This window comes from Cololabis saira, chromosome 9 (assembly GCF_033807715.1).
Source record: "Cololabis saira isolate AMF1-May2022 chromosome 9, fColSai1.1, whole genome shotgun sequence".
In the NCBI taxonomy this organism is placed as follows: domain Eukaryota; kingdom Metazoa; phylum Chordata; class Actinopteri; order Beloniformes; family Belonidae; genus Cololabis; species Cololabis saira.
The window spans coordinates 46,697,477-46,832,264 of NC_084595.1; the positions used below are offsets into that span (position 1 = coordinate 46,697,477).

The 134,788-nt window shown below is 42.6% G+C and overlaps 2 protein-coding genes across 2 annotated transcripts; one reads left to right on the forward strand and one right to left on the reverse strand.

Moving 5' to 3' along the window:
• Positions 1-5,430: 5,430 nt before the first annotated feature.
• On the forward strand, positions 5,431-29,639 carry LOC133451227 (steroidogenic factor 1-like). Its single transcript, XM_061730198.1, has 7 exons — positions 5,431-5,452; positions 7,036-7,154; positions 7,875-8,016; positions 8,745-9,400; positions 16,922-17,041; positions 21,921-22,068; positions 29,386-29,639. The coding sequence occupies exons 1-7, from the start codon at positions 5,431-5,433 to the stop codon at positions 29,637-29,639; spliced, it is 1,461 nt and encodes a 486-aa protein (XP_061586182.1).
• A 13,548-nt stretch (positions 29,640-43,187) lies between these two features.
• adgrd2 (adhesion G protein-coupled receptor D2) lies at positions 43,188-115,656 on the reverse strand. Its single transcript, XM_061730199.1, has 24 exons — positions 115,542-115,656; positions 115,304-115,361; positions 114,932-115,171; positions 113,414-114,043; positions 111,142-111,264; positions 107,389-107,483; positions 106,099-106,392; positions 87,597-87,708; positions 85,081-85,209; positions 84,694-84,802; positions 70,323-70,428; positions 70,170-70,225; positions 67,453-67,579; positions 67,242-67,345; positions 66,862-66,964; positions 65,572-65,725; positions 60,737-60,870; positions 59,761-59,876; positions 55,581-55,701; positions 48,034-48,075; positions 47,865-47,918; positions 47,617-47,764; positions 43,660-43,718; positions 43,188-43,573 (listed from the first exon to the last, which is right to left on the reverse strand). Exons 1-24 carry the CDS (start codon positions 115,641-115,643, stop codon positions 43,457-43,459), a joined length of 3,333 nt encoding a protein of 1,110 aa, XP_061586183.1. The 5' UTR covers positions 115,644-115,656; the 3' UTR covers positions 43,188-43,456.
• Between the last annotated feature and the right edge of the window lie 19,132 nt (positions 115,657-134,788).

Genomic DNA, 134,788 nt, shown 5'->3' on the forward strand with positions numbered 1-134,788 from the left:
CCCTCCTAAAGGGGAGTTTTTCTTGCCACTGTTTGGCTTAAGGTTTTTCTCCCACTAGGGGAGTTTTTACCTGCCATTGTTTATGTAATAACTGCTCGGGGATCATGTTCTGGGTATGGGTCTCTGGAAAGCGTCTAGAGACAACTCTGTTGTATTAGACGCTATATAAATAAAATTGAATTGAATTGAATTATGTTAGTATTCAAATGGCCTCATATTCATGATGCAGATTTACGAACCTCAAAATGAATCCAGTATAACTGAATGCAAGAGGTTTATGATCTGATGCAGGGAAACTTAGCCAGAAGAAAACATCACCGTAGCGGTCGTATGTTCTCCTGGCAGAGAGCCTTTACCTTATTCCTTATCAGCTAGTTTTTAGTTTTGTATGAGGCTTTTACTCAATGTGCTTTCCTTTTTCCCTCTAACTCCTCCGTTCACTGCTCATAGAAAGCTAATGTTTAAGTAAAAGCTGAAGATCAGTCTGGACAAGAGAACCTGGAGACCAAACCCCAAAATGGACAGGTAGCTTCAGCAGAACACTGATGGAAGTGATGAGACGGAGCAGGAATGTGCTCCTGAAACCTGCAACTATGTGCAAAAAGAGGACAAAACTAGATCTGCAGAGTTCCTACTCAGGAATGTCTGAAAGAGTCTGTTGCTATTGCAGGGGAACTAACTAACCCTAATCCCAACACCCCCAGTCTGGCCAGTAATAACAGGAGAAGTAACCTTTACTATAACTATAACCTAGATATATATATACAGTAGATATAGAGCAGATGGAGTTAATATAGAGATAGTGTGGTGTAAATAAGTATATTTATATAAATATTTATATAGGCATGTGTGTACAAATATATAGAAATACTCAATCAGCAGGCGGGGGAGAGATTTGTACGTCAAGACTCCTCTCCCTGGCCCTGCCCCTTCTCAACCTTTCCCCGACCCTGCACCTACCCTGGGGCTTGCTGATTGGGCCGGAGCTTCGGGAGCTGCGTGCTGGCCTGCGGTCCCCACCCCCGGTCATCCCGTTGCTGCTTCCACCTGCCTGCGGTCCCCACCCCCGGTCATCCCGTTGCTGCTTCCACCTGCCTGCGGTCCCCACCCCCGGTCATCCCGTTGCTGCTTCCACCTGCCTGCGGTCCCCACCCCCGGTCATCCCGTTGCTGCTTCCACCTGCCTGCTGTGTGCTGCTGACGTCCCTGACCCCCCCAGTCTGGCCCTCGGCAGGAGGGTCCCCCCTTATGAGCCTGGTCCTGCTCAAGGTTTCTTCCCTCCTAAAGGGGAGTTTTTCCTTGCCACTGTTTGGCTTAATGCTTTTCTCCCACTAGGGGAGTTTTTACCTGCCATTGTTTATGTAATAATTGATCGGGGGATTATGTTCTGGGTCTCTGGAAAGCGCCTAGAGACATCTGTTGTATTAGACGCTATACAAATAAAATTGAATTGAATTGAACTATGTGTATGTATGTATAGGTAAGTGTGTGAGTATAATTATAGTATAGTTAGTTATTATAAATACGTGTTAATAAATGATTAGTGAATGGGGGTAGGATTAAATAAGTTTACACTTCTTCCTCCTCCTTTTCGCACATGTAATTAAGATATTAAGTGTTAAAGTATGAAATTCTTTGTTTTGTTGTTTTTTTTGTTTGCTTTGTTTTGTTTTCTTATCTTCTCTTTAATTATTGTCTTGTACAAAATCAAATCAAATCAAATGAACACAAACGTTACCACCTGAGTTAGGGCAGAGCAGCTCTCTAAAGGTCTTCCTTCTCTCAGCAGTGAGCTGGTTCACGTGAGAGGAGAGTATGACGTGAAACGCTTTCAATTTTATTAACAATACGGAACATGTTGTCCTTTTGATTTCCTACAACATTAATACGGTGGTGTTTTGGCCTTTAGCAACAAGCTTGTGGTGTCGTAGTTCCTCACGCAGGAGCAGGCGTTGACCGGGATTCAAAAAGCTCAAAATTGGAAATCTTGAAAATGATTTTTTCAAATTTTGCGTACCGTACAAACACAACAGTTGTAACTTTCACCCGGAGTGATTGTGGCACTATCTTCATTTATCCTCGAAGATCCTACCATTCCAGCAGATAGTGTGTGTGTGTGTGTGTGTGTGTGTGTGTGTGTGTGTGTGTGTGTGTGTGTGTGTGTGTGTGTGTGTGTGTGTGTGTGTGTGTGTGTGTGTGTGTGTGTGTGTGTGTGTGTGTGTGTGTGTGTGTGTGCGTGTGTGTGTGTGTGTGTAGGTTTGTGTGAGTGTGAGGGAGGAATGAGGAGGAGGGCATAAAAATTAACAAAATATAGATGATGAAGTCAAAACAGCAGTCTGGCTTTAGCCCTTCCCCTTTATTTATTGTACAAATATATCTGGGAGACAGAGACAGACTTGTCTGCTGCTGGGACGGGGCTGAGCAGTAGCCACAGCACGCTCGCAAAACAACATTGTGCCAGAGACAAACAGCAGATAAGCCATATTTCTTGGCCCCGGTGACAGAGGGCCCGTCTCGTCGCGGCCCCTCCTCGGGCCAGCGGGCTTGTTATGTGGCATGTGCTCCTTAACAGTTGCCGGGGCAGATATAAGCTGAGCAAGGACCTTGCCGCGGCTCGGAGAGGTCGGGGGTGAAGCGTACTGATAGATAGACTCTGTCTTCCATCCGTGCACCCTCTGCTGAGCAAACACTCACATGGCAGAGGATGTGATGTGCTTCCCTTAATGATCTTTGTGCAGTGATCCCGCTCCCCATCACCAGAATCTGTCAATGGTGAATTGTGGAGCGTTGAGAAACAGCCGACAGGACTGTGCTATTTACCGAGGTTTTATACCGTACATATAAATGTATCCCATACTACTTTTTTTTAATAACATCAATTAATCTTCATTTTGTCAAAATAAAACATACAGAACCAGGACAGTGGTCACAGTGGTGGCTGCGGTTGCCACTAGGAGGTTCACACACCATCTAGCTGAATATTGTCTTTTCTTCTTTGTTCTTACTTAGAATAATACATTTATTAATGGATAGCCCCTTGAGATGAATCCTCTCATTTTTGAGGGGGTCCAACAAGAAACATACAACACAATACAAAACAGTTATATACAACATACATAATATATAACATATAAGGCTCTGACACACAAACCCCCACACACCAGTCAAGACCTGAAGAACACAGGTAAACACTGCATATAACACAGTAATAGCAACAGGAACAACAATATTAATATTAATAATAGTCATTATCATCATTATGATACAACATATGAAGAAATAGATACATTATATATAAAATAAATAAATACAAATAAAATGAGAAGGCAATACCACTAGAGGCAACTACATGGTTTATTGAGGTTGGAATATAGTGAGTTTTTAAATAGGTGTAATGAATTAAGTTTTCTTATATTAATGGGTAAATTATTCCAATCTGATGGGGCTTTAAACTTAAAAGCATGTCTGCCAATTTCTTTAAAGGTTAAAGGAACATAAGAGAAGGGTTGCTGAGTGTTTCTGAGAGAATATGAGGATGTATATGGAATCAGATATTGTTTTAAGTAAGATGGATAACTAAAGTGGATACATTTGAATATGAGTTGGAGCCAGTGGTGTTGTCTTCTTCAAAATGAACAAATGTGTCTCATCACCATTTTTTGCCAAAGAGCACATCAATCCTCATCCCTTATTTGTAAACTGCAGATGTATTAGTGTACGGGGGAGTGGTAGCTTGGCTGGAGTCTGCAGGACCCAGGTTTGCAGCCGAGGTCAACCACTTTGGGCCCCTGAGCAAGGCCCTTAACCCCTATATACATATATATATATATATATATATATATATATATATATATATATATATATATATATATATATATATATATATATATATATATATATATATATATATATATATATTACTGCTCCCCGGGTACCGGGCCATCGCACAGCAGACCACTGCTCCTAGTTTGACTAGAAATGGGTTAAATGCAGAGAATAAAATGTCCCCATTGTGGGATTACTAAAAGGAAAACTGTATTTTTTATTTAATGGCCCTGATTGAGATGATTATTTCAGGAGCTTTATCAAGTTTTGCCAAATGAGATTAGACCATTCATTCAAAAATGTAATGAAGTTTTGTTTCTCCTCAAGACTCTCCTCAAAGATATGACAGCAGAAAAGCCCCTCTTGTCATTGTAGTTAGTTGGAGTTAAATCACATGAATATGAGGAGAATATGGGATGACTGCAGGACCAATCCATCCAGGATGATGAGGAAGTGTTTAAAAAGGTATTGCTATCTTTAACGATGGCCTTACCGTTGAGTAGCTGGAGTTTTGTTCTTGTTTCCATGCGGTGACCCTCACCGGCCTGATGGATCTTCACACGCCACCCACTTCCTGCTCAGCTAACAATAGTCTGACGTCTCATCACGCCGAGCAAGCAAAAACGGCCCATCGGAGGGAATTATTATTAAAGCCAATGTGTTTCATTTTGCTGAAACACACCATGAATGTTGGGAAGTGCTGTGGTCAGCTGTAACCCCGGTAACTCTAGAAACACAAGAGTTATGGTGTATCTGAGGGTCTCTTTCTCTTTCAGCCTAAAGTCCAAAAATCATCTCCTCTGGTTTTAATCCACTACTATTTTACGGGGGTATTTTTTGTTTATAATGTTTTTTTCCTAAAAAAAAAAAGGTGCTTTGTATAAAATAATGTTGTACAGCTCAAGTAAAATGTATAGTTCAGTCACTTTTACGATAGATTTGGGATGACTCATTTAAACCTCATTGAAAAAGAACAGCATGATGGGAAACCAGGGAATAAATGGTATATACTTATATACTCTATTATTTGTATTATTATTATTATTATTATTATTATTATTATTAATATTATTGGTAATACACACATTTTTGTAAACATCTTATAAGAAAAGAAATAAGGCTTTGGTGAATGTATTCTTAACCGTGCAGCAGACATTGTTTTTTTTATTGATTTCACATTGTTGAATTTTCCTGCAGTTGTATTTATTTTAGGAAAGCTTATCCTATGAACTTATTTTTGGTAAATCCCCTCCTTGTGTCCGTGCGTTAAACGCACCGCTTTTATTGAGCAGCAGTTTTCCTCAGGAGGCAGAGAGCGTCGGTCACGTGACCGCGCGCCCACCAATAGGAGCGCGGCTCCCTAACTTTGGCGATAAGCGCCAGACAGTAAAGAGCGCTCGGAGTGAGAGCAGTTTCACTGCGCTGCTGCTCAATGCTCATCAGCTCACACAGGTGAAGCCGTTCCGGCTCCTAAAGCAGTAGCCTGGAGCTGTTTGCATTTTTTTTATTTTATTCATTTGGTTCTCCCCAGCAGCCCATGTCAGGGTGCAGCAGCAACATATAGGCCTCCATCCAGGTTTTAACTGCACCACAAGCTGCTGCTCAGATGCTCGGGGACAAGGCTCATGGTAAGACCGTCCGCTTCTCCCAGCTCCTCTGCATTCATGCATTAACCCGCCTGCATGACCTTGGTGCATGTGGTGCATGTGATGCATGGACCCCCCCTCCCCTCCCCTTCTCTCGTCAAGAAATCAATAATATGCCATCTGGCAAATATTAAGGCAAGAAAAGATTCTAGGCCTGAAACTGCATGCGTAAACTCCAGCGCGCGTCCGACTCTGTTGTTTATTTGTCAGGGAGGGAGAGGATTTCTAAAAGCGACACTGCAGTTAAAAAACTACAATCTAACTTCGGCCAGAATGTTACATAAAAAAGCTGTGAAAAAATATGTTTTCAATACTGATATTTTTTTACAGAGAGCGAATGTGATGATAAAGAATAGAAAGAATATGATAATAATAATAATAATAATAATAATAATAATAATAATAATAATAATAATAATAATAATGAGAAGAAGAAAAAAAAGAGACAAACTGAAAAAAATGTTATGTTCTAAGCGTAATAATATATATTTAAAAAGGCAGAATAATTGTGCTTGTTTGTTATCTGTGTGACAGTGAAGCTGCAGGTCCGAGGCATTATTATTACGCCAGTGTGCGTGCGCCTCTGGATCGGCTTGTAGATGCGCCGTGATTTATTTAAATTTTATTTTTATTTTCTGCCTACAACTGCAGCAGTTGGTCACTCATATTCTCTACAATCTAGTCCAGTCAGAATAAGTCGATGTCCCAAACCTTTTTTCTTCTAATTATTATATCTTATAAAATAAGATAATATAATAGTGTCGGCCGCGGAAAAGTAAATCCGCGTTTTGAACGCAGCGGGTAAAATCCCAACCGTGGGACTGGACCGTTAACTGAGCTTATCCAGAAAGGCGACGTTTGCTTTCGTCGTCACACTTTTATTCTAAGCCTATAAGGCGGTTTGGGGGGTTATTATTTTAATATTCCTCTATAATTATTCATTTTTTGGAAAGCTTATTGATTCAGACTCATGCAACTTAACACTGTACTGCGGCTGGAAAAGCCAAATTCTTTCAGGTCACATTTTCACAAATGAAATCATTTATTTTGAAAAATGATAATTGTAGGCGGTAAGAAATAAAGCTTATTTCGATTTATAATTTAATAATTTTACAATGTATTATGTTAATTACCCATAAATAATTTGTTCGCACGGGGAATACAATGGGCTAAATACTTTTCACAAAAGCCCACAGAAGTTATATATTCATAATTTGAGTATGTCGACAAAATAAATGACACTGGTCGTATTAATTCAATGATAAATATATTTTCCGTTAAATTAATTTTGATTACGTTGATGTCATGCTGATTTCCATTAATACACCCCCACACAAAACGAAATATTTTTGTAGCTGAGTTAAAGGCAGTTTAAGAAATGTGATTTGTTAAAAAGAATGAAAGCTACACCACGACTAATCCGTTCTTATGATTGATCAAATATAGGCAATATTCATCCTCTTTTTGAATGTATTTATCTTTTCCACATGTATTAAGTGTGGTGGAGAATATTAGTCCAGTTCTGTTGACGCGGTGCGCGCTGCGCTGCGCTGTGTGTGCAGCAGGTGTGACTCTGAAGGTGATGGAATACACGTACGACGATGACCTGGAAGAGCTGTGTCCGGTCTGTGGAGACAAGGTGTCTGGATACCACTACGGTCTGCTGACCTGCGAGAGCTGCAAGGTAAATAAACCCCCGGTAAAACACGCGCTGCAGCCCGGGAGCGCGGCCTTCGGTGTCGTGCCAAAATCTGCCAGAATCGGATTTCTCCCCTGAAAATTGGTCTTTTTACCTGCCAAAAATTGATTGAAGGCCAAAAACAGTTAATGAAAGGTTGTTTCTACCTAAATATGATTTGATCTCACTCTTGAGCTTCATAATATAAACACTAGAGCTCACAGGATTGCTTTTAACTCTTTTAAAGGACCATTACAACACAAAATAGGCATTTTCACCTGCCAAAAATTGATTGAAGGCCAAATATAGTTAATGAAAAGTTGTTTCTGCCTAAATATGACCTAGATCTGATTGTTGAGCTTCATAATCTGAAAATCTGACGTTTCAGCGCTATCGCTCAACGGGCTGCTGTGCGCGCTCCCGCGGCCACAAATCAGAAGAAATCAGATTCTGGCAGGAATCTTTTTGGCGAGTCAAAGTATATGTTAGTATATGTTATATAGTTACTGAGGCTGACTCTGGCAGGCCATTTCATTTTTTTCTACAGGAAATGCTTAGTTTACTCGTTTTTAAAGTGTTTTTCCCACATGGATGGGACTAGTACCGTCAGACTGCTCCTCCTGTCGGGCGGCCGCTCCGTCTGGACGGCGCTCAGATTTAAGTTGCGGTTATTGCCCCGCCGCTGTATTTTTCGGTGTTTTGTAATGTAATGACATGTTTCTAAAGGGATTCTTCAAGAGGACAGTGCAAAACAACAAGAGGTACACTTGTGCGGAAAACCAGGAATGTAAAATAGACAAGACGCAGAGAAAAAGATGTCCTTTCTGTCGCTTCCAAAAATGCCTCAATGTCGGGATGCGCCTTGAAGGTAAAGTGCACCTCACTACACAGCCGTTACTACTACTATTACTACTACTACTACTACTACTACTACTGCTACTACTACTACTATTAATATTATTATTATTATTATTATTATTATTATTATTATTATTATTATTATTATTATTATTATTGTTATTATTATTATTATTATTATTATTATTATTATTATCCCTTAGTCCTACTGTGTCTGTTATATTTATTTACAGCTATTTTTGAAATAATTTTATCAACTGATTACAATGATTTTGAAAGATACAGCAACAACAAGCGTACAGCTCTATAAATCTCATTTTTGTTGGCCGGTAGCTTTCATGTTGTTTCGTACATACATGGGATAGGAGTAATTCCCAGACAGCAATCCAAAGGAAAGCACCTGCTTCCGTAGCAGAAAAAAAAGAGGACACATTCTTGACTTACTGATAAAACCCTGGAGACTCCTTAGGGAAGAAGGAGTTGAGCTGTACAGACTCTGGGGATTTTTTTCAGCCCTAAAAAGGGAAGCAAGAATGACCAACATGCCTGTTATTTACTCTCTGGGAACGAGCGAGGATACGGCTGGAAGGAGACTTCTCCGTTTACTCTACTCCTGTTACAATTCAAGTGCTCTTACGGGAAATTTGACTAATCTTTCTAGCTTATTGGAGTTTAGCAAAAGTGAGGTTTCATCTGTAAAAATGTTTTTTTTTTCACCTGTTGTCTTTTGTGTGTTAGCGGTGCGTGCGGATCGGATGCGTGGGGGGAGGAATAAATTTGGCCCCATGTACAAGAGAGACAGGGCCTTGAAGCAACAGAAGAAGGCTTTGATACGATCCAGCGGCTTCAAGCTGGAGAGCGCCGCCCCTCCGCCATCCTCCCCTCTGCAGACTGACTACAGCTTTGCTGGCACCCTGCACACGCTGCCCGCCATCTCCAAGAGCCTCCTCCCCTCCACCCCGAGCTCCATCACCCCCACAGACTATGAGACGAGCCTGTACGGCCCCGCGTCCCTGGGCATGGCCATGCAGGCCCACGTGCCCCTGGCCCCGCAGTACCAGTACACGGCCTTCCCCGGCCGGGCCATCAAGGCTGAGTGTCCCGACTACACCAGCTCCCCCGAGTCCCTGACAGGATACCCCTACCCAGACATGTACCCGTCCGCCTCGCCGCAGCCGCCCAGCCTGCCGCCGCTGGTGCTGGAGCTGCTGCGCTGCGACCCCGACGAGCTGGCGGTGCAGAACAAGATCGTGGCTCATCTACAGCAGGAGCAGAGCGGCCGCGGCCGCCCGGACAAGCCCAACACCTTCAGCCTCATGTGCCGCATGGCCGACCAGACGCTCTTCTCCATCGTGGAGTGGGCTCGCAGTTGCATCTTTTTCAAGGAGTTGAGGGTGAGTAGCAACGCTTTCATCCTCAGAGCATCCTCAAACCTATAAATAGTTTTTACTTTTAATGCATTTCTCATTTGAATTTAAAAAACCCCACATAGCACACCTCATTCCCAGACCAGACCCGTCCTCAATGCAACGTTGTCAGTAAAGTGAAGGACGTGACGTCAGTAATTCGTCGGATTTCCATCACCACTAGACTTGTGTAAAACCTAAGAGAATGACCCAGAGAATCACCCAGAGAATGACCTCTAATTCAAATAAACAAACTTTTCACGCTTTCACAATTTGTTTTTTCATGGCATTTCAATAATCCAGTTGTTTGCAATAGTGTAATGGAAATGCTTTTTGTGCATTTGCACGTCTCCTGCAGCGCTGGGTAAGACGTACTGTAGCCAGTCAGTCCAAAGTCATCATAACTAGTTTCCAGCTGGTTTTGGGCTCAGTAATGCAGTGTAGTTGTGCTGTAACACTAAGTAATCAATGGCCACGGTTACATGATGTTTTTTAATTCGGAATTAATTATTCCAAATTAAATAATTCCGAATTCAACTATTTTCCTTCGAGTTTACATGGAAATAGTAATTCCAGAGGTGGATAATCCAGGTGCCATAAAGTCAAAATCCTGTCCAGCAGTTATTCCAACCCTCTGAAGAAGCATGTGAAGACAATACAGCAATTTCTGCTGTTTGCAACATGGGAATTGGTTGTTTTTTGCAGAGGTGTTTAATCCAGATGCCATAAAGTAAAAACCCTGCTGTGTTTCTGGATCAGCCTGTACATCTAGAGCAGGAGTTTTCACTAACAACCATCTACTGTACCTGCTAGAGCAGCTGCTTTAGTGATGGTTGGAACAACTGCTGGACAGGATTTTTACTTTATGGCACCTGGATTATTATACACCTCTGAGTAATGAATTGAGGTTTACATGGAAAACACGTTTGTTCGGCTTTATCCAGTTCCTCTTAAGGTCTGGGGGTTGGGAAGGTTCTGATTGGATAGGGGGGGGACCGGAAGTTAAACTACCGGAAGTTACGTCTACCTGTTTCCATGTGTTCTTTTAATTATTTCCAGGTCCTCCAAGCTATTTATGAAATAAATGTTCTCTGCTCTTGACCAGCGTTTACTGCGTGCTGCCATCTTGAAACTTTGTTTGGAATATAAGCGTCATGGAGACAAAGAGGAATCAAACTTCCCGCGTAAACGCACTCACTGAAACAGCACGTGCTCTCGACTCGTCCGTCATCATTCTGTTGCCGTTTGGTTGAAAGTAAACTGACTTTTAATTTACTTTATTTTTTCAACTTTTCATTTTTGTTTTAGCTTTAATTCCACATTCTGTTCTCCAGTCCATCTTTGTAGGAATTTGAAAATTAAAACAGAAATGTTAAAGGATAATAAAAAGAAATCTCAGCTACATGCCAGATAAACCATGTAATAATTATCGCGTTTAAACATTCTAAACGCTGCATCAATAGTTTTCACAAGGTCAACTGATTGTATTCTTCTTATTTCAGTTTTTTAAATTTTGCTTAAAATAAAAAAAACAGAACAAAAAAACCCCAAACCAGCGTGGTTGTACTAATTCTGCTCTGCTGAAGAGGAATAGGAGAGCATGTCATTTGTAGAGGGTTGTGACTTCAGTAAGAATACATATTTGAATTCTTTTAACATTATTGATGCTGTTTGACGTCCACATCAATGAACGTGCAGAACTAACTGGAATTGTCTTCATTTGCGTTGGTGATTTTATTCTGGGGTAAAGAAGCAAGAAATTTGTTCCATACTCAAGTCATTTGCATTTTACTGAATAATTGCAGTTTCATATACACATGTTCAAAATTCAGTAGAAATGCACAAAAATAGTTCTTGACACCAAACAAAATCTTTAATTGCTCTTATCACTGAAACTGTTAACACATTCACAGAAACACATCTCAAAAGATAAGGAATGGCTATAAATCCCTCAGCTCCAGCGCTGTGACAGCTTTGGAGAGCCGTGCAATCATGCAACCCTGTTGATTTAGTTGCACATTCAAAGTGAAATCGATGCACTTGTTGTGGTTAACTGCGCTGCTGCTCCGTGTAAATACAGCTACTGCTGGAGTTTTATTATCCTGCCCTAATAAATCACCGTGACATCACATCAATGGACAAAATAGAATACTCTCTATCTTGTGAGTCATGATATGATGTCTTCACTGAAAAACAAACATCTGTCAAACTTGTCATGGTCAAACGGCTTAAACCGGCTGAGGTTAAGTAGCAACAAAAGGTTGGGTTTGGCCTTGATGAAATTTGGTAAAAATGTTTCATCAGATACTGTGTTTATTCAGGTGCAGTAAGAGCAGACTCCTCTGCTGCTGCAGACCGGACTACAACAAGCTAAACATTCATCATCTCTTATATTATTATCATTATTAGAACACTCTCAACCTCACAGTCAGGGAGAGTTCTATTGCTTATTTATTTGCTTCCTTATATGATTAAAGATCCAAGCAGTGAAGCTGCCAATATACAATTGTATCAATTCTATTTGTTTGGACTATTTTTCTTTCAATGAGTGCATTTACATGGGAAGTTTAATTCCTCTTTCCTTCATCTCGGATTTAAAATGAGTAAAAATGACCATGTAAACACCTAATTCCGAATGAAAATGGCCATTCCGAATTAAACTTAATTCCGAAGTAAGTGGCTGGTTTATTCTGATTTTAAATCCCAATAGAATAATTCCAGATCATGTATCCACTCATTCCTCTTTAAATTAATCCCGGTCTTTCTTTCTGCTCGTTCCCTCGCCCGTCTGTCTCCATGACGCTTATATTCCACGCTGGGCTGGTTTTCCAAACAAAGTTTCAAGATGCAGCAGCAGTAAACGCTGGTCAAGAGCAGAGAACATTTATTTAATAAATAGAAATCATTAAAAGAACAGATGGAAACAGGAAACATCAAAATTGTGAGCTTTTCAAAGTTGTAGCGGCTAAGTTAGTTTTTCTTCCGGTAGTTTAACTTCCGGTCCCCCCCCTATCCAATCAGAACCTTCCCAACCCCCAGACCTGGAGAGGAATTGGATAAAGCCGATCAAACGTGTTTTCCATGTAAACCTCAATTCAGAATTACTATTTCCATGTAAACTGGAAGGAAAATAGTTTAATTCTGAATTATTTAATCCGGAATAATTCATTCCGAATTAAAAAACATCATGTAACCGTGGCCAATGTTTCTTCCTTTCCTCCCGCTAACTGTCTGCAAAAGTTAAACATCGTACAGGCAAAGTTTCAGGGCTGACAAAAGTAAACATAGACGACCACTTTAATCAGTATTTTTTGTCACATGGGCCATTTCCCCAGATCCTGAGGTGAAGGATCTGGGTTTATCTTGAGTGCTACTGACTTAAGAGGCGCTAATGACTCCGTAAGAGGCTACATAACCGTCATCAGTCCCTCAGTCCTGGGCTGTGGTTACTCCAGCGGGTTGGCTGCATTTAGGCATTAATAAAGAAAAGGTATTTGATACGTGTGCACCTCCCCACGTCAATCAAATCAGTAAACTAGCCCAGTCAAAAATAAAGAAGAAAAGCTGGAGATTTTAGCAAAAGGCGCCATTGTACAACATTTACACACTGTATCAAAAAAGGGGCCTCCACATGCCTTTTGTGGCGTTTTCCAGTTCGTGTCATTGTCAAGTTTGATGATACCTGATTTTGCTCCTGTGGTTCACATTTATATGAGATTCCTAGTGATGTTTGCTTGGTTTGCTGTCGCTGTCTGTTATCAGCTGGATCACCGCTCTGATCCCAGAGGATTGATTTCCGTCAGTGTCACTCTTTCATGGTCACACCTAATCCCCATGACAACTGCAGTCCATCACACCGCTCCGTCACGTCATCACTTCCTATAGCTGGACTGTTGCATGTTCATTTAAAGCTCATTTAACAACCATCACTGTTGGAGTATCCAATTCCAAAGTGTGAAAGAGACCAGGAACGATGAAAAGATTTTTGGTTTTTCTGAGAATTTTCCAGAAGAATTTGTGTTTTTATTTGTTACTTTTGTAAAGTCTTTGTTTCAGAAACAAGGTCCACATTGTGGTAGTGATGAAAATTGTTGCACCCTCTGACATTAACAAGGTATCATTACAACGACTATCAGTCCGGTAGTTGTTGGATGAATTATGATCAACTTGTGATGCAGAGTTGGACTAAATGCATTATATTTATATCATGTTTGTATGTATATATATATATATATATATATATATATATATATATATATATATATATATATATATATATATATATATATGAAAGGTTTCAACTCTGTGCTCGTGATTATCTCGAGTCAAGAAACGGAAGTGCTTAAAGATTTCATGCAGGTCTTTGATAGTTTTAGCGCCATATTATGTTTCCTCAGAGCATACAAGTACGAGAACAAAAATGAGTCAAACTACTGACTCGGCAAACAGAATAAATTATTTTAATTTAAATCTTGAACATTACTTAAGATTTCTATCTTCAGACATCAATGAATGACTGTTTTATTGAGTAATTCCCTTCTCTTGATGGCACTAATACACAGTTCCCTTCGCAGCTACTGTACCAAAATCTCAGACATCTTCATCCTAAACCTCCATTTGCATTTCATGCCTCGTAGCTTCCATTACACCCTCGTTTTTTCATTTCTTCTTTCCTATTTGTCCCTTCTTTACTTTGAATTGTCAGTTTCTCCAACAATAACAGTTGTTGTCCCGACATCTGGATGATTTCTGTTGAGGCTCAGCCGTTTTATTGTGCAGTGAGAAGAAAGAATATTCTGCCAAGAAAACCTCCCGTTGACAGAGCTGTTTCCCTGGGCTGGATAATTACATTCCACGCAGACGATAACGGGGGAATGTCAGCTCTCACTGCATCCCTGCTCGCCGCTTGTCTGCACTGTTATTAAATTGTGTGTAGAATAGAAGCTATTTATTGCAGAAATTCCCCAGAGGTGGCATGTATCTGGTCATGTGTTCAGCCTTTCTTTCAACCATTCAACATAAAAGTTTCTGCAAAGGTGCATAGAATGAATATGAAAAACACTGAGCTGCCAGAGGTTATACCTTGTACGCAGAAGCAACACTATGGGTAGATGAAGCACTTGTTAGAAATGATGCATTAAAGATATATTATTTGAAAACAGAAAAAACTGCATTGCATCATCTCAGCCAGAAATCTTCTAAACATTAAATATAATCAGTGGAGAAAAGCAGTGGTTTGCATATTTATGCATCAGGTTGCATGCTCTATCTTCAAGCTAAACAGGTTTACTTGGCTCTTGCTTATTCCAGTATGTATCTGGGATAGGACTTCATTTTTTGGCTTCCGAAAATTGCTGTGTTGTGACTGAAGAAACTTCAAAATATGCTTCTGAGTGATTCCTGAAATTTCTAACTTCTCTGAAAAAAAAAAGAACAATCACTGAGAGGAAAAAGAATGTAATGGATTAAACGGTCGCGTTTTACAAGTCTTACAAGATTTTTCTAATCCTAACTGGCTTGAAACACGGAAACACTGGTTATTGTCCAGTTTCTTTTTACAGGATATTGTTACTGCAAAGATAATTAAGGGAGAAAACCTCTAAAATTGCAGCAGCTCTGTAGTGATGGAGCAACAATTGTAAAGTGACAACACGTTTTAGGCTCCAAAAATATTTTACTTCACAATAATGTATAATGTCTACATTTTACAATATGTAAAACGTTGTAGAAGAAACGAAAAGGGAGGGTGTGACAGAAACCCCGGCAGAGCTCTGTTAAACCATTACAAAGGAATAGTAATATATACGGGACTGTCTCAGAAAATTAGAATATTGTGATAAAGTTCTTTATTTTCTGTAATGCAATTAAAAAAACAAAAATGTCATACATTCTGGATTCATTACAAATCGACTGAAATATTGCAAGCCTTTGATTATTTTTATATTGCTGATCATGGCTTACAGCTTAAGAAAACTCAAATATCTTATCTAAAAAAATTGAATATTCTGGGAATATTTCAATTGATTTGTAATGAATCCAGAATGTATGACATTTATGTTTTTTTAATTGCATTACAGAAAATAAAGAACTTTATCACAATATTCTAATTTTCTGAGACAGTCTTGTATGAGTGAATTTATTACAGGCATATAATAAACTGTCACAGATGAAAAGTTTAGACATGTGACCAAATGTGCCTGTTGAGATTTTCTTGAATATAGTGGAGGGAGTTTTACTGGAGGGAGTTTTACTGGAGGGGTTTTCCAACCCTTCTCTGGCTGGTGTCCAGCTCCTCTTGGTCAGGAAGTACAGGAGGTCGTCAAGACCTGCAGCTTCCTTAATCCCATCATCATTTATGACTGTGCAGGACATGGAGACCCTCGGCCCTGCACCGGTCCACACGACTGAGCCGTCTGCCGGACCAATGAACGTCCTGCCTGATCAGGCCAGATCTGCTAATGCTGTTGAGGAAATAACCAGCTGAATGATCATTCAAATGATAATTCAAAGCCCGTTATAATGCATATTGAGTGCGTTTACATGGGAAGTTTGATTCCTCTTTAATTCAGAATTAACATTAAACCCGAATTAAAATTAGCAAAAATTACCATGTTAATTACCACCTAATTACCCATTACCACCTAATTCAGAAAGAAAATGGCCATTCTGAATTAAACTTAATTCCGAAGTAAGTGGCTGGTTTATTCCAATTTTAAATCTGAATAGAATAATTCCAGATCATGTAAACACTCATTCCTCTTTAAATTAATCCCGGTCTTTCTTTCTGCTCGTTCCCTCGCCCGTCTGTCTCCATGACCTTATATTCCACGCTGGGCTGGTTTTCCAAACAAAGTTTCAAGATGGCAGCACGCAGTAAACGCTGGTCAAGAGCAGAGACCATTTATTTAATAAATAGAAATAATTAAAAGAACAGATGGAAACAGGAAACATAAAAAAAACATCATGTAACCGTGGCCATTGATTACTTAGTGTTACAGCACAACTACACTGCATTAATGAGCCCAAAACCAGCTGGAAACTAGTTATGATGACTTTCCACTGACTGGCTACAGTACTTACCCAGCGCTGCAGGAGACGTGCAAATGCACAAAAAGCATTTCCATTACACTTTTGCAAACAACTGGATTATTGAAATGCCATGAAAAAACAAATTGTGAAAGCGTGAAAAGTTTGTTTATTTGAATTCTTTCAGTAATTTATTACTGTATTTGAGGTCATTCTCTGCGATATTTAGGTTTTGCACAAGTCTAGTGGTGATGGAAATGCGACGAATTACTGACATCACGTCCTTCACTTTACAGACAACATTGCATTGAGGACGGGTCTGGTCTGGGAATGAGGTGTTTGCTTATGTGGGTTTTTTTAAATTCAAATGAGAAATGCATTAAAAGTAAAAACTATCTATTGGTTTGAAATGTGTGGTGAAAAAAAGAAAAGCTCAGACACTTCACCTTTTCCTCTCCTTTGATCCGTGTGTGTTTCCTGCAGGTCGGGGATCAAATGAAGCTGCTTCACAACTGCTGGTCTGAACTTCTCGTCTTGGATCACATTTTCAGACAAGTGCAGCACGGAAAGGAAGACAGTATCCTGCTGGTTACTGGCCAGGAGGTAACAACTCCCTTCCACCAACAACAACTCCCCATCAGCACAATACACAGCCCGCTTCATCTGGACTTCATGTCCAAACTGAAGCACTTTCCAAAGTTGTGGCCCGGACGTGAAGTCGAGCAACAGAAGATTGTTTTATCAAATTACTGATTTTTGATAGTACTGTAGACCAAAACATTTATAATTTGTTCTTCTTTTTTTCTTTGGTTCTTTTTTAACTCATATGTTGAAGATTCAGAATTTGGAACTACAGGACTGTCTCATAAAATTTGAATATTGTGTAACCCAGTGTTAAAATGTGGTTGTGCCACTGCACTACTAAAAAAAGTGTGTGTTACCCACTCTACTACACTCACCAGCTCACCAGCTAAGTTCGACTCCTGGCTGGCTCGCCACAATTATGTAACATATACCGTATGGGAATACGTAGTTTGACTGCTTTCAGAAGTAGGTGGTTATGAGAAGGAATTACATTGAACATAAAGAACTTCAGACACTGTAAATATGCTTGAAACGATGTTATTATTAAATAAACCAAAATAAAATAAACAGCAACAGTTGAGAGAAATCAAAAGCCCAAAGTGACTCAGTCAGTCATTGGTCATAGTTCACAGTTCATAGTTCAGAGTTCATAGTTCATATGCTCCCTGGGCTTAGCTCGCCATTGTGTTGGTTGGAGTGGTGATGGAGGGGCTGTGTGGGTTATGGAGCTGAGGGCCTACCGTCCTGGTAGGTAAGCAACTGGCACCTGCTCTCCGGGCTAGCTTAGCTCCCTGGGCTTGGCTCGCCATTGTGTTTTAAGTCATCCAAGATCATTCAGGTCTGAAAAGAAACCTGGACAATTCTCTATAGCTCATCAGCTCATCAGTAATATCAGCGGGTCATTAGGAGTAAATGGAGTCTGCCAGAGCCAGTGATGTGCACCTCACTGTCTGTGGCAAAGTGATGGCTTTAAACTGTGGGTGTGGTGTAGTGGCAATCACTCAGTGGAACCTAGTGTGAGTGATTAAGTGAGTGAGTGAGCTGTGAGCTGGTGAGTGGAGTAGAGTGGGTAACACACACTTTTTTAGTAGTGCAGTGGCACAACCACATTTTAACACTGGGTTACAATTGTGATTTTCTGTAATGCAATTACAAAAACAAAAATGTTATATATTCTGGATTCATTACTAATCAACTGAAATATTGCAAGCCTTTTATTATTTTAATATTGCTTATCATGGCTTACAGTTTTAGAAAACTGAAATATCCTATCTCAAAAAATTTGAATATTCTGGGAATCTTAATCTTAAACAGAATGTATGACATTTTTGTTTTTTTAAGTGCATTACAGAAAATAAAGAACTTTATCACAATATTCTAATTTTCTGAGACAGTCCTGTAGTTTCATATTTCTCTTTTTTTTATGCCCAAAGCCACATGTAGAGTACACGTTCCTCAGCAAGGAGTATTTTATCAGTGATTTAAACAGATGAAAGCAACAATCTTTTTAATGGTTGGTAGTTGTGAAGGCAGAGTGACCCACCACACCTGTCCATCGGATGGAAATCTCTGGAATGCCCTTGGAAGTTCAATTGTAATAACATTCACACAACATCAAATGCTAGGTTTTCTGTTCTGTTAAAGGCCCAAAGAAAGCTAGAAAGCCAAACAGCAGTTTAAATTATATTCAACATTTCTTAATCGTCTAAGGTCAAATCAAGTGTGCTTATAGTTGAGAGCAGGGCCGCCCCTGACCAAATTGGGGCCCTAAGCGAAATGTTATTTGGAGGCCCCCCCCCCCCCCCCCCCGCCCCCAAACCTCTCCACATTAGGGATGGGGGTTGGGGTTGTGCAGTATCATTGGTACAAAATGACTGTACCACAACATGCCATTTAACTTGACAGCCCGTCAATAATAACAAATGTACGGTAGATAAAGCAATTTGACTGTATGAGTGAAATTAAATAAAAAAAAAAATCAACCTGAAATAATAAATAAATACCGTATTTTCTGAACTATAAGGCGCACCGCATTATAAGGTGCACTAAATATATGGTAAAATACCGTACTATAGTGGCTGGGGTTGACTTACGTATCTACCTGATGGAGCTGCTACAGGAAATGCTACAAAATCCTACATCAAATGCAAAAAAAAACAAGAAGAAAAGTACCATATGTCAAACTTTATTGACAAAATAAAAACCAGCTTTGCTCCGTCTCGTCAAAGTCGCCATTGTGCGAGTCAGCGTCGCTGCTGTTGTCTTGAACGTCTGTGATGATTCCTGACGTTTTTAGCGCCGTTACTTCGGCGACACCAACTACATTACCCACAATCCCCCTGACTACAGTGACAGACATTACCGTAATGATCATATATAAGGCGCACTGCTGGTTTTTGAAAAAATTAAAGGCTTTTAGGTGCGCCTTATAGTGCGGAAAATATGGTATTAAATAAACAAGTCACAAATAGTTACTTCCACCGCCTCAATCCCCACAAAAAACTGAAAGCAGGTCTTGCAGGTCTGAAATCAGAGCTAAACTCGCACATGCGCCTTTTACAGACGCACGTTCATCTCATTAAAAATAGTCAAACTTCTTAACAATATAAATTGATATAAAACTATTGCCAATTTATTATATATTGGCTAAAGTTTATAGCTTATATACGGCCAACTGGTCATTTTACCACTCTTTTTCAACAGAGGTGAATGCAGAGGTTCAATAAATATTCATCAGGGCTGCTGGAAAAACAAAAATCTCCAGTCTATACGCAGATTCAGGTTCAGGTGTTTGTGCTACAAAGTTTTATTTCAACAACATCCCCACCTTCAAGTGAAGCACGGGTTTCCTCGTGTTTTGCCTTTTTTCCTCTCTTGCTCCTGATTTGTGATGTCTTTTGGATGAAAAGTTGAAATCTCTGCAAGAGCCTGCCTGCACCTTCAGATTGGTCAGATTTCGGTTGCTGCCAATCATTGCACGGCCAGATTACTCACACCATTCAGATCTCTTTTCTCCCCTCCTCCTCACGGTAGTGCATATGTGCATCCTTGCACATATGCGTCGCCGAGCAAATGCATCCCCTCGTGCAAAACGTGGCCCCCGTTGGAAGATGAGGCCCTACACACAGCTCTGTTCTGCGTTTAGGGAGGGGCGCCACTGGTTGAGAGATTGCTAATGTTGTGATTACAGATCGCTGCGGAGGAGCTCGTGAGTTTAGGGTGTTACAGGTCGGATGGAGTGCGGTGCGTTATCAGGTTGAGGATGCGAGTGAATGTGAACAGGCATCCATCTAAGTTGAAAATCTTTTAGTTTCAGGGAACAATTCAATTCAGTTGCTGCTTTGCTGCAATAAAAAGTGATTTTCCAAACACCCCTGGGAGTAAGAATAAGTAACGGTGATAATTGTCATACAAACTTTGCTACTAGATCCCTCAGACAATGACTACGTTTACATGCAGTCAAAATTCGGGTTATTGCTAATATTCCGGTTACTGAAACATTGGGAATATTCCGTTTACATGGTAATTAATCATTCAGGATATCTGGATCAAACCAGCGACACACGGAGAACGTCATGACACAATTCCTGTCATTTCTGCTTCTTCTTCCTGTATCCAAATTCAAAACAAATGCTGCTTCGTGCAACTTTTCTCTCACCTTCTTGTAAATCTTCTATCCCGGTACTTTCTACCGTCTACAAATGCAGAAATGTTCATATCCTTCATTACATTTATGAAGTGATTAGTCTCCTCCTGGTCTTGGTTTCTCCGTGTTTATAAGAACTTCCTGGACTCAAAAGACCAGGATTCCTTGTGAACAGAGCATGTGCAGAAAACAAATTCCTGTTCCGTTTGATGGGGATATTCCGTTTGGCGTTTACATGACCCAATATTCAGGTTTTAAAAGGAGTAACCCGGGGCTCATATTGGGGTTTTTAAAAACCTGAATATGAGCAAATTCAGGTTATTCAAAGGGGTTATTGGTGTTTACATGGCCGTGCAAATTCGGGTTTTTGCCAATATTCAGGTTTTAAAAGGGTTATTGATGCATGGAAACGCAGTCAATGTCAAAGAGACATATGCACGACTTTACTCTGGTCTGTATTACAAACGTGGTAAAGTACCCTTGAAATGATGACAACTGTATCTATGTTCATTTCTTAAAAAGCCATTCTTTCTGTCATAAAACAATAGGAGCATTTCAAGTGCAGTAATATTTGCACACCAGGTGTAAAGTAGCGGAACAGAAGTTATGTGACTCGTGTTTGGTGGAAATATGTGTTGCTGAGGTCAATTTATCTCTAAAGGTGAATCTTTAGAGAGAAATTGCTCTCTTGTTTCTCAAGGGCAACATTCACTTGCTTGGATGCTGGGACATTATTTTCTCTTGACTTACACATTCATGTCAATTCTAGCTAAATAGAATTTTTTATATGACTACTCTGCAAAAAACTGAATTTAATACATACGGGGTCTAATTTTAAAGAAAGGTAAATACTGCTAGGGTAGTTATAAAGCAAATTATTCTATTTACTTTATATTTACATGCCAAACGCCATGGTGTGTGCTATGTCAGAAGTACCGGCTGATTCAAGTGCACGTGAACACGTGGCTGGTAGTGCAAACGTAATCTCTGTGAGTGAAGGAAGCATCACCTTTTTCCAATGACCTCCTAAAAATGACCGGATAAACGGCCAAGTAAGGTAAAGTTATCACAAAGTTAGGGTTACAGCCGGTTTCTTCCGTCCTGAAGTGGCAGCCGAGGATATAAATATGTTAAATATATATATATATATATATGTTAAATATATAAATATATAAATAAGTCCACTTGAGATGGCTTTAATTCAAATGTCATGAACATGAAGGACGTATAAGTGTTTGTGTGCTGTTGCAGGTGCAGGTGTCGTCCATCCTGTCCCAAGGCGAGGCGGCGCTGTGTTCCCTGGTCCAGCGAGGCCAGGAGCTGGCGGCCAGGCTGCGGGCGCTGCAGGTCGACCGCAGGGAGATCGCCTGTCTCAAGTTCCTCCTGCTCTTCAATCCCAGTAAGTCAACACCATGGCCACGGTTACATGATGTTTTTTAATTCGGAATTCATTATTCCGAATTAAATCATTCAGAATTAAACTATTTTCCTTCCAGTTTACTTGGAAATAGTAATTCTGAATTGAGGTTTACATGGAAAACACGTTTGATGGTCTTTCTCCAATTCCTCTCCAGGTCTGGGGGTTGGGAAGGTTCTGATTGGATAGGGGGGGTGGACATCTTTATGTATTTAGTCTACGGAAAGAAAACAAACTTACTTGATTAGCAGCTACATGGAGGACCACATTATTAGCATCCTTTTTGGATTTTATTTTGATTTTATTTTTGAAGCAGCAGCAGATGGAAGCAGAAGATCGTGCTTTTGGAAAATAGCCAAAGCACGGTTTGCAAGTGTGGTTTAGCACGGTTTTATTTTTTTACCTGGGTGGTGTCTCTATCTGCAAAACCTCCTTCATTTAAGCTAGCTGCTACAACTTTGAAAAACGCACAATTTTTATGGTTCTTTCCATCAGTTCTTTTAATTATTTCCAGGTCCTCCAAGCTATTTATTAAATAAATGGTCTCTGCTCTTGACCAGCGTTTACTGCGTGCTGCATCTTGAAACTTTGTTTCAAAAATAAGCCCAGCGCGGAATTTAATTTTAATTCTGAATTAAAGCAGCAAGCAGCGATGAACGGGCCCTCGTGCGTGCAATTTCCACCATTTCCAGGACTCAAAACGAAGTCTGATGACAAAACCCACGAGTCTTTATGTCAAACCATTCAAAAGTTATAGCAGAAAGTAGGAACTATCAAATATTGACCAATCAGAAGAAGGGGGGGCACTTTTTTTGGCGTCTAGCGTCGCCATGGTAACGCTTTTGACTGAGAAAAGTAATGCGCTTCGTCGCAGGATGGAGATGCACATTTTGATGTATAACACACCTGGGTGCACGTTACGGTTCGGGCGAAGAAACGGCCGAAAGAAATGGCATAAATTGCGCTAAAATTACACGATTAATTTAAACTGGCCGACTTCCTGTTGGGTTTCGGCCATGGCGCCAACAGACTTTTCTTTAAGTTGTGACATGATACAGGTGTGTACCGATTTTCGTGCATGTAAGTCAAACCGTATTGTGGGGCTTGAGGCACAAAGTTTTCTAGGGGGCGCTGTTGAGCCATTAGACCACACCCATTAATGCAAACCATTGAATATCAAATTTTGCACCAAGCCTGGCTTGCGTGCAAAATTTGGTGACTTTTGGGGCACGTTTAGGGGGGCAAAAAGGCCCTCATTTCATCGGAAAAATAAAAATAAAAACGAGAAAAACGAGAGAAAATAAAAAATTCCTACAGATACAATAGGGCCTTCGCACTGTCAGTGCTCGGGCCCTAATTAAAGACGAATTAAACTTCCCACGTAAACGCACTCACATGTGAGCAGACCACAGACACTGGACCAAAACATGGTGGACAGAAGAGCACCTTCATCCTTGGTTATATTAGATTCTTAGGACAGAATATTTTCAGTGTCCAGTTTATTTTAGTTTTTGCTGAAACGGTTGAAAAGGAAAGGTAGAACACATATTTTATATACCACATCTACATTTACAACATTTCTGCAATGGAGGCGTTCTGAAAGGCACACACCTTTGTGTAGGCTGGAGATGATGTTTTTTCAAAAGATTAGCTGATGGAAAAAAAAAAAAATCAATCAACTTGTGGAGACCAAACGGGCCTCAGAACGCTGGACAGCAACACTGATGTCTTAATGAAAAAAATGTCACAATTGTAGATAATCTGCAGTTCCTATTAATATATGGTTACAGAAGTGGTTTTCATTCTGGCCTTTCACCCTCCAATAAATTCACTTAATTAAATTTCTAGGTTTGACAAAAGGCAATATTAACAAAGACAACCTCATCCATTGTGCACTAATGGCATTCAAAAGAAGAGTAATCAATGGGTTTATCATTGGATAGTAGGACTGACATTCATGCAGCGCCTTGTTCAGATGAAGAGAGCGTAGATGGAGCTTGCCCAGATTCCCAGGAGTGTTTGCTGTTTAGCGCTGGCAATTGCAAGGAACAAAGAGCTTTTGAACAGGGAGAGCACTTGTCATACACAGAAAATATGTGCCGTCTTTGCCAGCGGCTTCTTTCCTCTCGCTCTTGCTTCCCCTCATTTTCAGAGTCAGGTTTGTTGGGGGTAATTTAATTGCCCTTAAGCAGTTTGAAAAGATGATTCAGAACATTGATTCAAACCATTTAATTACTATGTGAATGAATCCTCCATGTTGGGCTCAGCTGATGGTAAATGCCTTTCAACTGCAGGGCCAAGCTATTGTCTCAGAGGAGCATGTAGGCAGAGCCACCCACACACCTTCACCTCTCCATAAACACAGCCCAAATATTCACGCCATACCTGAATGGCATGTTTACTCACTCGTATCAATTTATCTGACGTCCAAGTTAAGATGGTCCAAGTTTGAAATGATTAATTGGATTTGATCACCTTGAGATCAGCTGTCCTTTCTTTGCAAGCGATGATGAAAAGAACTCTCATCAAATCAAGTTGAGTCAAAATCCAGTAATCTTGCTCAGTAGTCGTGGAATTGTTTCCTTTTGTAACTGTAACTTGGGAAGTAATGCTGAGGAAAATAATCCGTTGTCTATTCACAGAAAACAATGCTGAACTTTCAACTCTTCACACGCTAGTTTATGGTTCTTGGTAGAACATGTTTATATCCAGTACTCGAGTGGTAAAAAAAATCAGGGGGGGATGGTGGATTTGATCATATGGGGACGGATAATTTGTGCTGATTACAAATAATATAATATATTACAAATAATAGCAGTGACCAAAACAGCTGCAGAAATACTGCAGGAATGACATAGCAGCAGTTAAATGCAGCCTTCTGTAAGCTTTAAATATCCACTGGGCTTACATCAAATACATCAAAACACAACAATAAAAAACACTTTTCTGAACTTATCAATATGACTCTGTCCTTCACAGGATAAGTAACATGGATCACTGCAAAAACTCACAATCTTAACAAGAATATTTGTCTTATTTCTAGTTAAAATGTCTCATTTTAGTAAAAAAATCTCATTACACTTAAAACAAGACTCATCACTGGAAAAAACAACAATTTTCACCTGTTTCAAGTAGATTTTCACTTGAAATAAGTAGAAAAATCTGCCAGTGGAACAAGATTTTTTTGCTTGTAATGAGAAGATAAATCTTGTTCCACTGGCAGATTTTTCTACTTATTTAAAGGTGAAAATGTACTTGAAACAGGTGAAAATGGTCGAATAAGTTATTTTTCTGGTGTTATTTTTCTGGTGATGACTCTAAATGTTGAAATAGCAGTAAAACCACATTCATTGATGAAATGACATATGGGATGGAAAGGAGGGATGGCAGTTTTACAGGGGGGATGATTTGGACCGTTTTTATTTCAGGGGGGGATGATTTGGACCGTTTTTATTTCAGGGGGGATGCCATCCCCCCTCATCCCCCCTCATCCCCCCTCAACTCCAGTACTGTCTCTAGGCCGTTCCACCTGTACAAGAACACGTCAGTGTCCGTCTGCAGCTGCACTCAGCGGCTACTTCAGGCAAGGGAACTGAATACAAAAGGAAGTGAATATAACTCTGGGTTAATAAGCAAGGCTGTATTTGTGGAGACAACTAATTCGAAGACAGTGAGAGTATTGTATTTATGTTTTTACATTTTTTAAATATAAAATGGGCTGATAATAGGAAAAAAAACAATCCTGCCTAAGTCCCTGCCTCCATCAGGCCGACCCCGCCTGACTGAACCCTATTGTGTTCTCTGTGGGGCGTCGTCTGACTGAAACCATGATGGCACATTTTCATGCAAATATACATATAGCCTATAATTTTAAATGTGTCCCATTGAAGGAGCCGTAGTTCACTTGGCAGTAACAGGTCACTTCCCTCCTGCTGCTGGTCAAACTAACAAAGCAGTGACAGACCTGGACGACTCAGGGGAGACTCAGCAAATCTTTGCTAGGACCTTTGAACGGCAAGTTTATTTATAAAAAGAAAGAAGACGGGACTATCAACAAGAACGCAGTGATTTGTACATTTTGTAAAAAAGAATGTTCCTCTCAGCGGAGATGCTCCAGCCTGAATTATCATTTAAACACTAAACATGTCCAGACAAGTTCCACTGTAAACGTTACAGAACTATTGCTAATGTGAGATCACTTCACCAACCCACGCTTGCAGAATCTGGGAAACGAATGAGCAAAACCACAACAGAAAAACGGACAAACTCAATGACAAAGTGTGTTGCTGCTGATTGCAGGCCGATTTCAATCATGGAAGACGAGCCTCATGGAGGAATGGTGGAGACCAAACCGTATTAAAACCGCTCCCCCAGGCCAACGTGCACAGATGCACGATCAACTGAACAGGAAGATGTTTTTTCTTTTGAATTTCATTTATAAAACACACACATCGCAATTTTGCAATGTCCTAGAATTCTAATTCTTTATTTGGGGACCTTTAGCAGATATGAAATTAAAATGTGATTAATTAGATTAATTAATTATAAATCCTGTAATGAATTGGATTAATTTTTTTAATCACCTGAAAGCACTAATATATATATTAGGGCTGTCAAAGTTAACGCGTTAATAACGCGTTAACTTAACGTCCTCTTAACGCAGACTATTTTTTTAACACGCGATTAACGCGCAGGATTTATAAGTTCTGGCCGTCGACGGCACCCGTAGCCTGAGGAAAAAATATGGTGAACTGAAAGATGGAGAATGAAAAGGGACTTTTGAACGACTAATTCACTTTCAAAACGATGCCCAGATGGTTCGCTGGACAAGACTAAGGCCCCGTTTCCACATAGCCGGGTATTTACAAAAACGGATATTTCCCCCTCTACGTTTTGAAAAATTCCATCGTTTAAACAAGATCGTTTTCAAAATCTCTTCATTTACACGAACACGCATAAATATCTGTTAAGGTGCTATGAGCAGCCAAACCTGCAGGGGGAAGCGTAACGAGAAGCATAAAGTCATGCTAGCCAATCAGAATCCTGGAAAAAACATCAACAAATGACACGTGTGAAACCTGAATTATGGTTCCGCGTTAAACCGACGGCGTAGCCTACGGCGTAGGGTACGCGTCGCCGCGTAGCCTACGCCGTAGGCTCTGCGTTGGTGTAACGCGGAACCATAAATCAGCCTTGACTGCCAGTTATTTCGGAACGAGAGTCTTTCGTTTGGAGTGAAGTGTGACTTTAGAATATAAAACAGGTAAAATACAAGAAAATATTGACGGTGGCCAAACAAATTGTAAACACAGGTGTCACTCATGACGCTGGGGACGTTTTTGTCTCATAATGTGACGTTCTGAAGCCTAAATCTCCGTTACCCTCCGTTTACAAGAAATCCGTGAAAACGGATTTTTGAAAATCTCCACTTTGGCCCGAGTTTTCAGAAATTATGGTTTTTGGTGACTTTGAGCTTCGTTTTCGTAAACGAACGGCCAAAACTCATGAAAACGCCACCTTTTTTGCTACGTGTAACACGTCCAAACACGACCGATGCAGAGAGCGCAGCGCAGCGGAGCGCAGCGCAGCGCAGCGCAGCACGCTTTTTTTGTGGAAAGTTGAATAAACATTCGCATAAAGACAGCATATTTGCCCTTTCTCATGTTGTTAACAGTATTAAAAACATTTAAAAAAAATACCTTAAGTTAATTTAGAACAGCAAAAAAATGTGTGAATAAATGTGCGATTATTATGCGATTTATCGCAACTTAACTATGGACAACATAATTAACAATCGCGATTAAAAAAATGAATCGTTTGACAGCCCTAATATATATATATATATATATATATATATATATATATATATATATATATATATATCCATATATATATATGGATGTGAAATCATATGGAGAACCAAGACTGACATAATTAAAAATAAAAGCATTTTCTGCTTTTATTTTTAATTGTGTCAGTTTTGGTCCTCCATAAAATGAAATGATTGCGACCAAAATGTTTTTCCGAACCAGGCTGTAAAGGCAGTATGTTTATATGTGCTCTGAAGTTGTTGTCATGGAGATTGACTTACTTTTGGAGCCAGCCTCTAGTGTCCAGTGGAGGAACTGCACAGGACTGAACCCGGGAGTTAGATGGTTGGCGCTTGGTTGTAACCGACCGCCGTCAGCCTCCACGCTACGCTGGCAGACAAGAATGCCTTTCAAAAGCAAGTAAAGGTTTTTGTCCTGCTCCAGCTGCATTTGGTGCTCAAGATGCAAAAGGAGGGTGACATACATCGTCTTGAATATGAATGGTGATTGGTTTGCTTGGTAGCAACGCATTTCCGGTTCCGGTTCTCTCTCGGTCTCTCGCTCAGTCCGGAGGGTTCACGACGGCGTCACGGCAACGGCGTAGGCTCTGAGTTGGTTAAACGCAGAACCTTAAATCAGGCTTTAGTGTTAAATTGGGAGGATGAAATCCACTGTCAGTCAGGTGTAATTTCAGTGGAAGCTGCGGAATGGGGGCGGTGGAGAGTAGGAACTTGCCACAGGTAGATGGTGATGTGGAACGCTGTGCTGTGGTGCATATCCAAACACATTTGCTTGGCCATTTGCGTGCAAAATCTGGTGACTATTGGGGAATCAGATGAAGGGGGGGCGCGCTTTTTGGCGTCCATCGTCGCCACGGTGACGCTTTTGACAGAAAAGTAATGCGCGTCGTCGCAGGATGGAGACGCACATTTTGATGTATAACACACCTGGGTGCACGTTACGGTTCGGGCCGTATTAACTGCTGAAGGAATGGCATAAATTGTGCCAAAATTACACGATTAATTGAAAATGGCCGACATCCTGTTGGGTTTCGGCCATGGCGCCAAGAGACTTTTCTTTAAGTTGCGACAGGATACAGGTGGGTATCGATTTTCGTGCATGTACGTCAAACCGTATCGTGGGGCTTGAGGCAGTTTTTCTAGGGGGCGCTGTTGAGCCATTTTGCCACGCCCACTAATGCAAACCATTAAATATCACATTTTTCGCCAGGCCTGGCTTGCGTGCAAAATTTTGTGACTTTTGGGGCAAAAAGGCTCTCCTTTCATCAGAAGAAAGAAGAATAGAGAATAAAAAAAATCCTACAGATACAATTTGTCAGCCTCCTGTGCCTGCTGTTATTGTTTTTAGCAGATTCTCATTAAAAAAATGACAAAACTACCAAACTCCCCCTGATGGGTTGCATTCATGTTAGTTATCAACAAATCCCGCCCAGGACTCATGGACTCATGGACTTCTTTTGTATTTGCAGATGTAAAGCTGCTGGAGAACCAAGCGTTTGTGGAAGGGGTGCAGGAGCAGGTGAACGGGGCTCTGCTGGAGTACACGCTGTCCACCTACCCCCAGTTCCAGGATAAGTTCAGCCAGCTGGTGGTCCGGCTGCCGGAGCTGCGCTCCCTCAGCACGCAGGCCGAGGACTACTTGTGCTACATGCACCTGAGCGGGGAGGTGCCCTGCAACAACCTGCTCATTGAGATGCTGCATGCTAAGAGAGCATGTGTGTGAGGGACACACACACACACACACACACACACACACACACACACACACACACACACACACACACACACACACACACACACACACACACACACACACACACACACACACACACACACACACACACCATGTCCTGGTGAGACTTTTGAGTGTGGAAGAGAAAGTATGTGGAAATGAAAAAAGTATCTAAGATTGACCCGTCTGCATTGTGCTGTCTTTGTTCTGCTTGAGTCCGGAGGGAGACCTTCATTACAGTTCCGTATTACATGCATAATCATTTTAATTAAATTAGGCATGGACTGGTGAGCTGTGTCCAGGTATATCACCATTTGAAAAGGTCACAGTTTCAAAATCACTCAAATCATTTGCCAATGGGTTTCCGTGGAGTGTGTTATTTATGACGGTGCAGGCAGCGCTTTGAGTTGAGGAGCACGGCTCCTCTGGACCTGGTGGCTGAAGGAGACGCCACCAAGCGCTGGTCTTGTCCCAGTCATGATGTGATCTACTGGTTTCCTTCCACAGCTGTGTGGAGCTTTACAAGACCACTACATACCTGTCAGTGGTCTCCTCTGGTGTTGTGAGTGGATGTGTGGATGGCGCTTTTACACTAGTACCTACTCAGCGCGACTCCACTCGCCTTGCCCTCGTTTGTTTTTAGACATCCAGATCAGAAGTAGGAGGTTGGAGTGAAGCTGCTGTGACGTATTTGATTGTGTATCTAAACGGAGAAGACAACAACACTAAAGATGTAGAACCTGGAGGAGATGATAGATGTGCTGCTGGATCTGTGGCTTGTGTTTGATATCAAGTTAAAAATGAGAGTGAGAGAAACTTCAAGTGGCTACGCTTTTTAATTTTTGTTAGTTTGTCTCTGTGCTGCTGAAAAGTCATCTGGAGCCGTGAGCAGCTATGAAGAGACAGAGCTCCTGGTAGATCTGGTCGTTCCTTATCTCCGTCTAGATCCCTTTTTAATTCTCTCCTCAGCACCAGGTTTATGAACATCTGACCCTCAGAGTTGGATCATGAAACAGACTTCTGCTGCCGTTGCTGGTTGAATAAAATGAACCAGAATCCGTTGTCAGAGTCTCTTTCTCTGATTTCCTCCTCCTGACTCAGACGTCTGACTCCAACCCCCCGACCAATCGGTGGTCTGTAGTGTGATGATGTCAGATACAGCCCACTCAGCAGCTTAGAACCTCGGCAGAATAGATACAGAAAAGTATCTACTCTGCACATTAGACCCCTGGTGGAGAAGAACCAAACCGAGGCGAGTGGAGTCGGGCTGAGTAGGTACTAGTGGAAAAGCGCCATAAGTGAACACTGCAGTTGAACACAGAATCTCTGTTCATTTCTACTCTCAACTACTAAATAATACATTAGAACTGCAATTGCAATACCGTGGTTGGCATGACGGTGGTCCTGCTGGCCCATGCCTATTTTGAATGTTTCCATATCCTGCACAGCTACTTCAATGTGACCTTTATAACTGTATTTTCTACCCTGTTTTCAAATGTATAAATCCCTGGATGCAGCTAAAAATCTATCATTTTTGACCAAACATAATGTTTTTCAGACAAGATTTTATACATTCCACAGAGCTGTCAGGCGAACCTTAGAACTCAGAAGAGAATCCACCTCACACCAAGCAGCCGTTTTAACACCTTGCCCAGACCAATGTGGTCCCAATAACCTGGCTTATTCTATCATTTTATCAGCTAAGTATTTGCAGAATGTCACCACAAGAACGTTCATCACAACACTGACAGACCTGATGGGAGGAGGGTGGGATTATTACTGTCCACTTTTTACAAGAGTCTATCAACCCCTTTTCAGAAAACCAATAGTAATATTCTCATGGAGTGATGATGGCGCCAGTTTCAGTTGTAACACCGATGCTACAGTAGATCATTATCAGACAGATGAAACTGAATTCACAGAAAACAAGAGCTCTATCAGAGTTTTGGGATCTTCTTTAATTTCATTAATTTTAATAAATGAAAAGCAGACATTCCTATTTAGAAGAACATCAAACACTTACAAAATAAATAAACTGAAAGGAAAAAAGAGAAAAGGAGGAACGATGGACAAAAAATGGCTCACGTGAGAAGGAGAGGGATATAAAACCAATACAGAAGGGAAAAGGTGTGTCTAATGCTTGGAGTGACTAAAAAGGGAAAACAAAAATGTATGGATAAAACGTTGTGCTGAGGGAAGCACGAAAGAAAAATACAGTTCTATGTACAGACGTCAAGGGACGGAGGGAGAGGGAGACTTGAACATCCAAGATAGCATTTTCCCTTTTTTTAATTAACGACATGGAAAGTGAAGGGGAACCTTTAATAAATGGGTGGGGGTGGGGGGAAATACGGATTCTTGTTTATTTGCACAACTTTTTAGGTTGACTGAGTCCAACAGCCACTGCAGTGAGATGAAGGTTTGACATATGGAGGGTGACAGAGATGGAGTCAGTAACGTGCTGCTGAATGATAAGGGAAGCCCGTTGGAAAACCACCTGACTCAACACATTCCATAAAAGACCAAAACTAGAGTTATAGAAGTTAGAGATTTTGATGCCTTTCTGGAGCCTTGCTTCTCTTACACCTGTGAGTGCAGACCATGTTTTCAGTCATGTCATAAGAAAATGGTCCCCCATTGTGTGTTTAGAGTGTTTTAAGAAAATCTGAATGATATAATTAGGACTTTGCTGAAAAGCTCAGAGAAAGACTGTGATAACTGTCCAGCACTGCCACGCTCAAATGTCAAATATTTAGGGACAATCAAACAAAACTATATTGGATTTATATGTATTTCCAGTGTTTTTGTCAGAATGTTGTAGACATTTTGTAGTTTTGTTTTTCAACCTGAAGTCTGGAACAGCCCAAGTATGAAGTGATTGCCACTGTAGATCAGGATCTGGATCCAGGATTTATTATTATATTATTATTATTATTATTAATTATTGTTATTATTATTATTAGTTGTGGGCAAAGACGATAACTTTAGGAGTGGCAGAGAAATGATAAATAAACGCAACACAGAGCTGTCCAGAATGAAGTGGTGAATGGGAGATGAGAACATTGATTCAGAGCTGTAAACATCAAACGATGCATAGTGATTACTACTGACTGAAGTTCAGTGAATTTTAGTGATTAATCCATCATTTTGTTCATGTCAGGTGTACCGTCACAGGTCAGTGTAACTGCATTGGCAGGCACGATAGTTGCAAACTGATATTAGACTATAAGTAGATTTCATCACAGGCCTTATATGGCTTGTTTGGGGAAGAACACTTCATTGCATTGCATGCTCAACAAATTCATATTTGTTGAGTCCAGTGTTGTACTGTGTTGTGTCCCACATCACTCTTGGTTAAAACCATTTTTAAAAGCACTTGAGTCAGAGTTGCAGTGATATAGCAACCTGATCCTCACTGAAACCTAAGATAGTAGGCTGAAAGACGTAAGACAAGCTGATTTTATCCCATATCAAATAATTCAGTGTTTGCCATTTCAAGGTGCCGCAGATAATCATCATGTCTGCCTTAATTGGATTTCTGCCTGAACACGCGCACTCCTTGGTTTCCCAGTAGAGACAGCTTTGTGTAGTCACTCTGTACAGTATATTTATGTTGTGAAGTGAATATCTACTACAACTTGAAAAAACATTTCAACACAGAGAAATTTTATCTGCTTCATGTTGAGGTCTACTGTTGTGGAACTGATTTGATGATGTTGGCTACTATGTCGTCTTTGTTTTTGCTTTTAGTTCCCTGTTTGTTGGGTTTTGTTTTTCTTGGTTTTTTTTCTTATTATTATTACTTATTTTTGTCCTTCCCGTGAGTTGTCTTAAACTTAAACTGAACTGCATTTTTTCTCCCCGAAACAACAAAAAAATACCAAAATATTTTCTTTTCTTTCTATGTATTTTATTGTAATAGCGTCAAACCAATAAAATTCAACAAAGTAGGCTCAATTTCTTTGTTTACTGGTTGTTTTTATATGTCTATTAACTGGGCACAAATGGCACAGAGCTCAGACTGTATGTACAAACTTCAAGACAGGAATCACAGAGCTGAGCTCTGTCTCCCTACAGAAACCCTCCCTACAGAAACCCTTCCTTCCAGAAACCCTTCCTTCCAGAAACCCTCCCTGCAGAAACCCTCCCTACAGAAACCCTTCCTGCAGAAACCCTCCCTACAGAAACCCTCCCTGCAGAAACCCTCCCTGCAGAAACCCTCCCTGCAGATCCTTCCCTACAGAAACTCTCCCTGCAAAAACCCTTGCAGAAACCCTCCCTACAGAAACCCTTCCTGCAGAAACCCTTCCTGCAGAAACCCTCCCTACAGAAACCCTTGCCTGCAGAAACCCTCCCTGCAGAAACCCTTCCCTGCAGAAACCCTCCCTGCAGATCCTTCCCTACAGAAACTCTCCCTGCAAAAACCCTTGCAGAAACCCTCCCTACAGAAACCCTTCCTGCAGAAACCCTCCCTACAGAAACCCTCCCTACAAAACCCCTCCCTATAGAAACCCTCCCTACGGAAACCCTTGCTGCAGAAACCATTCCTTCCAGAAACCCTCCTTGCATTAAAGCCTTCCTACAAAAACCCTTGCTGTGGAAACCCTCCTTGTAGAAACCCTGACCCTCCCCCCCTTGTAACGCCCGCCAATGTAATAATGCCCACAAACGTAATAAACCACAAACGTAATAAAAATATGAAGCTTTTAATGTAATAATCCTGCAAATGTAATACATTTCCCACAAACGTAATAGTCGCTGCCTACTACAAACGTAACACGTGATTTCCCACAAATGTAATAACTATTACGTTTGTAGAGATTTATTACGTTTGTGGGGAAGTGAAAATCTTCAACTTTCAATGTTGTAATAACTTCCCACAAATGTAATAATGCAATGAATAATGGTTGTTGTTGTTTGATTGTTGTTGTTTCTAGCCGGTGAATGTGTAAATTATAATAAAACCCATCCGCACTCTCGCAGCCTGCCCTGCATAATTAATGCTGTGGATGTGTCAGACCCGACACTTTTTCGGGGAGTGTAACGTTAGGCCATTCAACTGAACTGTAGGCTATTCTGTAGTAACTGGACTCTATCTACCAAATGAATTACGTTTGCTTAGTTTGTTTTGGTTTCATTTGGTATTACATTTGCAGGATTATTACATTAAAAGCTGCATATTTTTATTACGTTTGTGGTTTATTACGTTTGTGGGCATTATTACATTGGCGGGCGTTACAACCCTCCTTGCAGAAACCCTTGCTGCGGAAACACTCCCTGCAGATCCTTCCCTACAGAAACTCTCCCTGCAGAAACCCTCGCTGCAGAAACCTTCCTCGCAGAAAAACTCCCTACAGATCCTCCCCTGCAGAAACCCTCCTTGCAGAAACCCTTGCTGCAGAAACCCTCCCTACAGAAAACCCTCCTTACAGAAACCCTCCTTGCGTAAAAGCCTCCCTACAGAAACCCTTGCGGAAACACTCCCTGCAGATCCTTCCCTGCAGAAATCCTCCCTAAAGAAACCCTTGCCGCAGACACTCTCCCTGCAGAAACCCTCCTTGCATAAACCCTCGCCACAGAAACTATCCCTGCAGATCCTTCCCTACCAAAACCATCCTTGCAGAAACTCTCCCTACAGAAACCCTTGCTGCAGAAACCCTCCCTGCAGAAACCGTCCCTACAACCCTTGCTGAGGAAACCCTCCCTGCATAAAGCCCTCGCCACAGAAACTCTCCCTGCAGAAACCCTCCCTGCAGATCCTTCCCTACAGAAACCCTAACTACAGATTCTTCCCTACAGAAACCCTCCCTACAGAAACCCTCCCTACAGAAACCCTCCCTACAGAAACACTCCCTAAAGAAACCCTCCCTAAAGAAACCCTCCCTACAGATCTTTCCCTGCAGAAACACTCCTTGCATAAACCCTCCCTAAAGAAACCCTCCCTACAGATCCTTCCCTGCAGAAACCCTTGCTGCGGAAACCCTCCTGTCACATCTGGGGGTAAGGTGTGCACCCAAACGCAGGAGAGCAAGAGGCGGGAGGCAGGAGTCGGCAAAAAATAGGATTTATTTTACAAAAAGGGAAAAACAAAGCGCTGCTTGGCAGGATCAAAACAAACTAAAGGGATCAAAAAACTTGGATGAGGAAGAACGTGGCAGGAAACATGGGGAACAAAACAGTATGGTCCGACCGGGAACAAGGGAATGACAAGACCAGATATACTGAGGGGATAACGAGACATGACGAGACACAGGTGCAGACAATCAGGGCAGATGGGACACAGGCGGGGCAAAACAGAAACTGAAAGCTGGGGGGAATGTCAAACCTTGACAGAACCCCCCCCTCAAGGGACAGATCCCAGATGTCCCCCATGACCTGTCACCCAGGGCGGGTGGAGGGGGCCTGGAGGAGGGCCCAGGCCAACACACGGCCAACGTTCCGGGGGCCGTCCTGGAGACTGGGCAGACTGGCGAGACAGCTCCGGGGGTCGCCCACGAGGCCGGGCAGGCCGGCGAGACAGCTCGGGGGGACGTCCCTGAGGCCTAGGCCTGGGTCTTGGCGTGGGGCTTGGCAGGCTTGGCTTGGCAGGCTTGGCTTGGCAGGCTTGGCGTGGGGCTTGGCAGGCTTGGCGTGGGGCTTGGCAGGCTTGGCGTGGGGCTTGGCAGGCGTGACGGGGACTCTTGGCGTGGCTTGGGGACTTGGCTTGGCGACTTGACTTGGCTTGGCTTGGGGACTTGGCTTGGCTGCGGGGGTACCCGGGTCCGGGGCGCTGGCTGCGGGGGAGCCTGTGTCCGTGGAGCTGGCTGCGGGGGGTCCGGGACCATCACCAGAGCAGGGTCTGACGCGCCCGAGACCACCGCCGGAACAGCAGCTAGCTGGGGCTGACGTCGACGCCGTCGACGCTCCACAGCCTGGATGCTCCGGGGGCCACCCCGAGCCAGGCGTGTTCCCTGGAAGGGTGATTCCTCCTCCTCGAACCACCTCCGATTTTCCTAATATTTTTCTGATAGAAACATCCAGAGGGACACCCACTCTCTCGCTGGTTCCATATTTGGTCGGACCGTTCTGTCACGTCTGGGGGTAAGGTGTGGACCCAAACGCAGGAGAGCAGGAGGCGGGAGGCAGGAGTCGGCAAAAAATAGGATTTTTTTACAAAAAGGGAAAAACAAAGCGCTGCTTGGCAGGATCAAAACAAACTAAAGGGATCAAAAAACTTGGAGGAGGAAGAACGTGGCAGGAAACATGGGGAACAAAACAGTACGGTCGGACCGGGAACAAGGTAATGACAAGACCAGATATACTGAGGGGATAACGAGACATGACGAGACACAGGTGCAGACAATCAGGGCAGATGGGACACAGGCGGGGCAAAACAGAAACTGAAAGCTGGGGGGAATGTCAAACCTTGACATCTCCCTACAGAAACTTTCCTCGCAGAAAAATTCCCTACAGAAACCATCCCTACAGAAACCCTCCCTACAGAAACCTTGCTGCAGAAACCCTCCTTGCGTAAAAGCCTCCCTACAGAAACCCTTGCGGAAACACTCCCTGCAGATCCTTCCCTGCAGAAATCCTCCCTACAGAAACCCTCCCTACACTCTCCCTGCAGAAACCCTCGCTGCAGAAACCTTCCTTGCAGAAACACTCCCTGCAGAAGCCATCCCAACAGAAACCCTCCTTCCAGAAACCCTCCTTGCAAAAATCCTCACCACAGAAACTCTCCCTGCAGATCCTTCCCTACCGAAACCCTCCTTGCAGAAACTCTCCCTACAGACACCCTTGCTGCAGAAACTTTCCTCGCAGAAACACTCCCTGCAGAAGCCATCCCAACAGAAATCCTCCTTCCAGAAACCCTCCTTGCAAAAATCCTCCCTACAGAACCCCTTCATGCAGACACCATCGCTGCAGAAACCCTTGCTGAAGAAACCCTCCCTAAAGAAACTTTAACTACAGATCCTTCCCTACAGAAACCCTCCTTGCAGAAACCCTCCCTACAGAAACCCTTCCTAAAGAAATCCTCCCTACAGAAACCCTCCCTACAGAAACCCTCCTTGCAGAAACCCTCCCTAAAGAATCCCTCCCTGTAGAAACCCTCCTTGCAGAAATCTCCCCTACAGAAACCCTCCCTACAGATCCTTCCCTGCAGAAATCCTCGCTGTGGAAACCCTCCCTACAGAAACCCTTGCTGCAGAAACCCTTGCTGCGGAAACCCTCCCTACAGAAATTCTCCCTACCAAAACCCTCCCTGCAGAAACCTTCCCTGTAGAAACCTTCCCTACAAATCCTTCCCTGTGGAAACACTCCTGGCAGAAATCCTCGCTGCAGAAACCCTTGCTGCGGAAAACCTCCCTACAGAAATTCTCCCTACCAAAACCCTCCCTACAGAAACCCTCCCTACAGAAACCTTCCGTACAAATCCTTCCCTGTGGAAACACTCCTGGCAGAAATCCTCGCTGCAGAAACCCTCGTTAAAATCTATTCTAATATTTAAATATGAGGATAATATAATCTGCACAGAGATGTCAACAAATTTTCATTTCTTTCACATTTATGAAGTAGACACATTTCATGGCAGCACACGTCTGAATGTCTGAACAGAAAGCACACAGGTCATGTTGGCTGAACCACATCAGTGGTAACGTGGGTTTTATTATTGTTCTGAACGCAGATGAACAGACGGGAGCGTGGAGCATCAAAATGGCTGCGGCTGCAGGTAAAAAGGCTGCGTCTGCGTCTGCAAAGCAACGCACATCAACAGGTGTGGGAACTAAATATCAGGCAACTTAGTTCATGTTTGACTGCAGCGTAAATATTTAAAAAAGTGCACGCTCATCAACGAGTGCTACATCTGGAGCCTGATAGGTACTTACTTACGTCTTATGTTGAACCAAAATAATAGTTTCAATATTCTGGTTTGAACGACAATGTTTGTGGACAGCTGAAATGTCATCATATTTACATATGATAGTTGTCATGGGTGATACATTTGCTCTTGTTCATGTTGCAGTCCATCCACAACAACAAAATTATAAATAAAATTAAAACAAATGCCTTATACGCTACAAGAACAACAACCCATCTGCAAGTGGTCAATTCACACAGAAAAAAGGCAAAGAAACAAATATAACAGAATTACTATAATGTGATAATTTTAGTGAAACAATCTCATCTATAATCATATAGATGAGATAGATATAGATGAGATAATCAAAGGTGTTTGTTTGAAGACTGTGAGCAATCATCAGTTGCCAAGCAGTTCACCATGGTAGTGGCCAAGCAGCTCACCATGGTAGTGGCCAAGCGGCTCACCGTGGTAGTGGCCAAGCAGCTCACCGTGGTAGTGGCCAAGCGGCTCGCCGTGGTAGTGGCCAAGCAGCTCACCATGGTAGTGGCCAAGCGGCTCACCGTGGTAGTGGCCAAGCAGCTCACCGTGGTAGTGGCCAAGCGGCTCGCCGTGGTAGTGGCCAAGCGGCTCACCGTGGTAGTGGCCAAGCAGCTCACCGTGGTAGTGGCCAAGCGGCTCGCCGTGGTGGTGGCCAAGCAGCTCACCATGGTAGTGGCCAAGCGGCTCACCGTGGTAGTGGCCAAGCAGCTCACCGTGGTAGTGGCCAAGCGGCTCGCCGTGGTAGTGGCCAAGCGGCTCGCCGTGGTAGTGGCCAAGCGGCTCACCATGGTAGTGGCCAAGCAGCTCGCCATGGTAGTGGCCAAGCAGCTCGCCGTGGTAGTGGCCAAGCGGCTCGCCGTGGTAGTGGCCAAGCGGCTCACCGTGGTAGTGGCCAAGCGGCTCGCCATGGTAGTGGCCAAGCAGCTCGCCATGGTAGTGGCCAAGCGGCTCGCCATGGTAGTGGCCAAGCGGCTCGCCATGGTAGTGGCCAAGCGGCTCGCCTTGGTAGTGGCCAAGCGGCTCGCCGTGGTAGTGGCCAAGCGGCTCGCCATGGTAGTGGCCAAGCGGCTCGCCATGGTAGTGGCCAAGCGGCTCGCCATGGTAGTGGCCAACCACAGAAGAGATACCTGGAAGTGGAGGCTTTTCTTTTTTTCTTAATAATGCACACAAAAGCTCACAATGACTCATTAAAATACTCTGAAGATTAATTTGTTTATAGGTTGCATTTTCATTTCCAGCCGTTGAATAAATCCAATCTTCTTTACAGACATTTTAATACATACACATACACGCAAATGGAATTAAAAAAGAGAAAAGAAATGAAGAAAGCCTTTTCCATCCTATATCGTGTCCCTTTAGCTCCACTGGCTAATGCAAGAAATGACTTGAGGAAATACATTTTGTGGGGCTGGAGAAGAACGCAGGACAAAGTTGAGGGACTGTACAAGAGTTACTAGGAAAGTAGCAGAAGACTGGTGGAGGTCCGAGACCACTGATGACCCATCAGCTTCAACATCCCCTCGCTGCAACCCCCCCAAGGTCTAGATGTCATTTATATTCACAATAAGAGTCACATTATCTGCAAGCGTTCGTGCAAACAAACACGTTCAGTGTAACTTGTTCAAACTAAGGTTTTTGGGAGACACCTGAATCGTCACCGTGGCCACGGTTACATGATGTTTTTTAATTTGGAATTAATTATTCCCAATTAAATAATTCTGAATTAAACTATTTTCCTTCGAGTTTACATGGAAATAGTAATTCTGAATTGAGGTTTACGTGGAAAACACGTTTGCTGGTCTTTCTCCAATTCCTCTCCAGGTCTGGGGGTTGGGAAGGTTCTGATTGGATAGGGGGGGACCGGAAGTTAAACTACCGGAAGAAAAACTAACTTAGACGCTACAACTTTGAAAAGCTCACCATTTTGATGTTTCCTGTTTCCATCTGTTCTTTTAATGATTTCTATTTATTAAATAAATGGTCTCTGCTCTTGACCAGCGTTTACTGCTGCTGCATCTTGAAACTTTGTTTGGAAAACCAGCCCAGTGGAATATAAGATCATGGAGACAGACGGGCGAGGGAACGAGCAGAAAGAAAGACCGGGATTCATTTAAAGAGGAATGAGTGAATACATGATCTGGAATTATTCTATTCGGATTTAAAATCAGAATAAACCAGCCACTTACTTCGGAATTAAAGGGGACCTATTATGGCATCTAATACCTATTTTAAACAGGCCTTGAATGTCTTGAAAACCAGCTTTTGATTGTTTTTGCTAAATGAATTAGAAATTCAGCCTCTGAGCCATGTCTTTATCTTCCCATTCTCTAACCTCATTATCTATGCAGGATTCTGAGTGGGCGGGGCTATGATAATGAGGCTCTGTGCTGATTGGCTGCCTGAATGACGCGATACACCGCTACGAAAAAATGGAGGAAGCTCCGGCCGGCAGAGTTAGTTGTGGGCGTGGTTTCACACATCACCAACCGATGCAAATTGCATTTTGGTTACGTAACGACGGGAGCAGAATCTTATTGGCTCGTAGATCCACATCACACTGGACGGCTCATCCGGGCGGCTGCAGAATCTGGTTGCTTTCCTCCTTCTCTGAGTCGGCAGGCTGAGGGGAGACCACTTTATACATGTTAAAGCAAGAGAAAACCTGTTTTTCAGAATAGGTCCCCTTTAAGTTTAATTCGGAATGGCCATTTTCATTCAGAATTAGGTGTTTACATGGTAGTTTTTACTCATTTTAAATGGGATTTAATTTTAATTCTGAATTAAAGAGGAATTAAAATTCCCATGTAAACGCACTCACTTTGATGGTTTTGGGAAATGTTCCCATGATCCGGGATCAGGACAGTGACAGTAAAAGCTTTATTTTTCCTTTACGCTCATTTTTTCTTCCAGATTGTCCATTCATTGTGTGTGTCCAGCTATTTTAGGGTGTGGATGTATGGAGTGATGGAGTGAATAGAGCTCGCTCCATTTGCAGCTCAACAACCTGTGTGAAACAAAGTGAAAGCATTAGCTGCTACTCCCGGCCCGGCCCTGATGTTTCAGTCGTTGTGTTACAAAAGTATGTTTATGTACCAAATAGAAAAAGAAGTGAAGGGAGTGAAAGGCTTGGTGAGAGGGAGAGCAGGTGTTGGAGTGGTTAATGGCTGACTGCGTGAATGGCCACCGCTGTCCTTCCTGATTGAGGGGAAGAACTTCTGCTTTGTCTCTGCAGTCAACAATGAACACCCCGCAGCACTCCAGTTATCCATCAGGCACTCCTCGCAGACGCCACCACATTTAATGAATCTGCTATAAACTTCACGGCGGGCTAATTTCGGACTATTGACAGCGACTTAACCCCTGGTAATATAGGGACCATCTGCTGTGTGTGTCTATAAATGTATGTCAACAAAGGACATGGGAGCAGTTTTCACACAGACTCAATGCGACGCACCGTGCAGGTAAATGGAGACAATCAGAGGAAAACAAAAACTCTTATGCTCTTTGAATTACATCTTTATCATCACTATCAGAGGCTGCCGCGTTCCTGCCCAAAGGACAGAAGTCATGAAAATGTAGGCTAACTACACTGTGGAATAGTGGCATTCAACCAGCTTTCAAGCAAGTGATTCCAATCAGTACATATAGTAATGATTATTTTTATGCTTTTCTCAAGGCTGCTTCAAATACTCCATATGTGCTGGGAACTGACAGCAGGACAAAAGAAACCCGGTTGAGCACTACTTCCACAGAAAAGACTTGAGATTTAAAAGGACTGATGGATAAATGAATGTTGTGGTTTTGACAGACAGGTGACTGCGTCAGTCCAAATCCAAATCGCCCCAGATTCCCCACGGGGGCTCGGTTTGGCATCAGGAACAGAGGAATCAGTGCAGCCTTTTCATGTTACACACCTGCTAAGAAACTGAGGAAACATACAACATTGGACTCTCGTACAATCCTGAGGTCGCAAAATATTGTGGTTGATCTATTTAGTTTGGACGTTAAAAACCAAGCTGGTCTTGGAGAACAACAGTAGTAGAGCACAAGCTGTGTTTACATCAATGAATTACGGTGGCCGACGAGGGCCAAATGCACTGCAACGGCCTAATGCGTCTCAGTTAAGGAAAACGGCTTCAAGTACAGAAACGATTCAAATTCACAAACTCAAAACCAGGTACAAAAAGGAAAAAAAACGCTGCACATTACGAGACGTTTCTTTATTATATTTTACACCAGACGATACAATGTACAGCGTTGTACAGTGATATAAACATTGTATATAAATATAGTCAGATAAAAATCACATTACCGTTCCCGCTGTATGTTTAAACCATGGATGTAAACACTGTGGTTCAGTCAGCAGCGCCCCCTGCAGGTTTGGAGCACTTCCAGTTGTAGTGACCGGTTATGAAGTGTTTTTCTTTTGAAGATCGTTTCTTGTTTTATATCGTTTTGTGCTTTGCATCATTTCTCTATTTGCAGCGTTTGATGATGCTGCATTTGTCTTTGTTTTTTGCAGCACGTTTTTTCATTTGCACCACGTTCCTCTTTTTGTTCCTCGTTTTGAGTTTGTGAATTTGAATCGTTTCTGTACTTGAAGCCGTTTTCCTTAACTGAGACGCATTAGGCCGTTGCAGTGCGTTTGGCCCTCGTCAGCCCCCGTAATGAATAAAACAAGTATGAAGTGAAAGTAATGGAAAAGGCACACAGCCATTATCTGGTTTAGAAAGATTTAAAAAAAATGAAACAAAAAAAGAACAAAAAAAACGGGTGGTTGTACACAGCTGCGATAAACATTCTGCAGTCGCTTTAAACATCTGTATGTTTGCCCAGAATAGGTTCTTCTCCTGTGTTACGTTTTCTTAGACATGGTATTTTTGTGCTTCTCTTTCTTTTCCATTGTCTTGAACTTGTGCTGCCGTTAAACTGATGGTATGACCTCTACTTTGACTGGATTGTAACCCAGCGATGATCTGAGACCGGCGTCAGACGATGTCGGATTTGTACCTGAAGGCTTGAACCCCGTCAGCTGCACAAACTATTCAAATACAAGAGCACACATGCATATTTATGATAATGATGGATTTTGACGGTGTGCGGCCACCTAGCCTCCAGGTTACTCACTTGGTTTCCTGATGCTGGTTTCACGGAGAAACTCACAAGGCTTCCCTTTCTGAAACTCTCTGAAAGAAGACATGAAACACAGTTTTTTCTTATTTAAAGTTTGCATCTCTTTTTTCAGGATCCACATTTGTTTAATTCAGGTAAATAGCTGGGTACAACACAAAGAAAGCAGTATGAAACACAAAGACAGGAACAATAAAGCAAACATTCCGAATGAGAAGAGAACACATGATCATTCTGCAGAGTTGTATTCTTTTGCTCCTTTTTGTTGGAAGCTCTGCGCGGCTTGTCATACCTCTCTCAAACAATGAGCCCTTTTGTGTCAGCAGAACAAATTCTGTAGTGATGTGCGGACTATGATCTGCTGTGACCAGCCCTCCACGAGGGAGCATCATGACTAATGGTGGGGGAAAAAAATCGATATTGCAATATATTGTTGCGCTCTCTGTCGCAATAAATAATCGGTAAACTGACGGCAAATATCGATATTTTTTTACAACACGCATAATGGATTTACGTGGTTGTCACCGCACTATTGTTCATGCACTTTAAATTCGTACAACTGTACAGTGTTTAGATTTACAAGCCTAGGAGGCAGTGAGGAAATATACAAATGCACTTTCTTTGTACATTGTATGAAGTTTTGGCATTTAATAAATGCATAACTACAGACCTTTTCCTTTTTATGCGTATTTTTTCTTTTTCAGTCACATATATCATTAAATACCATTTCTATGCCGATGATACACAATTATACCTTTCCTTTGATAATAGAAACTCCAATCAACTAAATAACCTCCACATGTGCATTGCAGATATCAATAACTGGATGGCATCAAACTTTTTACAACTTAACTCAGAGAAGACAGAAATCCTCATCATAGGCCCAGACTCATCGCAAAAACATATTTCTTCCCATCTTGTTCCCCTCTCATCCAACATCACCACTTCTTGTAGAAACCTCTGTATTATTTTTGACAAACACCTCAATTTCCACCAGCATATAAATTCTGTTGTCCAATCATGCTTCTTCCAAATTAGAAAAATATCAAAAATCAGGTAATTTCTTTCATCTAAAAACCTAGAGACAGTTATACATGCATTTATTTCATCCCGGTTAGATTACTATAGATTATACTATTTTAGACTTATGTTTAACTGACTGTATTATTTGTCTGTTTTTATTATCTCTCAATTGTGTTTTATCTTAATATTGTAAGTGTTTGTTTCCTGTTTTTAATTGCATGTAAAGCACTTTGTGACTTGTTTTTGAAAAGCGCTTTATAAATAAAGGTATTATTATTATTATTATTATTATTATATCGTGATATATCGTTGATGAAATATCTTACAATTTATCAATTATTGTAGATATCGTGTATCGTGATATTTTCGTTATCGTGGGCCACATATCGCCCCAGTATTGAATCGTGAGTTACCCGTATCGTCCCACCCCTAATCATGATGATGATGATGATGATGATGATGAGAACAGTAATGCAATCATGTGCAGTTTTATGTCCACCATGGTGACTTGACATGTAAAAAGGGGCAGCAAATACACCGAAGTGAAGTTTTACGGCAGAAGTGGACATGAGGAAGAAAAAACTAATCCCTGTTCATATTCTGAAACATGAAACACTACAGCTTCAGATTCCCAGGGTAAAGGTTTTTCATTCTTTATTTTATTTTTGACAATATTTTAGCAATTTGCACTCAAAGATTCACAGCACTGGTGTTATATCCAAGAAAAATTCTGACTTTTGTTATTTTTTTATGGCTCTAGTTCCTGAATAGGAGACATCCATTGTGCATTCATGGCTTTCAGGTTCCTTCATACAAAGCAGAATGATGACTGCACTAACCAGAATATGTGTGACAATATTCTTTGATATTTGCAACCAAAAATATGATAAATGTGACAGTTTTTGTTTCACTTTCCACCCTGATAACAGTTGGGGCGTTGTATGCCGTAGATGCACGCCTCGTAGCGTACAGTACAATCAAAGTCCCGGCTAGATTGTTTTACAAAATAACTACCAGATTGTTTTGTGGTCATGGGTTTTGGGTGACTGTTGTGTTTCATAAAACAATAGATGAGTCAAAGATTTGAATGGTAATTTTTTCTTTTGTGTACTTAAGAACAAACCATTTTAGAAATACTTTCTCTTGTACAACATGTTTATTGTCTTTGACAGATTCACTTCTGAATTAAAGTAAAGGAACAATAATGCTCTTGCACAAAGATAGCCTCCTGCTCTTCACTGCTTGTTGCCCCAAGGATACAGCCGTGTTGAGTATTAGTGAAGCAAGGAAAATGCACATTTGTAATGTCTCCACCGTGTGTGTGTCCAAGTTCAATGAAAACATGGATGATTCCTTTGGAGTCATTTATTAAATTGATATGATCTGAGATGCATTTACTACTTCTGCTACGTAGCTCCACCCCTGCATCTCCATTCCTGACATCATCAGTGCTTTAACGACCACAACAGTTTGTTATCTAACTAAAAAGGTACAGTGTCGTTATTCAGATACCTGTTGGTAAGGACGACTTTCCCCATTTTCTAACGTTTGGTATCCTTCTTTCACACCATTTCTGTCTATCCTCACTCGGCCTGTTTAAAGCGGTGGTCACACACCCAAATCCAATTTTCTTCCCATCGCGTTTGTTTTTCTCCCCACTATCAAAGTCACTTCTTCTGGGGAAATTGTGGGTTTTCACTTGATGTAGTTTTCTAAGATTTGTTTTGTTGTTAACTGGTGTGTAAGTGCCGTTGCAAAATATTCTATTTTCATGGTACATAATTCAATTAGTTGATTTCATATTTTCATGTGTTAAAAAGATAAACAATTTATTTGATGTGAAGTTAAAATTGAAGTTTAATAGAACAGTAAATTGATGTTAATTGTTACACTTAAGAACAATTAGGCATGCCTGTCTGTCCACAGCGACGCTGCAACGTGCTGCTCTCTTTTTTTTGCCTGAGCACTTACTCGCTGCGCTAGCTTACGGCTAGTTAGTTAGCTTTGGTTTACACGTTACGAAAAACACGAATGGCACAACAGTATGGAGCTAGAACAGTCTCATAATTCGCAAATGCACACACCGATTCGCAAATGCACAGGACAAAATTCACAAATGCACACACCGTTTCACAAATGCACAGGACAATTTTCACAACGTTTAGATAGTACAGGTTAACAGCCTGCCATCTCTGCCTGACTTTTAGGTCGGCTGCAGGGTCTTAGGTGAATTGTCCTGTGCATTTGCGAATCGGTGTGTGCATTTGTGAATTTTGTCCTGTGCATTTGCGAATCGGTGTGTGCATTTGCGAATTGGTGTGTGCATTTGCGAATCGGTGTGTGCATTTGTGAATTTTGTCCTGTGCATTTGTGAAACGGTGTGTGCCTTTGCGAATTATGAGACTGTTCTAGATCCATACAACAGAGCAGATATCTCTCACTGGACTTCGCTACAAGTAATATCTATGGACTTCTGAAGCCAAAGCAGATGTCAATGGACTTTCCAAAGACTCTAGGAACCTCTATTCACGACAAGCGGCCAACAAGGTATTTTGTTATACGTAGATACAGTGTGTGTCTTTTGTACATGTATGCTAAGGGTTGTTTTGTTTCATGCTGTACAATTGTTATTTATGTAATTCTCACGGCGTGATGAGGGAGGATGAGGAGGTGGATGCACAGGAGCTCCAGCAATAAACGCCTGTTGTAAAGAACGACCTGTGTCTGTATTGCCTGAAGAGAGCTACATGGTGATACATAAATACAATTTTAGAATCACATTCTTGAGCTCAATATTGTAGCATTGACAATGGAATATACATCAAAAGAAGCCAAACACACGGCAATATACTGTAGGCAACTTTGAAAATACAGTTTATCAAGCAATAAAGCTGAGTACGGCTGAGTTGAGAACATGTCACGCCAGCCTACCATTCTTGATGACCAATGACATGGATGTGGAAGTGATGGGTCCTGAAGTCTCACTGGTCTCTGGGCTGGAGGGGGTTGGTGGACTGTGGCTCCAGGAGGGGACTGGAGCCCTCTGCGAAGGTAGGAAGCTCATTGGCTGGGAGCAGTTCTAAAATACATTACAATCCAATTATTACTCAGATTTTGAGTTCTGTTAACAAAAATAAATTAAGGAGGAAATTTGGCACACATGCTTTTTGCTCACTCACTGTGAAAGATAAGGCCTTCCTTTTTTCTTTGATCCTCTTTATGGCATTCCTCACCTAAAGACAGAAAGTCTTTATACTCACGAAGCCTCGCATACACTACAAAGATGCTTTCTGATATTCTGCGGCAGAATCGACAGCAGTATTAACAATAGAATGCATGCTTTCCTACCTCACTGTTGTAAACAGCATATACCAAGAAGATATAGAGGCCCTGTGGAGATGGGAAGTATAGGTATGAAAGAGAAAAACATTTTATTGGCAACATGAATCTTCATTATGAAAACTTTGACTGAGGTCCCAAAGTATTGTACAAACTATTCTTTTCTCTCTCCCAACAAAAAAGAAAACTATGCATTGCAAATTCCGTTCTATTCACTTCTGTGCGACATTCCTCTCCCCAGAAAGAGCTGCAGTTGGATTCAGCAGAGCGGCTTTCATACAACACTTTCATTTGGTCTAAAATTGATCTCCCTTGTTTGAATAACACGTTTATTATTTCTTATTTCAAAGGCTTCAATTATATACAGTATTGTATATTACTGGGTGCAAAAATACACACACACACACAAACATACATATATATATATATATACATATATATGTGATCCCGAGCCATAACAAAAGTAGGAGTGTCGAATTAGCGTGTTAATTGCGATTAATTAATTACAAGCATATGCTTTTCAATGACTTAATCTATGTTTTTAATCTCTAACTTTACTTTTTCTGTTTGCGAGTTAGGGGGGGGGGGCAGTGGAGAAGAGAAGTGAAAATGGAGGAGCATGTGATTGTTGTCGGTTCAGTGAACGGGCTATTTACATTTCTTAAACGCCCCGACTGCACCATTGATAAAGGTAGAGTGATATGTGTCTTTACAGAAAGGACGTTGCTCAAGTTTAGCCACATAAAGCAAAGCACCCAGTCGCGAGCGCAGCCACAGCTTTACAGTATGTAAGCTAACAGCTTCTCTAGCTGGTGTTTTTTTAGTTACCTATAATTTATCTAGGTTCATAGGCACCAAGCAAATGTGAAAATTGACATGACCCTTATTACATCAAGGCCCAAGGCACTTTGCAACTGTATGTGGTGAGCACACAGGAGGCATTGAGCATTGGGACTGGATTAGGATTAGCCAAGTACACTGACAATTCCTCATCTAAATTGGATTATTTCAAGATGGAACTTGAACAGAACAAAATGGTCGATCATTGTCACAAAATTCAAAATGTCACAATATCAACTTGGGAGACACAGCTGCTGTGGACTCCCCATTTGAGAGGGGAGCACTTGCCAAACAGGAATAATTGGGTGGCAGACTACCTGTTATGCCAGACGCTCCACCCTGGGGAATGGTGACTGTATCTCCTGGTGGTGCAAATGGTATCAAGGAGGCTGAGATGGACCTGTTTGCCTCGGAGAGTTTGACTCTTTGAGTCTTCCTTTGGTTTTCCCACTAGGCCTGGAACCCCTAAAGCCACCTGGCCAGATGATTCCCTCTATGAATTTTCTCCAGTGCCTCTGATACTACCAACAATGAACAGGGTGCAGGCTTCGGGCTACATGGTTCTCCTCGTGGGTCAGGTGGCCGACAAGGTTTTGGTTCCCTATACTGTGCAGCCTCCTAGTGATGAAGTCCTGGCTGCTCCATGTGAGGGTAGACCTCTCATCCCATTTGGGGCTGAAGGTATGGCACTCACCTCTGGGCAGCCTCAAACATGGGTGTGGTCAATCAAGGGGGTTGGCAGCTCATAGTTGGCCTGAGGCCCTCAGAATGAAACCTTGCATCATGTGACGGCAGCCCCTCCAAGCAGAGGACATATGGGCACTGCTGGGCAGGGGCCTCTTTATGGTGCAGGGAGAGGGAACTAGACTGTGTCTCCTGTACTTTGCCAGGTGTCCGGGGTTATCTACAGGTTCTCCTGGATGTGGATTAGACAGCTTCTATGCTCACTCTGCATGTGCCTCCTTGTCGGTCCACCAGTACTTAAAGGAGCCGTCTGTAAGAAATGGCCAAAACTGGTACTGCAGTCACTTTCAAAATATTGTTGAGATGCGTGTACCCTCCCCCTCCTCCCCCCGACCAGAGGTTGCCAGGTAGGCTGCAGAATGCAGCAGGAACGTAGGCTGCCATGGCTGCGATAATTAGAGCCGAGCTGGCAACCCAGATGCCGAAACAATACTGACTTCGTGATTGGGGGATAGGTGGAGGGTGGAGCTTCAGGCCAAAACAAAAAATGACAACATAAACATCAGTCGAGGGCTGCAACTCCTCTTTTTAAACTGGAATATCCTGGCTTGAGTGCTGTTGTCAGTGACATAAGTATTTGAAATGAACATGATTTTTAAATGTCTGTTGACATATCGGGGTCATTTTATGATTCGTTTTATTATTGCTCTTACATACAGCTCCTTTAATAAATGGCAGGCCTGTGACGAGTGTCACTAGGTGACGCAGTTCTTGCACAGTGCCAGGAGGTTGCATCCCCTGAGGCAAAGGCCCACGATGACATGGGATCTGCGTCTGGTCCTGCAGTCACACTCTCTGATCATCACAGTGTCTATACATACATGTATAGATGTATACATGTATATACATGTCTCCGTTGGATATCGACTGACATACTGTTTTTTTATGAACACCACAACAAACAGGATGTATACCCACCAGTGCAATACTAAAGCATTCAGCAATGTTTATTAATATGTTTTTTAATATGTTTATTAATACAAACACTGTATTTTTTAAATACAGTTTGAAACTCCCGCAGTGGGAGACACTTCCTGCAGTAGCTAAGACAGTGTTCAATTACACTGAGCTTTCAATTATTGACCAATATTTATGAAACCTGTTACAAAAAAAACAAATGATTTATCCTTGACGTCTGAGTGCAAACAATGATGCAAACAGGTATTGTGAATTCTACTGTCAGCAGTGCACTGAAGAGCATTCACCAACACAGAGCTAATTTTAAATCATTAAAAGCTGCTGTCACATAGTTCACCTTTTGTTTTAAAGACCATTTTGAAAGTGTGTGTTCTCGTGTACAGCAGAGAATTTACTTTTTACGGATTATGTTTTTATTATATCAGGCTGTGTTGGAAGGTGTGGTCAGGTACGGCATGTCAGCATGGTAACTGTTCAACTTAAAACAAAACTAGCCTGTCTGATACACACAGCCATAAAGTTGAAGGGGAGGAGTATTAGCCCCTCAAGTTATGAACAGTCAGTTCTCTGCAGGCTCAGATGGTAGCGACCAAACCCTCACATATCCCTACAAAGGTGCTTCTTATTATCAAACAGCCTTATATGTGTCTATATCTATACTACCCATCAAGAGTTTGGACACACTTTCCCATACAAATGAGAGGGAAGGTGCATCCAGACTGGTGCTGTATATACAGTCTGTTTTTAGAAAGTAAGTACATTCACAGTCAGGTCTGTGGGGTGTTCTTAAGACTACATTAGATACTAGTCTTGTAAAGGTATACATAAGTTTTAGTTTGGAGAAGACACAGGAACATGCCCACACACCTTGACTTGAGGTATCCTCTCATGGTGTTTAAACCCCACCGTCCAATAACTTCTAGTAAATTTAGCCTCTTCATAAACAACACCCGTTTGTCCTCATAGTCCTAACCCTTTGCTCCCTCTCTGTCTTTACTTCTTATTTTATTTCTTGTTAAAAAAGAAGATGGGCAGGCTCATTGTCATCCTCCTACCTACATTTGGAAGAACTCCTACTGTAGTGTTATCTCGCCTCAACTGGACACTGGCAGTAAATCTAAATTAACTAGCAGCTCTTTGGGGGTCATCCAGGGGCTAGCTCATTTTGATTAATTGGAGACCTGGGAATGGCAAAGAGGTATTGGAGGGGTAAGAAAGGATATATGTAAAGGGAGAAAAAGAATTACAGAAAGGTACTAGAAAAATGGGTACAGAGTCTGAAAAAAAGACAAGTTAAGAAAAGCGCAGCAGAGAGGAAATGAATGCTGTTATCTTGGGAGGAGAGCTGGAGGTAGATGTGGTACGACCCGTTGTTCAAAGCAACAGCAGCTTCCTCCCCCATCAAAGACACACACACACACACACACACACACACACACACACACACACACACACACACACACACACACACACACACACACACACACACACACACACACACACACACACACACACACACACACACACACACACGTGCATGAGAACACAGTCTGCATTATAAATGTAACGAGAAGATATGGTGCTTGAAAAAGTTATATTGCCAAACCAAAAGGAAAAGCTGAATGAGGCTGACTCATAAACACAAAAATCTTCTCTATTATATTTTAGTATTATAGTAAAGTAATGATAATGTAATACTATGCATTATAATTACTTCTATTAGTATATACATACATAGTAGCACAACTAAATGCTGGGCGTTTGTTTTGTTTTCTTTAGTTTGCTTTGATTTGTTTTGATTTTGACTATATTTATATTTACATATAATTAAGTATTATATCACTGGATTGAACAGTTATTAAAGTTAGTAGGCCTATGGGTGTTTTATAAGTAAGCTTATTGAAACTCGTCTTGTTATATGTAAGAATGTATGTAAGATTCAGGGCACATATATGTATGTGTATATATATATATACTGTATATATATATATATATATATATATATATATATATATATATATATATATATATATATATATATATATTTAGGGCCCGAGCACTGACAGTGCGAAAGCCCTATTGTATGAATACTGTAGGAATAATTTTTCTCGTTTTTCTCGTTTTTTTTTTTCCTTCTTACGACAAAATGAGGGCCTTTTTTCCCCCTAAACGTGTCCTAAAAGTCACCAAATTTTGCACGCAAGCCAGGCCTGGCGAAAAATGTGATATTTAATGGTTTGCATTAATGGGCGTGGCCTAATGGCTCAACAGCGCCCCCTAGAAAACTTTGTGCCTCAACCCCCATAATACGGTTTGACGTACATGCACGAAAATCGGTACACACCTGTATCATGGCGCAACTTAAAGAAAAGTCTCTTGGCGCCATGGCCGAAAACGAACAGTAAGTCGGCCATTTTGAATTAATCGTGTAATTTTGGCGCAATTTATGACATTTTTTCGGCTGTTAATGCGGCCCGAACCGTAACGTGCACCCAGGTGTGTTATCCATCAAAATGTGCGTCTCCATCCTTCGACGATGGGCATTACTTTTCTCAGTCAAAAGCGTTACCGTGGCGACTATAGACGCCAAAAAGCGCGCCCCGCCCCTTCATCTGATTGGTTTATATTTGATAGTTCCTACTTTCTTTTCTAATATTTTTTTTTATCCCCGATTTTTTCCAATTTCATCACCTAGTGCTCCTACCTAAGTAACATTCCTGGGCGTTGCTCCCTCTACCAACCCCGGGAGTTCCTGCACTGAGCTCAGGTCTCCTCCTTAACTTGAGGAGTGAGCAGCTTCTTTTCACCAGACAGGGTGGGGTTTCTTCAGCCGGACGTAGCGCGTGGAAGGATCACGTTATTCCGGCCGGATCCTCCCCACCCCATCTGGGGCCCCGGCTGGCCAGAGGGGGCAGAAGAGCCCAGGACTTTGTGCATGTAGACATAAAGACTGGTGGGTGGTGTCATCAAACATGGTTTTGAGTCCTTGACCATAATTGGTGCAAATTAGCCCCGCCCCTTCATCTGATTGGTCGATATTTGATAGTTCCTATTTTCTGCCATAACTTTTGAATGGTTTGACATAAAGAGTCGTGGGTGGTGTCATCGGACTCGGTATTGAGTCCTTGAATGGAATTGGTGTAAATTAGCCCCGCCCCTTCTTCTGATTGGTCAATATTTAATTTATGTTATAATTACATTCATTGACACGCCCGCCGATAGGGGGGGACAGACGGGTCATTTTTCAAAATGTTTCAAAATATGCCTATTTGTGGAAACAATATGTAGTATTTGAGTTACATAAAAGCTTGTTATTTGTTTTCTTCCTAATTGTCCTTGTGGTCAAGAACCCCCAACACAAAAATGGTTTGGCCGCTGATCAAAATTTGATGTTATCATTTAATTTGAAGTTCAGTGCGCTCAAAATGTCCGGTCAGCACAAGTCCGGTGCTCAGAAAAGAAGAGAAAAGAGAAGAAGAGAAGAAGAAAATAGAGGCCTCAAAGATTCTCTACACAAATATTTAAAAAAAGGTGCTGACGGTGAAGCTGGAATTAATAAAGTCAGCGTAGAGCAAGGTAAGAAACAGCGCAGCCAACCAGAGGCGGGTCTAGGGAGTGGCTACTTGGGCTCAAGCCCCGAATGTTTTTCCAAAAGCCCTGGATTTGAAAAAACAAAACAAAACAAAAACAAAATAGTCTGGTCTAAATGTTCAATTCGGGCGCAGGTGCGGCACAAACACCGTGGCAGGTCCGTCTCACGCGCCGCCGAGCTCGGTGGGGAAGCGGCCGCTCTGGGAGCATGCACAGACCGAGCCGCTGTTCTGTCGATTTCTGCTGCTTCGTCGAAAAATGCTACCGCCGCACAAAACCGATAGCGTCTATCTGTCTGTATTTTTGCTACCCTGTCAGAAAAATCTCCCTAATGGTTTTCTACCTTTGTAGAGCTACAATTTTACTGTGTTTTACTCCCTAAACCACTTCCTTTCCCCACAAGTGGTGCTTGTCGCTTGCCAGGCCGTTATTGTAAATAAGAATGTGTTCTTAATGACCTGCCTGGTTAAATAAAGGTGAATGACTGAATGAATATCAAATAAAGCGGTAGAATTGTTTTTTTTTCTTCTCTTTATTGTATAATGTTCACAAAGTGTAATGCAATTCATGTCATGGGTAGTGTATTTTGAAGGATCAAATACTCAAAATCCCATATTATCCATTTTAAATAAATATTTCAGGGGTAGCATAATTTGATAGTCCAGTAACATCCTATCAAATAATGTTCCCGTCACTTAATGCATCCAGGGCACGGGAAGCATCTAAAATGATCTCTGCTGGCCTGATACTGCGCCGCAAAATATCTAAAATGATCTAAATATCTTAAAATATCTTAAAATATCTTAGAGACTTCCGACTTTCTCACTGTTAACCTCAGCATGGACTGAAGGGATGCCAAAAATGATAGATAGAAACTGGACTTTAAAGATATCATAGATGATTTTGCCACAAGGAAAGTTCGGCGCATGGCCTTTGGAAATCTAAACATGTCACAACAGCAGTAGTCTAAAATACAATGGTAAATATTCATTTATTTCCTGCTAGTGTCAGAATTCCAATACATACTGTATGAAGAGTGTATTTGGCACTAACCAGTTTGTGTAGTTTGTTCATGTTAACCATTATTGTCAATGCCTGTGACTTGTCATATGCAGAGAGAGAGGAGAGGAGAGGAACAGGATAGGAAGAGAAGAAGAACAGGAGAGGGAGAAGAGGTGCAGAGGAGAGGAGAGGAAGAGCAGAGAGGAAGAGGGAGAAGGAGAGATCCGGGCGCAGGGGGGCCCATCTTAGATTATTTTGTCCCGGGCCCAGGCAAGACTGTCAGCTGGCCTGTTCATTGATATACTATATTACATGACCATCCACAAAGACAAAACTCCCACCAACTGCACTCTCCTGTTCACCTCGTTCATATAGCGTGAGCTATGAGTTGTCTGCATTTATAAATAGTTCTTTCACTACAAACGTAAGAATATTAATAAACTGACATAAAATCCGTTCACCTGAAAGGAATTGAGAGCGATGAAGACATAGGCAACTACCACGGACAGATGAACCAGCAATCCACACAGCCAAGTCAGGCCCAAGACGGGCAGCAGGATGAGAACGGGACGGGTCACGGCCCTATCGACACACACAGAGAAAAAGAGGACATCCATCAGTCGTAAATGCACATCATGTGTGGGCATGGATTTAATTAGATTGCAGATGTTTTACACCACAGATTAATAAAAAAACAGTTTGTAGTCGGGAAGCAGTCACCATGTCTACATTTAGGATTAGGTTTAAAATGTGTCTGATAAAGCTTATAGTTTGTGATAATGCCTAGGTTAATGTGTGCATACTCTTCTTGTATGCATACGTCTTTATCATTGTCTCTCTGTCCTGTCATCTCAGATCCCCGAGCAGTGAAAGGAGATGGCTGCTCTTCCTGAGGAGGATGGGACCAAAAACAAATATTTGAATTGAACTGAAGAGAACTGAACTGAACTGAACTGAACTGAATTTGCTGCCAGGAAGAAGTTGGTTGGTGCCACTTTTCTTCCCCTACTGGATTATGGCGACCTTCTTTATATGCATGCCCCTGCCAAATGTCTGCAATCTCTGGACTGTGTGTATCACGGTGCCCTGAGGTTTGTCACAGGTTGTAAAGCCCTCACTCACCATTGTACCTTATATCGCAGAGTTGAGTGGCCCTCATTGGCTGCACGTCGTCTCTCCCACTGGCACATTCTTGTATATAAAGCCATTTTAGGTGTACTTCCCCAATATTTGTGTGGTTATATTTCAAGAACCCAGAGCACTTACTCCCTACGTTCCAACGATTGTTATGTGTTGAGTGTCCCCAGGGTTCGCACTGAACTCGGCAAGCACTCTTTTATGTACTTTGCACCTTTTTCCTGGAATTCATTGCAGAGCACCCTGAAGTTGAGGGATCTTGTTTCTTTGGGATCATTCAAGAATGTTATGAGTGACATAGAGTCGGCCTCATACGGTTCTTGTTCTTGTTCATGAAAGCCCCATTATCTAGCTCTACTGATTTGATCAGATTATATTCGGTTTATTTTATTCGTGTTGACTTGGTGTTTTAGGTAATTCTGTACTGTCTGTTTTAACTGTTGAAACTCAATGTTTTAAAGCTGCTGTCTTGGCCAGGCTTCCCTTGTAAAAGAGACCATTGTGTCTCAATGGGACCGACCTGGTAAAATAAAGGCTAAATAAATAAATAAATAAATGAATTGAATTGAATTGAATTGAATTGAATTGAATTGAACTGAACTGAATTGAATTGAATTGAATTGAACTGAATTGAATTGAATTGAATTGAACTGAATAGAACTGAATTGTTTGCAGGCCAGAACTTCCTGCCGCCCCCCCCCCGATCATCCCACTGCTGCTTCCAAATGTCTGTATGGATCTGACATCCTGACTTAACCTTCTGGGCAAGTGTACACGAAATTTTGTCAGAAGTTCAAAAATACCAGTTGTGACTAATCCCTCGCTGTAACGCAGTTCACCTTTCACGTCTCGCTGCTTCACGGATTTGCATTGTGCATCGTGTTCTGCATTCTAAACAGTCTCCCCGCTTCTTCACTTCCTGTGTCAATAACGTTGGTTGCTTAGCAACAATGCTGAGAACGACCAATGAGCTTCAGCCGCAGCTCAAGAACGGGAGCCTTTCATGAATCGTTCATTACAGTCTCAGATATAATCCATGTTGCATGTCGGTTTATAAGAATCTTTTTGCCCAGAAGAAAAAAGCGACAACAACGACCCATAACTATTTTCTTCTCTGGTAAAAACCCACCTGCACCGCGGCTTTAGAAGAAAAAGACGCTACAGAGCGAGTCAGGATGCAGCGGCTCATACAGAAGAGCAGTGAAATACGCCCAAGTCACAATTTGTCCTACTGTACTTATTGTATTTTTTTACATAATCATTTTTCATTTTCTCCTGTTCAGATCCAGTTACTCTGGTGGCGGTGGGGCGGGGCTGATCTCTGCAATTTGAAGCCTTGTATAACAATTGTAAAAAAACGCGGGAAAACGAGGGACTACTGTATACAAGATTAGACATATTGTTGACACAGTTAAAGCAGCACAATGGAACTTTCAGCTTTTGTTGACTTTGGCGGCATCTTTTGGACAAAAGCGGTAGTGCTTTACCAGAAAGAACACTACGTTTCCCATGAGCACCAGCGCGTACTGCCGGAAAGATCCTGTTCCGTCGCGTGCATTTGTTTTGATAGCGAATGAAGACGGGACAAACTTTTCTGTTTCACCAACAGAACAGATGGAACGCAAAAAAAAGATGTTAAACTGCTGGAAAGGAACTGGAATTTACCGGGATACGTTAAACAAGGAAGCCAGGGAGCGGTATATGGAGAAAATAATAATAATAATTATTATTATTATTATTATTAACGGTTTGGATCCATATGAAATCCCTACTAAAGAGTGGAGCTCCTCGTCGGAGCGCCACTCTTTAGTAAGGATTTACTGCCGCAGTTCTGCACAACCCACGTCTTAGGCTACCTTGTTTAGGAGTGTTTGGCAGCTGCTTTGGTAAATGTTTGACTAGCCATGTGTTTCAATAAATTAGTATAATAGTACAACATACAGTACATGTTTTGTATTACTCTTACTTTTTTCTTTTTCTTTTTTGACTGCTATATTATGCTGAAGAGGCTCCGAGGCGTGAGCAATATTTTTGTTTTCCCTCGTGAGATTATTTTTTTCCTCTGCAGCTACAAATAGAGTTAATATTTTTTCCTCAACAAACTAGTTTTATCTGAAGATTGGGGTTAATCGCACCGCAGAGAGCTGGCCAGCAACTGCGTTTAGCTGGAGAAGTGGGGAATAAAACCCGTGTTTTGATCCGACCCCGGTCTGTGTGAGTGTTTGTGGTTTACTGTGTGGAAGGTGTTTGGTCGTTACAGCCGCGATCCAAGCCGGCCGACGACTCTTTCACTCTTTTACTCTGTTATCTCAGATACTTGGCCTCCGTGGTTCTTCCTCCGAGCAGGAAAGCGGTGAAAAGTTAAACCATTAGCGATCTTTTCCCCAAGTCGGCAACGGGTTACCAGCTTCTGCTGAGCTCTGCGCTCCACGCCCCGCCCATTTTCGTCTCGACTGCGAATCGGGAAGGAGGGGGAAGTGACGTATGCCGTAAAGCAGTCAAAGCCGTAAAAATGTGTAGTTTTTTAGTGTGGCAGGGTTCCTACCATGCTCCTCAAAGTTACATAGTGCCAGTGAAGGCGATACAGACCCCTCAGACCATGACAGAGGTGTCATTAAACCTGTTGGAAGTTGATATACCATCAGAATGACTCTGGAAATATGATATTAAGGTGGAAAAGTTACATAGTGCCGCTTTAAGAGATAGACGATTTCTGTAGGAATGAACGGTCAATGGAGAAAATCCTGAGAGATGAGTTAACGTGCGATGGGCTGGCGTATTTTCACAGGATTAGGTAACACTTGGTAAAACACACACAGCTTTATCCTAATGTGACATTAATAAAATAATCCAGACAGCAAAACTATAGGCTCTTCAGTGAATGGGAACAGTATATTACAAAGCTACTGCTGCCCAGAGAGCTTCAGCAATCGGTCTGACTCCCAGAAAGTTAGAGCCTGAATTTCAGTGTTGCTTGTTTGTCATGGTCTAGACATGGATCATGTAAACTATCAAGCAGATACGGGGATATATGATGCATCATGGAAACATTTATAGCAGAGATTCAAAGAAAAAGACAAACAAAGACATGTATTTCTCGCACGCACGCTCGCACGCACGCACGCACGCACGCACGCACGCACGCACGCACGCACGCACGCACGCACGCACGCACGCACGCACGCACGCACGCACGCACGCACGCACGCACACACACACACACACACACACACACACACACACACACACACACACACACACACACACACACAGCTACTGGCACCAGGTGTTAAGTTGATAAGCCTTTGTAACTCCCACAGTGAACTCCCAATCTCTCACAATGTCTCTATTGACTGTGGCTTGTTCAACCAAATAGAAAATATTCATTCTGTGTGGATGTGTGTGAGAGAAAGAAAGTGAGTGAGAAGAAAAAGGAATTCATGAAACAGATTCATTGAAAAGAAGAGCGGGGCAGAGGAAGGGAGAGATTCTACTGTATCTTACCAGGTGAGGTCAAAGGCCTGCATCTTTGATGCCGAGCTTGGACTGAGCATCTTAGCACGACGCTGAGCACTGGACACAGTCACCATGACAACCCGACACATCACAACTGCATTTACCTGCAGGCAGGAGAGAACAGCATCAACATGGCCTCCGCCAAACACAGAGTGTGCCACAGCAGATCCAGCGTGCTCACGTGAAGAAGCAGGAATTCTTGTAGGGCTCAAGAGAAAACTCCAGCGTATAAGAGTATTCAGAAATGAACACTATTTCAGTCCTCTCAGAGAACATACAAGTGGTGAGAAAAGTTCAATATTGTCATTTTTAATGTTGTTTTGGAATAATTTTAGGAATGTGTTGCTTCTTTCATTTTCTGGCCTTCAGGGGGCAACTAGTGCAAACTAGTGCAATCTAGTGCAAACTAGTGCAACATTCGGTGCAAAGTACTGTGTATAAAGATTGTAGTACTGTGTATAGACATCCACACTTACAACTTTCATACAACTTTCTTAAACTTTCACAGCAGTTTGAATTTGAATTTATAGTCTGATGTCTTTTTAGGTCACTCTGCTGTAAACTCTGCAGTTTACATGTAAATAAAATACTGGTGGATTCTGGTAATTCCGCTGATGGAAAGGTGAAATGGGTTAACATTTAACACAAAAACATTACATTTAGAAATTATGATCTGCAGTTATTGCATCCAGCAGCAGATAATTTATAGAGGTCATAAAAGCCAAATATGTGTTATAATAAACTTACTGCGAGAGTTGTCTGAAATTATTTTGGCTCAGTAGTAACAGAAATTCATTAATAGAAATAGATAGAAATTTACAAAATAATTATAAAATAATTTGACATCTTTAAGTTAAGTTTTTATTTCACACGTTTTGTTTATATTTGTTGAATTACAGTAGAATGGTGGTTTATGATAAAACAAATGTACAGGAGGTGCAAACACACTGCGAGAATGACTTACCACTAAAACAAATATGACAGGTCCCACAAAGGCCCAGATGGTGTCAGTCTTCACGCTGAGCCAACAGTGAACGTCTGACTTATACTTGTCCATCGATACCAATAATGTCACACCAACTACCAGAACAGGCAGGCCTGGAAAACAGTTCATTCAAAGAAATCAACTTTGATCAGGTCAAACTTTATTCATATATCACTTTGTGCTGGATTTTATAGCACTGAATGTTAATATTTAAGACCCACCTCTTTGGTCCACCCTTGCCTGGGTTGTATTGGGGTCCATGCATCTACTCTCCAGTGGCCGGGGCCCCGGCTGCCTAGCAAGGGGATAAAAACCCTCTCAGGCGGGTGGACTGGCAGATAGCACCACTGTAGGACGGATGGATGGACCCCACTACAACCAGAGCTGGTAGAGGAGCCAAAAACTTTACTCAAGTAAAAGTACTGTTACTTCAGAATAATATGACTCAAGTAGAAGTAAAAAGTAGTCATCCAAATAATTACTTGAGTAAAAGTAAAAAAGTACTTGGTGAAAAAACTACTCAAGTACTGAGTAACTGTTGAGTAAAGTTTGATTTATTTTTTTAACCCAACTATTCAAACAGACAAAAGTACAAAATAATCATCTTCAGGCAAATTAAATCAATAAAATAATAAAATAAATTAAAATTAATAAAAAATAGCTTAAATTAAAATAATCTTAAAGTAAATTCAAGTACTTTAATAAATATTAAAATAAATAAAATAACAGAATAAAAAAAATAAATTAAGCACAAGTAGCACAAAATGTCCAGCCTTTGTACTTTTCTTTTTTAACCAGGCAGAACTAGAACAAACATGAACTCATAGAAACTCTGTGTGTGTTTGAGTCTGTGTAAATGTGACAAAACATGCAAAAACTAACATTTTTCCCAAAGAATCACCCAGTGATGTCATGAGATTGACGCGTACGTGGATAAAAGGAATAAAAGAAAAGTAACAGCTCAACGTAGCCTAATGTAGCGGAGTAAGAGGAACAGTTTCTTCTTCACAAATCTACTCAAGTAAAAGTACAAAGTATAGTGATTCAAAACTACTCCTAAAAGTACAACATTTCCCAAAACTTACTCAAGTAAATGTAACGGAGTAAATGTAACTCGTTACTACCCGACTCTGACTAAAATCCAAGGGAGTAGTGGACCTTAGGTCTGAAGCAGGGCATGACAGGAATCAATGCAACTTTTGATAAAAGCATCAGCATCTCTGTGTTGGCCCGAAAGAGAAACAGGCAGACTCTGGCTATATTCTAATGATGATAAATATCTGTTTTGACCACATGCGTAACATAGAACAAAGCTCAGAGTCAAGAATAATGACTTTGTTCTTTACTTGATCAGGATTTTGTAAAGTCAATGCATGTGATTTAAAAAAAATGTTTCTTTTAGCCTCAGGACCGATACCTAAAACTTCAGTCATGTCCTAGTTGAGTCCCAGGAAGCTTTCTGCCATCCATGATTTAGAAATACCATTAAAAGGTAATCAATTTGACGTGACTTCAGGAGAAGTTACAATATACAGCTGGGTGTCATCAGCTTAGCTGCAGAAAATAATACCATGTCTCCTAAGGACATCCCCAAGTGAAAGTATATATACAATAAAAAGATTTGGGCCTAGAATTGAGCCTTGGGGCACACCACATTTCATTTCATGGATCCCTAAGAAGCACACATCCCTACTTATGAGAACCCTTCTACCGATTTGAACCATAAAATAGTGCCAAAGAGGCTAGCCAAGTGATTAGGTGTATTTACAGGGATTGGCTCGTCTACTGCAGCGGTTCCCAACCTTTTCTCTTTGTTTCCCCCCTACTTGTGTCTAAAACCAGCCGGCCCCCCGACCCGTACGTACTAGCACCAAAAGAGTAAAGTTATCCGTTACAAACCTTTAATTGAAAAAATGAACATTAATTATGTTTTTTTGATACATTTCTCTTTGGTTTACCCTGTACTTTGTTTTTCTCACCTTCCTTTTGTGTCACCAATGTATAAAATACACACAAAAAATAATTGCAAGGACATAAAAATATTTCTGACAAATGTCTCTTTTAATATGAGAGCAACATTTTTTTAACATTTTTCCTTTAACAACCTGTCGGAGTAGTAGTATGATTAAATGTTGAATATAATATAATATAATATAATATAATATAATATAATATAATATAATATAATATAATATAATATAATACCTTTTTAAGTCTTTATCCTGATAGATAGTAGTATTTTAAAATGACCAAAATATATTATTAGTATTCCATTATAGTATTCCATTAGGTGTGTTATTATGATTTTTTATTTATTTAACATGTGTAAATATAATTTTTACAACTGCATATCCTCAAAGCAGACAAAGTTTCGCGCCCCCCCAGAGATCTCTGGCGCCCCCCCCAGGGGGGGCCAGAGATCTCTGGCCCCCCCTCAGGGGGGGCCCGGACCCCAGGGGGGGAGACACTGGTCTACTGTATCAAAGGCTGCTTTTAGATGCAACGGTATCAGGACTAAAATGTACTAAAAGATCATGGATGATTCCTAATAAGGCTGTCTCTATTGTTGTTCATCCTAAAATCAGACTGAAATCTCTGACATTTTTGACTAAGAAATCAACACAAGTCTCTAGACTTTTGATGAAAAATGGCAAGTTGGATACAGATGTATAGTTATTAATAATCTGAATAGAGCAATGAACAATGTTAAAAGCTTACCCTTAAGAGATTTATAAAACATTTTCATGAAGCGGAGTGGGAGTGGGTTCTAAAGGGCAAGTAGTGGCATTTATTGAAAACTGTTTATTGGTCCAGGAAAATGCTGGTTCTAAAAAAAAAAAAAAATCAATCAATTTGAAATAGTCTACAAATTCTTCACCTAAGAGGTCAGAAGTTCAAAATCTGTATTTATTCAAATCAGGGTTGATTAGATTGTCAATAGCAAACAAGAGGTGTCTGGGGTTATTTTTATTTTCAATAATTAGTTTAGCAAAGTAGCTGTCCTTTGCCTATTTAACTTTTCTGTTGAAGATTTTGAGTTGTCCTTGTAGAATTTGATAATTTATTGACAATTTGTTTTCCTCCGTTTTCTCTTAGCTTACCTGCATTTTATTTTAAACTGTCTAATTTCATCGTCTTTCTGCGGGAGTGTGGGCCTAGTTTTTACCTTTTTTTGTCTTTAGTGGAGCAACTGTGTCTAGGCTTGACTTAAGCTTTCAATTAAAACAGTAAATAATAAAATCACAGGAAGCTGATCAAAACTGAAGGAGTCTTGTTATAGATTTCATCAAAAGATTTGGGTTACATAGCGTTTCCTCGCCATTCGCACTGTGGTGTTCTTCACAAAACAGGCATGTTTAAAGACATATCTATATGACAGAGACTTGTGTTATCTGCTCCACCAAATATTTTGTCTGTTCTGTTCTTAGCGCTTGTTTAGTCTAAAAACTAGCATTGAGAACATCTGCATGGAGAGACAAAAGCGACGGCTGAAGATCGACTGTTTGTCCTTGTCAGCTCATCATACGACAAAACACACACTCACATGGATTATGGACCTTAAAAGTAGCAGCTGCATGATGTTTAAGAAAAATAAAACTGGGTTCAGGCTGCAGTGGAACATAAAATAACATCACGTCATGTTTTCTTTGATTGAAGTTACAAAGAGAACAATCACAAGATTGAACTATCAGGCCCATGAAAGTGCTTTGCAGGTCAAGAACTATTTGATGTTACAAATTGAAAATGTTGCTATTCTATTCACCATCTTTCAGTTCAGCGCCACGCTGCAGTTTGGATGTAAAGAAAAAAATAAGTCTTGCATGGTCTGTCATATTTTGCTCGCACCCACAGAGCCCTAGATAAAGAGACACAAAGCTCTTTGTTAATTATTCACATGCTTTTATCCAATCATGAACTTCATGCTATGCTTTGTAATGTGGGTGCATGCTTGTCACAGCAAGGCTTGGGTTCCAGTCATTAAAGAAAAGGCTCATGTTGATATACTACTGTATTATGCAACGGTTTTACTGCACAGCTTGGAGTACATGGAGAATCACGAGCTGGACGTACACAAACTCAAAAGGAGGTACAAAAAGAAGAACGTGGTGCAAATGAAAAAATGTGTCACTACAAGCAGAAGTGCTCCAAACCTGCAGGGGGCGCTGCTGACTGAACCACATCCATGGTTTAAACATACAGCGGGAACGGTAATGTGATTTTTATCTGACTATGTTTATATACGATGTTTATATCACTGTACAACGCTGCACATTACGAGACGTTTCTTTATTATATTTTAACGTTACAGTCAGCTGTTCGGTCTCTCTCTACATCCCGTGTGTTTGTCCATTGAGCTGTTATGCCGAGAGCGCCCCCTGCAGGTTTGGAGCACTTCCGGTTGTAGTGACCGGTTATGAAGCGTTTTTCTTTTGAAGATGGTTTCTTGTTTTATATCGTTTTGTGCTTTGCATCGTTTCTCTATTTGCAGCGTTTGATGATGCTGCATTTGTCTTTGTTTTTTGCAGCACGTTTTTTCATTTGCACCACGTTCCTCTTTTTGTACCTGGTTTTGAGTTTGTGAATTTGAATCGTTTCTGTACTTGAAGCCGTTTTCCTTAACTGAGACGCGTTAGGCCGTTGCAGTGCGTTTGGCCCTTGTCGGCCACCGTAGTTCTGACATTTAAGCAGTGATACAGAGGCCCAACGGTTTCAGGTATCGTCCAGAAAGTGCATAGTCTAGTTTTCTATTAAAGATTACAAGTCGGTAAATAAAAATGAGAATTTGACATGCATTTATAATATGTGGAGTTTACCCCAGCCTATAAGGTAATAAAGCTTCATCCTGCGGTCCTCGCTGATGTTGACAGACACCACTTTGCTCCAGAGCAGAAGGCCCTCCACCAGCATCCAGGAGAAGGAGGCCAGGAAGAAGAGATGGAGTAGAGCAGTCACCAGGAAACACGCTGCCTGTGGGACGGATAACAGGATACCTAATAACGGAGTGGTTAGGGTGGACACATCATTGGCACATATTTACTGTGAGTAGTACGTTGCTATCAGTTTGCTAATATTCAATACAGTGTTTTAACAGGTTGTGATGATGACCAGATACTGAGTTTAATAAGATGCCACTTTGGTTCTATTTTCAGGCAAACCACAGTCTGTTAATGAAAAGAATAACACAACAACACAAATTATTCTCAAATATCCATTATTCTCTGCTACTATTCACTGCTCACAAGTCAAGACAGTTCTAAGTGCCAAGTAATTAAAGTGATGAGAGTTATGGGTGATGGGATATCTAAATATCATGAAACTATCGGGGTGTCACGTTTTCAGGGGGCTTTTAGGAGTGTATTTGGCATTTACACTATATATACTGTACACACACACACACACACACACACACACACACACACACACACACACACACACACACACACACACACACACACACACACACACACACACACACACACATATAAAACCATGAGAATTCTGTTTGACATTATTTTGATATATTTTTCTTTATCCTAATGTTCAATTCAAAGTTAATTACTACTAATTTCTTTAAATGTAAATGTAAATGCATAGTATTTTCAAAATACAGTTGTTTGATCATTGCTAACAAAAAAACTAATTTAAGTAGCTTAGAATTTTTAAACCAGTTTAGAGTGTCTTGAAATCCATAATACATCTTTTAAGTAAATGCAAAATATGAGATTTTATTACAACCAAATGAACCGAACCAATTTGATTAATACTTATAACTCCAATTTTGAATTTGAGATGCTGTTTAAAATGTAAACAAACAGAAAGCAATCTATGTATATATGTGTATATATATATATATATATATATATATATATATATATATATATATATATATATATATATATATATATATATATATATATATATATATATGCCCCTCACCCTCACCCTTCTTCTCTTCTCCTCCACAAGTATGAAGCAACTAAGAACCCAATTCAATATTAACTAGAATAAATACTTCAGTTGAGCTGTATACTCTGTATATGAAACTGATTTTTGTGCCTATTAACTAACAAATACTTCAAATTTAAAAAACCATGGAGACTCGCCTCATTCTCCGATGCCCAGTCACTGCACATGAGCAGCAGCTCAGCGACGCCCAGAGCAATGATCAGGTTCTTATGGACGGTGGTGCGGTCCGACTTTGGCACACTACAGGGACAAACACATAGATAAAGACAAAAAACACAACATGTGTGTGAAGCTTTCACAGCACCCCTCAGGTTTATGGTGATGAGGATGATTTTAATTACGTTTTTATGTAATCATATCTTGTAGTAATAATAATATGTTTTCCTGCGGGTGAAATACTTGGAGATCTGGACGGATTTTTTTCTTTCTTTTATTGATGTGAATTCTGAAAGGGATTTATGAAATGCTTTTCACCCTGGGTGCTTTCAAAGTGCACTTTGTGATGACTGTGACTCACCCCACAGCAATGAAGAGGATGAAGGTGAAGAGGAGGCCACAGAGGGACACTCCACAACCAATGAACGTCAGCACCTGCAGAGCTTTTTCATTCTTTGGGCTCCTCTAACCCAGAAGCACACAACATACACAGTATTAATAACTGCAAAAGCTGCTGTTGAAAGTTGATATACAATATAATCAACAAAAGTTATTGGTTTAGCAGATGTTACCTGAGCCTCATAAATCTGCAACAACAAAGCAAAATTGGTGGTGTGGTTGCAGTAACACACAGTATATCCATAATGTTTGGACACCACCTCGCAGCCTTTGGTATTCCACCACCCGCCAACCTCTGGACTGGTGAGACATAAACAACACACATTTACAAAGCTACATATACAAAAGGAATTCTGGGAAATACATTTTTTTTAGTGCATTTGTTGCATTTGTTATTCAACAACTAAAACTGCAACCCCACATCGGAAAAAAGTTGGGACAATTTGGGAAAAGCAGTGCGAAACACACACACGACAGAAGGAAGGTGATTCTTAAATTTACTTTGATTTTCATTTCATTGCCCATGCTCTTTCATGTTTTCTTTTCCTTATTATCGTTTTCGTCAGCTGCATTTAGTTTTTTAATTTTATATATATATATATATATATATATATATATATATATATATATATATATATATATATATGAATAAGTTCTGAAAATAGCTCCTACAGAGGCACGGGAGAACTAGTCAGTATTTATTTAAGTCATTTAGAAAATCTGATGTGGACAGATTAATTTAAAAGGTTATTAAGACTTGTAGGCCCTAATAAGCCACAATTGTTCTCTTATACTAAAATATGTTGTTAGAAACACATAAAATAATGTAATTGCTTTAAAAATCTACAATGTTTATTACATATTTTGACCTGCGGGAGGCGCCATGTTTTACCTGCGCAATGCATTCTGGGGGTGATGACGTAGTCCGGTGGCTCTGGGAAGATAAACCGCGTTAGTTTAACTGGGACAGGTATCTAAAACATAGATGAGCAGCATCTCCCGGCCGTGGAGGCTGACGAGGGAGCCCATAAGACGCCTCGGTTCAGGCAAACTGGATCAAAGTTCTCGTGTGCTGTGATGCACGGGAGATCTACAAAAATGATCAAAGTCGTGCGCATCTTGCAAGTGCATTAAACTGTATACCCTAATGCAGCGGCGCCGCCAGCCGGAATCCTGTACGCACTGTGCGTACCCTTTTTTTGAAGGATTTATTTTTGGTACGTGCTGGGTCCACCGTGATGTTACCATGACAGACCAGAGGCTGAGGGGACTGGCCCGGGAGTTTGACGAAACGGGAGGCGCAGACTTCGCTTCAAATAGCCAAGAACATCTTTATTTAATTTGACATGTTTATCCTCTGGATTATCGGGTTGAAAAGTCACAACAGTGTACGGGGGCCAGCAGGTGCAACCGACTGACGTCACTACCCAGAGTGCATTGCGGTGTAAACAACAATGGCGATCTACGAGTTAAATTATATTTTAAAATCTTATAAAAACGAAGACATCAAAAAGGTTTTTTATATCACATTGTTATAATTGATACCAACATTTATCTTTTAAGACCTACATGTCTTAATAGCCAGGGTTCCCTTTAAGGATGTTTTAATACAACACTAGTATCCACTAAACCCTCAATGATTTCCTCAAACATTTGCTGTTAATGTTCCTCAAACAAAACCCTGAAGACATTTACAAATTGGTCCATAGTCTCAATGTGAATTGACTAAACAATTTGGGTAGTATTGAAGAATATCAGTGTGTAAAGGGTAAGGGTGCAAGTGTATGCTGGACACTTGCCATCTCCTATCTCTCAGGCTGCGCTGCACCAAGGATGATCATCAATGACTGATATGACCCTAGTGACAATGGCATCAAATTAAAGGGATGTACAGTGCTCCGCATAGTCTGTATGTAAGCATGTAAAATTTGGACAGCTGGTGGTGCATCCGCCTCACAGCTAGAGGGTCCTGGGTTCAATTCTCGCTGGGGACGCTGTGGGTGCTGAGAATGTGTTAACTTCCCCAATTACTTCATCATCCACACCCTGGGTGGGATTGGCGAAAGGGCCTTTCTGTGTGGAGTTTGTAAGTTCTCCTCTTGTTAAACTTCAGGCATGTCTGAGGGACATCAAGGACTGGACGTCCGGAAATCTTTTGCTTCTAAATTCAGATAAAACAGAGGTTATCATTCTTGGTCCAGAGCATCTTAGGAAGGGATTAGATGGTGTTGCGATGGCTTCCAGTGCAACTGTGAGAAACCTTGGTGTTGTTTTTGACCAGGATTTGTCGTTTAAACCATATATTAATCAGGTTTGTGAAATAGCATTTTTCCATCTCCGTAATATTGCAAAGATTAGGAAAATCCTCTCACAGAGTGATGCTTTATGTAATAATAGCTCGGGGGTCATGTTCCGGGTCTCTGGAAAGCACCTAGAGACAACTTCTGTTGTAATAGACGCTATATAAATAAAATTGAATTGAATTGTAATCATGTTCCCTGGGTAGCTAATGTGAGCTACCCTCACATTACCCACCTGGGCTACACAGTGTCCCCCTCTGGCCAGCCGGGGCGCACAATGGGGTGGGAAGGATCTAGCCGGAACAACGTGATCCCACGTCCGGCCGGAGAAGCCCCACCCTGTCGGGTGAAAAGAAGCGGCCTGCTCACTCCTCAAGTAAGGAGGAGACCTGAGCTCAGTGCAGGAACTCCCGGGGTTGCTAGAGGGAGCAATGCTCAGGACTGACTATATTTTTTAAAAAGTAAAATGTTTTTATTTTTATTACTTTACTCTGATGCAATAAAAAGAGACTAAAATCATCCCAATTTCTTCTGATTTGGGGTTATAAATAAAATGTATCTTGATTTTTTCAATTATGATAAATACTTACCTGAGATGAAAATCCCAGAAGGCACACACTGGATCATACACAGTACCAGCAGATATCTGTTGTAGGTACACATTATATGATGACTTGTTACAGGGGAAAATTCTAAATACGATGGCACTAATTTTAAAGAAGGATGATGGAGAAATTCCCAACCTGTATTCTGTGCTGGAGCTGGAAGTGAACTGCCATGCTAACTGGCTGGTCGTCTCCCAGTGCCGTCATGGATACAACAGAAGACCCAAGAACGGTGCCCAGGTATCTGATGGTGTACAAGATGCAATATTATAATCTATCAGTAAATGGTCAAAGCTATAAATTAAACTGTAATAGATGATTTGCCAAAAGAAAATTAATAGATTAGCAACAATGATTTCTAAAAAAAAACTCATCATTCATATATTTATTATGCAGTAGGCAACATTTGAAATAGATCAAAACGTTTCAAAGTAGTCCAAAAACAATGGATATTGTTCACAGTTCTTGCGTAACATATATATGTATTTTTGATGCACTTTATTGTTAACTACTATATGATTTCTGTATAGATTTACATGATATACTGCCATGATTTATTATTTTGAATGATCATTAGATCATAAGGTCAAAAGTATTGAACTTTTACTTTTACCAGTTTTTCCAGTGGTGGTTGGCAACTAGAAAAATTTTAGCATGGAGGACTGAAACTACAGAAATCTTCAATAAACAAAATGACAAAAAATGGCTTGATGATTACTGTTTTATTCATATATTTTGTATATCTCTGTATAGTGTCCTTGAGTGCTGTTGTGCCACAAGGGGGTGCTGGTTCAGTTATTAGAGAGTTGTCTTAGAGTTGTCTTGTCTTACGATGGTTATTCATAATTAATAAAGAATATGACTTATCAAAATGAATCAATCAAAACGAGGCACCATCCTGACTTATCAGGAAAATAATAACTGAACAGCAAAATTCAAAGTAGCTGTTATTCCATACGTGTCAGCCTGTTGCCAGGGGTGGCGTTCCAGAACAACAGTGAAGGAAGGAGTCTAGCACAGACCTTTGCACCCAGCAGCCATGACAAATATGTATAAAATAAACACGAACAACTTCTCTCATTCAAATTAATAAGAATGTATTTACACAAGTGTTAAAAGATAATGAAACAACACTTGGGATAAATTCCAATGACTAAACTGCACATAAACAACTAACTAAACATTAAACACAACCTTCAGTTCATCTGCGTGTGTGTGTGTGGGGGTTTTCAGTACCTATGTATGTGTGTGTGTCAGTAAGTGTGTGTGTGTCAGGACAATGTCACGTAACGTGGACCCAAAAGGAAAATGATGGACAATGTCACGTCACGTAAGACCTCAAAGTGTCAGGGTTTGACACTTCCCCCCAGTTTTTGACTTTCAGTTTCTGTTTTGCCCCGCCTGTGTCCCATCTGCCCTGATTGTGTCTGCACCTGTGTCTCGTCATGTCTCGTTATCCCTTCAGTATATCTTGTCTTGTCATTCCTTGGTTCCCTGTCGGTCCGTACTGTTTCCACCTCCATGTCTCCTCGTAGTTTTTTGATCCCTGTTAGTTGTGTGTTTTTTCATCCTGCTCTGCAGCGCCTTGTTTTCCCCTTTTTGTGGAATAAATCCTTTTGTTTTGAGAACTCCTGCCTCCAGCCTCCCTCTGTCTCCTGCACTTGGGTCCTAGAAAAACCGTACCATTACACAAAGAGACTTAGCGGACGCGCACTTTTCAGTCACCCAGTGGTAACTGAAAGTATTGGAGGCCTGATGGCTGAGATATTAACTTCTCTGTGTGGTGTTCGTAGGGAGGGGAGGAAAACTGGCATGATCTCTCATCACCGGTACCTTTAACGTTCTGCTGTTTTCCACTCCAGGAGCAAAATCCATCACACTCGCTTTTAGCTTTTGATGGGGAAACAGGAGCACGAACCGCTTTGGTAGTGAGGGAACACGTTATATGGGTCCACTTACACAAGCCCGTAACAATATAACAATACAAACGTAATGATATAATAATACAAATGTAACGACCGTCCGCTTGAGAGACTGTCAGCGTATGTAATACTGTAACAAGCAAACAAAACAACAGCAACCAGACTCAACGCTAATTGCTTTAAACTAACTCTGACAGACACAAGCCTCTTACTTCTGGAGGTAGACGGCAGCGTCCTGGTGGTTGTGGAACTCTTGGTTCTGGTTCCTGGTCCACAGGTTGCTGATTTTCACGCTCCCATTGGTGATTTAGCTGTGAAGGGCTCCCTTTTCCTCTCGCTCTCTCTCTGCCTCTCGGAGACAGAGAATGCAGTGTCGCCGGCAGCCGGACTGTTCCCCTTTTCCTGGTCATCGTACCCTGGCCACGTTGTCTCGTCGCGCACGGGTCCCCGTTCTGCCGTTGAACCTTTGCAGGTCACTCCGTTGTAACGCAGGTGGACGAAGGATGCATTCACTGGTTCTTAGTAACCAGTAGGCTTTCATGAGCGCAGCTGGCAGGATGGCTCCTCGGTTGATGCTAGTCACGCTAATCAGGGTTGAGGGTTTCTCTTGCAGTGAAGAAAGTCGGAAAAGGGAGATTTGGGAAGTCGCTGTTATTTAACTACCAGCGGGACGAGCATCTCATCAGCAGAGGGGTGTACTGTAAAACGGGGGCCCTGACCACCGTCCGCACTGTCCGCCTGTCACCTCCATCCTGCCCCCTTTTATTGCCTCTGAGGGCAATAAACTGCAAAGCCTGCTGGGCTTTGGAGTCATTCTTTTGTTTTAAGACCAAGCTGTAAGAAATCGAGGCTGGTCTCAGAGTAAGTGTTCAGAGCTGGGCCTTAAAAGTTGAAATTAAGGCTTCCCGTGTTCACTGTGGCTCAACAGTGCTTTGAAAGGTGCTCATAGACACAATACATCATTTTTATTAAACATAACAGGCTGAAAAGATGTCACAGAAATAATTTTGGAATGATTTACGTAGTAAATGGGAGCATTAATACATACATGCATTAGCATGGCCTCTTCCTCTCCTACCGTTTCTCCCTCTTCCAGCCTAGTGTGTGATATGTGCAGTTATTCCTCTGCCTCCTTTAGTGAGAATTTTAAGTGTGTAAAGTGTAGTTTATTTATAGCCTTGGAGCCGAGGCTCAGTGAGTTAAAGGCCTGGTTCCACCGGCAAGACCATAGCCCAATAGATGCAGTAGCTAGCCAGGCTACAGTACAGACGAATTGGCCCAGCTTAGCTGGTTTTAACCATTCCCCTGGGTGACGGTTTGAAGGAAGCATAGTCGTAAACAAACACACAATGATCACCACCACTTGTTTTACGTCTCCAACCATTTTTCCCACTCAGCGACATTCACAGTGAGGAGCCGACTTGGCTTGACGACTTCCTTTTGAGACATGTGAGGTCGACTCCAGCATCCACAGTTGGGTGCATTACACGGTCCATAGTGGGTGACACTAAGGCAAATCTGAAGCTGCTGGCAAAGAGTAATTGTAAATTCAGTAACGTTATCATAAATGTTGGCGCTAATGACACCCATCTACAAATAATAATAATACATTTTATTTGGTGGCGCCTTTCAAGTCACCCAAGGTCACCTTACAAAGAATAAAAGCATAAAATAAAAGCATAAAATAACAACATGAAGCATTATTAAAACCAAACAACATCAACCAATATTATAGCCACAGAGACAGTGTACAGTCAGAGTCACAGTCAGAGTATGCCAGTTTGAAAAGGTGAGTTTTGATTTGAAGGTTACAATGGAGTCTGAAAGTCTGTGTGGAGGGAGGGAGTTCCATAGTCTGGGTGCCGAGTAGCTGAAGGCTCAGGCACCCATGGTACTGAGGCGTGATGTGGGGATGGTAAGTAGTCCAGCAGAGGTTGAGCGGAGGGTACGGGGTGGCTGTATTCTTGGAGGAGGTCGGAGAGGTAAGTGGGGGCAAGATGGTGGAGAGCTTTGTAAGTGAGGAGGAGGTTTTTGTAGTGGATGTGGTGTTGTATCGGGAGCCAGTGAAGCTGGATTAGAACAGGGGTGATGTGGTCAGATGACTTGGTGCGGGTGATAATCCGGGCGGCCGAGTTCTGCATAATTTGCAGTCTGTTAATGAGTTTAGTGGGGAGTCCGGTGAGGAGGGCATTGCAGTAGTCGATGCGGGAAGTGACAAAGGAATGAACCAGGATTTCTGTGTTGGATTGAGACAATGATGGGCATAGTCTGGAGATGTTGTGGAGGTGGAAGAAGGCAGACCGAGTGATGTTTTGAATGTGATATGCAAACGAGAGGGTGCTGTCCAGAATGACGCTGAGGCCTTTGACTAGGGGGGTGAAGGGTACAGGGAATCCGTCAATGAAAACGGGTGGGACTGGGTTGTGTTGAGGTTTGGTGAGTGTGGATTTGGAGGTAATGAGCAGGGCCTCAGTTTTATTGCCATTCAGCTTCAGGAAGTTCCTGCTCATCCAGCTCCGGATGTCTTCGAGGCAGGTGATGAGGGAGGTGGGAGGGATGGCGGCGGTGGGTTTGGCGGCGGTGGGTTTGGATGTAGACCTGTGTGTCATCGGCATAACAATGCAAATGGATCCCATGATGACGGAGGATTGTGCCAAGGGGGATAAGGTAGAGGAAGAGGAGGAGAGGACCGAAGACTGACCCCTGGGGGACACCCAGTGAAACACCCGAACACGCAGACTTGTGGTCCCTTATTTGTACAAACTGTTGGCGGTCAGTGAGGTATGATGTGAACTAGCAGAGTGCAACACCAGTGATCCCAATGCCAGCCAGGCGGTCCAGGAGTAGTGTGTGGGAGATGGTGTCAAATGCTGCGCTGAGTTCCAGGAGGATGAGAATGGTGAGTAGTCCGGAGTCAGCTGCACGGAGGAGGTCATTAGTGATTTTGACCAGGGCTGTTTCAGTGCTGTGTTTAGGACAGAAACCGGATTGGAAATGTTCATGGAGGTTGTTTATGTCAAGGTGGGACTGTAGTTGTACGGCAACCACCCTTTCAAGTGTTTTGGAGATGAAGGGGAGGTTGGAGATGGGCCGGTAGAGATTGAGGTCAGTTGGGTCAGCACCAGGTTTTTTCAGGATGGGTTTGATACCAGCCAGTTTGAGAGTGGGGGGTACAGTGCCAGTGGTGAGGGAGGAGTTAATGATGTTAGTGATCATGGGTGGTGGTGGGTTTGGCTTTGCAGATGACTTCAGAGATAGTGTGTTCTGATACTGGAGTGAAGTCGGATAGGTAGCTGATGAGAGGTTGGCCGGTGGTGATCATCCAGGTTGGATCATTTGATGCGGTGCAGGAGGAGGTCAGTTGTTGGTGAATGGTGTTGATTTTAGAGCTGAAGAAGTCCCGGAAAGCAGTGCACTGATCTGTGAAACTGTCTGGTGGGAGGGTTTTGGGTGTCTTAATTAGGTGGCTGACTGTTGAGAAGAGGACTCTGTTGTTGCCTTTACCAGTGTTGATGAGGTTTGAGTAATATGAAGATTTGGCAGTATTAAGGGCATTCTTGTAGTGATGAAGGTGGTCCCAGGTGGTCAGGTGTGAACCAGGGAGCAGTGGTGCATGAGACTGAGCGGGTTTTCAGGGGAGCCAGGGTCTTGAGAGACGAGAAGAAACAGTTATTGTAATGAGTCAGCAGGTCAGCAGGAGAGGATGCTGGGGGAGGGCTGGGGTAGGAGCTGATCAGGGTGGAGAGATCTGTGTTATTGATGTGTTTGATGTTTCTGAAGGAGATGGTCCGTTGTTCTTTGACTCTTTGTAGTTGGGTGTGAATGTCAAAAAGTACTGCTTTGTGGTCAGAAATGGGGAAATCCGTGATATCAAGGTTGGTGGGAGTGATGTCAGTACAGCAAATTAAGTCCAGTATGTGGCCGTTGTTGTGGGTTTGGAGGTTGACATGTTGAGTGATTACGAGACAGTCCAGGAGCGATGTGAAGTCCTTGGCAAGGATATTGGATGGATTGCCAATGTGGATGTTGAAATCACCAAGGAGGATGACAGTGGGGGACATTGCACACACAGATGTGAGTAGTGATGAGAATTCATTGAGGAAAACAGCAGAGGGTTTTGGAGGCTTGTAGATGATAACAATGATGGTGAGTTTGGGGCCAATGAGTTTTACAGCTAAGCATTCAAAAGAAGAGTGATGTGGGACAGTGATAGCAGTGACTTTAATGTTATTACAGTGAAGGAGACTGAGGCTGCCCACCCCTCCCTCTAGCGCGGGGTTTACTAATAAAGGAGAAACCTGGTGGAGCAGCCTCATTTAGCTGAAAAGTTGTTGGGCTGTTGCCAGGTCTCAGTGAGGCAAATAATGTCCCGCTTACGGTCAGTAATAAGTAATCAGAAGAGCCTTGTTAGAGAGAGATCTGATGTTCAGCAGACAGAGTTTCAGACAGGTGAGTGGTGTGTATGTGATTGCTTTGAGCAGGGGAGACAGTACATTGTGATTGACAGGGCGGGCAGAACGGGCAGTGTGGGGAAGGGGCAGAGCTTAGTTTACCAGAAGGAGCAGATCTCTGTGTTACCGTTGTGTTGACTGTACTGAAAGTTCCGTCCAGAGCCTCTGTGGATGTATCTGGTGGAGTGCAAGCTGTGGGGGAGGGGTCCTGGAGAAGGTCCGGAAGTGAAACATCTCTGTTGCCGTATAATGGAGTGGGAGCACTGCACTCGTCAAAGTCCAACACAGCACAACCCAGAGGAGCATGCTAAAAATCCACATGCTGCTTCCACCTGCCTGCTGTGCTGTTGCCGTCCCTGACCCACCAGTCTGGCCCTCGGCAGGAGGGTCCCCCCTGATGAGCCTGGTCCTGCTCAAGGTTTCTTCCCTCCTAAAGGGGAGTTTTTCCTTGCCACTGTTTGGCTTAAGGTTTTTCTCCCACTAGGGGAGTTTTTACCTGCCATTGTTTATGTAATAACTGCTCGGGGGTCATGTTCTGGGTATGGGTCTCTGTAAAGCGTCTAGAGACAACTCTGTTGTATTAGACGCTATATAAATAAAATTGAATTGAATTGAATTGAATGTGTAGGGTGGTCAGTGACGTAGGCCAGTGGCAGATGGTCCACATGAAGCCAAAGAACAAGCGCGGTGGAGGTGGAGGAACGAAGTGCGTGGGCCGAAGATTCACTGGAGACGACAGCCGAGCGAAGCCGGGGATCAGCTGTGGTCTAGTCGGCTAGGATGCAGCAGGTCAGTTACGTCAGCAGCAGGCTAGCCGGCCAGGTGGCAGCCTTGCTGAGGACAAGGAAGCAAATGAGCGACGCTGGGGATTAGCAGCAGGCTAGCCGGCTATGTGTAACCTCGCTGAGGACAGGGAAGCAGCCGAGCGGCGCCGGGGATTAGCAGTGAACTAGCCGACCGGCAGGCAAACACCCTCGGGGCAACGGTGTGTCGGGGATACAGCGTCCTCCGTGTAGCTCCAAGTCTCTATTAGTAATCAAACTAATTACCCAGACCCAAAGTGATATACTCTTCGTCCTGTAGCCACATTTCTTTCATTTATTTATTTAATTTAACCTTTATTTAACCAGGTAAGTCAATTGAGAAGAGTTTCTCATTTATAATGACGACCAGCATAAAGAGTCAAACACATACAATTGAAAAATTGAACAGTGAAACAAACCATCAAACACGATATATAAAAAACACACAACACATAAAAATGGCCGGGTTTCCCAGATCCAACCTCTCTTAAGGATTTAAGAGAGGTTCAAAGAAGGTTTCAACTAAGAAGGTTTCCTAAGATACGGGTGTTTCCCAGATGACTTCTTAACACCGTCCTTTAGTTCCCTCTTTCAGAAGCTCTTTGGATGAGCTGTCCGGTTCTGAAACCAAATCAATCGATGTCAGGCAAATCGATCACCGATCACTATCAGCGCATTTTCATACGCAGCACTGCTACCTAACGCACTAATTCCCTGCTGCCTGTGCGTTATAATGAAAAATTAAGATGATAAATAAAATTCAATTACCCTTTTTCATGATGAAAACAAGACTGCATCTAAATAAGAAGTAGTCATAAGAGAATAATGAAGAAATGTATTGTTTTTATTAAATGTGAAAGATGGATGAAAGGAGAAATTAACTTAACAATCATTCAGCATATAGGACCACATTGTATTCTCGTGACTAGTAAAACAGAATCCTTCACCTCAAAAAAATATTCTGAAGTTTATTTAGCTGCTTGACCGTTTTCACTATTGCATTTATCAACGTTGTATTTGCGGATGTTTGGAGACACAGCGGGTGTGGAGACCAGTGTTGGGACTAACGTTATTTAGTAACGGGTTACAGTAAAGCCGTTAGTTCTGCGGTAACTAATACTCTAAGATACTCTACAGAAGCATATTTCGGCCTTAACGCATTACTTTTTATGGGTTATGGGTCGTTGTCTTCCCTCTTTTTTCTTCTGGGCAAAAAGATTCTTATAAACCGACATGTCACCATGGATTATATTTGAGAACTGTAATGAACGATTCATCAAAGGCTCCCGTTCTTGAGCTGCTGCTGAAGCTCATTGGCCGTTCTCAGCTTGTTGCTAAGCAACCAACGTTATTGATACAGGAAGTGAAGAAGCGGGGAGACTGTGTAGAATGCAGAACACGATGGATGCACAATGCAAATCCATACAGTACCTGCTGAAATGAAGGCTAAAGGGGATTAATGGGAGCATTTAAAATAAAGTTTTTATCTAAAGTAACTAAAAAGTTACTTTTCATAGTAACGCATTACTTTTTGGTCTAAGTAGCTGATTTACTGAGTTACTTTTTAATGAAGTAACTAGTAACGGTAACTAGTTACTATTTTTCAGTAACAACACTGGTGGAGACATGCAGTGCTGCTCCTCAATGCACTAATTCCCTGTCATCACACATATGTGCTCAGGCTCGGGCAGGAGGATCGGTGTCACGGCTGCCTGGACAGCCCGGTCCGCAGCACGTCCAGGGGACTGAAGTGCTGACGCACGAATGCGTTCATATAAACAGTTCTGCTTCGCGCACGGCGAAGCGGTTGATTTGCAGCGATAAACATGCTGTTTAGCAGCCAAATTATCAAATAAATGATATTCATGATGATGTTTTATTTGTGTGTAATGCATAAAGCATATATAGGAACATACTTGTTATTCCTTATTTTTCTTTTTTTTTTCCCTTTGCTGTCACCAATGAATGCTAAACAATATAAATCTAAAGTATGAAATAGATCACAATTTGTGCGGGGTGCATTGTTTTAATATCTCATTGCTTGGTGTAATATTGATTTGCCTGACGCGGCTGGATCTGTGAGTCTTTGTTCACTAAGATGGTTGTAAAGACTGGGTCAGCAGCATCTTTCATTTCCTTCTTAATGAAAGAGATACTTAAGCTAAGAGCAACTCTGGGAAACGCGATTTTCTTTCACAGGCTCCTTAAGAAGGTTTGAAAGAAGTCTTTCGCTGTTAAGAACTACTTAACTGATCTGGGAAACCGGGCCAATATGAGTAAAAAGTGGTAGCGCTGGTCCGGAAGAGTTACAAACATGTGCAATGATCACAGATGAATATTGGGAGTGTATATTTGAAGGAGAAGAATGGGATGAATGTGTGAAGTTTAAGTGTTTGTTGCAGATGATTCCAATCACTAGCAGCAGCGAACTGAAATTAATTATGGCCAAAGGAGGTGCAGGCTTTTAGAATGACCAGGTTAATGTAACTGCTTGAACGTACAGTAGGTCCCGATTACTGACGTTGATATTAAGTAGTGAGCCAAGATATGAAGGCGTGCTTCCAGTGATGGTTTTGTAGATGAAGTGATACCAGTGGATCAGTCTACTGGAGTGAAGTGAAGGCCAGTTGACAGGTGAGTCGAGGTTATAGTGATGGGTATTAAAAGGAGCACCTGTAACAAAGCGAATGGCGGTATGGTAGATGATATTATTAGGGCCCGAGCACTTACAGTGCAAAGGCCCTATTGTATCTGTAGGATTTTTTTTTTTTTTTCCTTCTTCCGACGAAAGGAGGGCCTTTTTTCCCCCTAAACATGCCCCAAAAGTCACCAAATTTTGCATGCAAGCCAGGCCTGGCAAAAAATGTGATATTTAATGGTTTGCATTAATGGGCGTGGCCTAATGGCTCAACAGCCCATTAGGCCCATCATGTCAGGTAAATCTATTTTTATTTATTTATTAATTGTTTTGTAAATGAGTGAAGTTGTAAAAGAGTGTCTGTGCGTAATTTTGTTGGCCAGCTGCACACGCTGGCTGACGAGCAGCCTTGAGACACAGGCAGACAGACAGGCAGACAGACAGACAGACATGCCAGGAATGCGTTCACACAAGGTGCGATTTATTTGTAATGTGTGCAGAGAATGCATATCGCATTTTGTTAATTAATAAAAGTTCAAGATGCTTGGTAGCCTTTTCAGTTGGTTAATGATTCATTGGACAGTGTTTGTACATGTTAATCTCTGTTGGAGATGTTTTTTACTACTTGGGATTTTTTGCCAGTGTTGCACAGTGATAATGTTTGTCACATTATTTGTTATTAACCTCCGTTTATAGAGGACTTGTTTACATCATTAGGCTTCTAGGATTGGCCTGACATTTTTTCCATTTGAATCTCTAAATGAGGACTTTGCATTTCAGATGAACTTCTAAGCCTCCTATAATTTCATGCGATTGTTTTGTTTTGCTGATATAATGCACAGATGTGTCATAAATAAAGGAGCTTATGGTTAATATTTTGGTTGCTTATTTATAACATCAAACTGGCTACTATGGACTGAAATGCTTGTGCTCAATCCTTAATATAATATTCAAATAAGGAAATCTTGGTGGAAAGTGGTGCTTTGTCATTATGGCGTGTTTTATTAAAAGTAGGTCAATATCAACTTCATTACGTTTGCACAATGCATGGTTTCAAAATGAACTTGCATTTAAAATAATATTTCTTTATCTGAATATTATATTTAACATTCACAATGACTAAATCTGGAACTAGCCGACCGGCAGGCAAACACCCTCGGGACAACGGTGTGTCGGGGATACAGCGTCCTCCGTGTCGACAGCAGTCCGTAGGCACAGACATATAATACATAATTATTATGTAAACTAGACAGATATATTCTCCTGCTCATTCCTGTGCACAAATGTATTATATATACATAAATCTTCGTCTTTGAGTGCAAAATATATTTTGAAACCCCCCAAATTTTTTGCCTGCGCGCTTTGTGCACGCACGCAGTGTGGCCCTCTCCATACAGTCCTTTTGCAGATGTGGCCCCCTGAATAATCTAGTTGAAAACTACCCTGCTCCAGTTAGTGTAAACTTTAGTGTGTTAGAGTCAGTAGTCATAGCTGCAGCTGCAGGACAAAATAGTTTCAAACCTAGCTTCGTTGTAGATATGCTGCTATAGAGCTAGGCTGCTATAGAGCTAGGCTGCTATAGAGCTAGGCTGCTATAGAGCTAGGCTGCTATAGAGCTAGGCTGCTATAGAGCTAGGCTGCTATAGAGCTACGCTGCTATAGAGCTAGGCTGCTATAGAGCTAGGCTGCTATAGAGCTAGGCTGCTATAGAGCTACACTGCTATAGAGCTAGGCTGCTATAGAGCTACGCTGCTATAGAGCTACGCTGCTACAGAGCTACGCTGCTACAGAGCTACGCTGCTTTAGAGCTACGCTGCTACAGAGCTACGCTGCTATAGAGCTACGCTGCTATAGAGGATCCACTGGACCCTCCTTTTCTTTCCTTTCTCAGTTATTAAATATAAGCATCTCATCACCATCAGTGTTCCCCATTGTTCTTGTAGTTTGCTGTGCTGGTCTGCCTCCTCCTTTTGTCTTCTTCACATCTTTGCAGGCCAGAGCTTCCAGAGCTTCAGGAGCTGCATGCTGACCTGCACCCCCCCCCCCCCCCCCCCCCGACCATCCCTGTGTCTGCTGTCTGCACCTGTTTATATAGTGGTCTCTGTAGTACACCAACTATCAATCATATGTAGCCTACTTAGAACTCTTAGTTCTCCAGCTAACGGATGACTTGATATATCTTATATGCAGTATATATCTTGTCTAAAGTACCAATGAAAATATATTTGTGCCTCTCCTCTCTGTTCTTCATCCCCTCTTTCCTATCTCCCTTCTCCTGCTCCACCCAGCTGGTCTTCGGCAGGAGGACCCCCCCCCCCCCCCCCCCTTATGATCCAGGTCCTGCCCAAGGTTTTTTCCCTTTTAAAAGGGGTTTTTTTCTTGCCACTGTTTGGAGTAACGTTTTTCTCCCACCAGGGGAGTTTTTACCTGCCATCTACTAAAAACAAAAAGCAGAAGAGTGCAAACCTTTTTAAGCTGTGGACTTGTACCTGCAGTAGGGTAAAACTAACCTGTCTCACGAAAGTTTCAACTAGGGGTGTAACAATATATCGTGACACAAAAACGTCACGATACGTGTCGTGGAGGTGACAAACCGTAGCGCGATATTGGGTTATTAATATTAATAATTGTGTTTACTAGTAACATCCTATTGGTGCAGCGGGATCACGTGACGACCTCGACCCGCGGACCAAAATCTTACTACACACTCTTTCAAATAAGAGACCATTTTTCATATGTTCCTCATTCAAGGTTGTTAAAAAAATACTGCTATAATATCGTATCGTATCGTATCATGAGCTCAATATCGTGTATCGTACTGTATCGTGAGATTAGTGTATCGTTACACCCCTAGTCTAAACCCTGTTCAAGCTACTTGGAGGTCAGATCTGGACAGCGCCTTGAGACAAGTTGTAGACGTTAAATAAATGAAATAAAATTGCAGACACAAGAAAACTTAAAATTCAATTTCAAACTGTGAAAAGACAAGTATTTTATTAGGGCCCGAGCACTTACAGTGCGAAGGCCCTATTGTATCTGTAGGAATTTTTCTTTCTTTGTTTTTTTTGTATTTTTCCGACGAAATGAGGGCCTTTTTTTCCCCCTAAACGTGTATAAATTTTGCACTCAAGCCAGGCCTGGCGAAAACTTTTATATTTAATGATTTGCATTAATGGCCGTGGCCTAACGGCTCAACAGCGCCCCCTAGAAAACTTTGTGCCTCAAGCCCCATAATACGGTTTGACGTACATGCACGAAAATCGGTACACACCTGTATCATGTCGCAACTTAAAGAAAAGTCTCTTGGCGCCATGGCCGAAACCCAACAGGAAGTCGGCCATTTTGAATTAATCGTGTAATTTTGGCGCAATTTATGCCATTCCTTCGGCAGTTAATACGGCCCGAACCGTAACGTGCACCCAGGTGTGTTATACATCAAAGTCTAGATCCTGTGACGAAGCGCATTACTTTTCTCAGTCAAAAGTGTTACCGTGGCGATGATAGACGCCAAAAAACGCGCCCCCCCCTTCATCTGATTGGTCCATATGTGATAGTTCCTACTTTCTGCCAAAACTTTTCTGTACCATAACTTTTGAACGGGTTGTGATAAAGACATGTGGGTGGTGTCATCGGACACCACCCATGTTTTTGTGTGTTTGTTTTCTTTTTTAAATCTGAGTTCAAACAAAAAATAACTCAATGTGCTTTCCGCTTTTAATCCATTACTCTGACAATGGCATTATGTATCCTTATCTATACGTTTATGTTGACTGTCCCGTTCAAAGTATCATCCCCTGAACTGCGATCAACATTTCCAGATGGGTTCTTGCGTCACATATTTGATCGAGGATAGATCCAGTCAAGTCTCGTGCAGGCTTGAATCCACAAAGTATCCCAGAATGCATTTCAAGTCAACAAGCTCGTTATGGCAGTTAGGGCAGATGGGAAAGCTTCAAAATACTACTGTTGTGTTACCAAAGCTATTTTCATGCAAGAATGTATATGTTGTTTTCTAAACCATCTTGACTGATTTATCAAGATGGAGCTTATGGAAAAATCTCCTGCAACATCTCCAGAGATATGTGGGTCTGCTGTCTGGGCTGCAGCATCATCCAGTATCCTGCCCTTCCAACAGAAGAAGGAACAAACTGCCTCTTCCCATTCTTCAAAATACGTCACCCTCCAAGTGAAGGGAGTGGTATAAATACGATCAGAACTGTTCCCTGGTTCAAGCAGGAAATGTAAAAATATGTTTTGTGATATACAAAGGGAAGATCATTGTGTTTTAATTATATTTCATATCATTATTTTATCATGTAATTTGTGCAACCAGTCTTGAAAAGTATCTTGTTTATTTTTGATTTTGCCTGTTTCAGTCCTCCGTATGTTGGCAACTTGTTTCTTAAAATCATAGAAACCATCAGCTCCTGTTCATTTTAGAAAAACATTGTCAGTCTTTCTGAAAATGAAAAAAAAAGTAATTTAGAGCTACATGTAATTTATCGAGGGAAGCATTAGTATTACCACAGTTGGAGTGTTTTTGTGGATTTAAACTCTCAAACTCTTTAGTAAAATAGTCATGAACAAAAAAAAAAATATGCTGGAAAAAAAGAGTAAAAATAATTTGTAAACTATTATTTCAATAAGTCATTTTACCACAACATCTCCACATATCTCCACATGCTTGAGTTTTACCTTTGACTGCCGTCAGTGACAGTGGGGACCATGGTGAGATTCTTTTCAGGACTGAACAGAGGGGGCAGAGAGCCGTACCATGTGTTGACCAAGGTGAGCGTATTGAAGCCTGCACACTCAACACAACAGCAACATGAATGTTTCTTCAGCTTGCACCAGATAGCCACAGAAAACAGTATGAGTTGAAACGCACTTCATTGAGGTCGACTTATTGTTTACTGTGAGGAGCTTATGCAAAAAATTGTGCCTTCTCTGCACATTATTGAAGGGCCTTCCAAGTATAAGAACATGCAATACATCCACAAGTTTCCCATTATTACTACCTCATTCGATTGCAAGATGTAACTCTGCAAAAGTGGAAGATTGGTTTTTGTAGCCGTCTCCTACCGTTGTTATGGAGATCCTGGATTTTTTGTTGTGGGACTGAAATACAATCTAGTTTGGTCTCTTTCTCAGGCCCACAGAAGCTTGATATTGTGGAACCCTCCTGCAGCCTCTGCTGTTGCACTTGGAGTTCTGAAAAGGAAAGGAAAACCAAGAGAAAAACAACCAGAGCAGAAGTTCAATTTCCCATGCACTCTCAGGACTAACTATACACTTCCTGAAGTCAATAAATCCATAATGATGGTGTCGATAAATGTTTTGAATCATTGTATATTAGATGATTAATAAGGTATGGAGATTAATGACTAAAATGAAGTGTACAGATCAGGTTTATTACACAAAAATATTCATTTTCTTGTGTCATAATAATGCAGCACAAATATGTATACAGTATATATATTTTTTATTTTTTTGTTTCAAAGGAGACAATCCAGTCCTCTTTTTCTGTATCTTACATTTTGCTTCAAAATATCAAAACAATGACCAAATGTCAATCTGGATGCATTAATCCAAGCTGAAAAGATGTTACCATGGCAACTCCAGTGTATTTCAACTGCTTCAGTCTGCCCTAAGAAACTACTTGATATTTTATTCTAATGTCTTTATAAACACTATGTGAACAGTTTGAATTGCACAAACTTACATTGTGGTTTCGTTTAAAAGTTTGTGATTGCACTTTAGTTGTTTAATATTACTATTTCGAAAGTTACTGCTCCCCTTATTTACACTTTCATTTTGAACCGTTCCCTAACTGGGCGTACTGGAAGCTCAAGAGTCAACAGCAACAGCAAAAGTCATTGTTTTGGAAGATCTGGCTATTTTTTTACAGGCGTAACCCACAACCTCCGCTCTTCTGCTCATCCCACAGAGGCATTTTCCTTCCGAACGGGGCAACATTTAACCAGGAAGTAAACAGGCTTTAGAGCCAAGAAGCTCTGTTACAAAAAATAAATAATCAACCAAACACAAATGTCCTCACGTTTTGTGTTTTAAGTTTAGATAAACATGTAGACTGGTCAGTTAATACTGGATATTTGTACAGACATGGCACACCATCCATGTATTTATTTGTTCTTGCATAATTCTATGTGGCATACTACATATTTTCACTCATTCTGGTAAAATAAGTGTGTACCAGGAGTATGGTACGCTCTTCCTCGTTACGTCTAAACATCCTTAAATACATTGCCATTGTGTAATTGAACAGTGACATGATTACATATTGGCATTTTCTTGATTCATCCAGCAATTACTGTGGTTACCATGGACACGGTTTAATCTTTTAACGAGTAAATTGAAGTCAGATGTAAAGTCACAAATGTATTCTATTTTAAAAAGATGTGAGTTATGCATATTCATTTCATAAAAGTAATAGATAGGTAGTAGCTACAGGTGCATGCGTTTTTAATCAACTCAGTATTTGTGAAAAATTGTAACTGATGTTTAACAATTGGTTAACAAACACAGTCACAAAAAATGTCAAATCCAATCGGTCTATGATCTTAAAATTTAAGCCAATGTGAAATGTGCAGCCTATCAGTGCCATTGTGTGAAAGATGCACGTCTTGATTGTGGTTCTCTTTTTTTAACGGATTTCATCTTTTTTTTAAGGCCAGCTGTTACATAATTGCATTTCTCTATTTTTTCCCAGCTCCTCAATGATGGACCCAGATCATTGCTCAAATATTTCTTCTTTATCTAGTACTCAAGTTGTAAAAAAAAATCAGGGGGGATGGTGGATTTTATCATATGGGGACAGATAATTTGTGCTGATTACAAATAATATAATATATTACAAATAATAGCAGTGACCAAAACACCTGCAGAAATACTGCAGGAATGACATAGCAGCAGTTAAATGCAGCCTTCTGTAAGCTTTAAATATCCACTGGGCTTACATCAAATACATCAAAACACAACAATAAAAAACACTTTTCTGAACTTATCAATATGACTCTGTCCTTCACAGGATAAGTGACATGGATCACTGCAAAAACTCACAATCTTAACAAGAATATTTGTCTTATTTCTAGTTAAAATGTCTCATTTTATTAAAAAAATCTCATTACACTTAAAACCAGACTCATCACTGGAAAAAACAACAATTTTCACCTTTTTCAGGTAGATTTTCACTTGAAATAAGTAGAATAATCTGCCAATGGGACAAGAATTTTTTGCTTGTAATAAGAAGATAATTCTTGTCCCACTGGCAGATTTTTCTACTTATTTCAAGTGAAAATCTACTTGAAACAGGTGAAAATTGTCAAATAAGTTATTTTTCTGGTGTTATTTTTCTGGTGATGACTCTAAATGTTGAAATAGCAGTAAAACCACATTCATTGATGAAATGACATAAGGGATGGAAAGGAGGGATGGCAGTTTTACAGGGGGGATGATTTGGACCGTTTTTATTTCAGGGGGGATGCCATCCCCCCTCATCCCCCCTCAACTCCAGTACTTTCTTTATCCTAAATGATTTGGTATTTTTTCATGTTTCATCCATCTTTACTGTGACTCACTGATGTTAGGACTGTGAATGGTCAGACGATCCGTCTCCGTCATCAGCCGAGGGCTCAGGCGGGTCAACATCCGGTCGATGCTGTTGACAACATCCATGGGGCCGTTCACCACCTAAAACACAGCACGTCCGTGTGTCAGCATCAGCAGCACTCACCCGCTCCCCGCTGCTCCACATGCTTGCAAAAAAGCAAAGAACACTTCAAAATGACCATTCATAGGCGGACAATGAGAAAACGTTTCCAGTGCTGTTAACTGTTTGCCAGAGCCGACATACACAGCCAAGCCCGGGAGAACACACGAGCTCCACAGATGCAGGGCTCATGGGTTTTACCATTATCTGTTTTCAAATACCGCTTTATGATTTCAGTGTAGTGTACTCATGTAAGAAATGAACCTTGGAAAGAGTTGTGGAAGCAATGCGGGAGAGATTTTTGGATGAGCGCAGCCACGGTTTTAAAGTGCATCTAATCCATTGAGTCTACCTTGAGGTGGCCTTGGAATCCAGGGGGGTGGGGGGGCGGGTGTGAAAGTGCTGAGAAAAACAGGGCTCTTCACATAAGGCAGAATCATTATACAGATCTATATAAGCCACACATCAATAGTCCTGAAGAGGAAGAAAGGGGGAAAAAAAACGTCAACAAAAATGCAATGTACCAACTTTGAACCAGATTAGATTGGTATGTATGTGGAAAATTGGATTAAAAATGTAACAAGTTAACAATGTCATTCAATTTAAGACAGATTTTGAATTCATCAGACTCCCTATTCATCCTTCTGGGTGACTTACAACTCCGACAGTAGGACATGTGCAGAATCATACTGTCCTCTAGTGGTCTAAGACGGAAATAACATAAACCTAATTAGGTGCAGGTTCAGCACCAGAGCACCAATAAAACTCCAGCTGAACACTTGAAGAGTATGCAGTTGTATGAAGCAGGAATTACATTTTCTTTTTTCCTGAAATGGTTTCTTATACTTCCAGCTTCGGACTCATGATATTTTAAACTCTTATTTTACCAAATGATAATCTACAGTATACAGTATATTCAATAATGCTAGATTGGTATATGTACCATACACATGTTTAATTTCTTCCAATATTCCCTTATTTTGTGTCTGCTGTTATGGAGGCTTTTTATAAATCAGATTTGCATTGTACTTAAGCTTCTTTTGAAAACACTTGAGTTCTTGTGTCCTGCATTTTACAGTGATGCTCTATTTAAAGGCTTGTTCACGTGTTTAAGAGGCACTACACTTATTCTGCATATCAAGGTTAATTATTTCTTCACCAAAAGTGATGCTCAGCTTGATATATTCACCAAGAAAGCAGGGGCTACCAACATTTACTGTGGCACTATCTTTGGGACTGGCAACTGGATCTCTCAGCATGTGGAACAAGAAAGAACACCTTATCTTTGCAAGTCAACATTAACATAGCTGGACTTAAGAGATATTGCCTCTAATCAGAACTAATATCTTCAAATCATATGTTATTGTTAATAAACTGAGCAACAGCAACACGTTATTACACCTTGTATTTATTCATTTTACAAAAACTATGCCGACGTTATGGGAAATATTTGATTGAAAAACCAAGTACCTCCATGGCTGCTAGAGAGTGAGCAGCAGCTCCGTGCTGCTTATCATGTGGACTTGATTTTTAACTTTCACAAAAGATCCAAAGAAGAAAACAAAATCAGGAATGATGCTGGATACATCATTTTTCCTCCCCAATGGTTTGGGAACTGTTATATGGTAATTTCCAAATAATATTGAGTCCCTCATTCCAGACTGACCCCAAGGTACAACTGTGCGATACTCAGAGAAGTTGCAATAACATGAAATGGCTTCAATTTGCATGTTTAACAGGTTAAATACCTGCATAATCGATCAAAGTCAGAAAAAGAATGGCTTGTTTGGAAGGGTTGCAATACGGTTTAGATCGGCAAGATTACACCTGAGCAAAAAACACTTCCATGACTCTTCCCCTGGGTGTCAAGACCATGGTGGAGAGGATTTGTCTTAATACACAACAACCATGAAACACAGAATAAAAGCAGAGACACCACATACCAGCCACATGAATTCATCTGCACTCATAAACATAAAAGTTGGCATAGTGCTCGGCCCACGCACATCAAGACATGTAAATTAGAACGGAAATAGAAAAGAACTTGGTGTCAAAGTCTCGGCCTCTGTATTTTGACCTGGTAATCCCACACTTAGTCCCACACTTTGATTTTACTTATATTTCACGTCCTGTGGAAAAGAACAAGCCAGGATCCCATTGACTTACAAATCCAGAAGAGAACGTGGAATTGGATTGCCCACACCCTTAGAAAACCAGCGGCAAACACCACCAGACAAGCCTTGAAGTGTAACCCCCAAGGAAAGAGGAAACGAGGCCCCAGGAACAGCTGGAGAAGAAGCACCGAGGCAGAAATGGTAGAGAGCGGCCTCAACTGGGGAGATCTCCAAAGAACAGCTAAAAGCCCAGTGAAATGGAGGACATTTGTCAACGGCCTATGCACCCTAGAGGAGCAAAGGGCTTAAGTCAAGTCAAGTATATTTCACGTGAACACCAAAGTTGTTAAACCAGCAAAGATAAAAGATGAAAGAATACAGTTTCCTTGATTCAAGCCTTGGAGAGATTCCGTGATCTGGATGACAGAGTCCATGCCAGCATCAACTCTTTCATGCTGTGCCTGTATCATGAGCATCCAGCAAGCCAGCCTGTTCTGACATTTTAAAATTGATGTAGAGGTAATGAATTGGAAGTTAGGGGTAAGAACTTAACAGCAGCATGATGCAGCCCCTCCCCCTCCTGTCTGTCAGGACAAGCAGCTGCAGCCCTCGGACATGTATGTGCGCTGTCCCAACATACAAGCCATCATGACAACCAAGGGAAGATTGGCTTGGAAGAGAGGCTTGGAAGATGCGCAAGCCACCTTCTACGCAAAGGTTGGGATTTAAAAAGAAAAAACTAACGGGAAAATGTGTGTATCTCTACGCCAACCCTGACCCTAGCGCACGAACATTTTGAAGATATGGAGAACTGGCGATGCAGGCGGTGAGGTGGTGAAATGAAGCCAGATTCATGTAATACTTTTAATGTCATCACATATCAGACTTATAATATAATAGCGCTGGTCGTGTCCCTCTGTGTTTGAAGCACAGCGTCAATCAGGACTCTGGTACCGCGGTGCAGGACACGCCGGGCCGGGAACCTCCTCGTCACCCACCGCGACAACTGGAGAGTGACAGAGGACAGAACAAACGAGTGCCGGGCCACTCTACAGAGCCCCTAAAAGGGACTCCGATTTTTTTATATATATATAATGAGTTTTACGCGTGCGTGAAACCTTTACGCGCGTAATCCTAAATTATGGTTCCGCGTTAAAACGACGCAGAGTCTACGCCGTAGGGTACGCGGCGACGCGCACCTACGCCGTGGGCTCTGCGTTGGTGTGACGCGGAACCATAAATCAGCCTTAAAGGTTTCACGCACGCACGTAAAACTCATTATATATATAAAAAAAATCCGTGTCCCTTTAGGGGCTCCGTACCTCTTGGCCTCGCACCACTTCTTTTTTTTTCTGCACTATCTGTCCGTGGCACTCACGGCGTTTAGCGCAGCAACAGCGTGCTGCCACTCACTCGCTTTATTTTATACTATCTATATACTTTTTCTACATTTACTGTGACCACCAAATAATGTGGTTTTCCTGCCTCCACCTCATCCACAACATCTCAGTCTCCGTGAAATTCAGTGGCACGGTGGCTCGACACGTCTCATTCATCCTGACGCACAAACAGACTGCAGGAAGCCACTGCACATGCTCAGCAGGATCATTCATATGCAAATACTACTTTGCATTGCCCATTTATGGTATGAAATGGGCGTGTAGAGGGCGGGATATGAGGCGAATTTACCTGCGCAACCTTCCAGCTGGACTGTGATTTATAAAGCGAACATTGCGTGCAAGTGTGCGTGCATGCGGTTTTATAAATCCAGATTTTTTTTTGCGCCCGCCATTTTCGGCTTTTGGGTTTACGTACACTTTTAGTATGAATCCTACACACTCTTTTATAAATGAGACCCCAGGTCTTTAACCCTAAGATGTTGAATGTAACACACTTGATATGTGAATTTGTGAGACCTGTGCAGAATCCCCATTATCAAAATAAAGCAAAAAAAATGTGTATACACTAATCCCTCGTCGGGTTACGTTCCAAATAGAACCCGTGATAAGTGAAATCTGCGAAGTAGCAAGCTTTTTTTTTCTTTCTTTTTTTTAAAAATTATTATATTATGGGTAGTAGTTGTCGCTCTTTTTTTTCTAGGCAAAAAGATTCTAATAAACCGACATGCCACCATCGATTATATTTGAGAACTGTAATGAACGATTCCTGTTCTTGAGCTGCTGCTGAAGCTCATTGGCCGTTCTCAGCTTGTTGCTAAGCAACCAACGTTATTGACACAGGAAGTGAAGAAGCTGGGGAGACTGTTTAGCCAATCAGAATGCAGAACACGATGCACAATGCAAATCCGTGAAGCAGCGAGACGGTGAAAGGTGAAGCGCGTTATAGCAAGGGATTACTGTAAATAAAAAATAATAACAATAAATAAAACTACCTAAAGTATTCATAATTGTTGGGCCACAGTCCTATGTGAACAGGGGAAGCCTTAATTTCAACTTTAAGGCCCAGCTCTGAGACCTCACTCTGAGACCAGCCTCGATTTTTCAAGGAATCAAGGAAAGACAACAAAGCCCAGCGGGTTTTGTTGTCCATCGCCGAAGAGGTGTCATAAGGGGGCGGGCCTGAGGTCACGCGCGTCCAGTACGGACAGTCAATTGGTCCGCAGGTGCTGCTGAGGTGAAGCCCGTCTCCGCTGGTGTTTAAATAGCAGTGGCTTCCCGAACCTCGTCCACTTTTCTTCCAGGACTCTTTTCTTCCAGAGCCGAGGAAAAGGGCTGCTGTTCACCAGGACCCCCTGCCGAGCGTAACCACCCAGCTGTTCACCAAGGAACGCTGTTCGGCTCTCTCCGATTCTCTCTCCGATCGCTCTCCGATCACTCTCCGAGTTTCATCATCGCACGAGAAACGTCTACTCTCCTTACGTCTCGTAAGGCCTACCTCATCTCCGATCAGCATGACCAGCATCAGCCGACGCCCACGCGCCCACCCGCGTTAAAACAGATTTACCCGCAAACATTCCGACAAGGGGGACAGGGACCGAGACGTCGTGACCAGGCTAGGACGGCCAGGAAAGGGGAACCGCCCGGCCCCCAGCGGCGCTGCATCATCTATGTTCGAGAGGCAGAAAGAGAGAGGGAATGGGAGCCGCTCACACTGAAATTAGTAAAGTAAAATCTGTACCCTGTGACCGGGACCAGAACCAGGAGTTCCACAAATCCCAGGATGCCGCCGGCTACCTCCAGGGCAGCTCAAGGTAAGAGGCTTGTGTCTGGTCAGAGTTAGATTAAAGCGGTTAGCGTTGATTGTTGCTGATTGTTGATTGTTGTTGTTTGTCTGCTCATTACGTTGTGACGTGCCGGCGGTCTCTAATGCAGACCGACGGTCGTTACGTTTGTGTAACGTGTTCCCTCACTTTCCCGTCAAAAGCTTAGAGCGAGTGTGGTGGGTTAAACTCCAGACACTGAGTGGGAAACAGCAGAACGATAAAGGTACCGGTGGTGAGAGATCACACCAGTTTCAAAGCTGTTGGTGTGATTACGTTGGCATTGTTGGTTTTGCCTATTCCTGTGTAACGTGCCGACGGTCTCTCATGCAGACCGGTGGTCGTTACGTGTATTATATTGTGACTGTTTTCCTTTCCTTCTTACTAACCCACACGGAAAGGGTTAGTACCCTGACCATCAGGCCTCTGATACTTTCAATATCTGGGTAGAGAAAGTTTTGAAAAGTGCTCTGTCAGCCATCTTTTCTTTTGCCTCACCACGTGTGTGAACACCCATCGTGACGTTGTCCACCATTTTTCTTTTCGTCCATGTGACGTGACGACGTTCTGACACACGCACACATGCACCCACGCACGCACGCACGCACGCACGCGCGCAAAAAAATATGATTTTGAAACTTTTAAAATGGTGTAGAATAGTGCTGCTCAGAGTGCTTCTGAAGGACAGGAGTTTTAAAGAATGCTGCCTCTCTTCTGCGGACTGCTCTGGGGCCTCTGAAGCCTCTGGAGCTTGCTATGTAAAGAAGGCTATGGATAGCCCTCTTCACAACATCTAACATCTAATCCGCTGCAACACAGACCACTACAGAATAACCTTCCTGCCAGCAATCTCTGAAGACACTTAAACCATGACTTAAACCATGAAAACTGAATTAACTATAACTATAACTAAATTACGGTAATTAGAATTTTGTTGAATGTTGATCAGTAAAATATTTATTACTTGGCATTTTGATTGAATTTGAATTAAAGACAAAATTGGGGGTGTTTTCAATTACAATAGATAAGAAAATAGATAAGAAAATATCTATTTTTATTTTTATTCCATGCATCAGACTTTAAAGGGTCAAAAGGAAATCAGCGTTTAGCCTTGATGGGGAAAAAAAGTTTAAAATCAGACTAGATGCACTGTTGCCAATAAAGCAGGAGTAAAACAGCTTTTACTCTACTCATGAAATGTGGAAGAAATGTGGAATGTTACAACATAATTATTCCAACTTCAGCAGCAACAGTGTTTATAATCTGTTGAGCTAAAACATCTTGCAAAAAGGTTCCTCGTTGGACTCCCTGCAGGAGTATTTTCTTTATGGACTGTGCATGTTCTCCTTGTGCTTGCAAGGGTTTTGCCAGGTATTCTGGCTTCCTCTCATTGTCCAAAAACGTGTCAGCAGGCTAACTGGTGATTCTATATCGTCAGATATGAATGATTGTGTGTGCAGGGTAAAACCTTCACCACATTAGGTGCGGACTGTGGTGCAGGTTACACTAACCACGACATGGGCAAACTACGGCCCCCGGGCCACATACGGCCCGTTACGCTTTTTAATCGGGCCCGCCTGATTCGTCCAAATTATAATAAAAACCTCGTTCATTTTCCACCTTTCCCTGCAACGCCCACGTTTCCCCAATAGATGGCGCATGCGCACTCAAACAAATTGACTGTTGTTGGAGTGGCACGTATTTCATTTAGTTTCATGTCGCCATTCGAGCCCTTCTGTAAAAAGTCGTGCAGGATAGTGTCTCAGAGAGAACGGCCAGGATAATCCATCCATGATTTTGCGGGGTTTATTCTTTGAGTATTTCGTTGAATAATGATATGTTTTGAATGTTGAAAGTGATTCCATTCATTTTTTCATAAATGTTGATTTCTTTAACTTTGTACCTTCGATTGAAACGTATTAAAAACAGAAGTAATCTCCAGGTTGGATAAATTAAAAAAATTTGTAAAAAAAATTAAAAACATATTAAAAACAGAAGTAATCTCCAGGTTGGATAAATCCAAATGCGTACACTATGCTATTTTAATCTATTTGCATTTTCTTCTTTCCAGTATTGTGCAAAATAGTGTTTAAATGCCATATCTTGCATATTCCTTGAGACAAACTTATTAACTAATAAGGGCTATTTTGCATATTTGAAAGACAATCTTCAGTGCAAATCTGTTATAAATCGGGTTGTGCATTTATTTGCGTGTTCTTGCTTTGAGGTTCGCTCACACTACATGCAATCCTTTAGTATATCCAGCACAAACACTCCATCCAAATGCTCCTGGCCTCTGTCAAATTTTTAGAACCCATTGTGGCTCGTGAGTCAAAACGTTTGCCCACCACTGCCCTAACCCTAACCCTAACCCTAACCAAGATACCAACATACCAAGCTTTGTGATTTGAACTCTTTCATAATATCAAGGAAATCATTATAAACTTGTGGCTGATTCCCAAACTGTAACTTCACTTGATCCAATTGAAAGAAGACTGTAAAGCTTTAAACATGGTGTTGCTTAATTAATTACAAAATGGTTGAAATCTCGTTTTCAGTAGAAACACGCCCATGTTTTTTCATACGCCACCCCTCCACTTCCACATGCATACGACAGGATGGTAGAGAGAGAGGTCTAACACAGGTCGCAGCTGCACTGAAACTGTTTGGATAAGGGAGGCAGAGCAGAGAAATGCCTGGATCTAGAAATTGAATAAAAGACAAGACATTGAAATGGACTGAAACTGATCCAAAACAGCGAGACACACATGAGGAACAGAAGGGTCCAAATTAGAAGGTGTGGCTAAAGAGGATCCAAGTGTAGTAACTGAGCTACTGTGTGCCAACAATATCCTGTTACAGGACACCAAGAACCTTAAACTACACTCAATGCAAGCTGTAAAACAATTAAAAAAAGAGTGATTAATCAATGTAAGAAATGTTGTTGATAAATTTCACATTCAAAACTATGGAGTTTTGGGTTATTTTATCTCAATGCCTGCCTAAACTACTCGGCATAGAAGACAGTGCACAACTAGATAGTCATTCTTCTTCTTTTATTTCAGTTGAGGCCCAGGTGATAGGTTGATAACCTTCAGGTATAGAACAAGAAACAAATTAGAAAAAAATATTCAGAACTGTGTATTTTAGGACAATGTAGCAGGATGAAGAACGACTCCAGAGGTTGGACAACAAGCCTTTATTCCAGACAATGAAATAACAACTGACAACTGACAGAGAAGATGCGTACCCTAGCAACCATAAATCTACCCGTGACCACACCCCTTTCCCTACAAGGGAGGGGGGGGGTGGCAGCCTAGTGGTTACAGATGAGGGCTGGAGTCTGGAGGACCCAGGTTCAAGCCCCTGGATTGCAACCAAAACCAAAACCACCTTGGGCCCCTGAGCAAGGCCCTTAACCCTCCCCGGGCGCCGTGCCATTGCATGGCAGACTACTGCTACTAGTTCAACTAGAAAATGGGTTAAATGCAGAGAAAGAATTTCCCCATTGTGGGAGTACTAAGGAAAGCTTTCTTTCTTTCTTTCTTTCTTTCTTTCTTTCTTTCTTTCTTTCTTTCTTTCTTTCTTTCTTTCTTTCTTTCTTTCTTTCTTTCTTTCTTTCTTTCTTTCTTTCTTTCTTTCTTTCTTTCTTTCTTTCTTTCTTCAATTCTGCTGGGTGCGAGGTCCGTCATTGTGTCCGCCATGGCAATTGTGGCAATTGTTAAATAGATGTTATGACTATATTTTATGATAGCATTTAACTTGTATTACATAAATCGTTTCCTTCAGTTTCATTATTGTATGTTGCAAAAAATCAAAAAACAAATCTGACATAGGCCTACCAGTGGCATCTCTGCCGTCACCCAAAAGCATTAAAATAGCATTCATTTGTCTGTATCTGAAGAAGTGTATCTTTTCTAACTGATTAAAATATCTCTTTACCGGTAGAGGTGGGCACACATGTAACACATGCTCTCCGGCTGCAGACTTCAATTTAATCCAGTGGAATATAGCTAACAACCCCAATGTGAGAGGAGACAACCACAGAAACAAGAGGACATACTCGATCTTAATTTCATAATATATACTATAAATAAAATAATGGAATGTACCACAATCTAGAAAGTGCGCGTTCAGCTACGGAAGATGTTCACATGTTCATCAGTTGCACCTCCACCACCAGGGAGACAAGGAGAAGATTCAACACCCTCCCAGCCCCCTACAACGGCTCCTGTTCTAATTATAATAATATCATTACAAGGTGACAGTGTGAAGGTTTTACTGGTACACACCACTTATGTGTCCCCACTGTGTGGCTCCTAAAGGGATCAGTGCAATGGTGCAGCATCCAAATAAAAGGTAGCATACTCACGCCTGGTCCCTTTAAACTGTATTAAATGCATTAGTTAGCGGCCTTTTAATATCACAACTTGCCCAAAGGCCAAATGAGACCCACAGACCTCACAGCAGCCTTTGACACCATCAGCCAAACCATCCTTCTTTCCCACCTGGAATCACCGGAACTGCTCTCCTCTGGTTAAGGTCATACCTCACAAACAGACAACAATTAATTAGTATCAACAACTGCACCTCTTCCACTGCCCCTCTGTCACAAGGTGTACCCCAGGTAGGCCTGGGACGATAACAAATTTTGCTGGACGATATATTGTCCCACAAATTATTGACGATAAACGATATTATTGTCGACATTGTCGAGACCAAAATAAGCACTTATGTAATGTTAATATATCATAATAATGCAAGTACACCCTTTCAAATGTAATAATTAAACCTTTATTTGAACTTGGAGAACTTTTAAATATGCAAAACAAATAAAACAAGCAAACGGGGGGTTCGAGCCTTCGTGCCCCCAAGTGCAGACCGTCGGGACGCCCGGTCGCGACGTGCGGGGACCTCCGCACCCCTCGCAGAAACCGCCACCCCCCAAACAGCAGCTCTCACCCGCAGGGGTGAGAGGAAAAAGGGAGTGCCGTCTCCGTCAAGCCCCCCGCTTGCGCGGAGGACTCGGCTACCGGTGGACTCAGGTCTCCGCGCTGACCGCGTACCACTGCGCCTGCGAAGGCCGGCGGAGGCGGACACACGCTCCCACCCACTGGGGGATCTTGGCGACGGACGCGTGGGGTGACGGAGCTCCGGCTCGTCCCGCCGGCGCGCCCGGCAATCACCCGAGCACTGAGCCGCGGGCTGGAGGGAGAGAGACGGCCGGCCCCCGGGCCGCCACCGCCCCTCTCCTCTCCACCCGCACTCTCCTTTTTTTTCGCCTACGACCTCAGATCAGACGAGACAACCCGCTGAATTTAAGCATATTACTAAGCGGAGGAAAAGAAACTAACAAGGATTCCCTCAGTTCAACCCGAGGCTCCGCCTCCCCCCACAGATACAAAGAGTCTGAATGATTGACAAGATGGTTCACTCCGTTAATTTTTTTCCGCTAAGGAACAAACGCGCCCAGGTGCTAAGACCGATGCACAGAGTGAGCCCTCTTGTCATCCAGTGTGTTTGGAGGCCGGAGACGAGGAAAACAAATATGCGTGCATATGGCCATTTATCGAGGCCGGAAACATTATCGAGTCCATTTTCATTTATCGTGCGATTTATTGATTATCGTCCCAGGCCTAACCCCAGGGTTCAGTGCTCGGTCCTCTATTCTTCATCCTCTACATCAGTGGTCCCCAACCTTTTCTGTACCGCGGACCGGTTTAATGTCTGACAATATTTTCACGGCCCAATCTAAAGGTGTAGCTGATAAAAACTAAATAAAATGCCCGGCATTAAAAACGGTGGTATTTTCGCTATAGTAGTAATAATAATAATAATAATAATAATAATAATAATAATAAAACATCATTTTTGAAGAAATAAAATTAAATATTTGGAAATTGTAAATTACCTATAATATCAGTGTTTCTATAAATGTGTTTTTATGTTTGTTTTCTCATTAACGTTATTTAAAGCCAGGCTTTTATTTTATTGTTATATATTAAGTAGACCGATATTAAGTGCTTTTATTTTGAAGGCGTCTCACCGAGACCACGTAAACATCCTGAGCTTCGGACTTTAACGGTTAAAGTTTAACGGCAGTAGAAAGTGTGTCTGAAAGACTAAACTAGGCTACGTTCACACTGCAGCTCCCAAGTGACCCAAATCCGATTTTTTGCTCATATGTGACTCAGATCCGATTTGTTTATGACAGTGTGAACAGCACAAGTCACATGGAATCTGATCTTTTCAAATCAGATTCAGGTCGCTTCCATATGTGGTTCTAAATCGGATACAGGTCTGATGTTTTGCAATGCGACCTCAGTGTGAACAGGCAGGTCGGAATTAATGCGACTTTGACGTCACACGCAGAGCCCCGAGCCGCGGGGGAGACACGGGAGAGGCGGGGGTCCCTCCGGGCCGTCCCCGCCTCTCCTCCTCCCCTCCCTACCGCTCACCTCTTTTTCACCTACGACTTCAGATCAGACGAGACAACCCGCTGAATTTAAGCATATTACTAAATAAAGAAGCTGAGGATTCAAATCAGCGAAGCAGTCGTGGTCGCATAACCTGCCCGTTTTACAACGAGCTGGACCGTGTGTTAGGTGATAAACCCAGCTGAACGCCGGAGAGCAGAGCTGACACTCCGGGGAGCGGAGCTAGAGCCCCCCCGCCCGCTCCCGCTGCATTTCTGACCATTACCGCCCGCAGTCCTGCACCCGCAACGTGTGTGTTCCGCTCCCGCAGTGTTTACATCCGCTCCCGCAAAACTCTGAGAATTCATGCCCGCATAATGATAGAGATGCAAGAGAAACGTCCTTGACAAATCTATCTGATTTAATGTTAACATGATAATTGTGGAGCTTGATGGATAATTGGCAGTTCATCCACCTGTTGGATGCAAATCCATCATTGTCATCATCACACGTCTCTGCGCATGCGGGTCAGTTCAGGGCCGCGATGCGTTCACACTCGAGTCGGATATAGGACACATTTTAAAAGATAGTGTGAACAGCCACACAAAAAAATCGGATATGGGAAAAAATCGGAATTGAGCATTAAGGACTGCAGTGTGAACGTAGCCCTAGTGTCGGGAATGCTAAAGTGGAGCCTAAAACAAACAAACACCTGCTGATGAGGATTTGTGCAAATTTTATACCGTATTTATGTCCAGCTTGAGTTTGGTTGCTCATGTATTGTGGTAGCTTTATTGCCAACCGACCGAGCAGCTGCGTCGGTCTGTATTTAAGTTAAACTTATATGAATGTAGAAAGACTAACTATTTATTTTATTCCTTTATAGCTCTTACGGTGTGTTTGCAGTGTATTTACATCCAAGGAATAAAAACATTGTGAACCATCAGTTTGAGAGTCATCCATCATCAGTCGGGGATTCTACAGAAATTATTTTTTAATTAAAAAAAAAATTTTTTTTTTTTTTTTTTTTTTTTCTTTCTTCTCTCTGTGCGGCCCGGTACCAAATGACCCACGGCCCGGTACCGGGCCGCGGCCCGGGGGTTGGGGACCACTGCTCTACATGCTCCCTCTCGGTAACATCATCCGCCGCCATGGTCTCCACTTCCACTGCTATGTCGACGACGTCCAGCTCTACATTCCCACCAACTCCATCACCACCGCAACTCACTCCACCCTGACCAACTGCCTTATTGAAATAAAATCATGGATCATAAAATCAGACATAATCATCATTGGTCCCAAATCCCTCAACAACACCGCCCACACCTTCAGTCTCACCATCGACAACTCCTCTCTGTCTCCCTCCAGTCACATCCACAACCTCGGAGTCATCTTTGACAACAACCTCTCCTTCCAACACCACGTCAACCACATCAGGAAAACTGCCTTCTACCACCTGAAAAACATTGCACGCCTCCGCCCATCACTCTCCTTCCCCGCCGCTGAAACTCTCATCCATGTCTTCATCACATCCAGACTCGACTACTGCAACAGCATTCTCTACGGCTCATCCTCCAAAGTCCTCAATGAACTTCAACACATACAAAACTCTACCGCTCGCCTGCTCACTCACACCCCATGACCACATCACCCCAGTCCTCCAGAGACCACATCACCCCAGTCCTCCAGAGACCACATCACCCCAGTCCTCCAGAGACCACATCACCCCAGTCCTCCAGAGGCTCCACTGGCTCCCTGTCCCTCAACGCATCCACTTCAAAGTCCTCCTCCTCCCCCACAAAGCCTTCAACAACCAGGCCCCTGCTACCTCACCGACCTGCTCCACCGCCACACTCCCTCCCGCAGCCTCCACTCCTCCGATGCCAACCTCCTGTCTCCAGCACTCAGAACCAAGCACCGGACCTGGGGCCACAGAGCCTTCTCCATAGCTGCCGCCCCTCTGGAACTCTCTCCCCGCTCACATCCGCAACTGCACAGACTTACCCACCTTCAAATCGCATATCAAAACTCACCTCTTCAGAACAGCTTTTAATGTGTGATTTGTTTCTTATCATTTATCTTATCTTTTATCTCTTATCTTTTTTTATTCTGTGGTTTTTAATTTGTTTGATCTCAACAATTTATCTTTCTGTCTGTAAAGCGTCTTTTAAAGCGTGAGATCTTTTAAAAGCGCTCTATAAATAAAATTGATTATTATTATTATTATTATTATTATTATTATTATTATTAAATCCAAATACAAGCCCACTTTATAGCAACACACACTCTTCCAACACTGCAACATTCTCATCTGGGTGTGATTGTAAAACTCAAAGCACTACTGTATATAAAGTGAGTATATAATGGAACCGCTCAGTGTCATTGTGGTTGTGTGAATGGGTAAATGAGAAGCACAGTGCTCTGCTTAGCCTGGATAAAGATTAAAAGACATCATATAAGTGCAGACCTCAGAGCAGACAAGAGGCGCCTTCTTTTTCATGAGAGAAACCTCAATCGCCACAATCCAATAGTATCTAAAGATATCCAAGAAGGATTCATATTTGAAAAGAAAAAATATTAGAAATAAAACAATGGGAAAGTATGGTCTTTTAAGTAGTCACAGAGTCAACGCCAAAACACATGCATACTTCAATCAATCAATCAATCAATCAATCAATCAATCAATCAATCAATCAATCAATCAATCAATCAATCAATCAATCAATCAATCAATCAATCAATCAATCAATCAATCAATCAATCAATCAATCAATCAACCAACCAACCAACCAACCAACCAACCAACCAATCAATCAATCAATCAATCAATCAATCAAACCTGAAGAACACAATGTGATGAATTTGGTTTGAAAAGCGTCCTGGCCAAGAACAGTTCCAAGGACAAACATATACCTTATATAAAAAGAATCAAGGACATAGGAAACTAATGCAATAAAGATTTGTATGATAAAAGAAACATAACAATATGAGACTAATGATCAGTGAATCAAACAAAACCTGTGCACTTAAACTCACCATCAAAGCCTTCTTAAAAATGTCCAATGAAACCAGTTCAGCTAACTTCAGGGTCTCTTGCAGGTTGTTCCAACCAATTGGAGCTCCATATTTAAAAGACCATAACTGAGGTATGAAACAAGAATTTTCCTGCTTTACGGTAATAGAGTTAATCACTGCTCGCCATGAAGGTAGCATAGTTTACTGTAGGGCTGCAACGATTCGTCGACGTTGTCGACAAAAATCCTTAATCAAAGTTGTCGACAATGAATTCCATTGTCGACAATAGTCGCCATACGTGTTTTTCCAACGGAGTGAGGCGTCTCACTTCAATACAATCTTTGTCGAGTTGTGCATGCACGACAACGTCTCAGCGCAGCTGCGGGTAAAAAAACTTTGATAAAAAATTAAATAAAAAGTTTGGGAGCATTTTATTTTTTCATTTATTTATTTATTTATTTTTTACCTTGTCTGCACACATATTAATGATTGATACCATGAAGGTAGAAACCAAAGGTATATATATGTGCATTATTACTATATTTAATATATATACATATATATACGCATACATATGCATACACATACATAAATATACACATACAAACCCAGTGATTTTTTTTTTTTTTTTTTTTTTTTTTGGGGGTGGGGGGGGTGACGACATCCACTGCCAATCCAGGAAGCAGGAACACACGGAAACACACGTCAAGCACTGGAAATCTGCAACAAAAAACCACAAACAAAACACGAAACCGGCACGAAGCCGACCAAAACACGAACAGCAATCGACCCAAATTTTGAGATCTGATCGCAGTCTGAGCTAGCTACCGCTACCGCTACCTAACCCCAAAAACTACAGAGCCAGCATGCAGGTGAACAAGCCGATGTGTGTGTATGCGTGTATGTATATGATCATGCGTGTGTGTGTGTGTGTGTGTGTGTGTGTGTGTGTGTGTGTGTATATGTGTATGCGTACGTGTGTGTACATGTCTTTGTGTCTATGTGTGTGTGTGTATGTATATGTTTGTGTGGCTGTGTATGTGTGTGTTTATGTATGTGACTGAGTGGCTATGTGTGGCTATGTGTGTGTGTGTGTGTGTGTGTGTGTGTGTGTGTGTGTGTGTGTGTGTGTGTGTGTGTGTGTGTGTGTGTGTGTGTGTGTGTGTGTGTGTAATAAACCAAACAAAGCTCCACCTGAAGTGTATCTATAGTGGGGGAGGGGGGGGGAGCAACCCCGCCACCCGCGAGACCAGAGGCCGACACGGAAGAACCCGGAACCCAGGCCACCAGCAACCCCACAGAGGGGAGAAGTAGGAGGGAGGCAACCCACCGCCTGCCCCCCCCGCAGAGGCAGCAGGGGGGGGCGGAGACGGGCCCGGAAAGAGGGAACCCCCCACCAGGGCGACACCCGCACAGGCCCGACAACGGAGGGCCCCAGACCCAGGCATCCCATTCATTCATCCATTCACCTATCCGATACCTATACTAATAATAAGATATACTATACATAATAATAATAACAATAATAATAATAATAATAATAATAATAATAATAATAATAATAATAACCATCTTTGTATAATATAATATTGATAAATTATTAAGTTTTGTTGTCCTGCCAATGGAGGCTCAAATCCTCCATGGCAGGACCCTTCCACACCGCATTCTCACCGACACAGACACACAATCACGCACCGTTTCCCCCTCCCCGGGGGGGTCCAGCACCGCCAGAAGGCACCCCAGGCTGCACGGCGAGCCCCGCCAGACCCGGGTATCCCGACCCACCTATCCCAGGCCGGCGAGGGAACGCGGGTGATGTGGGACCCCCTCCCACCCCTGGTGTTGAGTGCATGTGATTAATGCCATAAAAACAGGGAGGGGGAGGGCCAAGTATCGATTTGACACCGACCCCCCCCCTCCCGAACTACGTGCCCTTGTCAAATGTATTTATAAAGTGTTGAATGTGCAGTGTCTACTTTGCTGTTAAAACCATGAGGCGGGGAGTGCCGGGCCATGCGGGACAATGCCCCTCACGACCCGGACCCCCCGCCCCTTAGCCTATGTGCGTATGAATCGTGTAGGGGGGGAAGGAGGGGGAGCGGAGGCCGAAGCCAGGAAGCAGGACCAGCAAAGCCGGCCCTGGTAAGACACCTGCGTTCCCCCACCGGCCATCCAGTAGACGGGGGCCGGCCCTCCGAGCCGGGCCAGGGCCCCACCGTACCTCCACGGGCGCCCCCGGCGCCGCCGGAGCCCCCAGACGGAGGGGGAAACAGTCCAACATCCCCCCATTCATACTGACAACATAAGACATAGACACCTGGGAATGGTGCCACCCCGCCGCCGCGCTCGCCCGTGCACCCCCCGGTCAGGGGAGGCCAGATCCCCGGACCCGGCCCCACCCCCCCCCCGGGGCCACCCCGGCGGACACCCCAAGGGTCACGGAGTCCCCACATCCTCAGGGGCACTCGGCCCCCGCCCAGCGACGGAGGACCAAGGCAGCAATGCCCCCCCAGCGCAGACAGCCACCCCCCACCCAGGCAGGGCCGGGCCCTCCGAACGGGACCCCCACGACCTCGGCCCAGCCTGTTTGGGAGCATTTTAGCCTCGATACGGTGAATAAAAAGATGACTTGCAAGGTTTGCAAAGCCGACGTTGCTTTTCACAGGAGCACGTCGGTAATGCATTTGAAGAGAAAGCACGTCGGAGTGCTGAACGAAACGGACTCGCCTTGGTAAGATATTAAGCATATTTTGGCTTTAAAAGAAAGCTTTTACGTTATGCCTGACAAAGTATTAAATTAAGTCGGATATTTGGAGAAACTGCGTTTAGTGTCTGTGGAGCATCTTGGAAGAGAGACGCACGGGACCGCAGTCGGTCAGCAGTATTCTCTCCCTCCACAGCAATGTAATGGCCAAGCCATTCATTTATTAAATTAATTCGTTTCATTCTAAACTTTGTTTATTTTATGTTATTTATTAGTATTATTTGAGCCACTCACAGCTACTCTCGTTTCTATAACCTCAATCACATAATTGATGCAGCGCGAAAGGCGAAAAAAGGCTTGTGCGCTGATGACAATTGATGGATTTGCATCTAACTTTCAGTCAGGTGCCTATGAACTGTCAATTATCCATCAAGCTCCACAATGATCATGTTAACATTAAATCAGATAGATTTGTCTGGACTTTTCTCTTGCGGGACGGGAGAAGAGTTTTGCGGGAGGGGCGGAGTGTAACACACATGTTGTGGGCGGTAATGGTCAGAAATGCAGCGGGAGCAGGATGAAGAAAACAGTCCCGCTATATCAGGGCTCTAGTGCCATTTTTCTTGTGTTTATTATCATTTGCCACATAATTAATGCAACCTCATACTAAATTTAAAAAAAAATTACTAATTATCCGATTAGTCGACTAATCGTTTCAATAGTCGGTGACTAGTCGACTATTAAAATAGTCGTTAGTTGCAGCCCTAGTTTACTGCAGCTTCATTTATAGAGTGGCGTTAAGCTTGTAATCAGCTGAAATTTAAAGAGGCAACATTTTGCGACTCTTATGTGAGATATATGAATATAGTTTATGCTGAACTACCTTGAATATTGTGTAGTACCTCTTTGATGGCCTGCCACTTGAGGGAATTGTCTTCGCTGATGATGCTATCAGCCACGCTAATGAAGTGCTGACTCAGCTCCTGGAGGCTGGAGGTGTCTTTGCTTGCGTTTTTGACATCATCAAGCGGCTGTGAGGGGACATCAGCAGTCAGCGAGAGCAGCTGAATAAGCGACAGCATGTCTGCCGGCTCCAGTTGGTTCTGCGGCGTGTCTTCCAGAGCCTGGGCAGAGACGTTCAGCAGGTCTGCGGCCTGGGCCAAGCTGTCCAGATCCACCAGCTGTCCTGGCACGGGCTAAAAGGCCAGAACGAGAGGCTGGTTCAAGCAAAAGCGCTATTAACACTATTATATTCTTCAATTTTATAGAGACATTTCTAGAATGTGGGTTAAAAGTTTAGAACATTTATAACATTCTTACAATACAAGCTTTTTGAATAGACAACCTTCTTCTGGCCTCCATTGCCAACTTCTAGGTGTTGTTATGTAAGTAAGTAAGTAAGTAAAGTTTATTTATATAGCACCTTTCACAGATATACAATCACAAAGTGCTTTACATTAAAAGAAGGCACACAAATTAAAAGAGATTAAAAAAAAAAAAAGATACCAATAGTATACATATATATAAAAACCTAGATAAAATTAACAAGGTACAGAAAACAGCACTGGGCTGGCATGTTAAAAACATAGTCGCAACGCACATTAAAAACATAGCAGCAACGCAGAGACACAATAAATAAACGGTTAACCAAAAGCCTGTCTGAATAAAAACGTTTTCAGCTGCTTCATAAAGCCTTCACATGATTCTAGAAAACGCAGTTGTGAAGGGAGAGCATTCCATAATTTTGGCGCAACAGCTTGAAAAGCACGGTCACCTCTGGATTTATAATGGGTTTGAGGGACAGACAGTAACGATTGGTGTGCTGATCTAAGAGCCCGATTTGGCACATAAGGTAGGAGGAGGTCAGCGATGTATTGTGGTGTTTGGCCATGCAAAGCTCTGAAAGTTAGCACCAGTATTTTAAAATGGATGCGAAATTTAATGGGAAGCCAGTGAAGAGAGGATAAAATTGGAGTGATGTGTGTTCTCTTACTACTACTAGTTAGAAGCCGGGCTGCTGCATTCTGGACAGTTTGGAGACGATTTAAGGAGGTCTGATTTAAACAGGTAAAAAGAGAATTACAATAATCTAAGCGAGAAGAAATAAAAGCATGAACATGCTATGTGTTGGGAGAAATCTCGTTTTTCAAACGCATGTAAACATGTTACACATAACTAAAATGGTATTCTACCTGGCTCTTGTTGGAGAACTTCATCAGCTGGTTCATAAAGACAGTGGCCTGGGAGATCTGAGAATCCCTCATCTGCTGCAGCCTGAGGTATCGCTCTGCAACAAAGACAAAATAACACTGGACTTGGTGACATGTAGCAAAAAGGCATGTCCTCTGCTACTACTCATCACTCAACTGTGAACCCGTTAAAGCATCGAAGAATAATCTCCGAACTTCAAGCTGTACATATTTCCAGTTTTGATATTTGTTTTTTTGCTCCATTGGCTACCCGTAAAATTCAGAATCCAATTAAAAATTTTATTACTTGCGTATAAAGCCCAAAACGGCTTAGCTCTGCAATATTTGCAAGAATCTGATAGTACCATATGTTCCTAACAGAGCTCTTGGTTCTCAGAGTGCAGGCTTGTTCGTAGTTCCTAGATTATCCAAATGTAAATTTGGAGGGCTTAAGTGCACCTAATTCAAATTAATGGATCAGTTTGTCATTGTCACGGTTTGGTACTTCCTGTTTTATTTTGAAGCCTGTGTCTTTGTGTTTGAGTTCTGGTTTGACCTTCCTGTTTCCCATCGGCCCTGATCATCTGCACCTGTGTCTCGTTAACCCTTGTGTATATCTGGTCTTGTCTTTCCCTTGCTCCCTGCTGGTCCGTACTTTTTGTTCCTCCATGTTTTCTGCCCAGGTTTTTTGTAGTTTTTTGATTCTTGTTTTAAGCTCTGGTTTTTGTATCCTGTTCAGCAGCGCTTTTGGTTTTGTTTTGACAAATAAATCACTGTTTGGGAACTCCTGCCTTCTGGTCTCCTGCAACTGGGTCCTACTCCAACAGTACCCTGACAGAACGGAAAAGCCAGCATGGACCCAGCAGGAGAAAGTTTTGCCGTTTGGCAATACGTTTACCGGGAGGCAGAACTCACAAGTCCTGGTTGGCAGGAGGTAGATGAAGAGGATTTCCCCTTCTGGGGAACACGCCTGGCTAGAGGCGTCCCCAGGAGTTTTCAATCGCAGGGGAAACAACTACGGCGGCAGCAGTCCCAGCCTGTTCCCGAGGTGGTCCCGGACGCACCCGTGGCTGTTCCCGAGCAGGTCCCGGACGCACCGTTCACTGTTCCCCAGGTGGTCCAGGACGCACCGATCGCTGTTCCCGAGGTGGTTCCAGACGCACTGTTCGCTGTTCCCCAGGTGGTCTAGGACTCTGCTCGCGCCTCAGCCCAAGCCAAGGTCCCTGCCCGCGCCACAGCCCAATCCAAGGTCCCGAGAACGACTGTCTGCCCAGTCCCGAGAACGGCCAACTGCCCCGTCTGCCCGGCCCCGAGGACGGCCCCCTGAACTGTCTCGCCGATCTGCCCAGGCTAGTTCCCAGACCCCCTGAGCTCTGACTAGGTGTTGGCCTAAAACTACATTCTACATTTGAAATTTCCAAAATTTAGTAAAGGATCATTATCTGTTCCTTGCTGTAAGCGATGTCTGTATTTCATGTTCATGAAATCGGTTTGCAGTCAAATACACAAGGCCAGCATAAAGACTGCACGCCAGGTGGAGGGCAGTGGTGGGACGTTCCAGTCCCAGAACCACAGACAGACATGAGCTGTGGCTCCTTTGAAAAGGCTTGCACACCTGCCCTCGATGCACTGGGACTCCTAAATATGGCTTGAATTTCTCAGTGAAATGTCACAGAGAAATTCAAGCAAATGCGCAAAAGTCTAAATGTTCTTTAAAGAACATTAGTGTAACAATGAATGTGAATGTGTGAGAATGGTTATTAATATTATTATAGAAAAGCGGATGGATGAATGGATGAATGAATGGGATGCCTGGGTCTGGGGCCCTCCGTTGTCGGGCCTGCGCGGGTGTCGCCCTGTTGGGGGGTTCCCTCTCTCCAGGCCCGTCTCCGGTCCCCCCCTGCTGCCCACGCAGCGGGGTCCTCCTTTGGTCCTGGGGGCCACTTTCGTAGGGGCGGGTGCACCTGCCCGCGTCGGCGGCTGGGGCGGCTCTGTCTCTCCGGGCAGGCTGGCCCCTCGCCGGGTGGGGGTCGTTGGCCTGGGGGGTGAGGGCCTCCTGACCGCATGTCCGGCCCGTGCCGGGTGGTTGGGGTTCGCCTGGGTCCCGGCCCACCGCCATGGGTTCCCTGGCTGCCTCTTCCCATGGTCGTGGGGGCCCCGCCCGCGGGTCCCCTTGGCCGCCGCTGGGAGGGGGCAGACCTCGCTGGCGGTGGGTTTCCTCCGCCCTCTCCTCGCCCTCTGTGGGGTTGCGGGTGGCCTGGGTTCCGGGTTCTTCCATGTCTCTGGTCTCTAGGGTGGCGGGGTTGCGCCCCCGTCCTCCACTGTCCACTATACAGTTCCGGTGGAGCATTGACACACATACATACACACACACACACACACACACACACACACACACACACACACACACACACACACACACACACACACACACACACACACACACACACACACATACATAGCCACAGAGACACACATACACACACACATAGCCACACGGACATATACACACACACACACACACACACACCCAGACACACACACACACACACACACACACACACACACACACACAGACAGACAGACAGACAGACAGACAGACAGACAGACAGACAGACAGACACACAGACAGACACACACATAGCCACACAATGTGTTTCCAATGGATGTACATTTTGTACACAGTTCTTCAGCTCATCTTTGCTCCTCATAGACTCAGCCTTTTGTAAATAATGCCTTTGTTCCAAATTTGAATCTGTTACAGTATCTCATTCCAAGTCTTTGGGCCCACAGTTATTGAGTCTGCAGTTATCTGCGTGCAGCTGCGTATGCCCCCCCCCATTAGGGAGAGCGTGCAGAACGGAACATGGTGTCCTCGACGCTTCTGCGCTTTCCTCAATTCACTGATTCTACAACACTTCTCCAACGATCCAAAAGCACACACTGGCTGTCTCTGTTTGAATAGTATGAATAGAAAAATGTGTTCATACAGAAAAACTGAAAAAGGAAAAAAGCTCTTTCTTCTTCCATAATGACAAGAGCATAATTCAGCTCAGAGGCACGGTATGTTATTCCTGGACACCTTTGTACCCTCTGTAGCTTGACCCCACACTTTTTCTTTCTTTCCATCCATCCATCCATCCATCCATCCATCCATCCATCCATCCATCCATCCATCCATCCATCCATCCATCCATCCATCCATCCATCCATCCATCCATCCATCCATAATTGTTTAATTAGGATCCCCATTAGCTACAGCATGACTACAGTGCTAAACATAACATAATAAAAGCTAACCAAATACATTTCCACTAGATAAAGAGAATATAAAATTAAAAATACTCTGCAAAAAAAGCAGAGACACATTCCACAAAATGAAGACAGTGAAATGAGAACATAACACAAAACAAAACCGAAACACTGCACAGTTAAGAGTTCATCTGAGGTCGTCAAAAAGTCTGAAAAGCAGTCCACAATTTCATTTCATTTGTAGTCTAGAACTTCACAACTGATCTAATACAGAAAAAAAGAAAGAAAAAAAAAATACATTCAACAACAGTCATAACTAACTATGTTTCCATTTCCTGCATGTCAGACAATCAGTCTCAGCAGCTGCTGGTTTCAGGGATCTCTATTTCAATGTTCTATAATTTTTACTTATACTGATTCAAAAGATGTTGCTGAACGAATAATTTGCATGCATGTAATACATAGAGTATATATGCATGTTTGTGGATGGAGTGTGAAGTTTACCTCTGCTGCTCCTGCAGATGAACGGCAGACGTTCTGAACAGTCCGTCAGGCCCAACGTCAAGAGTTGATCCCGCCGGCGTTGCAATGTCCTGCAGCCCTGCAGCTCCATCTGGTGGTGCACTACTTCTTACAAATTCATATTTGTAAGAAGCATGTGCACACGCGTGCACACACACACACATTATCATCATCTGCAGCAGCTTAACACTACTTTATTTCTATTTCAATATTGAGAAAAAAATGCCTGTCTTTGTGAATCATGCTGAGATACTATGTGATCAATCCAGCAGGAAGTGAATTTGATTTCTTTATATCTGAATGTTAAAAATTCGATTAGAACCTGAATATATATTGATTTGAATAATTGCTTTTAAAATCTCAATCTGAATGGCCTAATTTGAAATTGAATCTATTGGTTTGAATGTGTATCAGGATAAAATCTTGATAAAAACTGTATTTAATTCCCTAATTCATTCTCACTTTTCAGTTTGACTTCTCTTTATTCAAATTCAGATGGGCCAAACATCCGGGCCTTCGCGTCAGAATAAACTAACTCCAGGACCACGAGTATCTAAGGCTAAGTATACCTGACATAGTTCGAGCGATTTAAAATACTGAATCCATAACAGCTTCTAGTTTTGAGAAGATTCAGCTGAACATATGGGCAGAATTTCCTTAATCAGATCCTATCCTGTTGAGCCTTTTATTAACTGATAAAAGCATTATATTTAATTCAAGGCATATCATAAAAAGAGTCTAAAAAGATGGAAAGGACAGATAGGCTGATCTTGCACCTTCCTAAAGAGTTTATCATGCTACGAGAAATACCATCCTCAATCTTTATTGCAAATGATTGAACATTCTAACTTTTACTTAATACAAGGTGAAAGAAAGGGAAATAGCTGCGAGGGAATTCATGTAAATCGTGCACTTGGTGACAAGTTTTTGATATTTGGCATGGTGTTAGGTATGGACATAAGGTTTTCAAAAACCACAGCAAAACAAATTGGGATGGCCCCCTAGTGACTTAGTTCTGAGTTTCTGTTCATCTTAAGCCTGAATGAAGGCCACTGTTCTCACCCAATGAGATTGACACTACAGTGATAGTGACCTGTCCAATAAACAGAAAATTGCATTCCTTGGGGGTGAAAATAGGGGGTCTATAGCCCTATACAATATGTCTATGTTACTTAATTCTAGAGATATTGAGTTTTTTGGGCAAAAAATGACCTTGAAAATTAAATTTGACCTTCAACATGACCAGGAAATGTATCTCAGAATTGAATTCTTAGCACCAAAAAAGTAGAAAAAGTGACAATATACAACAATCTAGGTGTGAGAAAGTGAGCAACCCCTCCCCTTCTCACCATCACCAGACTTTTTTTTAATGTGTGTGGAGGATTGGGCGTGGTCTGCGGGGGAGCAGCACACAGGTGTGCCGGGTTCTGCTGATTGTGGCACACCTGTGTCCAATCAACCTCTCCTCCCTGCCTGGGTTTATAAACAGCAGCTGCATACCAGAAGAGGGGTCTGCTGAATGGAGGAAGCTTGTTGAGAGGCTATGCCCCATTGTGCCTTTTTTTTTTTTTTAGAATATTGATTTTGCCCTCCGCCTGTACGCCTGTATGTGTTTTTTTTACATAAAATAAAAAGCCTTATTTTTTGGCATTCTACGCTCTGCGAGGTTTTTTTTACACCTCATCACCCAGGTCCAGTTTTGCCTTGTCCCCTTGTACGTGGGGAGGCCGCTCTGGTTCCTCACACTAGGACTAAGAGAAGCTGAGATATGACCTTTGGTCTTTTTTGAGGGAGCCATTTTGAATTTTCTGCAAACCGGCCACTAGGGGGCCATCCCAATTTGTTTGCGGTGGTTTTTGAAAACCTTACATCCATACCTAACACCATGCCAAATATCAAAAACTTGTCACCAAGTGCACAATCTTTATGATTTTTGACATATTCCCTCCCAGCTAAAATGCAAAGTATATTATGTATGGCAGCTTATGAATGACTATTCCCATTGATCATTTTAGCACAAAAAAGAAAAAAAAAAACAACTAGAGGGTATCTTGCATTTATCAATGGGATTTCCCATTTGTACGATTCTGACATGGTAAAGCAAAGCAAAAGCCTATTGAGAAGATAATAGCTTCACATACTAGCTTCCATGAATTTACCTGCATTAGGGAATGGTTAATCAAAGATTCAAGACTGCAGAGGTTATGTCACATGTATCATCTAAACGTGATCTAAACGTACATTAGAATCTTACCTGGACAAAACAGAAGGGTCTTTACCTCTTTTACCACAGGGTGGCTGCTTATAAGGTCAAGATTCCAGGAGAAAATCCGTTCCTGGGTCAAAGGTGCACATAAGTTCAGAGCTCTCGTATGTCTTGTTTCCAAGGATATGTTCCAAACATTCAAGTCAGTGATATTTCCAAAAAAAGGCTCCGTGAAATTTCCCCCATACGAATCTTGGTCCTGACCCAGAATGAAAATACCATTTCCATAGATATCTCTGTAGGTGTCTGTGGCCGAGCCCGTGTCTCTCATCTCCCCATCCACGTAGATGGCCCAGTGGTTGCTGCTCCGGTGCCAAGTGACACAGATGTGATGCCATGCTCCGTCATTTGGGAAGGATGCTTTATACGGTAAGTGCTTTCCATGGATGATGAGTGCCAGGAGGATGCGACTGTGCGCATTCATTTGACCTCTTAACTGGAACTCATTGATAAAAACAGGTGCAGCATAAGAGAAAATAGTGGAGACCTCATTCCACTCTGGGTCCCACTGAACTCGAACGCACACGCTGATGGATGACAGCGCAGGAAAAGACATGTTGACATGGGCAAAACCCTCATGGGACTCCTTTGGGAAGTTTAAAGCTGAGAACTTCAAATCTAATTATAAAGAAAGAAAGAAAGAAAGAAATCAAGCAATGCTTTTAGCTGTTTTAACATATCATACCTTATTAATTAGGGGTGTAACGATACACTAATCTCGCGATACGGTACGATACACGATATTGAGGTCACGATAACGATACGATATTATAGCAATATTTTTTTAACAACCTTGAATGAGGAACATATGACTGGAAAAAATGGTCTTTAATTTGAAAGACACAAAATACAAAACAATGCTGTGCATTTGCCCTATTGTTAAAGTTTGTAATGCTTTATAACTGTTTAAGTTTTAAAGAGCGTTGACGCGTACCACACGGCGTACTCACGGCGTAGGCACGGCGTAGGCACGGCGTAGGCACGGCGTAGGCACGGCGTAGGCACGGCGTAGGCACGGCGTAGGCACGGCGTAGGCACGGCGTCGTTTTGACGCAGAACCATAACTAAGCCTTTAAGCTTCTTTCAGAGCTCAGAGCTTCACATGCTCCGGCCTGAGGCCGTAAGGTGAACCCCGTTATCGTTTCATCCTCACACCTTTGGGGACGACACAATCTTTACATCATAAAAAAGATTGATTCATGCTCACCTTATAAGTAAAAGTTTGAAGCTCAAAACCCCACTAGAGTCCCGTGATCGTGACCGCAAAACGGTACTAGTTTCTTCTTAGCGTAGTCAGATTTTGGTCCGCGGGTCGAGGCGCGGTCGGCACGTGATCCCGCTACCAATAGGATGTTACTAGTAAACACAATATATTAATATTAATAACCCAATATCGCGCTACAGTTTGTCACCTCCACGACACGTATCGTGACATTTTTGTATCGCGAAATTTCATGGCACGATATATTGTTACACCCCTATTATCAATACACTGATTGTACTCACACTGCCTGGAGAGGGCTACAGGCTGGGTGGCTGCTTTGCTGGGATCCCTGACCCATACTGGGGAACTGAATCCTCTCTGCTGCAGAAATTCCAGTAATTCCCCATGTTCCTCTGACTGGTCCATAGTGATCAGAGAGCTGAACTGGCCTCTACAGAAAGCATCGGCTCTGGAAAAAGGCAGCGACTCATTGACCAGCTGGAGGGCCCAGTGTGATGTGAAGTGGACTAGCTCGAATGGACCTGGCAATCCATGCACAGAATCAAAAGGGAGATCAATTAATCACAGTTGTATATGAAGGTTTGTGTAGAAAAGTTGGCATCGTGAATAAGATCTACTGGTAAAACAACCCTAAAATTAAACCGCAGTCTCACCATGTGAGTCCTCCATTCCGCCTGGCCCAGCATGTACCGGCTCACTTTCAGATACCACCTGCAGGAAAATATGTCTAATTTACTGCCTTTTTCCTTATCTGCCTTCAACAGTGACAACAACATGATAATTATTTTTTTAAATGAACTGTGCTTTAAAAGTTGACTATATTAAAAACACTTAAAAAATAACAAAAAAATAACATACAGGCTCCATAATATAGAATAAGAAAGCTATTACCTCCAAGAAGAAGATTGTGAGAGCAGTAAGCAGCACTCCAGCCATCTTTAAGCATGTGCTGTCTCCACCTAAAATAAAAAAAATCAGCTCACCTAAAAACATATATATTTACTGAATCAAGATATACTTATCGGAATGTTGTTATTACAAGGTTATCTCAAATGCAGTTAAAGATTAGCACGGCATGGCGATCCAGAAGCTCTTCGCTGCCACTCTTCAAGCCCTGGATTTCAAAAATTCGGAAAAGAGTTTTGATCCAGCTCATCGTTGCTTCTCTGTCAGAGGTAGAGTCACTCATAACATCCACAGTAATGTCCCATTGAGTACTTGGGGTAAAAGTGCCAATAGCCAAACTCAAATCCAGCCTGGGCTCCTTCTCCGGTAACTCGGTGTCAGTGTTGACCAGCAATGCTTCTGCTCTCTTGACTGGGAAAGAACCTGCGATCCCAATGCATCTCAGAGAACTCTCATCTGTCTCTTGCCTCCTTTTTCTCTCCAAACCCAACACCTCTCCCTCCCAGCCTGCCTCCCTCCCTACCACCCTAAAGCCATCTGCTTTTGTCATGCAAATGGGGACATTTTTCAAAAGAACCCCACTTGCGCAAGCAGTGTCAAGCATTTAGCACAGAGAGTTCATGAACAGCGGCAGGGTGGCGGACATTTTTACCACTTAGGCTCTATTTATGCCTTTAACAGGACACTCTAAAGTTAATAGTCACACCAGTTTAATTGTACTCATCAGTATAATTAGGTAAAAGATTAGTACTGCTCATGTTAATTAACAACAAAGCGTGTCTTTGGCCGACATTGGGTGGTTTTGTGCTCCAAGACTGAAGCAAAGACAATTCTGACATTTTCCACAGTCCACATTGACTTCATGTATCAAGGAATTGGTATGATAAAAGACAGACACTGGCCACTTTATTAGGTACATTTGATATACCTAATAAGTATATGTGTATTAAAATGGTAAGTGAATGCATATAAAAGTGGTGAGTGTACCTGGTCAGAAAGTGTGGTTCTGCATTAAATCAACCCTACGCCGTAGGGTACGCGGCTACGCGGCTACGCGGGAGTCTCTCCGTAGCCTACGCCGTAGCCTGACGGGCACCTCCCAAAAAATGGAACTACGACCCAACGCAGACCGAGAGGGCTGTGATTGGTTCGCTTGGTACCAACGCATTTCCGGTTCCGGTTCGTGAAGCAGTCGTGAACTTTCAGCGCTCTTTTCTTCGTGTGTGTGTGATTTTTTGATTTTTTTTTTGGGTGGTTTTGGTTTTTTGCACAATAGTTGTCCTTATCTCTTTGATTCACTGTGACCGGAAAAGCCGGAAGCTAAACAAAGTATCAACTAACGCTCTGGGGGGGAATTGCACCGCGGAGAAATGGAGTGACGGAGAAGTCCGAAGGTTCACGACGGCGTCACAGCAACGGCGTACGCTCTGCCTGGTTTAACGCACAACCTTAAATCAGGCTTAATGGTGTTGAAATTGAGGTGTGACACATAGGCCACGTTCGATCGGCAGGTCAGAGCATTATTATTCATCACCTGAAGTGTCACGCATGTGGAGAGGAAAACACGTGTCACGCATGTGAACGGTGTTTACAGAAGTAAATATGGATCAAGATGTACTTCAACGTGTTTGTCTAGCAGTTTGGAAGTACTTGCACTTGGACCCAAATTAAGTCGAACTGATGAAGGAAAAAAGGAGAGCACAAATGTAAACAATGGCCTTTTGTGTAGCAGTGGCTGCTGCAGTGTCTGCTGCTGCAGTGTCTGCTGCAGTGTCTGCTGCAGTGTCTGCTGCGGTGGCTGCTGCAGTGTCTGCTGCAGTGTCTGCTGCGGTGTCTGCTGCGGTGGCTGCTGCGGTGTCTGCTGCGGTGGCTGCTGCGGTGGCTGCTGCGGTGTCTGCTGCGGTGTCTGCTGCGGTGGCTGCTGCGGTGTCTGCTGCGGTGTCTGCTGCGGTGGCTGCTGCGGTGGCTGCTGCGGTGGCTGCTGCGGTGGCTGCTGCGGTGTCTGCTGCGGTGTCTGCTGCGGTGGCTGCTGCGGTGGCTGCTGCGGTGTCTGCTGCGGTGGCTGCTGCGGTGTCTGCTGCGGTGGCTGCTGCGGTGGCTGCTGCGGTGGCTGCTGCGGTGTCTGCTGCGGTGTCTGCTGCGGTGGCTGCTGCGGTGGCTGCTGCGGTGGCCGCTGCAGTGTCTGCTGCAGTGGCTGCTGCGGTGTGCAGGAGCAGGAGTGGTGGGATCGTGACCTCACGGTCTCCACTGACGGAGCTTCATCGTAATTTCAGGATGTTGAAGACTTTTGAAGATATCTGTCGGGGCCTCTCCTCTAGACTTCCAACACAACACAACACTCATCTCCACTAGCTACTTTTAAGTTTATATAGTATATAATACCATAGTATATAATATTATAGGGATGCTTTTGCTCAGAGAATCAGTTTGCATCTGCTTAAACATCTACCAGGCGACTAGATTATGGTAAATGTAAGAAAGGTTTGTTCAAACAGCCACTTATGGTGTTCATATTTAAACAATTCTTGCAGATTAACCTTTGCTTGAGCAAAGATCTACCTTGATGTACAAATAAGTGAAATGTTCAGTTGAATTGTGTGTTTAGGTATTTCAGAAAAAGACTGACAAAACCTTCCACCTACTGTATATACCACCTATAAAACTGCGCATTGTGTTCAACGCTGGACAGGAGCCCGAAGGCGTAAAGCACTCAGCTCAGAGTTGTGAACAATGTTCCTCTCCATTCCTTCATTTACAGAGCTCTCACTTAGAAGGTAAATACTCTTTACATTCACTAGAGGATTTCATCACATAATGCATTTTTCAAATATATGTTAACCTTTTCATTATAACATAAAATAAGGAAAAAACCCAGGGTGATAATGATTCAATAAATATTCTCAGCTCAATGACAATCCTAGTTAAAAGCTGCAGCTCAGTCTGAAACTTTCAAACTTTAAATTCCTCTTCTTTTTTATTGTTTTTTATAAGAGTCCTTCACAAGAATCTTTAAGCTGTGGTACTCAAGTTTCAATAGCTTAAAATCTTATATAGTTCATACGGACACCAGGAGTCAGAGAAGAAAAACCTTCTCATCAGCTGATACTCAACAGTGACAAACACCAAACTAACTAACTTGTTTCCACCAACAATGTGAGGAAGGTTTTTCTTTGCCTCTTTTATCTGGCAGCCCTATGCTTTAAATACAATACAGGTGATCAGTGTTCTTTTCCCATACATTGCTTAACTTTGCAATTATTCTTTTAGAGGAAAAAAATCTATACTTTTGGGAGCTCAATCATTCTTTTGCCAAAGCCAATATATATCAGAACTAGATAAAAAGCCAAACTAACTTGAATGGAGGAAATGATGAGACTTGGTCTTTAGAAACCAAAACAATGTGGTGTTGCTGTTGTTTTATTTTTTTTTAAGTCAATTTGTAAACCACAAAAAGAGGTTAAAATGATCTCTCTTCAAGTTGTAGAAAACTTAACTGATTGATCGTTTGATTCTCAGACTGTTTTGTTTAATCGTATTTAATACCCACATCTTATGAATCCACAGAAATGTAATATCTTTAACCACAGTGAATTAACCACACAGAGGAGATCCACTCTTTCGCTTTCGCCTTATGATAAAACACTGCCCGGGTTTTCCCCATTTTCCTAAAAAGTAATTTGAAATGCTTTTCACCTTAAGTCACAAATGTCTCTTGTCAAAGCTCTCTAAATCAAGGAGGCCAGTAAGAAGAGCTCACAAAAGAGGACTGGGCTAATTGACCTCTCTCTCTTGCTTTCTCTTCCCTCCCCTGTACCCTTGCTGCCACTGCCACCCAGTGTATTTCCATGACAACCTGTGGATTGTAAGAGAGGTATGGAAACGTCAAACACTCTGTGGGCGCACATCGTTGCACACAAAAGGCCAGTGACATACATGTGGAGTGTGGGTGAAGGCTTTCCCAGAACAACAGGCCTAGCAAGGAAGGAGAGGACAGAAAAACAGTGGCAAACCCGTCCTCATATGGAGCAGGACTGAAATAATAAATTAAATGATAATTATAATACAGGGACATTCTGTGGCATGTGATTTTGCATGTAGATATGGAAAATAGCTAAAACACTGAATCCCTCAAATCAACATTGAATTTCTTCAGAAGTTGCATATTTCTAAATCTGAAGGTAAAAATCGACAGAATGCTTCTTTGTATACAAATGCTGCAGCAATCAGGAGCCATGTTTGTCTGGCCTAATCTGGTAATGGCAGATAGCTTTTATGGCAGCCCATTGGCCATCAATCTGGCCTGTAACTGAAAAAACAGCACCAGGGGTCACACCATTGCCATGGAGATGTGCTTTTAAAACAGCCATATAAACAATATAGGGTGTTGGCATGAGACAAAGAGAAACAGAAAGGGAGAGGGCGAGAGCAAAAGGCAAGTCCAAAGTTAGTATTGTCCTTTTTGGACAGGACTGAATTCAAGTGAGTCAATGTCAACCTGTGCCAGTCCTCTTCCGTGCAGACTGAAGGCAATGAGAGAACTATGTGTGAAGTTTCTTCTCACAATAGGAGTTTTCCAATAACAAATACTAAGCAGTATACTGTTATGTTACAGTACATACTGTAATATAGGACAGTTTGACAAACTGCTTGCGGCATAATTTTACTAACCATATCTTCTCAGGGATCACGGTATAAAATCCAGTGATGTGATTCAAGTAACTGTTTAAATAGTTTGTTTGGTGTATACTGTATAGTGTTCGGAAGCAGCATCCAATGAACCACCATCACTTTTTTATCTCACTTTACAGTTGAAGATGGCAAAAGTCAGCAACGTCATTCAAATATTCAATTCAATTCAATCCATTTTTATTTGTGTTGCGTCTAATACAACAAATGTTGTCTCTAGGCGCTTTCCAGAGACCCAGAACATGACCCCCGACCAATTATTACATTAAATATGAGTACTTCAAGATTAATCTCTAGGCAAAAAGGAACCCCCCCAAAAATTTTTGGTCTCAATCATTTTCTTTCACATCCATGGCTACTCTGAGGGTGGGGAGGTTTTTTGTACCACACCAGGAGACTTTATTTAAAGCAATAAAATAATTTATAATATGACTGATTGACAGTCGGCTCAGCCAACGCGATTGTCACTTTCTTATCCATAAATGTCATTGCTTCCCAAAATAAAACTTTTATTGACATACATGTTGGGTTCACCGGTAACATGGCTGCGCACTGTGGGAAGAAAAACAATCTGAAAATTAAAGCTGCAAGCAGCGATGAACGGGCCCTCGCACTCATGGCCACCGTCCCCCATAAGCATATCAGACATGACACCACCCACGACTTCCTATGTCAAATCAGTCAAAAGTTATAGCAGGAAATAGGGACAACCAATCAGAAGAAGGGGCGGGGCTCCAATGAAGGTCAAGGACTCAATACCAAGTCCGATGACACCACCCACGACTTCCTATGTCAAACCATTCAAAAGTTATAGTCAGAAAATAGGGACAACCAATCAGAGGAAAGGGCAGGGCTAATTTTCACCAATTATGGTCAAGGACTCAATACCAAGTCCGATGACACCACCCACGGCTCTTTATGTCAAACCATTCAAAAGTTATGGCAGAGAAAAGTTTTCTAGGGGGCGCTGTTGAGCCATTAGGCCACGCCCATTAATGCTAACCATGAAATATCAAATTTATCACCAGGCCTGGCTTGCGTGCAAAATTTGGTGACTTTTGGGGAACTATCAAATATGGACCAATCAGATGAAGGGGGTGCGCGCTTTTTGGCGTCTAGCGTCGCCACGATGGAGACGCACATTTTGATGTATAACACACTTGGGTGCACGTTACGGTTCGGGCCGTATTAACTGCCGAAGGAAGGCATAAATTTCGCCAAAATGACACGATTAATTAAAAATGGCCGACTTCCTGTTCGGTTTCGGCCATGGCGCCAAGAGACTTTTCTTTAAGTTGCGCCATGATAATTCAATTCAATTCAATTTTATTTATATAGCGTCTAATACAACAAAAGTTGTCTCTAGACGCTTTCCAGAGACCCATACCCAGAACATGACCCCCGAGCAGTTATTACATAAACAATGGCAGGTAAAAACTCCCCTAGTGGGAGAAAAACCTTAAGCCAAACAGTGGCAAGGAAAAACTCCCCTTTAGGAGGGAAGAAACCTTGAGCAGGACCAGGCTCATAAGGGGGGACCCTCCTGCCGAGGGCCAGACTGGTGGGTCAGGGACGGCAGCAGCACATACAGGTGATACAGGTGGGTACCGATTTTCGTGCATGTACGTCAAACCGTATTGTGGGGCTTGAGGCACAAAGTTTTCCGGGGGGCGCTGTTGAGCCATTTTGCCACGCCCATTAATGCAAACCATGAAATATAAATTTTTTCGCCAGGCCTGGCTTGCATGCAAAATTTGGTGACTTCTGGGGAACTATCAAATATGGACCAATCAGATGAAGCAGGGGCGCGCTTTTTGGCGTCTAGCGTCGCCACGGTAACACTTTTGAAAGAGAAAAGTAATGCACATAGTCGCAGGATGGAGACGCACAGTTTGATGTATAACACACCTGGGTGCACGTTACGGTTCGGGCCGTATTAACTGTCGAAGGAATGGCATAAATTGCTCCAAAATTATGCGATTAATTCAGAATGTTCAAAATGGCCAACTTCCTGTTCGGCTTCGGCCATGGCGCCAAGAGACTTTTCTTTAAGATATGCAATGATACAGGTGTCTACCGATTTTCGTGCATGTACGTCAAACCGTATTGTGGGGCTTGAGGCACAAAGTTTTCAAGGGGGCACTGTTGAGCCATTTTGCCACGCCCATTAATGCAAACCATTAAAGAGCATATTGCAGGTTAGAATTTTTTCAAAAATGATACCTGATCTTATGTGAAAAACAACAACAAATCTGCTCTGAGTCTGACGTCTAACGTGCGACCCAGAACTACAGATGATCAACCATCTGTCCTCCAAGCTATTTATTAAATAAATGGTCTCTGCTCTTGACACCGTTACACCGACGCAGAGCCTGCGCCGTAGGGTACGCAGCGACGCGCAGCCCTACGCCGTTCCCTACGGCGTAGGGCTGCGTCGATTTAACGCGGCAGCTCCGTGGTGGGACACGGGGGGACTCGAGTTCGTTACGCCGTAGGGTCTGCGTTGGTGTAACGCGGACCCATAAATCAGCCTTTTAAAAAGCGAGTTTCAGCTGTCAATCAAAAGAACGTGGGGGGCCTAACGGGTTCGTAATTATAAGGCTGTGGCCTGTCATATTGGTGTGAATACACATTCACAACCTCTTCAGTGTCACAACTAACATTAAGATCCATTATTTTTCCTATTGTTGAAATTCACCACGCTCCCTCCCGCTACGTCACTTCCGGTTCAGCTTTTTCAGATGCGGAAGTAAAATACTCTCACAAAAACAACTCCGGAGGTCACTGTAGTATATATTTATGCGTATTTCAATGAAAATTCAGTTCCTACATTATTTTCCTACACATTGATTCACAGGGGTCTCCAACCTGCAATATGCTCTTTAAATATCAAATTTTTCGCCAGGCCTGGCTTGCGTGCAAAATTTGGTGACTTTTTGAGCACGTTTAGGGGGGAAAAAAGGCCCTCCTTTCGTCAGAAGAAAAAAAAAAAAGAAAAAAAAAATTCCTACAGATACAATAGGGCCTTCGCACTGTAAGTGCTCGGGCTCTAATTAAGGCTGAAAGCAGCGATGAACGGGCCCTCGCACCCTTGTGCACGTTCAGGCTGCAGTGGAAGCGCTTGTATGACTTGCATGTAGATTCTTCAGGCCTGGACATTTAGCGGATGACACCACCCACGACTCTCTATATCAGTGGTCCTCATTCCTGGTCCTCGAGAGCCGCTGTCCTGCATGTTTTTGATGTTTCCCTGCACCAACACACCTGATTCTAATTAATGGTCATCACCAATCTTTCCTCCAGGTCTGCACAGTTCTGTTGGTGACACAGTCATCTGTATCAGGGTTTACTGGAGCAGGGCATATCTAAGATATGCAGCACAGCGACTCTTGAGGACCTGGAATGAAGACCACTGCTCTATATGAAACCATTCAAAAGTTATGGCAGAAAGTAGGAACTATCAGATATCGACCAATCAGAAGAAGGGGCGGAGCTAATTTGCACCAATTAAGGTGAAGGACTCAAAACTGAGTCAGATGACACCACCCAGGACTCTATGTCATACCATTAAAAAGTTATGGCAGAAAATAGGATCTATGATATATCGACCAATCATAAAAAGGGGTGAGGCTAATTCATGCCAATGAAGGTCAAATATTCAAAACGGAGTTTGATGACACCCCCCACGACTCTCTATGTCAAACCATTCAAAAGTTATAGTAGAAAATAGGGACAACCAATCAGAAGAAGGGGCGGGGCTAATTCAGGCTAATGAAGGTCAAGGAGAAAAGTTTTCTAGGGGGCGCTGTTGAGCCATTAGGCCACGCCCATTAATGCAAACCATGAAATATTAAATTTATCGCCAGGCCTGGCTTGCATGCAAAATTTGGTGACTTTTGGGGCACGTTTAGGGGGGCAAAAAGGCCCTCCTTTCGTCAGAAGGATAAAGAATAAAGAATAAAGAATTGCTACTGTGTTGAGATACAATAGGGCCTTCGCACTGTAAGTGCGAAGGGCCCTAATAAACACTACAAATAGAATAGGGTCCTCGCACCTTCAGTGCTCGGGCCCTAAATATCCATACTTCCTTTTCTGCATCACCTGTAGTCTTCTTCCTTCGTCTTAGCTCTAGCAGCTTATTTAACTCAGTTTAAACCCCCATTATAATGAATTTAAATCCAGAACATATTACCTATAACGTTAATGGTGTAACATAAGCAGATATGCCGAGGCATGAATCCCAAAAGGTAAAACAGGAAACATACCAGGCATTATTTACTCAGATTTAGACATCATGTGATATGTAGGAACCGCCCATCTTCATTATAGCATTGATTTATAACAATCTATAAATTGACCTCCATTTTACTTAAAGGTGACCTATTATGAAAAACACGTTTTTTCTTGTTTTAACATATATAAAGTGGTCTCCCCTCACCCTGCCAGCACAGGGAAGATAAAATACCATGAATTTCTGCAAGGTGTCTGACCCCCGCCGGCCAGAGTCCCCCAGTGTCACGTGACCCTTTTTTGAGCCATTCTGAATCTGCGCCTATGGTGACGTCACCATAGGCGCTCATTTCCATAGGTTCAGCCTCCGCTGCTGAAACCACGCCCACAACCAGCTCTCTCCGCTGCTGGAGCGCTGCTTCCTTCAGCCAGTCGGACGCGGCGCCGCGGCGGAGCGGATCCGGGCTAAATCATCCAGGTTCCCGGGTGGTTTGAGAGCTGGGTCCTCGGGGGTCCGTCCCAGGTCGGACCAGCTTCACCCTACAAGATTTTCAGCGAAATCTGTCGGTTCGATCCCCGGTAACGGGCGATGCGCCCCGGAGCCACGCCGGGCGCCCAGCGCTGGGTGCCCGGCGTGGCTCCGGGGCCAGCGTTCAGCATCCGCCGGGCAGATCCGGCTGAAATAGTGCATAAATGTTATTTATATAAAACTCATATTTTATTTTTTTAACAATAAAGTTTCCATTTGTGAAAATTCAGTGTTGTGATAATTTACAGGCTCGGGCTGCTCTGGCGGAGCGAGGTTTATGCTCCTCCCCTGCTACACGTAATTCAGGGAGCCAATCAGCACAGAGCCTCATTATCATACCCCCCCTTCCCTAAAAATGAGGCGCAGAAAAAGAGGTTAGAAGCGGTAAAACTAGTGACAGGGCCCACAGGCTGGATTTCTGATTTATGTAGAAAAAACAAGCTTTAGATTGTTTTTAAGACATTCAAGGCCTGTTTAAAATATACATTAAATGCCATAATAGGTCACCTTTAAATAAGGGGACATGCTGTTTAAACTGAAATGAGGTTAAAACAATTACATTTGGAAAACTTAACAAAGTGCAACCTTTAGCACCAACTTCTTAACTTTTATAGCTTGACCATCACTTAGTTAAGAAACAGGGTCATTTTGAGCTGAGGAGTATTTATATCCCTTTGAAGTGAACAATTTAACACTGATAATAACGAAACATATCGTTCTTGTGAAACAACGAGTGTTAAGGCTCTGCCAGTCCCTGTTTTGCTCTCCTCAGGAGAGCAGGCTAAATTAGCATATTAGCACATTAGCACATTAGCTGCGGGCTAAGTGTTCTCAGGCCTCGGCGTTTGTTTGTAGCTGGCCACGAAAGTGACAGCCTCCTCAGGTGACGTGAATCTCTCCCTCGTCCCGCTCTCCAGAGTAATCTGTAGACGCGCCGGGAAAAGAAGCGATGGTCTCAGGGCGAGGTTGTAAAGTTCAGCCATCACAGGACGATGTTTAGCTCGTTCCTCTGCATCTCCGGCGTGTATTCCTCAAAGATCTGGATCGGGTACCCACGTTACTGGAGCTTCCCACGTCTCGTGCAGGCCTCTCGGATGATCAGGGGCCTCACCTATAAAGCTTGCTTGCGCAGAAAAAGCGCCTGAAAGTTGCGGAAGCCACCATCTACGCAAAGCCTCGGATCTAAAAAGAAAAGACTAACCGAAAAATCTGCTTATCTTTACGGCAACTCGGACCTTCCCGTAAGAATTTACTTAAGACACGGGGAACTGGCGACACAGGGTTTGAGGTGGTGAAATGAAGCCAGATTCATGTCATACTGTTAATGTCATCACATATGACAACATATATCAGACTTATAATAAAATAGCGCTGATCATGTCCCTCTGTGTGTGAAACTCAGCGTCAGTCAGGACTCTGCTGCTGCAGCCGCGGTGACACGCCGGGAACCTCCTTCACCCACCGCTTTAGGACAGAACAAATGAGGGGCTTCGTAGAGCGTTTAGCGGCTCCACGGAGCCCCTCATTTCTTCCCTAAAGGGACACAGATTTTTTTATATATATAATGAGTTTTACGCGCGCGTGAAACCTTTAGGTGCGGGTGTAAGCCTAAATTAGGGTCCCGCGTTAAAACGACGCAGAGCCTACTGCGTAGGGTACGCGGCGACGCGCACCTACGCCGTAGGCTCTGCGTTGGTGACGCGGAACCATAAATCAGCCCTGAGCAGCTCTGAGGGGTGACGGGAGAGGAGGAGGGGGAGCGGGGGGTGAAGGGGAGCTGCCGGGCCGTTCTCGTATCATCTTCGCACAGGGTGTGTCGATGATTTGCAATTAATGGCTGATCCTACCGTTAGTTTTTAAACTGTAAAAAGTGGGGGGGACAAAAACATGATTTTGAAAAGACGGGGGGACATGCCTCCCCCCTGTTGCGCCGGGGCACTCACGGCATTCCGCGCAGCAACGCCGTGCTGCCACTCACTCGCTGTATTTTACACTATTTATTTTTCTACTTTTACTGTGACCACAAAATAATGTCGTTTTCCTGTCCTCCACCTCATCCACAACATCTCGATCTCAGATCTCAGTGAAATTCAGTGGCACGGTGGCTGGACACCCTCTCATTCATTCTGATGCCAAACAGGCTGCAGGAAGCCACTGCGCATGCTCAGTAGGTTCATCCATAGTCTATGGTAAAAAGTGGGCGTGTATAGGGCGGGATATGAGGCGGATTCAGCTGCGCAGCTTTCCATCTGGACTGTGATTCATAAAGCGAACATTGCGTGCAGGATTGCGTGCACATGGTTTTATTGATCCAGATTTTTTTTTGCGCCCGCCATTTTCGGCTTTTGGGTGTACGTACACTTTTAGTATGACTCCTACGCAGTCCATTTTAAATGAGGCCCCAGCTCCTTAGTCTGATAACGATGAAGGCGAATAATTACCGGTCTGGGCCACGAGCCGGGCGGAGGTTTAGCGGCCAGCGTTCGTTGGGCTCGGTCCAGTTCTGGGGAGGACTGAAGAGTCTGGTCGCCGAATACTTCCACCAGGAGGTCTGCGAAGAAGGTCGTGGGTCTGGGTCCTTCTATTGGTTCTGGTAAGCCAACAATCCTTATATTATTTCTACGGCTACGGCTTTCCAGGTCGACTGTCTTCACTGCTAGCTTGGTGTTGCTAAATGCTAGCGTCGCATATCTCTCCTCCAGTGCTTGAATTTGCTGGTCCTGCAGCTCGGCGTTAGTTTCAAACGAGGCCATACACTGGCCGTGCTCCGTCATTGTTGTCTGTATTTTTTCGAGACTCTGTTCCAGAGCAGCGAACGTCGCTTTAAAGTCGGCTGCGATGCTAGCTCTGTGATCCTAGTAGGCTAGCAATATTAGCCAAGGGTGCATTATTGCCCTCAGGAGCGATGTCAGCTTCGGCCTGTTGTCTTGAAGCTTTCGGGGTCTTTGTTGCTTTTGACATTCTACCAAAGCATATATGATTCTCCTTTAACTTATTTAACGCCCAGTCAATAGGGGTATTAGTGGAAAAAGTACGTTTTCAAAGATATCGCTGCCAGAGTCAGAGGCGGCACCGCTCTTCACATGCTCATCCAAACCGGAAGCCCATATGTAAGTCACTTTGGATAAAAGCGTCTGCTAAATGACAGTAGTAGTACTAGTAGTAGTAGTAGTAGTAGTAGTTTTAGAGGAAACCGGACATAGCAAATGGAAGGATCACATTATTCCAGCCAATGTCAGGGTTTGACACTTCCTGTTTTATTTTGAAGCCCGTGTCTTTGTGTTTAGGTTCTTATTTCACCTTCCTGTTCCCCATCGGCCCTGATCGTCTACCCCTGTGTCTCGTTAACCCTCGTCTATATCTAGTCTTGTCTTTCCCTTGCACCCTGCTGGTCCGCACTGTTTCCCTCACTCTGTGTTTCCACTTTCAGGTTTTTGGTTCTTGTTTGAGCACAGTTTTTTAGTATCCTGCTCAGCAGCGCTTTTTGTTTGTTTTATTAAATAAATCACCTTTTTGGAACTACTGCCTCCTCTCCTGCATCAGGGTCCTACTCCTACATAACCGTGACAGCCAAATGCCCCCTGGCCCGGCTGGTCAGAGGAGCTCACATTAGGTAAGCAAGGGAAAATGGGGAGAAAACGCTTCTCACAACCCCACCCAGGGTATGGGTACTGAGAACATGAGGACGTAAATTGAACCCAGGTCCTTCTAGCACCGTGCACCCTCAAACCCTAACATTTAACTGCAACCCGGATCCATATGCATATGAAAAAACTGAAGTTTAATTGGACCTCGGAATCTACAGTGTATTTTAGGGTTAAAATGCCAAAACAACTCTACAAAGTTATATCTCTAAACTATGATAATTTAATTGCAACAATATAATTGGATCTACCCATATAATCTCCTCTATATATAAAAAAAAGCTCAAAGAAGGGAGGCTGTTAAAATGAATAATCTTTTTTATCTCTTTCAGATAATCCCAATAGAGCCTCCCAAAGAGTATTTTCTGGACCTGGACATATGCATTTCCCGATATGGATCGACAGGACATTTAAAATTAAATGCAGGATTCTTCAGTTGGCTAAAGAAAAAGTTGGTCTTTCCTTTCCAAACTTTAAAGATTAAATCAAGATTGCACACAGATTAGAACAATAGAGGGTATCTGTAATCCAACCTAGACACCGCAGTGGAAGGAAATAGAACAAATATAACATGTTATCCCATTACAAGCCATAATAGGATGTAATACCCTGATCCAACATTTGAAGGATACCAATCCATGGATAGACACCCTTAAAAATCTGGTTGGATTAGATTCGGGAGAGACAAACTAAAGAACCCTAGCAGTTACTCTAACGGTTTGCCTATCACTTATGGCCCTTTTCCACTAGTACCTGCTCAGCTCGCTTCTACCCGCCACGCGCCCGTCTTGCACTTTTCCACTACGGGCCAAGACCGGTGGAGCCGTGCCAAGCACATACTTTTTCTGTATCTTTTCTGCCGAGGTTCTAACCGGGCTGAGCCGGCACTATATCTGACGTCACCACCCTCCACGCCACTGATTGGTCGGGGGGCGGGGCCGTCAGAAGATTGAATCAGGAATCGGGAGTCAGCGCGAGAGCGACTCGCGGCTCGCAGTGATTTTATTATACAGTGCAAACGTCTGTTTGGTGATCCAACTCTGAGGTGCAGATGTTCATAAACCTGGAGGCTGAAGAGAGAATTAAAAAAGGGATGTAGACGGACGATAAGGAACAATCAGATCCACAGGCGTTCTGTTTTACTCTCAGCCGCTCGCGGTTCCAGCTGATTTCTGATCAGCGCCGACACGAACAAAGGGGTTGCGCAATCGAGTACGTCAAAGTAGCTTCACCCCAACCTGCCCACTTCTCGACTGGCTGTGGAAACAAACGGGGACAAAACGGGTGGAGCCGGGATGAGCTGCGCCGAGCCGAGTCGGGCAGAGTAGGTGCTAGTGGAAAAGCGCCTTTAGACTTTGTTCCCAGTAAATCATATAGTACACCTGAAAAGTGAAAATACCTCATATATGAAGGAAAAGTGGGAGAAGGAGGAACAATTTCCCATGCACTTGGTAACATGGTAAAATAAACAAAGAACAGTTGGAAAGCACCTCCTCTTTGTCATGGAAACGGTTTGGCTTTTTTAGTAAGATTGTTCAGAAGACCTGCCCAAAACCAAGGTCCACATAAAGAGTCCGAGTGCAGAGATTCTGTGGGTAGTACTGAAGGTAACACTTCCCAACCCCCTTGAGACTCTATACTTGGGCGTGAGGTCACGGACACTGGGAGGAACTAGCAATAAATATTTGTTCAATGTTTTATTCATAGCTAGTAAGAAAGAACTAAACAAGCAAATGAATGACAACAGATTCACCGACAACTGAAGACTGGATCAAAGTGGTACACAATATTTATGTGGAGAAATTGACATTTACCCTAAAGCAAAACATTGATGGGTTTTCAAATTACTGGGATCCTTGGACTGCAGATCTGATTTCACATAATTATTATTTCAGATAGGTGTTTGAGCCAGGTCCTGCTCATGGTTTCTTCTCTCTTAAAGGGGAGGTCTTTTCTTGCTACTATTTCCTTTCTTTGCTCAGCGGTCATGTTCTGTATCTCTGAAGAGCACCTAGAGACAATTTGTATTGTGATATTTAAAGCTATATGAATAAAACTGAATTGATTTGGTACCAGATAGATAGATAGATAGATAGATAGATAGATAGATAGATAGATAGATAGATAGATAGATAGATAGATAGATAGATAGATAGATAGATGCGACCCGTCTGCTCACACTATACGATCATAATCCTCACGTTGGACTTCTGTGTACTGGAACTCGAGGCCGGTTCGGGGGCAGGGGTGGGCTGTGTCCACCCAAACATGCATCCCGCCCACCCGATCAAAGGTTATGGGGATCCTTTATTTTTTTGTAATTTTATTTTTTTATATATATAAAAAAAAAAATCACAAAATATATGTACCATTTCTAATTGGGTCGGCACTGTGCATCAGTTTTAGACACAACAATGAACGCATACCGCAAAAGTTGTGTCTCGGCGGAGGGACCCGGCGTCCCAGCAAAATGAGCACAACAGAGAAGTGAAGTGTTCAGAACAGCGCACAGAGCGCACAATAAAGGCTGATTTATGGTTCTGCGTTACACCAACGCAGAGCCTACGGCATAGGGTACGTGGCGGCGCGCACCGTACGCTGCGTTGGTGTAACGCGGAACCATAAATCAGGCTTTAGCAATTTGTGCCATTCTGTGTGGCGATAAATGAAAAAAGATTAGACAACGCCGTGATTGGACAAGGAATTGGCTGGGCAGACGTGGGAAATGCTGTCTTTTTTTCTGCTATTAAAACATGATTTGTAATGTGAATTTGCAACACTTTAAACTACAAATAATAGTTTTTGGCGTGACATCAGAGATTGCGCATGCTCTCTGTGAAAGGATGAGGCAAATCATAGCACGACCAGGATTTCAAACACGTTTGATTTTCTTGCGAGCACACGACTCGTGATCGGGAGCTCGTTGTGAGGTGTTAATCTCTCGTCGTGAGGTGTTAATCTCTCGTCGTTACCCCACGTATACTTCACGAGGCACGACCAACGATTGGGTCGAAATCCGGGCCGATCCAAAAAATAGGCGCACGACTGGAAAATCGGCTCAAAACGAGCCAATAATCGCACAGTGTCTGCCCGGTTTAAGGAGTTAGTATCACACCCCTTACATTCCACATGTGAAGTAAAGTAAGGAGTGTATGCCCCTACAGATTATTGTCATTGCTGAAATTTTGATGTTCAATATTAGTTATAACCATGTGGTCTGAGTGAAGTTTTGTAATAAAACCAACATTTTCTCTTTTAATAATATTATTTGTTCTTTTTTATTGCACCAATCACCACAACAAATTCCTTGTGTGTGTTAAACGACTTGGCAATAAACTTATTGCCAAGTCTAATGTATAAGGTGTGAAAACCGAAAGTGGAGAGACAAGTTTAAAAACAACAGTTTTGATCACAGAACGGTCTCTTGAGTGTGTGTTCCATACGTCACACTTGTACCCCCCGTTGTAGGTCAGTCACAATCCACTGGGTGGTGCTCTGGTGTAAGAGTTGACAGTGTGTAGAAACAACACATTCTTTGTTAGTGTGCCTGTGTGTGTGCGTCCATGCCCAGGAAAGTTGTCGAAACATCTATTCCACTTGTCCCTACACGTCTCAGCTTTTCAGAGAGCAGACAGATTTCCTGGTCACGTTTTTACCCACAGTCACCTGCAACCACCTTCCACAGGGATGACTGCGGAGGATGCAATTACGGGAGCAAGCAATAGGAAACAGACGTGCAATTACAGGAACAGAGGTTTGCACTTAGCCTGCTCATTGCCCCAGTGTCGACGCTGCAGTTCACAATGCAATCCACAGCAGCCAAATCCACAAACAGCTAATTAAGTCCTCATTACACAGAGAGCACACAAAGACTGATCATCCTAAACAAAAGCAACAGTCATAGGCACAGTTCAGCTTAGTGTGCTTATGCAGAGAAAGTAGAACTATAAACTGCACTGAAAAAGTTTTAAGAACCCATAAAGTTGTATATTTGTATATTTAAAACTGGCGGATCAAAAGCTGTGAAATCAAGACCTACACCATCCAAGGACCATTATTGTTCTTACTGGTCAATGATTATGAATGTAAGAATTCTAGTGTAATGTAATACCATGTGGTTCAAAAATAAATAAAAAAAATTGAAATATTAATTTGTCAAAAAAGTATCTAATTATCTCATTATTTTGTAGTGAAATGTCAGAGGGAGCGAAACGTACTGACTGTCGCTCTTTGGATCCTGGACTGCTAAAAGCTGAAGGCTATGCATCACCTTCGCTTTCCACAGTGCAACGCAGCTGGAGTACTGCGGTATGAATGATTCAGACTTACAGGACAGTTTGCAAGTTCATCATAGAACTAATAATACGAAGGGAGGACAAACAAATACCATATTAAAAAAAAAAACGTAAATTCTGAGCTGAACTGGCAGTGCTAACCCACTGTGCCTCATTCTCAGCCTGAAACGCTGAAACGCCCTCAAATCATTTTACAAGAGGAGGAAATAGGGTGGGATAGGCCCCAGAATATCCCTGTTTAAATGAATAGGAATCAGCGGGTATAGATGATGGATGGATGGATGGATGGATGGATGAATGGAATGAATACACACACTAACACACACACACACACACACACACACACACACACACACACACACACACACACTGGAACGCCTGAACTCTCTATTCTCCTTTTCACTTATGCATGCCCTGGTTGATTGATAAAAATATGGGGGCCATGCAGAATAAGCTATGCCTCTGTTGATGAGGGAGAGACTGAAGGACCCAAACGTGTTTCCTGTGTCTCTCTGGGCTTCTGAGGAGATCTGATGCTTACTCAGGAGTGAAAGCCTCAAATTAAAGTGTTTGTGCTGACAAAGGACAAATGGGATTTTCCCTTTGCACCACTGGTGCAGGATTGTGTTGGCTTGCTGAAAGTGTCAGGAAAAACAAGTCTCCTGGTTGACACATCTAATGAAACATGCACATGAAGTTAAGGTTTGCATATTGCTGCCGATGTTTAGCTTGTGCATGTAACAAGGAAGGGAGGAAAAAGATACAAGAGGAGAACAGAGGGAGGCATGCCGCTCCTCTCTCTTGTGCATAGACAGAGTATGTCTTTTGTACCCTTGAAGTGGGAGTAAAATTGAATATTCATGAATGAATGTGAATAAGTGCTCTGTCAGCCAGTAGTGTCACTGATAGATGAGGGGTTGTCCTGTGTGGAGCCCAAATGGCCAGCAACAGTCCTCCATCGAAAGCCATAAAAACAGTGATGTTGGGGGTGGATCGGGTTCAGAAATGGCTTGTCCTGGAAACAGGCAGAATATAACAATAAACTGCAACATGTGCATAAATTAAGTTGAGAGGGCCATGCCGCAGGCAAACCCACGTGGTGCTGACTCGGCAGTTTCAGCCTTTCTTGACCAGAACCTGGATGGGGATACACAGGAGCAGTGAGGGACAGAGGAACAAGAACACTGATGAAGGACAGTGATTATTCTCTCTTCACACATTGCTGAGCTGATGCCTTGTGTGTCATCTCAGATTTCTGTTTTCCAGTCAGTGGGCCCATAGTGCAGAAATCCTCTAATTTCTTCTTACACGTTCTCACAGTTCCTTTTCAATCCCAAGTGACCTCCTCCCCGTCCAAGAGAGACGAAGGCTGAAACACACAGAGAGATGGATAATTCTACTGCTCCTGGTTTGAGATGATAATTTTATTCATGAAGCCACTCATTTGGGTGTTTTGCAGCTCGCAGCTCGCCTGCACGAGTGTAAAGGAGGATTCGGTGGCCAAAACAAGGCAGTTTTTTTTTTCCAATATGCAGACTGGCCTGCACTGTCTCCAATCAGCTTGCCTGGCTCTACCAGTGCACAGCAGATGTCCTCATCCTCAGGCAACGAGAGAGGCAGAAATAATCAGAAAGTGAGAATGAGAAAAAGAGAGAAAGCACTGGTGCTTGACATGTCCCAGAGGTGCCAGGCTCAGTCAAAGTTATGTCCAACACTGGGTCAGCATGGTGCTGGAGCTCATCTAATGTTAAGATTAACTAACCGGAAAAGGTTAGTTAACCCCCCCACACCCCCTTTCACAATCTCTGCTGTGGCAAACTGGACACAAGAAATCTACACGTTCTCAAA

Bases quoted from the DNA above. Each gene is read 5' to 3' on its own strand.
- adgrd2 (XM_061730199.1), bottom strand. From the start codon at position 115,643: ATGTTTTTAGGTGAGCTGATTTTTTTTATTTTAGGTGGAGACAGCACA. The intron at 67,580-70,169 runs GTAAGTATTTAT...ATGTCTCACCAG, and splicing joins TTCTGGGATTTTCATCTCAG to TCCAGAGGTTGGCGGGTGGT. The intron at 47,919-48,033 runs GTAGGAAAGCAT...TTCTGTCTTTAG, and splicing joins ATGCTGTTTACAACAGTGAG to GTGAGGAATGCCATAAAGAG.
- LOC133451227 (XM_061730198.1), top strand. From the start codon at position 5,431: ATGCTCGGGGACAAGGCTCATG. The intron at 8,017-8,744 runs GTAAAGTGCACC...TTTGTGTGTTAG, and splicing joins TGTCGGGATGCGCCTTGAAG to CGGTGCGTGCGGATCGGATG. The intron at 22,069-29,385 runs GTAAGTCAACAC...TTGTATTTGCAG, and splicing joins CCTCCTGCTCTTCAATCCCA to ATGTAAAGCTGCTGGAGAAC.